The sequence below is a fragment of the Sinohyriopsis cumingii genome, chromosome 15, assembly GCF_028554795.1.
Source record: "Sinohyriopsis cumingii isolate HCF-2022 chromosome 15, ASM2855479v2, whole genome shotgun sequence".
Lineage (NCBI taxonomy): Eukaryota > Metazoa > Mollusca > Bivalvia > Unionida > Unionidae > Sinohyriopsis > Sinohyriopsis cumingii.
In genome coordinates this window covers 79,583,380-79,717,443 of record NC_142975.1, presented here as the reverse complement: position 1 = coordinate 79,717,443, position 134,064 = coordinate 79,583,380, and the positions used below count along the sequence as shown (strand labels likewise).

The window sequence follows — 134,064 nt, the reverse complement described above, 5'->3', positions numbered from 1 at the left end:
GATTCTGAATGTGAATTTGTCCGATGTACTTGTAAACGGGCTCAGAGAGATTGTTGTTGAGATGCGAAAGGACAGTGCTACAGTAAAGTTTAGTAGTATTGATAAGACAAGTGAAATAGAAAGATACATTTTGTACAGTCTATAAACCCGAGGAAGGTAAAACTTGTACGAGACTTCATTTTGTCCAGTTGATGAAACATGCTGTAAGGTGCCTGAGCAGCAGGGAGGGCGAACAGACCTAAGGTTTCCGACAAAAAGATAAAGCTTCCACGGAAATCTAATCCGTAGAAAGGCTCTGATTTACAAATAAACGCTTCCAGGGGATGTTTTTATTTTTGTTGAAACCCAACCCATCAATAAATCCTTAGTTCGAAAAGGTAGCTGAAAAATGAAGTCGTCTACGTGTTTATTTATTTTAATTTTATTTTATTGACGACCAACCATAGGTAGCACCCTCCCTGCTGCTGTAGTAATTTTAATTAGATAATTTTCTCAATTTTAAGATACAAATTGAAATTAATAATTAATGGACGTGGGAAAATCACTTAGAACCAGAATAGCACGAGAGAGATTAAAAGCGATAGAAGTGTATTTACCAGTACGAGAATCAGTTGAGAGAAAAATACTATTATTTAAATCAGTAACTGAAACAACTGAAAAAGTTCATTTAGGTGATGTAAAAGATTCTGAGGATATAAAACGTGGTATTCTTCCTGTGTTAAAAAAAGTTGAGGAGCAAACTCGACCTCAACCTGTTGCTGCACCTGTACCTGTTGCTGATGTAGCAGTTGAAGCTGTAGCTGAAGATGAAACTGATGATGATACAGGACAATCAACTACTAGGGTTGCTGCAATTGATAAATTTATCGAAAATAGTATTACCGAATTAAGATCGATAAAGGATGTTAATATACTTGCTGCAACTGCTGTGCAATCATATGATCCAGATCGACGAAAAGATATCTTAAAACCTGAATACGCTGATAAACCAGTAGGTCGTGAAATATGGAATAAATGGATATTTAATGTATATTACAACACTGAACAAGCTAGAGCGGGTGATCCAAGATATGTTGAATATAATAATGCGATAGATAGATATTATAATATGTTACAACAACGGCTTTCACCAAAACAACAACCTCCACCTGCTCAAATACAACAACCCTCTCCACCTTAAAAGATATTCCCTATAAAATATTTCACCAATGATGCTCTTGATGCCTTTGAAAACAGAAATAAATTAATAAATATTGCTGCGTTTGAATATGATAACAGAGATAAATATCTAAAACCGGAACATATTGATAAGCTGCGGGAAAATATTTGGATACCCTCGGTATATTTTGCTTCTAAGGACAAGGTCTATAATCTAAGTAATCCTGGATATAGAGAGTTTTATAAGTCTGTAATGGAAAAACCTCAACAACCACCTCCAGAAGATACACCTGAAACAACAGGTAGTGGTTATAATATCTGTCCCGATAACGTTGTCAACGATGTATCTCGGTTAGAGGATTTATTAGGGGGAAAACGAGCTGGAAACAATTCACGTGAAATAATTAATGAAGCAACTGATATCTGCCGGAGATTATTTCAGGGAAATATTATTGATGTAGCTATTTATCGTAATCTTATTGATGAACTCGTCGACGACTACAGCGACTAAACAATTAAATAATAAATAAAATGATCGTACATAAAGGTCATCGTGCATCGTTGCCAACTCTCGTTGTAAACTCACAGTTACCGATGTATAAAATCATGTACGGTGGTGAGTTAGGATTTGTTACACGAATTTCTCCTAAACTTGGTCCTATTGCTAAGCAGCTATCGATGAAAGCGATCGATTTTGTTCGCGATAAAGCTGCAGCTGCTATTGGTGCTGCTGCTAGTAAAGCATTTGATGCCGTCAAAGATAGAATATTAAAATTAATACGACGAAAAAACCTATTAAATTACAGAGTACCACAGATGCCCAGCGATGTTAGTAAAATAACAAATGACTCAGCTAATCAAAAACTAGCATCATTAGCGCAGAATGAGATAGCTAATACTAGTATGTATGGAGATGGTCTTCGTTTTAGACGATAATATTTTATTATAAAATGTTTTCGCGAACATCAAATGACTCTTTTAACGTATTTGAGTTGACAGAGAAAGATGAATCAGTACGATATTATCAATATTACTCTTATGACGCAATAACACCAAATAGTGGTAGTCGAACTGAATTACAAGTACACGATACAACAGGATATTTTCTGCCATATGAGGCATTTATCGAGGTAGTTGGTAAAATTGTAAAAAATGATAATACTAATTATGGTGCAGATGTTAATGTTGGATTTGTTAATAATGGTATTATGGCATTATTCAAGAGCGCCGCTTACATGATTGATGGAAAAGAAATTGAATCGATTAATGATAACGTCGATGTTGCAACAACAATTACTGGCCTAGAAAGATACTCAGATGATTTTACTAGATCAGCTGGTCCTAGCATGATGTTTGTTAAAGCTAATTCCGATAGCGCTGAATCCACTCAATATGTTTTTAGACAACCAAGAAATCGTGAAGCTAATCCTGGTAATGTTGCTGGTATCAAAGATATGCTCATAAGTACTACTCCTAATTATAATCTTGGGTTTGCTGCGGGTAAAAATATGTTATCAGGTGATAATAGATGTTCATGTGCTATTCCATTGTCACATATATTTGGATTCTGCAGATGGTTTAGAAAAGTTATTTTTGGAGCCAAACACACAATTGTCTTTTATAGAAAAGGTGATAGCAACGATGCAATCTGGAGAGAAGCAGGTGTTCACGGTAAAGTTGCATTAGAAAAAAACTTTGTGGATGCCATCAATGACACCATCAATAACTGAGGGAAAAAAATTACTATCTTTTATGGATCAGGGTGGTAAATTTGTGATATCGTGGTTGACAACAGTTACTGATAGTATTCATAGCAATATTAATGGTAATTTTACCTGGCATATAGCATCTCAGCAGGGTGTTTCTGCACCAAGACATATCTTTATAGCTCTTCAGCGAGCTGATCGGTTAAGAATCAAACTAGAAATCATATGATTTTCGATTATTTTAATGCTAGTGAAATTTCATTGAGGATAAATGGACATGAAGAACCAATCGAAGAGATATCACTGGATTATAGAAATAATTCAGTAGCACGTGGATATCATCGTTTGTGGAGCTTTATGGGTCGAGATCAAAATATTGATACTGGATTGCAAATATCACAGATTTTAAAAATTTCTATCCGATTTATTACTTTTCACTACAACATCTTGATTTGATAAAACAATCCATCGTTGATATACATTTTAAGGCTAGAGTTAATCCAGTTGATCCAGCTCATCCAAATGATGTTATTCCATTTAGAGCTGTTGCTGTTATACTCAGCGATTGAACTATGATTCTTGAGGGTATTGATGGTAGAATGAGAATTACTGATGCTCCTGTGGAGAAAATGTAATTTAAATCAATCACGTTATTTATAAAATGCCATATGAACATGTTAGTGGGACTCTGACTCCAAGTCAGACAAAAAAGCTTCAATCAGATACAGCAAAAAAATGTGGAGTAAAATTAACACTAAAAAATAACCAAACTCAGGGTGGACCAAATAAATTATCAGTAACTAAAACACAGCAAAAACACTTTAATAAAGCCAAATCATCCAACATCGGAGTACAAATTAGTTTATCTCCAAGTGCAGTAAAGGATATGATTAAAATAGGTGGATTTTTTCCATTATTAGCTGCGTTACCAGCCTTATTTGCGGCTGCTGCACCAACTGTAGCAAAAGCTGCTGCGTTAGGTGCTGCTGGAACAGCATCGGGAATGGCACTGAAAAAAGCTGTAGGAAGAAGATATAGCAAAAAAAGGAAGAGGACTTCGACTACCAGGAACACCTCCATCATGGTACGGAAAATAATAATACCGATGTCGAATTTTGATTTAATTGATGCTGCTAAAAAGCTAAAAATAAAGTTTTTCAGAGGAGTATTTATGCGAGATAAATTACCGACGTATCCAAATAAATATGAAACAGGAATTATAAATATTGATAACAGCACGGGATTAGGTACTCATTGGGTTGCTTATGCTATTAATCCACGTGAAATTATTTATGCTGACTCATACGGATTGGCTCCACCTCAGGAATTTTTAAATTATGTAATTCAGTTAAATACTCCAACGTGGTATTCTACGTTGCCAACACAAAAACTTACTGATCCTCCGATATGCGGCCGTGAAGCAATAAATGTTCTCGTAGCGATATCTAATTCTGATAAACCTTATCATAAAGCTGTCCATGAGTACACGTCAGGTAAATTAAATCAATTAAAATAAATATAATGGTTGATATTTATGGTAGATCTGTGTTATCAAGAACAGTAAAACACATACTAGAAAAAGAAAAATTTACCATTGGTGATTTATCTAAGTACGCAACAAAGGATGATGTTAATAATCTATTATCGATAGCAAAAGTAGAACCTGATGATGTTGCTATTTTTCAGGATCAACATGGAAAGTTAAAAACAAGTAATGTTAAAATAGGTGATATAATCAAGCGAAATGAATATAATACTCACGTGGGTGATTTTAATATTGTTAAAGAGGATATTAAAAAAATTAATGATGTTATCAGAATGGCTGGTGAAGATATTAATAATCGTGTAAAAATCACCGGCGATACAGTGTTAGGAGAACTTAACATGAACAAAAAAAAAATATCTTCACTAGGAGATCCAACAGCAGGTGAAAATGCGGTAACAACAAAATACGTCGACGATGTAAATTTAAAATTGGGTATTTTACGCGCAGAATATGATTCTCATATAATAAGCTTCGCAAACTTTAGAAAAAATACTTTAGATCCAAACAAAGCAGCTAATGAATCTTTTGGAAACCTCCTGTAGTTAGCATAAAACTCGCAGAAATTAGAAAATTATTTGATGATGCAGTTCGTGTGGTATCATCATCTTCATCTGCAACATGGACAAGAGCAGATAATAAAATAAAATATACTCCAGCAGTTACTGGCATATATAGATTATCAGTAATCAGTCCAATGAAATTAAAAATAACTGCAGCTGGATTATCATTTGAATCTCTTTATCCAGCAACAGTTGAATTACAAAAAGATACTGAAGTAGCATTTGAATTACAACCAGTTGATAATGTTTTATTTGGAGCATCTTACTCATATGTGTTAGAATTTCTAGTTAAAACATCTTAATTAATAAATAATGAGCGCATCCAAGTACAGATACAATCAGGCGCGCGCATGGCAGACATCGTTGAAGAGTATCATCGATACATATCAGGTAAAAATGAAAACATACCAACCCAGATTGGTTATCATCGATGTTGTTGTTTATTCTGTCTCAACTGTTGTTGCTGGTGCTGGAATAATATTATCTGCGATGACAATGATGGTGCCGGTAACAGTTACAAAGTTGTTTCTGCAACTACTACGTTGGCTTCTGTATTTAACATCATAGCAAAAAAAAAATATCTTCGTGCACCAATGTAAAATTAGCCGAGTACAAAGATAAATTAAACACAGCAACAGCAGCATACTCAAAATTATCTTCGCTGTTATCAGAGAGTCTTAATGATGGTATTATATCTGACTTTTAGTTTTCATTAATGACTAAAATTTATAATCAAACGATTAAAGCTAATAATATAAATTATGACGCAGTCGCTGCAACAGATTGCGACGAACACAATACCGATAAAAGCAACAATGATATCAGCTAGTTCAACCAAACCTGAGTTTAGTATTAATTTTCCAACTCCTATTTCTATCAGCGAAATCGCATTATCACAATTACGCGTCTATCACAACTGGCCAAATATTAGATCAAAATCATTTGGTGGATTACAATCAAATAATTCTTTGTTTTTGCTCATAAAGATAAACCCGATGGAATACCTGATTGGAACGTATTTGGAATTCCAACGGTATTTATTAGATTGAGCAAATCAATGATGAGCTCATATACAGAATAAAAAATATAACCGGAAATGATCCTGGAATAAAGATATCTGTGCACGAACCGACATTAAAGTCAATTATTGAGATAAGCTCAGATTACAAGGTGGATATTTATGTGAGTTCAATAAGAACCGTATTGGGTTGGCCTGAAATTAAACCACCAACACCACCGGTACCACCAGAACCTAAGAGAGATGATTATCGTGTACATGGTGGAACCTTAGGTGGTTTATATAAGCCAAGCTACAGAGATAGCATAGTTAGGATAAGACTTAGCATGAGCAGCGATTTTATTATCAGAGGAAAAGATGATAGGATGTGGATTTTTAGTAATTCAATTGATGAAGAAACATTCGGAACAGATCCTTTTCATGTTAAATTTAATGATTTTTTTATGGTTTAAGGAAACTAATCAAGGTCATAAAAAAATTCTGCAACAATTACGGTAGTATTTTCAAGAGTGTATTTTTGATTCATCAAGTTCATGCGATAAAATTATTGATCACATAGAAGCATTAAATAAATTTGCATTCAGCACAAAACATTTGCATGAATCATTAATTCAGGCAAAAAATGATTCACCTAATAAACAGAAATTTTTAGATACATACTCGGTAACTGAAGCAACACTGGTAGATTTTAAATTCACCGATTATAACGCAGATGAATTAAGAAAATCCGTCACCGACACCATTGATGAATTATTTCCTAAATTACACGCCGGGTGGGAAAAAATTATTACCACCACCAGCTATTCTTGAGCGTAATAACGCTCCTGATCGTACCGGTAGGCATATTTCACCTGAAATAGTAAATATAACTAACGTCATCGCGGTTAATCTTAATTGTGATATCGTTGAAAACAGCTATAACGCTGATGCGTCGGTGTCTGATGAAGCTAATCAAGGATTTGTTCTTTACTCATTCTCACCAAAAGAACCACCAGGATTTTTAATCATACAAGAACCAATTAATCCAATTTATCTTCGATGTCATAATAATTTACTGCAGCGAGTAAATTTTTCACTAACTGATCAATCTGGACATCTACTTGATCTACGTGGAGAAACTCTGAGCATAAATTTACTGATACGATCTTAGTTGTGTAGGTAAAAAAAATTTTTAAAAATATTATATATTTTTTCTGAATTTTATTTTTTATTTTATCTGAATTTTTTATTTTGTATGTTATCTGAATTTTTTGTTGTAAATTTCAGTGAAAAATCAACAAATTTCATTGAAAAATCAATAAATTTCAGTGAAAATCAACAAATTTCTTGTTTCTTGAGTGGTATTTTATCCATCTGGGATTGTTCTTGTTGGGTAAAACCCCGAGTCATTCTCTAATTGATTTATCGATAAATTAGCAAAAATCAGTAAAAATCAGTAAAAATCAGTAAAATTATCAGCAAATAAAAAAAAAAATTATACAAAAAAATTATATATTGAGCTAATTTTACTGATTTTTGCTAATTTATCGATAATTCAATTAGAGAATGACTGGAGGTTTTACCCGACAGGAGCAGATGATTTAATAGAATTTTGTTGATTTTAGCAGGTAAAATACCACTCAAAAACAAGAAATTTGTTGATTTTTCACTGAAATTGTTGATTTTTCACTGAAATTTCACCCAAAAGAAATTCAGATAAAATAAAAATTAAAAAATTCAGATTAAAAAAAATATTTTTTATTCTTTTCACTGATTTTCATTATCTAACAGCCTTCTTAGCTGTCGTGCACGAGTATCAATCATTTTTTAGACTCATACTCGTCTCATAACGCTGATCGAATCTTTTCAACAGCACGCGCTAACGGGGTGAACTCACTTATTTCTGTCTCGTCGATGTTAATAAGTGATTTATACATCGCAGACTGATTTTTTTTGATAAATCTGTACTCGGATGATAGGGTATATCTACCTTCCTGCTTGTTCTGTGTTATTGTTTCAAAATCCATGACAATTTTATCAGAATCTAACTCATCTGATAATGGTATTTCTTTAATTTTTAGTACCTCAATGGATTTAATTATTTCATCAATATTTCCTTGGTTCATTATATATTATTTTTATTTCTAAATAATTTTATTTATCTAATATCAAAGGATAATAACTAAATTTAATCCACACTCCAAATTTATAAGAAAATGTCGATTTATATATTCCTTCTGCAACCGTGCGTACTGAAGCTCGATCAATATCAAAATATTTTACAGCAGAATACATTGATTGAAAATATAATTCTTCGCTGGTTTCTGTATTAACTGATTTAACTGCCTTAGAAACTTTACGTCCATAACCAGCATTTCCCTTTGCAGTGTTTTCACTTATTGTTATTGCCTGAAGGTTATCTATGGAATTATTAAGTGGATTTCCATCAATATGATCAACTACTAAACCATACTTAATTGGTACATGAAAACATTCGCATATGAATCTGTGATTGAAATAATGTTTTTTTCCAGCTGCAAAACGAAGATAACCAAATTTATCAACGTTACCAACTGGTTTTTCAGTCTGCAATGTCTGACAACGCCGTCGCAAGATGCTTTATAGTTATCAATGGTTGGATGCTTCATGAATATGGAATTCATATATAATAATCCATTTGTCTAAATCAAAGTTTGTCTGAAAATCTACTTAAATAATCCTCTTCGCGTCCGATTGCAATATTACTATTATGAGATTTCTTATCGTAATGTCGTTTTAATTATCTGTATTTTTTCCTCCACATTTTGCACAAATTCTAGTTTTTTCTCGAATTCCAACATTACATCTGATACATCTTGTTGGTCCAACTCCTCCTCGTTTTATGTAAGCTAGATGTATCCCACAAAATTCTTTTCTGCATGATCTGTTACAGCAAGTGAACGAACCAACCATAAGCCATTTTCACTGATTCATTATTATTTAAATACTTGTCTAAAATATAATATGTTATTCGATCTCGATGAAGCAGAATATATTATTCCTGAAGTAGATCAAGCTAAAAAAGAATTTTACGATGATGGAGCAGCTCATGTTTGGTCAATGTGGAAAGCAGCAGATATCGATAATACAATGAACGATACACGAGCCAAAAAAATAATTAGCTCACTCAGCGATGATAAATTTATATTCAGAATAAAATTTATTGTGAATAATGAAAATGACGTTAGGATTACACGTGATAAGCGCGATCCAATAGTCGGTGGAAAAAAAATCTGTTACGGTAAGTAATAATTCTAAACCTGGATTACTAACAGGTATTTATAAACGATATTATTCACGAGCATATCCGGTAACAGCTGTTGTTTATGGTATTTATAGATTAAATAAACCTGTTACTGAGAATCTTGCTAAAATGAAAATGTTAGTGAAAATAAACTGCGTAGCTGAGCGAGTGATAGAACATTTTACAAACGCGCGACGTGGAAACGGTTTAACAGATCTACGACGAGAACAAATAAATAATTGGGCTGAATCTGTTGCTGATGGTGCATCAACAAGTGATGTTGCTACGTTATCAGCGAAATTAAAATTCCCAATAACAGTAAAAACATTATCAGGTAAGATTTTATACTCGTCTGCGTATAAATCCAAAGAAGCACCAATTGAAATAATTGATCATAATTCTCATGCGTGGAGTAAATCAGTAACAATTTTTCCAAAGGATCGTAATGTTAAATTTTATCCCATAGATGTTGCAGAAAAATCTACGACGGCAGCGATGATTGATTTTATTCATAAAATAAGTAAATTTGATCCTGTATCTGTTTGGTTATTTTCTAGCAATTAACGATACGATCAATTTGTTAGACCTAACGGAGATATGTATCGAAGTGAATCTTTACATGATTCAATGATAAAAATAACAGAAAAATACTCAGTAAATAAAGAATTACTTGTCAACTGCTTTACTATTCCATCTGTTGTTGCTCACGCAGCAAGAGAAAAAAAATCATGGAAACCAACTCGACGAGAATTTCTTAAAGATATTCAGGACTGTTGCATCGAGTACGGTCATGGTGGATTATGGAACACCGATTATAATTTCATTAATATGATTTCATTTGACATGATAGAATGTTACCCAGGTAGTTTTTTAGGATTAGGTGAATGTAATAAATATTTCACTCAATTTGGTCATCTTACTGATGAAATGACCAGAGTATCAATTAATGGATCATTACCAGAATTTCCATTAACAGGTTTCGCTCGTGTTGTATCATTTAAGTTCGCTGATAATTTACATAAAATCTGCTACGTTTGGTTTGGCAAACACTTTTCAGAACAACGATGGGTTCCAATAGTGTTATTAAGATATATGCTGGATTCTGCGATGTTAACGTCGTTGACGGTTAGCGAAGCAATTATTTCATATCAGAAACAAACTAATGTTTGGTTACCAACTGAACACGATGATGCAAAGGATCTTGGAAGAAAAATAATTGGAAAATTTACTCAGGGTGGTGCATATGATCACCAACGACATCATTGTAGATTAATTATAGACGAAGCTGAATTAGATTTTATTATTGCTGATACAGCTGAAAAAGGAATATTTTGTAACAGAGAAAATATTTATTTATCTGACGGAACAAAGTTAGGTACCGTAATTAGTTATCTTGAGGGAGAATCACCGCAGTATACTCATTTATGATCATCGATGTTAGCTTATGCGAGTATAAATTTATTATCGATGCTAAATAGGTTTCCAAATGATGCGGTTAGAGTAGCAACTGACTCATTCTACATTGATAGAAAACACCTACTAGAGTTAGAAAAATTAACCGGCGATGGATCATGGAGAACATGGCGAGTTAAAGTTGAAACTATTTTATATTACTGTGAAAACGCTGATGTACCAGCCGAGGAAAAATACTACTCAGATAGTGTGCTAGAAATATCAACAGCACCATCAGTATATGATCCCGCAGCAAGATATAAAATGGTTTACATAAACGGATCAGGTTGTTCAGAAAAAACAACTCGGATGATAGAATTATTTAAAAACTCTGACGTTGTTGTGTTGACGCCAACACATAGATTAGCACGAGAAATGAAGCAACGTGGGGTTAATTCATGTACGTATCATAGTTTTTTTCAAATATAACGGTGGTACGTGGAGTCCATCTCGAATGGGAGAAAAATATATAAATAAAGTTATTATTTGGGATGAAATTTGTACTGTATTTGTTGGAATATTAAAAATATTCTTAGATTGGTTGCTAACAAAAAATGTTGCCGTAATTATGTGCGGCGATCATGGTCAACCAAATCCTATTGATGGAGAATCACCTCATACGTGGTTGAAGAAATTTGTTGATTACTATGAAGAGGTTGATACCGATTATAGATCATTAGATGGCCTGCTGAGTGAATTAAAAAAATTAATTCGATTAAAATCTAATAAAATTTAATGTTGTGTGATGCGTGAAATAATTCCTGAAACATCAATGAAAGATTTTTCATCAACGTGGACACCAAATGATTTAATAGTTGTTAGCAGAAACATAATTCAAGATATACTTCAGCAAAAACTATTTAAATTACATCAAGAAAAATTGCCATTGATGCCTGTGCCGTTATGTTACAGACCAACCGATACCAGATTACAAAATATTGATGTTGATGTACCAGGAAAAGGAAAAAAAAAATCTTGTATTAAATGATATTGTTACCGTCGATATTAATTTAGCCGAAGACCTATTAAATGCAATAAAGTCACCTTGGACATTAGGTTATGCTATGACTATACACTCTTCACAGGGATTAACAATAACTGATACTCGAGTTTGGATTGTTGATGATTACATCGAATGGTCTAATTTAGTATATTTAGCTGTTTCCAGGGTGAGAAAAATATCTCAATTGGGTCGTATTACCCTAGACATATCAATTATTAACGACGAAACAGACGAGTATGTGATAAAGAAAAATTATTCAGTTATAAACAATTTGACAAAAAAAATAATTATGAATTTGACCTAGATGTAGATTTTATTTTATGGCGGTATTGATTATCCAACTAGCTAATCTTTCTTTGACTGACTTATCTTTTATAGAATTTAATGTATGAATTAATTTTACATCAGCTAGACGTCGTTGCTGTAGATCTTTACTTCGATACGTGATATCATGAGCTAAACACGCTCGATCAATTGCATTTATTGGATCCTCACCGGGATTTGGTTGATCCTGATTATTTAATCTGATATCGAGTCGTGTTCCTGGTACACAGTAATTATATCCCGGTAAATGTTTTTCTCCGCGATATTTAGACCAAAAAAATCCTGGAACAGACATTAACTTTGCTGCAACATCACCTCCGCGGATGGTTCTTTTTTTTAATTGTTTTTGATTTTATTGGTTTCTGACCTGATGAAGTAAATCTAAAAATTTTTGTACCACATTTTGTACATGTACCAGTAACAGCTTGTGGCGTTTTGACGTATTGGGGTGGGGTTCTTCCAATATAATTTAATTAAATTATGATGAAAGTTCCACCCTGACTCGTTAGGTTAGAAAGTTAAATTAGTGACGAGATAGATTTACAGCTCTGAGCCCCCAGTCAGCAATGCCGACGGTTAAATTATAGAGAACACGAAGATGAAATTCAATCAATAACAATTTAATAAATGTGATAATTTAAAACGATAACTTCCAATCACTCGTCTTTCCCTCGACCAAGTGACAGCCTAATTCATCCCGTGATTTACAGTGTGAGTTCGATTTTCCCCCTGTCCTTGCATCTACTCATCTATTTCTTCCCGCTGATTCCTTCCTTCTTTCCGCTCCTCTAACTCCTCCTTTGTCTCCGTTTCCCTCTCTACTATTTCCTCCTCCAACTTCGCTCCCAGATTTCAACTTCTCCTTTCTTCTCCTTTCCCTCTCTATTATCTCCTCCTCCAATTTCGCTCCCAGACTTCAACTTCACCTTCTTCTCCTTTCCTCTGTCTCTCTATCCGAGACTACGGGACCAACTTTAACTGGTCTGTCCCTCAAAGCTTCCTTATTTGAAGCTCTCTTCTTAGAATCTCCTGCTCTAAGATTTTCCCGCCTATAACGAATGGCTATTCGGAGTTAAGCTAACCTCCACTCTGGGTAATTTCTCTCAGCGAACTAACTTTTGCCGGAAAACGTGGGGATATCATTCTACCCAAATCAAGATCTCCCCCCATCTCGATTCTGATTGGGTGGCGCTGTGCCCCTGTCCAATCGTCTTAGCGGCCAGTTCAACCTGTCTGTCTGTTTGCAGGGAAAGAAGTTAAGACACTCCACTTCTTTCAGGCAACTTCTTTTGATCTCGGAAAACATTTCGACACCTAGGTGATAATTGGCTGTCTGTGACTTCGCAATTCCGATGTCCGGTTCTTCAATTCTAGCCACAACAATCTTACGTAACGGATTAGTGCTAGCCTTCGGCAATGTTCGACATCAAACAACGGCCTGTCAGAATTACCTTGATTATACATGTTTCAACTGGGCTACTCTGGGTCGGGGTAAACATGACACAGCTGATCTTTTGTTACGTGTAGTAACCGTAGTTAGATCCTTTGTTGTAGTACGTGCTTTACATTTCACACAATATAAATCCATAATATAATTATATCATGAATGTAATTGATTTTTCAGCTACAAAAAGTCAGTTCCAGTTAAACATCATGCTGCGTTACCAAATTCAATTAGAATGATAATAATAGGTCCATCTGGTAGTGAAAAAACTCAGCTTTTATTAAATTTGATAATGAGATGGTTGAAATGGGATAAACTGTATCTGGTTGCACCATCCGTTGATGATCAACATTGTTATCAAGTATTAAAGAATTTAATGAAAACGAAGCCTTGTTAAATGATGGTGAAAATATAATTGATTTTATCACTGATGTTGAAGAAGCACCATCAGTAGACGTTCTAGATGGATCTATTAATAATTTAGTTGTCTACGATGATGTAATGTTAGATAAACAGTCCAATCCAGCTAGAATATTTTCCCGCGGACGACATAAAAACACTGATGTTATTTATGTAACTCAGAGATATACTCAGATACCAAAGGTGATAAGAGATAATTGTAATATGTTAGCTGTTTTTAACGGCATTGATGTACATACTTTAAGAAATATTCATCAAACTTGGTGCAGCGGCGACATGGATCTAAATAAATTTAAAAATTTCTTTAGTCGCGCTCAATCTACACCTTATGGATTTGTAACAGTAAATTTATGTGATCGAAGAACAAGATATCGAATAGGTTTAGATAGGATCTTTTAACATTTTCCCTGACTTATATCAATTAAAATTACTACAGCATCAGGGAGGGTGCTACCTATAGTTGGTCGTCAATAAAATAAAATAAAAATAAATAAACACGTAGACGACTTTATTTTTCAGCTACCTTTTCGAACTAAGGGTTTATTGATGGATTGGGTTTCAACAAAAATAAAACATCCCCTGGAAGCGTTTATTTGTAAATCAGAGCCTTTCTACGGATTAGATTTCCGTGGAAGCTTTATTTTTTGTGGGAAACCTTAGGTCTGTTCGCCCTCCCTGCTGCTGTGCCTGTTTCTGTAGGCCATTCAAACTGACCTGTGAATAAACAGGAGTGTGCTAGAGAAGCTGACAACAACGATGCTACAGATGATGTTGAAGAGAAAGATGTTGAAAATGACAATGATGATGATGAAGAGACGACGAAAACAATGGATATACTTGAAAGTACTTTCAAACAAACTTCTGATAGTCCAATGCCTGCAGCAATACATATAGATGAACTGCTAGGTTTGATTACTTATAAGATCCACATACGCAGGAACAGAATGACTTGAATACAGAAATACAAATTATTAAAGCCAACAGACATGTATCTGAGTCCTTTGTCAGAAATATTTACTTCAAGCTGAAATGTTTATTTCAAGACACTATGTCAGAAGGAAACGTAAGGAGCCAAACATTGACTTCATGTAATCTGCAGTCGCAAAGTTTATCAGTACAGAAGAGTACAGACGTTATGTAAGACAGCTTTGTGTGCACAGAACTCAGACCTATCCATTATGGAGTTGCTTTTGGGATATTGATAACGCTAAGAGCAAAACTTGTGACTGATATCGCTGATGCATTAAAAACAAAAGCAATAAAACAAGTCACCGAAACAAGGAAAGGTCTTTGAATATACAAGCAGTATTAGAGCGAAATTGAGATATATAGTTGGTTGGTTGTTGCAACACTCACACATAGAAAACGAAGTGCTATGAGAAAAAACTTGTACAGTAATAATTCGAGATTATGTGAACCAATTGTATTACGAAGCAACAATGTTAGATACACTCATCCAATATGAAAGTGACCTAATGGAAACATCAGAAGATAAGGTTTCCATGATTGAATTACAGAGAAAGCAAAATGTAAAGAGTGATCTGTGCTGTGTAATTAATACATCCTTTCATTTCTTCCAAGAGTTAGACAAAGTCATCAGAAAACTTTAAACAATAGAAAATGTAAATTTGTATGGCAAAAACTTTTATGACTTTGTAATATCAAGGGTTCTGCTAAATGAGACACTGAACCAACAGTGGTCACATATCTTTAACGCTGAATATGATGAATATTTATTAGTACAAGTTCAGACCTTAAAAGAGGAGGTAGTAAGTATTTGGTAATGTCGTCTGCACAGTTTAGACGAGAATTAAAGAGAAAAGTTAAGGCTAGGAAGGAAGAAGCACGCAGGAAGAAAATTAGAGGTGACAGTAAAGTAAAAGCTACTTCTTTAGACGAACAAGTAAGCTCTAAGCAAAGTCACTTGAGGAAAGACAGATCAGACGATTATTCCACCTTACATCCGCAAGGAAGCCGGAATAAACTAGTAAAAAGGAAAGCAGTAAATAAATCGACTGGAAAGGGAAACGGGAAACGGTCAAAGACAATTAAGTGCCTGTATGGAAGATGTCAGTAGGACTGTATAGTTGATAGTGTTTGTTGTGACATGTGTGATACATGGCATCATTATGAGTGCATTGGTTTGCTCGGAGATGAACAGGAGCTTCAGAAGTAGAATGGATATGTCCAGACTGTAGACTTTCAGGTGACGTCATAAAGGGATAATACTGGCAACGTCGTTATTTATTAGTTCGAGTACTACCATTAAGTGCACTTAGAATTTTCAATATTTCTCATAATTGCAAATCCCTGTGCTTCCCAGCTATGTCAATGGGAGTAAATTCATGCTATGGAAATATGTATCTGTCTATAGTGTTTGGATCATAAGTCTTATATTTATGACCTACATGCATTCAGTATATTACCATATGGAAATAATTAGAACTTGCAACGTTCTGACGTAGGAGAAAAATGTATTTACACATTGTTCATGGTCCAATGAATTTATCTTAAAATCCATTATATAGGTCATATAATGGCTCTCGATTTTGATGTATACAAATTTGAAGATACTGAAAAAAGTGTCTTACCCAATTTTCTCCACAGAGGAGATAACATCAAATTCAAAATCTTTTACGAACATTTCTGATGAACATCAATCATATTCCAAAGTGTCATGTCATTATATTCAGCAGCGTTAGAGGAGATTCAGTACATTATTAATATAATGATCGATTGACAGAATGGTACATGGGCTGCGACAATATCTTCTCCCCCTATGTAATCTTTAAAACAAATTAAAAAAAAACAATAATATACTTTCTGCAAAATAGAGATTGAGTTGTGTATATGCACCCAAGACCCTCGTGAAATGCCTCAATGACTTTTAAACTTTGGCGATCTAATGTACTAAGGGATCAATTTATAACCAATGTAAATATATGCTTAAAATCCTAAGATTTTGGACATGCATTTAGTAGGAATGCACTTCTAACTCTGCCCCAGTCAAGTTGGAATGCCTATAGGAAATGCTAAATTTCTCAAACAGATCAACCACCCTAAATTTGGTACCAAATAATTACAATCTTAGAAATCTGTAAAATACATGTTGTAAATGTTCCAATATAATTAGTTAATGATATACTGAAGCCCCACACTGCATTATCTGTTGCAACATGTATTGATATTTGTGTTGCATTCTGCTATCAAATGCTGTAAACATTCAAATAATTTGTAATTGAAATTGTTAGGACTAAACTGATGCATGTAACTGTATTTAGAGGAAAGGAAGGGTATTCTCATGATGAATTTTCATATACAATGATACATGCAACAATATATGCTTTAAATTTCGAGTCTAAAAGGGTGCTTTCGGCAAGTGCAAATGTTTTTCAGAAATGGTGAAATTTCTTTTATTTACATTTTTTATTATTGACAGATATTTATCACAAAAATCATATATCACTTTTGATGAGGACTAGCAACAGTGTGTAAAATAATATAATGAGCATAAAACTTGTACATTCAGTCGTTTAAACCATGTCAATATGAATATATATTTGCAAACAGTTATGATATTTAATGTTTAATAATTTTAAACAAAGATGTTCTTACATTTTGATCATTCTTACCATAAAACACTGTGTGATTCCGTCTTTGTTTTCTTTCTTCTGCTTCTTCGGGACAATCGAGCAATTTAAATTTCCCGGAATAACTTATAAACAGGCGCGTACGTCATTTTCGTTTGGCCAATCAGAGTGCAGTATAGCATTCAGCGCGTTTTACTTGCATATTAAGCGGGCGCGATCAGGGCCATGTCGAGCTGTAGCGTGAAAAACAATGATTTGGCATTCCTTAAAAGCATGATATTAAGTCAAACTTTGGATAGGGATACACGGTCGAATGCCTGAGCTAAATACCGGTACCTAATTTATCAAGCTCAACGTTAATTCGTAAATAGGTCGCGCGAGAAAGTAAGGAAGTATCCTCCCTTGTAGTTGTTATATAGTACATGTATGACATGTCAATTGTAAGCAACGATACGAGCCCTGTGCGTGTGACTCCATTTTTCTTTATTCTTAAGTCCATATACATTGTAGCATGACATCGATGAAAGTCACCATGCTCGAATTTTAACGGATTTTCGTTGGTATCTTTGTATGAAGATCCAGAGAGAGAGAGAGAGAGAGAGAGAGAGAGTGAGAGAGAGAGAGATCTGGTGGTAGGGTTAGAGACTTACCATAAAGACATTTATTCAATACACATACCTATGTTTATTTATGGGTCGATTAGTCTGATGCTTTATCAACCCACACAATGACAGAGAAAGGTTCAACGTGAGTAGAGCGGCCTTCGGACATTTTAATATTAAAATCATATATTTTAGACCCTATTAATAGGTTTTATAAAACACGAGGAATAAAATTAAAATAAACGATGCAATTAATAGATTACACTGTGTATTCCTCCTTTCATATCACTGTCTCGTACAAATCTTAACAGGTTATTGCAACTTTGTATCATTGGTACTGTGAGCAACTGTATTACAATGTAATGGAACGTTTACACCCAAGCTTTACCGGTAGCTTCTCGTGGGTCGGTGGTTCTTTCCAGGCTTTACCCGGGTTCTTCTTCCACCATTAATACTGGCCGCCATATATAGCCTATCGTGTGCTAAAAAATGGCGTTAAGCTGCACAACAACAACACCTAACCTTCATAAAGTCCCTGATTCTTGTAGATTACTTACTGCAAGTTCAGCTTTCTATTTTTCACTCTCTCTACATCCCCGTATTATCTCCCTTATGGATGAGTGAGGATTTCGATGAAATTCTGCACCATGTTGGATTCATTTAGAAGACTGGGATTATTTTTATCGTCATTTTATTACAACGTTAATGATTAATCAATGGAATTTCATCACAGATTTAGAGACCATTGAAGCGAAAGCCTAATGTGGAAATATAACCTAATGTTGAAACAATATTTATATATGCATATTGATGCGCCATGGGCGGATCACAATTTGATATACTTATAGTACTGTTACATCAAATTGCTTTAGACTAACATTTGAAAAGCCTTGTATATCTTGAAATATGATCTTTATTACTAAAAAATATTTAATTTATCAGCAATTTTCAAGCTCCAATATATCGGACTTTGGAAGGATTCGTCTCACCAATGTGTGATAAAAGGGAAACAGCTCTGTAAAGACTATAACATCATCCACTATGCTGAAGCCATTGTTTGCAATGTATGATGCATTCCGATCCTTATCGCAGAAAAGTCTTGAATTAAGTACATGACTATTAAAAATTTTGCTTATTTTTTGCAAAAGCAAACCGCGATTTGTTTTTATACGCACGAAGCTAAAAGCTTTATATCCCTAAAAAATCGTTAACTCTTCGTCCGTCATAACCAGTCTCACAAAAATTATTATGTCGAAATAAATACAATAGGAAGCAAATTCAGAGTAAGATTTTTTTTAAAAAGTCCTACAATAAATAGTACGGCACAAGAAAGAAATGCGTATTTTGCATAAATTCTTGTCATTATTTACGTTATTGTGGCCATTACCTGCTCCTTAACCTTCTTCATCACTGGTTACTTTTGCTCTACGAATACCTCGTCAGTCGTGTTGATTCACCGTATGCATAGTGTTGGTTAGCTTCTCCGCTATGATGTTCGCGATGTACCAACCGAACAACTCGTACATGTAAACTTGTCCTCCGTGAATCAATTAACTATATTTGAATGTCGAAAGTCACCCATTTTCTTTTCTTTCGTAATAAACTCAGATAAAGTTCCGCTAGTCTCCTGTACGCTGGGTGTAATCTTCTGTTAGACGGTTTCCGCTTTGTTTGTTGATTGCTTTTCGCACTGTTTGTAGAATACGGTCTCGATCTTCATACAAGGCTATACTCAGTGAATCGCCCTAAGAGCTTTGTTATTTGAATCTTGCTGACGTTATCCAGATAGAGCAGATAGGTTTGACATCTAGAAAGAGACGTTTAACGGTCTAGAGCACGACCTAAAATACAAATTATATAAACAAGAGATATATTAATCATACAAAAAGACAATGATCAAATTATGATATTATGTCATTATGTTGTAAATTTGTTTATTATCGTTTCTAGATATATCTCTGACCAAAACTCAATCTCTTGCACTGTTTAAAGCCAGATAATATCTCATACATACACGCTGGTATAAACATTACTGCACTAACACGAATAAGTATGCGAGTCTTTCATTATAATGTTTTAAAGTCATTTATTGCATTCAGTTTGCATTGGTTAATTCTGTAACTGGATTTGCTTATTCGTGCCATGAAAATATTTAGAATAGTTTATTATATTATATATGGAACACTTAGGGGTCGAATATTGCCCCCAAAGCTTAAAATTAGGCGTACTCTTGGGTATATTAAGTGAAAATGGTCGATAGGCTAAACTGTAGTGGCCTCTATTAAGTCAAACGGTAAATCCTTTGTTAAATGGGTCAATATGTTTAATATCAGGGTAAATGGTAACATGATTAGAAGTGGCTGACCTCAGATGGCACACACATTACGTATCTGCTGCTTAGTGGCTATATGCATGCATCGGAGACTTGTATATACAGCATTAGCTAGACCACTGGTTATGTTAGTTTTTGCTTTTTAAATTTGTATGAATTGTTATGATGTTATCAATAAATATAATCAAGGAAGGAAGCTCATATTAACACTAAGACGGATGTGAATAAGTGTGATGCTCAAATTGCAAAATTGTCTCGGAACTTAACAGAGATTAGAAAAATCCTGGAACATGGGATTAAATTGATTTATGATTAACATTATTACTGAAATTACGAAAATGCTCCAGACTCGAGCAGAGACTGAGAGGAATTCGGAAAGTTAACGTTCAAATCACCGTGACCAAAAATAGCACTAAAATTATAAAAATATACCGGAATTAAATGGAGCCTGAAAACTGGCATATATCCGGACTTTTTTAAAATAAAAATATTTTAAATGACAAATAGAATCAAATTAAATTCCGAAACTGTACCGAATTTTAGCGGAGACTGAAAATAATCCGGAAACAATGTAAAACAAATTAGGCATAACTAAAAATAGCACTAAATTCCAAAACTGGAAGGGAGTGAAACAGTGACTGAAAAAATATCCAGAAAGAATTTAAAATCGAGGCTAAAATATACTTACATTTCTAAATTAATACATAATTTAGCCAGATTGAAAAATCAATTTTCTCCAAAATACAAATATTATAAAAGTAATTTAATAAATAGTCGACAATTTTAAAAGTGATGAATTTGCAAGTTAGTTTTCTCACAAATAAAAATTAGCAAAGACTCTGACAGAGAAAATTAATACTTATTTATGTATGCGTATTAATGCGTCATGGGCGAATCACATTCTCGTATACCAATAGTACTGGTATGTCAAAATTCCTTTATACCAACACTTTAAAATCCATGCTTCTTTTAATATATATAGATTCCAATATATCGGAAGTTGGAAGGATTCGTCTCTCATCAATACTGAAGTGTAATATAAAGGGAAACAACTCTGTAGAGACTACAACATAATCCACTAAGCTAAAGCCATTATTTGCAATGTATGTTGCATTCCCATCCTTATCGCAGAAAAGTCTTCATTTAAGTTCATGACATTTAAAACTTGTGCTCATTTTTACAAAAGCCAAAACCAAACGTCTTGTGTGTTTCATAGCCTTTTGTATTACGTGGCTGAGAGACATTATCGCCATGATACATGTCATCTGCATTACAATGTTATAATGTATCATCAGCTACAAAATCAAGAAAATCTCGAATACGAACTGTAAAATCACCAGCAAGGACCAAGGCAACTTCTTGATGTATTGATTTATTCTTTCTTATCTCTCAGTAAATAAATTGATTCAATTTGCTTTAGCATCGTCATAAACTGGGTACCTCCGGTGAAAATGTATAAATATGAAAACTACGCAATCTGGCATATCACTGCATATTCTTGATACTACACCTTCTTCTAGATGCGTCTTAGCAAATACCTTTACGCTCCCTGAGTTCCTACCGAGATTTTTTCTTTATGCGCACGAAGCTCAATCTGTGTATCCCTCAGAAAATTTGAAACTCATCGTCCATCACAACCTGTCTGGCACAAACTATTATGTCGAAATGCATACAATAAGAAGGAAATTCAGAGCAATATTTGTAGTTTGTTAAGTACTTCGATAGTACAGCACAAGACAGAAATGCATATTCTGCGTAGATTATTGTCATTATTTATAATATTGTGGCCTTGACCTGCTCCCTAATCCTATTACTCTCTGGTTACATTTACTACATGATTATCAGTCGTGTTGATTCACCCTACTCATATGTTGGTTAGTTTCTCTGCTCTAATGTTCGCGCCGTGCCAACCGAACAAACCTCCTCTTTCTCCCAGTGATACATGTAAACTTGCCCTCTGAGATTCAGTTTACTATATTCGATTGTCGCAAAGTCATCCCTTTTCTTTTATTTTGTAATTAACTCACAGAATCCTCCTCTCGTCTCCTGTACGCTGGATGTAATCTTCTGTCACACGGTGTCCGTTGTGTTTGTTGATTACTTTTCTTACCGTTTGTAGAATACGGTCTCTGTCCTCATACATGGCTATAATCAGTGAATAGCCCTAAGAGCCTTGGTATGTGGACCACAGCCTATGTGCCCTATCGATTGGAATAACTCGCGCGTCGTCTATATCAAAGGTGTCCTGTAAGGAAGTTTTGATTTTCTTCTCACATTCATCCAATCCTTTGTTCGCTGTGCCAGATAACCCATGAAAATTAGATTAATTTTTATAGATGGTGCCTCAGCTATGTCCATCTGTTTACCCAATTTAATTTTTTCTCTCAGATTCATCATTCTCCTGCATTAGATCATGGAAAAGATCATTACGTTCACGCATGAGTTCAGCGTAATTGTTGTACATGGTTTTCATTTCTGTTAGGATACCTTTCAGGCCTTAGTTAATATCCATTGCCAAAGTCGACTTCTATGCGGATGTAGGGTTATCGACCCTGATGGCTACATAATCAGATTACGATGGCCATGTTTGTCTCGTCACCGCTCCTCTACTGGGCCCCAGTTTAGGGTTTCGCTCTACCTAACCACTCACCACTAACAATAAACCAATTGCAAGCAAAAACTTTAAACTAACATATACATCTGATCTAACTTTCCTAAACACTTGCATTCTCGTTTTTAGCTTTCTTGATTGTACAAACCTGCCAATTCTAGGCTTCAACAGTTCAACGTTTACACCCACGTCTCTATCTTGCCATAAGCAAGATGACCCCCGTAAGTTTCTTCCACTTTCGTTCTGTGGCATGGGCTACACATATGTCTGGATATTGTGGGCCATTTTGACACAACGTGGGCAGGACTGGTGGTGTCTATTTGTGTTCAACAATCCTAGATCAGTGTACATGATTGACTTCAAGTGTTTGTTGAATTTGATTGCTGGCGTCAACATTTCACTCTATCAGAACTTGTGGTGTGTCAATTATCCTATATGGAGCAGCATTTGAGTGAGCGGACTTCATTCTGTTCAGGAACAGATGTGTACATACATTTAATGTCAGGTGCTTTGGACAAAATTCCTTCCAAATGGATTGTCACATTCAAACTGGCATCCTATTGGGAGCTCTCATTTAATATATTTTAATATCAAATAGAGTTAGACATTTTCCTCCAATCGGTTACTCATATGCTATACTAAGAACGTAAAGGTCATGTCCGTTTAATACATTTCTTTTACAGTTTTTAATAGGAACAAAAGAATACCTTTGTCAGGCTGGGATCAGCCAAGCTCTATCACACTAATCTGGATTCAACACAGGATAATCTCTGATGCGGGGATCAGCCTTGCATAGATTTAGTTGACATGGTATCAGCCCAGAATACACTAGTATGCTGTGATCAGTCTAGCACATAGTCTACTCAAGCTGGAATCACCCAGAATACACTTGAATGCTGGAATCCACGTGGCCGATAGTCTATTTAAGCTGGAATCAGCCTAGTACAGTATATGGAAGCTGGGATCAGCCCAGAATACACATTAATGTTGGGATCAGCCAAGCACCAATTATGCTTGAGCTGGGAACAGCCCAGAATACACTATAATGCTGAGATCAGCCTAAAATAGATTTACATGAAGATAGGATCAGCCCACCAGAATACACTATTATGCTGAGATTGGCCTAGGGCAATGCGTACCTAAAGCTGGGATCAGAACAGTGACGTCACTAGGGGTGCGGGGGTGCGGGTGGCAGTATCAGAGGGGGTGACACCAAAATGACAGACTATAAAACTTTGGAACTTTTTGCAAAAAGGAGATCCATTGGGATGACACCATGAGTTACCGCGCATGACTGTCTATAAAAGTTTTGAATTTTTGTGCAGGAAGGAGGTCCATGGGGATGACACCATGAGTTATTGCACTGGGTGACAGCAGCCCTAATGTCGCCACTGGCCCAGAAAACACTGTAATGCTGGGATCAGCCTTGCACCGATTGGCAATCATATTCTTGTACATTCAGATTCTAGCCCAGGAGTAGCCCCCAAAGAGAGAGCCAAATATTTAAAATATTTTAATAAAATATTGATGTTATTTTAGTTATGATGTTGTTGTTGTAGAATATTGGAAAAAATGAATAGTGGTTTGTTTGAGATAAGGAATAGAGTGATAAAGAGAGAGAATGAATGCATATACTCGTGTATCCTATATTTTCTTACAGTTCATGTATCAAATCTTTCCTTCTACAATTCGGTATTTTAGTTCTGGATAAAAATGCGTGTATACTATTAATTTTTATCTGTATGCATGTCTGTCTGTTCATAAGTGTTAATGTACTGATACGTTCTCTGCGATTCGCTGTAACAGCACTGCTGTCATAAATAGCACGACGTTAAGTAACTTGTACTGTAATCGATTGTATACTGTATGCAAATATTACTGTACAACAGTATCAACATGTCGGAAAATAGCTCTTTAAATAGCGTTTTAAATAAGACAATCATGTGGAAACTTCAAGTGTCGATTCCAGGAATGCTCGACTGACATATTGTGGGCGTTGAAATAAATTATTGTAAATTGAGAGCCGGTGTCTACGACCGATTGGAAGATGAAATATCATTGAATAGGTAATTTTAAACTAGTAAAATTTACCCCAAGTAAAATCGCCTGGGCCTCCTCCCGAGTCCTAATAAGGGTGCACGTTTTAAAGCGTCAGGGGTTCACTTAAAGGTTTTTGTGTGCTTGATTACTAGTTAACAAATTAAAATTCAACCTGGACAGCCCTCTGAATCTTTAAAATTGGTTCTAAAATTTTGTTTCGTGCTTAGCGATTCGCCTGGAGGTATGTTAATATTCAATGGAAATAAAACTAAAACAATTACCAAAGAAAGTTATACAAGGCTCGGATCGGCCTTTGAAGATTGATATATCAGCATTGCCATTGATACAGTCAACACCCTTACAAAGCCCGGATTGTAAATCGGAGCATTGATTAGGGGTGGTCCCCTTCAAGTGAATATATATATATATATATATATATATATATATATATATATATATATATATATATATATATATATATATAGTGAATTATACAGAGTTAGCCATTGCTGGACTTGTGCACATATAATTAGGTATTTGTATATTTTATGTGTCGTTCTAAAATTGGTAGGGTACGAAATGCGTATGATTCTTGTAGAGGATGATAGTTTACTGCATCGAGAAGTTAACAATTAGGCACATGTTTGCATGTATCGGAAGTCGTTGATAATATGATTATTGTTATAGCACAATTATTGTAAAACCAAGAATGTATTTAGGAGTGAGTGCGTTAATTGACCTAATAATTTATTCGCCATTATTCTAATTAAATGTTTGCGAGAGTATAGTTAATTCTCCTGAGATTAGAGCAGGACACCAGATTATACGTCCCGTCTAATTCCACAGGAAGCTTTCCGGATGGGAGTGAGAGGCGACACCCGAGGATCGGAGAAAAGAAGACACGTTGAGAACACGTGGGAGGTCTATTGTGACGTAAGCAGTTTGGTAAAGCCGTAGTGCCGGAAAAAAGCGTGGAAGAGGTCCGGAAGAGCTAGGAGAAAACGGAGTTGAGAATATCGGAAGTACTAAAAGAGAGAAACGAGAGGCGGACAGATGAGTAACAGAATCAAAACCGAAGGGGACCACTCTTTCTTAAGACTGCAATTTCATATGAGGATAGTAAATGAGAACTGTGAATAGGTCATTGTTTGTATTTGTAGAACAATATTCGGTAGAGAAATTGTCGATGAAATAGTTGAATACGTTGATAACTTGTTAAATAGGTAATACTTTTCACCTTAAGTGTTTTATACACCTAGACCGTCGGCATTGCTGACTGGGGGCTTAGAGCTATTTAAATTTTAAATGTCCACCTTCTACGGTGTTTAAAATAATGCCGTTTGAGGCCCTTTAGATAAGTGTGTGTGTGTGTGTTTTTCTATCTCTCTCTATATATATGCACGAGCACACATTGATAGATCACTGGTAGAGAACGTGTCGATGTGCACCATGCACGAGCCTGTAAATGTATATTTTAGGTAGCCTGATTAAAATGCCTAATAGGCTATTATTCATCACATGCTGTTTCTGCATTTCAAAATAAGCTGTTTTCAGTTTCTTGTCCAGAAGGCTAGTCTTATCTCGTTTTGATAATCACCCAGAGCGTGTGAAAAATTTATTTTGCCTGTTTAGTGCTGACGTGATCTTTTGAATTTTTTTTGTTGCAATTTCGGCAAGAATTTATTAAGTTACAGATGAGTGCTTAATCATTTCCACCAAAATGGCTTTTTAGCGCGTACTTTCCATTTACCGGTACCTTGTCACCAATCGTTAGTTCTACACAGTATGTTCGTTTTATTTGATTCTAGTACAGTTAAGCATGTAATTTTATTAAGAGACTTTTTTTTTTGCACTGTACATCATCTCTATCTGACAAGTACGATTCTAAGTTTATGTCAATGGCTGATTTATCTGGTCATTTCTGTTCACATAATTGTATATCTTGTTGCAATGTTTTTTGTTATTCAGACTTGACTTGTTCAAGCCGAGTATCAGATGCAAGCAAATTACTCGCTACAAAACCAATTTGTCTCGGCCTGAAATTCTTTATCACTCTCAGAATGATAACTTCAAGGTGCTCTGGATAGTTACTAGCAGTTACTAGACTTTTGAAGGTAATATAAACTACAGAAAAGATGAACCTCATCAATCATAGTCTAAAAGGGTTGAATCTTGCTGTTTAGTGGGACATAATGCTTATGATCAATTTCAAATTCGAATTGTGAGCGAATTAAGTAGGTGCTGACAACTTTCTCGCCAGAACCTCTTGTTTCTATTTGAGATTAACGTTGCTCAGTTTGACAAATCTCAATGTGTACGCCTCCGGTCTCAGAGCGGTACCGTGCTTCTACCTTAGGCACATCTTCCCAAAATAGGCATCTGCAGACCTTCAGATACAAAAAAAATATATTGCTTTTCAAAACATAAATATGTTATAATTGGGAAATGTCATTGATGTGATGGATATATATATATATATATATATATATATATATATATATATATATATATATATATATATACGTGCGTTAAATTATTTCAATATTCCTAGAGCATGAGAAGTTGTCTTAGGTATATTTACACAATATAATATTGTAGATGTGTGGATCATACTTATAGAGTGATCGATGGGCATACCTGGAGGAAGTCCGGGGTTTTCTTTCTGGCTTCAGAAAATGTATTTTCAATTATTGAAAATGCAAATGTTGAATCAGAATATAGGTCTGATCGTTATCTTGTTTAACTAATGTAAATTAAAAAGAACGACTTCATTATTAAAAGACAGGGACTATGTTAGAGGAATTTTAAAAAAATCAAAGTTAGACTACAATATATATATATATATATATATTATATATATATATATATATATATATATATATATATATATATATATATATATATATATATATATATATATATATGTATTGAACAACTGGACACGTCTATGAGAAGAAAAATATGCCAATATCTGGAGAATTAACATAGATAACACAACCTATGTTCTTTCTGAGTATTTGGACGGAACATCACATGCAAGAATTTGAAGAACGTTGTCTGACGAAATGTAAACCTTCGTAACAATTTTCAATATCAAAGACATAATTTCTTTAATTTGGAATAGGATTTCTTAATTCAGTGAAAAAGGATCCATTATTGCTAGATCTGTTTGGTTCATCTTCAACGCTAACCATGTCATTTAAAATTGTCACAGCTGTACATTATTTAGAAACACAAATATGGTGTAATCTTTGAATTACAATAGGTGGGATAAAGGGTGCTACAAAACACGCTTTCAGAAAGGCATTTAGTTTGTTCATGATTTTATTAATTAGGATGGTTTCTTGGTGAGATTTGATAAGAGATTTTTTATTAGAATTAATTTTATAGTTTTCAAGGCATACATGCAGCTATAAAGTTATATAAAATAAACTTAGTATCACTTAAGACTCAAATCTGCCACAGCCTTCTCATCGTTAGCTGTGCATATATGTATGAGAAATAAAATAGGATAGAGAAGAATATATTAAATAGTAACTGAAAACAATGGCGACTGGCTGAAATTTTTCTTGTTACCATATCCACATTTCCTAAACTGAAATGATTCCCGCTGAAATTATTGCATATCATTTTGTCTACGAATGTACTAAGAGAGTTAGAAATATCTCAAATGACCTCTTCTCTTTTTTGTATGGTGCATACAGAAACAATTTCACACACCTCTTGGGATTTTCGCATAATTAATATTTTTATTAATCATATTTTACAATGCATAAAACGTAAATGTTATCCGAAAAAAACTGAAATTCAAGAAAAAAAAAACTATTTTTGGATAATATACAATTTATTAATTACAAGACATCAGTACAGAAAGATGGCTCTGATAGTATTTTTTCTGATAGAATTTAAAACCTAGTACATACACAGCACAACCAGATTCTGGTGTTTATTAGTTCTCATCAAGTTTAAACACACACGAATGCTATCTTAAGTTGTTTATAGTAAAGGTAGTACTACCGATCCTAGCAGAACTGTATTCGGTGTGGATGGTTATTGAGGTTGTAGGCGTTGATGATAAATATGTCTAATTTGGGGATTGTGATATAAATCTTCGCCTTAATTCGAATTAGATATACTCACTCCTGCTTTGCCATTTCACTTTCCGGATTTTGAAGGTAACTTTTGAAGTTTTTACTTGATTTTTGTTTTCATTTTTTAATTAATTTATTATGATTTCAGAGGTAATGAATTGTCTACTCTGGGAAATTCATTTTCCTTATTGTAAAATTTGATCAAGTTAGCGTACTCTGGAAAACGTTCAGTTTATTTCTGTTTTAGACAGAGCATTCGTTTTCTATTGGCACATATAAAGAAATTTCATTCACAGCACATGAAAGTAGAATAGAAGCATGCCAGAATTTTCTCCACTGTGTTGGCTGCAAATGGAAACAACTTCACCTTATAGCTGTTCATCTTTTACAAGTACTTAATAACTGTTGAGTGGTCACAGGTTAATTTTGTATGATTTAATTTTGGATGAATAATTAAAAATTTAAGTTGAAAATATGTTCTTCAGATGAACTGAATATATTGTTAGCATCGTTTTTTACAAGCCACGCATCCTCACCCTCTCCGGTACTATAATATGGTGAAATATTAGCTATTTTTCAGATGCACATGCATGATGACATGAAAACTAGAAAAGCAAAACTAGCAAAATAGGTTACTCTGTACTGTTTCGTACTTTACATGCGGAGTGATATTTCTTTTAAATTTCATAATTTTTCGCATTGATAATCCTATTTTATTTTTTATTATTTATTTTTAGAATTTTTTTTACGTTATAGGAACTTTTAAGTCCCTATCTTTTGGTGCCTGCTTAATGAGTGTAATTTGGGTATTAGAATATACAGCTTGGCATTGCTTCAGAGGTAAATTATAAGAATTAAAAAAAGACAAGCCGCTAATTGTACTTGCTTCCTTAGTTCCAGACAAAACCAAAACATAAATTCTATTTAAAGTCAGCATTCTTTTCTTAATGCTTAAATTCGTTTGTTTCTAATTTACACTGTCAAAGTATATCATTCCTTTCAAGTACAGGTTAATTTTTCAGATGAATACAACCTCGGAATTCATATCGTTATTATTAAACAGTCTGGCAACAGTTTAAATGTAAATATTAGTCAAGCATTCCCAAAGAATTCCTAAGTTCCGGTGCTTTTCAAAATCAATCAGTTCTATTTAGGCATGATGGTATTGCAAGCCGCATGCAATATTTACTATTATTATATGCTCATTTTTTCCCCCGTTAACTTTACATTGTCGGAATCGTTCAGTATTCCCCGATACTGAATGCGCGCGACAATACACATATAGCATTCACGTGAATAAAGGAACTACTTTCTACTGTAAACAAACAATGGACGCAGACACCAACACTTTTGATTCATTTAATTTGTCCGCGGATGAAGTAAACCAGTTGTTTGAGCCATTTGAGAGTAGAAATGTCAAAACTGAAAATGTGGATGAATTCATAGAATCACAAAAGAAACTTTCAACAAAGCAGGCGACTGAGCGTGATATCAGAAATGTACACCAATGGCTGTATGATAACAAACGTGAGACATGGTGCATTGAAAAGATCATTCCGGATCATTTAAACATGCATTTAGCCGAAATGTTTATAACGACTCGCAAAGTCAATGGTTCTGAGTATGAGCCATGCTCTTTAGATTCCATAAGAAACAGCATAGAACGACATCTTAAGGCTAAAGGGTATCCCGTTTCTCTTAGAGACCGTCAATTCCAGAAATCAACCGAAGCACTAAATTCTAAAAAAAAATGCAACTGAAAAAAGCTGGTTTTGGAAGGAAAGCAAGAGCATCAGAGCCGATAAGCCAAAATGACGAAGAAGCTTTATTTTCAGCCGGTGAACTGGGCTCTCTCGCGCCAGCTGCATTGCAATTTTCAGTATTCTACTTTTTTGGAAAAATGTTTGGATTTAGAGGCCGAGACGAGCACACTAGATTAAAGTTTGGAGATATATCAGTTTTCACCGATTCATCCGGTACAAAATATCTTCAATATGCTGAGAGGGATAGCAAAACATTTGACGGTACTGGGAAGGATGACTACAGATCAACAATACCTCGCATTTTTTCTACTGGAACAACACCGGAGCGAGACCCAGTTAATCTTTACATGCAATATCTGAAACGAAGGCCATTGGAAATGATGGATGCCGACAGCCCTTTTTATTTGACACCAGTTCCAATTCAGAAACTGACAGAAACTTCCCAGATATGGTAATTATATTTCTAAAGATTCAATTAATGCCCTTATTTAAAATAAAAATATAAATACAAACAATAATATTCGTAAAAACTTTTAAGACAAATAATGAATAAATGAAAATAAAATTATATGAAAGAAAACAAAAAATATCGGAAAAATATGGAATAAATTTTGTACTCTGCGAATACTAAACCTTGCGGAATATAAGAAAACAAATTTTTATGAACGTGTAAATTTAAACAATATAAAAAATATATTTTACTGGACAAAATATTACAAATTACATGTATTATCCGAGACCAATGGAGGTTAATCAACTGGGGAGTTTGATGAATATATAGTGGATCTATGCTATATATATATATATATATATATATATATATATATATATATATATATATATATATATCTAGTGGATCCATGCTATAAGAGGAATCCTATCTTGTGTTTCGAAAATCAACGTAACTATTTTACCAGAGTCTATTAAAGCTAAGGGATCCTAGTAAAATTGAACTCACGTTTCGGTTGATGTTTAGCAGTGCAAAGAAACAAATGAAAAAAATAATGATTGCACAGTAAAAAAAAAAGTACACGTTGGACCTCATCAATGGTGCAAAACTACAAAAGACTTGCTCAAAACAGAAATATATATATATATATATATATATATATATATATATATATATATATATATATATATATATATATAATAAAAGATGAGAACTGTAACTTGAAAGAGGGTGATATTGAAAATGTCTGTATAGTATTACTATTGTGGAAGCACTCAACTAATATGCCAATTATGTGCTGAAATATATTACCACACAATTAAGTTAATTTCAGTAATAATCAAGGGCGCCCGTAGATTTTTTTCCGGGGGGGGGGGGGGGGCCTGTGTAGTGGTCAGCCATTAAAATTTATGAATGCAGGCCAAAAGATGTTTAAAAAGTGAAATCCGGAGTGAGACAAGTGTCCCCCCCCCCCGCCGCCCTTATGTGCGCCGCCCATGGTGAGGATGATAGAGCAATAGCTAAAAAAAATCGGAATAATATTTCGCCGTTCAACAAAGTTCATCATCTTTGAACAGAACATCAGTACATCCCCTGAAAGCACCCCCTTGCACATGCACACACTTTCGCAACCTGATTATCTAGTTATTAAAGGCCTTTTTGTTTTCACATTTTGGTATAATGTTGCAATGGAAAACTGCACTTCCTAACGCACATGGGTTTGATATCGTGTTCCACTTAGCGATCTGTTGATAATGTGATTCAGCCAAATATCAGTTGGAGCTAAATTAGGGATATATGATGAATAGGGCAAAGTTTAGATGCTGTACTCTTTCAAGTAATCAGCAAAGGCGCCATATGTATGGGCCGGTGCGTTGTTAAGGAGTAATTGGATACCACTGGTAGCGGTGCGGGGATTGACATATCGCCAGTTGTCAATCATTCTGCTCGATTGACCAATCAGCGAGCGCTATTATACACACCTCCAGGCACTGTTTACGTTCGCCATTTTCTTCCAATAATCTGCTTTTGTCGATATCGACCCGGCTATTGTATATATTTACAAATTTTGCAACGGTTCGGAGAAGTCGCCCCACTTTGCCTGGCGAAGTCGCCCCAAGGAACATATATATTAATTCAGAGATATACCCACATGGTTAAGGCTTTATTTATTGTTGTTTTTCTTCAACTTAATAACTTATCAAATTTATAAAGTTTGCAATTTTTCAACTATTCCATTTGATCAACTCCGCTTCTGTACTTAACAAAAATTAATTGTTATCTGTCCCTTTTGCTCTGCTCTTTAAATCATTAGATGCATTTTAATAATATTTGTAGAGACAGTGTCATCAATATTTTTTATTATATTTACATCTAAAAATGAAACATGCATACTAGATGCAGTATAAGTAAATTTAATCGTCGGGTGAAAATGATTTAGGCGATCACTCATTTTTTTCAGTTCTTCAGTTGAATGCTTCCAGATATAAATGTCATCGAAAAATCTGAACCAAAGAGATCGATTAAACTTTTAGTTTTGAATAAAATCCTTTTCTAATTCACCCATGAAAGGGAAGGGTATATATGAGCCATATTAATACCCATTATCTGTATGTAATTCGTATTATTAAATTGAAAATAATTATTTTCCAAGATAGTTTTTATTATTTTTACAAATATCTTCGCTTGATACTGTGCTATTATTAGGATTGTTATCAAGAAAATATTTGCACGCTTCAATACCATCTGCATGCGGAACGTTGGTATACAGTGATGTTATATCTAATAATACCAGGATTGAAATTATCAGATAGATGTGGAATAGACTTCGACTTTTTAATGAAAGTAGTTGTATCTTTAATGTATGAAGGAAGTGATTTCATTAAAGGTTGTAAAACACTATCAATAAATTTGGATAGGTTTTCAGTATATGAATTAGAACCTGATATAATGGGTCGTGATGGAAAATATAAAGGTAAATTATGGTCAGGATTTTTATGAGTTTTTGGGTAATATGTAGAACCGAGGTGTACGTATGTTAAGAGGGAAAGTATCAAATTCCTCATATACGGAATCATTATTTTTAGCGATCTCATTAATGCATGTTGAACTTTTTTTATTTAATTTCTAATTAACGTTCAAATTCTTTAACATGATCATCTGATTCACAATAATAATAATGTTTGACTTACCATTCTTTTTAATTACTATACTTTCGTCATTCATTAGATGATATACAGACTTAATTTCGTCCTTATAAATATTACTATGATATTGCTTTCATTTAGTTAATATTTCTTATGTGATCGCGTGTATATATATATATATATATATATATATATATATATATATATATATATATATAAATATGAATCACGTAAAAGATGACTTAAAAACGATGAATTGTAAAAAGGTTCTTTGGGTGACATGTTTTGGGATGACTTCTCCAGCCAATTGGGGCGCCTTCTCCAACCACTCTGGGGCGACTTCTCCAAATACATGGGGACGAGTTCCCCGACTTAACTTAGAGAAGTGCAAGCGATGGATAAATGCTCTTGCTTTCTGTATCTGTCTCAATGTTGTTTCATATAACAAATATTGCTCACCAATGTCGTCTGTTATATATTTTAATGTTATCACGCCGGCCATTTTCACAGACTGTTTGTCGGAAGTTAATACGTTGTCAAGTGACGTGTTCGGTAGGTGGAGCGATCTACCTTCTGGCGTAAGGCCAATTGGTGCTTCCGTAAAATATTCCACAACATTTGCCTCACATAGGAGAAAATAATATCCAGTCAAACTAGCATAGTCAAGTAAAGACAGCTTGACGACTGGTCATTTTGAACTCTTTTTATATACGCTCCAAGAGAATTTAGCATTAACTTGGCAACAAGGTAGGACGTCGTGTTAATTAACATCACATTTCCCATGTCACATTGCATGTTTTGGTTTTGGGTGAAAATAGCACTGTGGGATAAGTTAATGTTAAAAATTTAAATTAAAGTCTCCTGTGGATTTATATTTGGAGATGGTGGGTGGGTACAAAACTGACTCAATGGCAGAAAGTGGAAAGTTAATCTTAAAAATGTCTATGGGATTAACATTAATGTGGAACTATGGCGACAAACAAGACGTTAATGTCAAAAAACTGATACAAACAGACAAACACACACACAGACTAACCAGCACAAGTCATCTAATGACTAATAACATTCACACACACCTTTAGATCAACGTTCAGTCTTACTAACACACCCATATCCTAAGCAAACTTACTAACCAGTATACAGTGTGACTGACCAGTACTTACACCTACTGACTATCACCAACAACTGCTGGCCAACATAGTCTTAATGACCATTGCCCACATCTAAAAATCAACACTCCTGGCCAATACATCGTGTTATTTCATTGTGGTTTTAAACTAAGTAATAGTAAAGAACGAAAACCAACAAGTATTGCAAAATTCAGCAAACAAATTATTACCCTACCATTAAAAGTCAAAAACTTTCCATCACAATTCCAAATGTACAGAGTTCCAGAGGAATTCCGGTGGTGTTCCAAATAAATTCCAATATTGAAGGCTTAAGAAGAATTAAATAGTACTTTATAATTTCAGTGAATAATTGTTTTACAAATAAATCCACCCAAATTAAAATTTGAACAAAACAATAAGACTGATTCCACTTTGCAAGTTAAGAGAAGAATGACCAAGTTAGAAGTAAATAACAGTAATATGAGAGCTGACACAATAATAGTGCCAAGGTCAGTTTCCTTTCTAAAACATTCTACGTTGTCAACAAGATCAAGAATTTCCATGTGAATAACAAATGTACTAAGCTCAAATACAAGTAAAGATGTTTACCTTCATTAAAAATATCTGAATATTGTATCTATACTCAAAAAGAAATATTATCCATGTCTAATGTATTTACAAAATAAATGTCACTAATTGGGTATACATTAACTTGATTTTAGACAAAGGTCAATTAAACAATTCAGATAAACGTATCATATAACATGAAAAAACTAATAAACAATACTAATTAAATATACATTGCAGCTACCCTCATAAAGGAAAAGCAAGATGTAAACAATAAAATTTTCTTTTACATACAAGTCAAATATACATATAATTAAAGTTACATCAGATTATGTCTGACGAATGGAACAAAATATGCCTTAGGCAATATACTACTTCTGTACGCGTGAAAGGGCCTCTTCAGTTAAGTTATATTTTCCATTGATGTGCCTAATGTCGATACTGTATTTATTCAACATCAAACTCGACCTTGATAATCTCTGATTTTCGTTTTTCATCTTGCTAATGAAAGTATGGGAGTTGTGAAATGAAATAATCGGAGAATGCGCTGAACTACGACCTACATCAAAGTGATGCAAAGTCAATATCAAAGCCAAGCACTCCTTCTCATTTGTGGGATAACATCTCTGGTGGATGTTTATTTTTTTAAGGAAAATAACACACCGGATGTTTAACCCAACCTTAATTGAACCAACAGATATTTGAAATTTGGTTCTGAAAGAGCTTGCGCACTCTTATGTAAAGCCTTCATATTTCAGAGAAATGAAACTTGGATTTCTTATTCAATAAACTTGTCTGAGTTCAGTAATTATGGAGAACTTGGAGCACAATCTCCGATAATACCCGCGATATCCAAAACTCGCATCGGTTGCTTTATACTGATATGCACGGGTAATTCAGAGATAGCTCTGACCATAGCATCTATAAGTTTAGTTTGACCGTGTGCCACAATATGTCCTAAAATGTAATACACATACGGAAAAAACTCATTTTTACTTGGATTAGTTGTCAACTTTGCATCCGATTTTTTTACAAGTGAGCTTTCCATGTCAGCAAAATAAGCGCCACAACTATCTAGACTGGGTGTAATCACGTTTATTGATCTTTAGAAAATAAAGAAACCGTTCATCTCAAACGTCATCCTTTTATATTGATAAAGTCCATCTGGAGCTACAAATGCCGAAATTTCTTTTGCCCTTTTTCGTCAGTGGAATTTGCCAGAATCTTTTCAAAATGTCAAACTTGCTGACAAATTTGGCATTTCAAATTTTGTCAATTTAGTCATAATTTTAGACACTGCACATGCATCTGTTTTAGTGACTATTTATTTTTCTGTAGTGTGTGCACATGCGGAAACTATCATCTGGTTTCGACACTAAAATAGCATGGTGAACTCAAGTTACCGTAACTTCGTTCTCTGATATCATTCTCTAGCAAATACTGAATTCTGTTTTCAGATGTTACTGTTTGAGATAATTCCTGTACAGATGCTTTTTCACAAGTATATAATGAATAAATTGAACATCAAAGTAGATTTAATTTGTTCTTGTCGGAACATCTAGAATCATATGCTTATATTCAATTAATAGCTATTTTAGTTCATTCGTTTGTTAAGAGTGTCTATATGAATGTTTCAGGTCAAGATTATTCAATGTTTCTGAGTTGCGAGGATTAGCTACAACAAAGTCATTACAGTCAGATTTCTTTCAATCACTTAAGTCCGTACAGTACGGGGCAGGGACAAGTAAATTAACTGCATGATGAACACGGCTATCTATACGAATATACTCCTTTAACTTATTTATATCCCATGAGTATTAATTACATAATTTAAGTCAATTACATTTTTTCCACGATATAACGGTGTTTAACCTAAGAGGATTTTGAGGTATGAGCAAGAAAGCCAGAACTGTACGATCAGGCTGAAACCCCCTTTCCTTCGTATTTTATTCATACCTTGATATCATTTTTGACTGAGACTGATGAAGATTATTTCTTGCTACTTCACAAGCTTATGCCAAATTATTCTGAAATCAGAACCATAGTCAAGAAGATTAATATCTAAATCTTCGGTTGAAAGAAGTTTCTCTTTCAATAATTTAAATGGTTATTGAACAGTATGACCAAAGTCCAGTTCAAAAGGAATAGAAAATAATGATTCTTGAACTTATTCTCTAACAGCAAACACGAGCGAATGAACACCGTCGTCCAATCTTTTCGGATATCAAAGCAATACGACGGAAAGATGTTTTTCAACTTTGGATAAAATATTTCTAAAGGCCCCTGTCTGTCAGGCTCATAGGAAGAATATTTAAATTCTTTGATTCCTAATTCATGCATAACTTCCTAGTAAATTTCAGATATAACATTTGACCCTTGTTCAGTCTTCACAGATTTGGGAAGGCCAAATTGCACAGAAAGCTCAATCAAAGCTTATACAATGGCTTCAGTTTTAGTATTCCTCAAAAGGGATTGCCTTTGGAAATCTTCCTGAAGCACACATCAATGTCAACAGGTATCGATTGCCTGACTTGGTCTTTGTTAAGTGAACGAAACAGTCTACCATTATTCTGCTAAAATGCAGGAATAGGTTGCAGATGAGATTGAGGTATCTTCTAATTTTTTTGTCCCTACCATTTGACAAGCGTGACAGGGTCTACAGTATTTACAAAGATCACATTACATTTTCAGAAGATACAAATGTGTCAAGATCTTTTGATCAGTCTTATAGACTCCTAAATGACCAGACAAATGAGTTATATGGCCTGGAGTAAGAATTCCTTGTCTCTACTACTTTGAAACTACAGTTTGATAGTTCACCGACCACTCGTTACCAGCAGGTACATCGGGTAGTCTCCAGTTTTTCATAAGCACCCCAATTTTAACGAAACAGGTACTTACATAGCTTCAGTTTCGCTAATAGCCCTCTGAAACAAACAGGACACCTCATGATTTTGTTCCTGTTCGACAACGACTGATTGTCTTTTTTCGTCCAGGTTAGAACAAACAGAGAAAGAAGTAAAGACAAGATCCATGCGATCAATAACTTTTGAATGGTGAATATTAATGATGACCTCATCAAAAGCCTGACTATAGGAATACCTTCCTGATTATGATCATTCTCAATAGCTCTTGTTTCTATAGCTCTAGCAACTGCACATGCATGGCATAAATCATGGATTTTATTTTCAAGAGGATGGACTTTCTGATCCAAACAAGACTTCAATTACAAGTGAATTACCAACATTATCTCCAGATAAATCGTTGCCTAGTAATAAACTAATACCATCGATGGCTAACAACGTCACTGTTCCAACTGTCACTAATCATGGCACTAAGTCTGACGCACTGGAGAGGAACATTAAATAATCTGTAGTCTTCTACCTGAATAAGAACACTTTCACTGGAAGAAGACTTCTCAAATAAAAGGCAAAGTACCTGATAATACAAGACTTGGGGACGCTGATGTATCCCATACAATTATAATCGTAAAAACCTTGACAGAATCGTAAATAACTGATATGAAACTGGTCGACATGAATGGTTTATAATTACCCATAACAAACTCAGACTAGAATTTGTTTGACCCACCAAAATGTGGCTTCAATACACGACCGTGGCCTTGACGTCCAAGAATAAGAGCATTTGGGATATCTCTGCCTTTATTACGTTGCTTAATTTTCATTATGAAGTAGTCAGAAATAGCGTGCCCTTTCTTTGTACAATATGTGCAAGTAGGAAGAGATAAGGATTTTGATCAATCTTATCAGAAATTTGATTACTAAAGGTTGTGCCACATTGAGATTTGAAAGTTATCGTATGACACTGGGGTGGGTTTTTTTCATCAGTAATCTAACAAAAAGAAGACTTACTGACAAATGAAACTCTGTGATTCAAGGAATCATCGTCAGCTGTATGAGAAGAAATTTCTAATTTTCCGACATTTTGCTCATTAATTTAGGTTTGATGGTCGCTATGGAAGCTATTCTTAAACTCTTCAACTAATATAAGTTGTCTGAGGTTATCGTAGTCTTTACCAACCTTCCTGGGTGCGCACCAACAATCAGACGCTTCGAAGTGGGTATGTACAATTTCTTTTCTACAGTTTCTACACCTGTATCTCTGATACCAAACTCATAACCCTTCATGATAGAATCCTTAACTAGATCGTAATCTGCACTTTGTTGTACTAACAGTGAAGTGTAGAATGATTCCAAGAGCATTGCCAGTAAGTACACTTTGTAATAATAGAGTCAAATGCTATCTTGGTCATTTCAAATTTTTCTGCATTATTTTCAGAATGAGGGAAATATTGTTCACCTTCTTTTTCTTTAAAAGGGCTACAAGCAAAGCATTTCTAAAAGCATCAAAGTACTTGTGTGTAAAGGCGTACATTTCTCCTTTTATGTCTTCACTCATTTAATCTAAGTTGAATCTAAATTTCATTTCACTATCTTTCTTTTCTCTTTCTCCCTGTATGTCGATCTCTTATTTTTAATTTGCATTTGTCTTTCTTCTCTTTCTTTATCTCCCTTTCCTCGTTCAGCAACTAAATTTCCGTGGGCCTCTTTATTTCCTCTTCCTTAACTGCATCTGCATTTGCCTTTCTTTACTATTTCTTCAACTGCATTTGTCGCTGATCTCTTTCAATAACTGGATTTGTCACTCTTTGTTCACTTTCAGAAGCTGAAATCTTCTTAACTCGATTTCCATCTGGTCTTCTAATTTCAGTTGTATTATTTTCATATCAGAGCAAATATAGACTTAATAATCAAACATAATTCACATGAATTTTAAACTTTCTTTTCCACTAAATATTGGACCAAAATATTTTTTATTTCTTGCTTTGTTAAAGACTCACTCGTTTCAGAAAGATCATGTTGCTTGGCAAGTTGAAGCGATTCATCCTTTTGTAAATAGCTCTTACCCTTTCTGAGTATGACTCAAAATGAAAGTTTTCACTTTAGATGACATTATGAAAGTTTGTTGATTTCACTATAGAGTTATGAAATGTGGGAAATTAAAATACCCGAGACATAGAACATTCTGAAACAATTTTAAGTTTCAAACTCTGATATATTTTAAAGAAATTCGTATCGCGGACGAAATACACCAATTTTCTGTCAGGACTATGTAGTCTTAAACTAAGTAACAGAAAAGTGCACCAGCCAACACGTTTTGTAAAATTCAACAAACAATTGATTTCCCTAGAACACAAAGTGAAAATTTAAAAAGGGACTTACAACATTGTGAACTAAATTTGAAATTCTCCTAAACGTTATATCACACATCAAGATGAATACATTTCCAAATGAATTCCAATGGTGTTCCAAATAAATTCCCGTATCGAATGTGTTGTCGGGCCTATAGCCTCATATATGTTAATGTATTAAAAGTCTTTCTATGTGCCACAATAATAAAATCCAAACAGTTCATGAATGAATTAACTATAATTCCGAATTAGTGATTTTTGATCAAAGAAGTATTAACGAATTTTAGTTAATAATTTATATTAAAAAAAATCAACTCAAATTAAAGTCTGAACACAATAACTTATTCCACCTCAAATGCTAGGGCGGAGGAATTTTGAAGGAATCAACATTAATGTAAAGGATAAGACACACTAATAGAGACAGGATTCCAGTCAGTTTCCATTCTACAACATTCTAAGTTCTCAAGAAGTTCAGGAATTTGCAAATAAGAAACAAGTGTCCTAAACTCAGGTACAAGTAACCTCCATTAATAATGATATCAGTATTTAATATATAATCATGGAGAAAATACCGATCACAGCTATCGAGAACTCTTGCATACCCTTTACCTATCTGTCCATAAGTCATATTTTGGCATTGCAAATATTTAGACAAAAGAACGTCGTGGACACAAAATACTCCAGACAGATTAGTTTGGTAAAAAGGTTCTCGGCTGAGTCGTAACTCGTGTACCCTGCGTGACGACGAGCACCTCAACAACTAGGACGTAATTAGTGAAGCATATTTGCATCTAGTTTATTGTCCTTCAACGATTGCATGGTGTACGACTTGCTATTCTGTGAAAGAGAAAACATCTCATCCAAAATACCAATAAAGATTAAAGCGTTGTTGCCTGCTGTTGATCAAGACTATAAATGACCTTTCTGGGCCTCTTTGAAACCATAAATCTTCTATATATAGAAGTGAAAGTTCATGTAATATCTGTCTAGGGAAACCACACTGATAATCAGGATGTCCATAACGCCAAATGAAAAGGAGCTCCTTTCCTAAAATAGTAGAACCAAGCCACCGAGCCAAAGTAAGTAGAGAAATATGTGATTTGTGATTTTGATCTTTTACGTAGCTTTAACAATTTTTCAGTCATATCGCTACGATGTCTGCAATGTGTCAGTTTAAAGTGATGTCTAGCACTGGGGCATCATTCCTCAGACATGTAGCATGATGCCCCACCCAGTCACATTATCCTGACACCAGGCCGACAAGTCCTAACACTAACCTCTTAATGCTGAACGCCAAGCGAGGCATCTGTTAGTATTATTTTTGTAAGTCTCTGGTATGACTCGGTCGGGGATCGAACCCACGACCTGCCGCATCCGTACGATCTTTTGACTTATCACGCAACTATAATTTATAAAGATTTATACAGTTTATTATATGAACTATCTTGTCCTTTCTTATCATAGTTCGAATCGAAATGCTATGATCTCAGCAAGTAATTCAACGCATAGGTGCAGAAGAACCTTTGTCTAGAGATTACGGTGCACTGCAGTTTCGGGTAACATGCAAATTGTAGGAGTTATATCCATAGCACTAATTTGATTTCGTATTCCTCTAGACTCATACTTTAAAGCCAATTACACTGTCATACTTGATGAGAATTCAAAGAGAGGAAAGATGTGTGCTTAATACGTCAGAGTGAATAATACGTCATATATGGCAGCAAAACCTAACCGCGAACCGTTCAATCTGCATTTCCCCATGATTAGTTTGCAACAATTTGGTGTTCTCTGTGCTCCATTCAAGGCGAAGTAGTTGTGCGTGAGATAATTCTATTCAATTAATCAAATCTGGTGTTTTTTCACTGTCCGACTTGTTGTATTGTACTATCTGCATTTATTTTCAAGAATATTTCAAATTGCACTATAGAAAGACTGAGTTAGTGTATATCGAATTTTTGTGAAATAATTACAAACTCATACACTAAAAATGACCATGGAAACAGTTTATTCATATTATATGCTCTGAGCCCATATTAGTACATTTGAATAATAGTATTTCGATAATATATGGTCCCATTTTACAAGAAATAGATAAAGCGAAAACAATATAATTATATGTTACGATGGAATACGAATATCATGGATGGAAGAAAAGATTTTCGGAGGGTGGAATTCTAACAGTGTTTCCAATTGTACTGGTCAATTGACGCGTGTTGTACAGCCTGATGTCCCAGCCTTTCCCCTGAATAATGGGCTCTGTTCCTCCTAAATTCAGCGACTCAGGTTCGTCAACTCCATGTTCCTGAAAATGGAGCCCATTTGGTAGGTGAATAGGCAATGTGTTTCCAATCAAAGTGGAAAATGGGTGTGTATTCCCCTTCCTGTTAGGAACATGGGAATATGTCCCCTCAACAATGAATTCTGTTCCTCCTAAATTCAGCACCCCAGGTCCTTCAAATTCTTGGGCCTATAAACAAGGAAATTCAGTTAAATATGTATTCATCATAATCTTTAGTGGTCATCAGCGATATTGAGGCTATATAGTGTCAATTAAGAATACGCTCTCAACTTTGAAAGCAAAACTTGTTATAAACTTTTAAATCTGATAGATGATAAAGCATTCCAATCAAATATAAACATACTCTTCTATAAGATATGATATAAAATGGTAAAGTTATAACATACTTTAAAAAGCATATTAACAATAAGATACAGGTATCACGGTAAAACCCCAATTCACAGCGCCAACATATGTCATAAAGACCACATTCTTTAATAAAACGGCCACTTGCAATTATGATGGTAGATCACGGAAATACTGCTATGTTTTTAAGATATAAAACAATAATTTCAACATAGACACATACATACTATATATATATATATATATATATATATATATATATATATATATATATATATATATATATATATATATATATATATATAATATTGACACATATTTAAAAGCATAGATATAAACCTCTTCAGGATGAATATCAATCCTCACAGGACGAATTGCAGCGTCTATATGCATCGCCTCATCTTCTTGATTAAAATCCCTCGCCTGCAACTATAACAAAACAAAATATTTTCTTACCTACTTCTTTAAAGAAAACTTGATGCTCTCACGCTCTATTTATCCGTATCTAACTGAATAATACAATACATTATATAGTAAACTTCCAATAATGCTTTCTTTACTTCTAATTATCAAAAAATATCATAATAACAGTATATAAACACAGATTTCTAATACACAAATAATTTTTTTTAGTTCCTAGGTAGTTAGATGACTAAGCACAGGTTATCTCCCACTTTAAATCGACAGTCATCAGTCATTAAATATTCATAAATGTAGGAACTGAGCATCTGCTGCTCATTACCGGTTTGGGACCCACACAAATGAAATTATAACATTACATAAATCACTTCTAATAACAGACAACTTATCACAATGTCTGCTTAATACCTCTTCCGATCGGAAACGAACTATTCAGGCTGACCAACACCAATTGTGGACAAGCCGGCTTAAATTTTGACTGACGAACGCTTATTCTGACAGACAATTACCAATTTTAACTGACTAAAACGATAATTACACATTTGCTGACGTAATAGCATAATGTGATTTTTTTTTTCACATTAGGACCGCATACATAAATATATTTAAATTTGATTGGGTTGTACAAGTAACTGACGGAGAAGAACTCGCCTAATCGGAGATAAATTCTTCATTTTGCAATAAATAATTCACACATTTAACCAAATCGATAAAGGTAGGCAAATGATTGATAATGTTTACTAACATACGGTTTTAAGACATTCAGCCATATATGCAAACAAACTAATGAGGTAAGGTAGGGGGATTGATAACTATCACTTAAAGACGTTTTAAAGATTAACACCCACGCTTGCAAGCACACGGATAAAATATGGCAAGGAATGTGTGGTGTTAATAACGTACATATTTTTCTGACCGAGGCATAATGTTACTGACTAAAATATATACTTACTGGTCATATTTACCCTTGCTGACGATATATGATACACACATACATGATACTTTGAACGGGGGTTAAAGTATCGGGTAGGGTTATAAGGATATAACACCTTTTCCAAAACACCCACTCATTTTACTGAAGCCAAACGCTCGCACATACAAGCCTACAACGCATTAGGGAGGTATAGTTTCTTTTCCACTAAAAAAAACTGTTACAATCCAACAACGAACGTTGCCATCTGTCAACCCCTTACAGATACAAAATGGACGAGTGAAGGTAGTAGACAGGTAATGGTAACTAATACTCATAGTTAGAATCCACCATCCACCGTTACAGGCAAAATGGATGAGGAAGGTATTGGATAGGTAATGGTCACTAACAAGGAAATCACCCACCTATTTATTTCAAAGAGAACGGTCGCAGGAAAAGGGACTAACGCGATAGTCACTAAAACACATCACTAAAATGTAACAGAATATGTGAGTTCAGTCAAAATAGATACCGGTGATTTGCTATAGCTATTGGTCAGCCCGAAGAGGTGTTGGTAATCTAGAACATGTGCATACTTCCCATAGGCCATAGTATCATCCTGTGCCTGTAAAATTCCATATGGCACATGACAGGTGTGGTCCAGAAATATTATTTCGAATATGAGCTCATTCACACCCCAAACTCCCCAGTAATGTTAATTGCCTCCCGTAGGACTCTACAGTGGCGTAAGCAATGTTTGCTTTAACTTCTCCACTAGTCATATTCGGTTTATTGATGTTGATATGTGTAAAGCAGAATGTTAAATCTCTTACATACTCCTAGTGTGCCGTACTGTTAATTTCCCAGGTTCCCTCATGTCGACTAAGTATTGATAATATCATTGATCTCCATAGGAACCCCTGATACTACTAATGTGGTTTTATGACAAATGTTGACCCTTATAAGATCTCATATTTGAGGATTCTTTAAGTATACACACCTTTAACTAAATGTTAACAAGAGTATGGTTGATATTATAAAGCGTTTCTGCGGTTAGTATGTTTATTTGTTTTCGGGATATTTATTTATATGTTGATTTTTGTATCTTCAATTTCTTACCTGGTACTTTTGATACTTTAACTTAATGGGCTCCTTATAGTCAGTAAAGTTAGTTTTGTGATGATATGCCCACAGAAAGCGATGCATACATACATGCATACATACATACATACAAGGAAGAGAGAGATGGATGTAGTAGAAGGAATTATCGCATTGTCAACTATTCAAGACGTTATATCGATTGAAGCCAATCACGCAAATAAAGCCCTACCTCATGTGGTATATTAACAATACCACCTATTTCGACACAATGGTCTAACAAGACTCAACATGCAATTCATACAACATTACTCAGCTATGACGACTAGGCTGTGGGCAAAGAATACACTTCAACGTATAAGCTCAGTGCCGCTCACATCGTGAATTCTTCGCAAAGCAGTTAGGCTGTTCATTTGGAACAGGTCGTCTATTATTATTATTATTACGTACGTACGTACATACATACATGCATGCATAGAAACATACATGCATACATACATCCATCCATCCATCCATCCATACATACATACGTAGATTATTATTAATATTAATATTAGTATTATAATAATTGTTTTTTATTATTATTACAGAGACGACAATCTAACATTAATTTATTACTAATTATTACTGTGATAATATACTTCCAAATTAATTAATTAATCAATTGATTTTGATAATAATAAAAATATAAAAAAATAAATAATAGTAGTAGTAGTGGTAGTAGTGAACATCAATGTAAACGGCTGGTTATTCAGTCTAATGGAATCTTGAAACTGAAAAGGTCTACTTTTAACTCCCTCCGTCACCATATTGTGCCAGGCGAACAATATTGTCCCTAATTTAGTTCTGAATAGTGGTGAATTACATCTTCGATTTTTTTCTCGTAAAATTGGTACACAAACCTGACTCGATTATTACAACAAAGGTAGTTGGATACATTAAATATTGCAAAACATAAACATAAATAAAAATTGACAATGATGAAAAGCACATATTCATTAACTATCACAAACCCTATCAATTATATATGTCTAGCAAGTACAAATGTCATACAAATTAAATGACGAAGTGATTAATTAACTGAATAAAACAAGCAAGACTTGAAATTATATTTTCGAGAAAGTGTCGTCAAATAAATGCTTCAAGTACGTAAATTAATTAATAACAAACGATGTTCGATTGTATAAATTATCATAACACATAAGCATACACAAAGTTATTGAACCAAATGAAAGGTAGATTTAGTACATGCAGCAAACCCATACTATATTAGTTAAGCATATATTTTCATGTTCACCAATGAATTGTACTGCCTTTCACAACCATAAGGCTGCACTTCCCAGCCCTATCTTTAACACTAAATACCATAATATATAATGTAACCACCCTATTATTATGAATATATTTTCTCCATGTATGTTATTGTACAAACTATTTTGATACTGACAAATCACTAAATTTGATTACATAACTATATTTGCACATCAACATATCATTATCCATCTCTTTCACGATACACTTCACTGCCTTTAAATATCCTTTGACTTTCATGGTCTTATGTGCAAATTAACCACATGGTTTCCCCTATCTTTCCCGTATCTGATTTATTATCCTTCTTTTGGCACCGATGAGACTGTTTCCACTTGGAGTTTATTTACACAGCAGTTATTTTTTTTTTCCTTTCTTAAATATTATTAACCAAAATGAACGTTGAAATATTTGTATGTCATCTTAAATCATGCAACAGACAAAAGTTTAGTTTAAATCCTAACAATAACTACATGTTTTTTTAAAAAAAAATAGAAATAGAAACCCTTGTCATGCGAGATGCAACCAATTTCCTATTTAATTAGTAAACTCCATTATGATGTACCACCAGAGCAAATCTTGGACGTTTTGAGAGAACGCGAGTAGTAAATTGTGCCATGATGGATATATATTTCAAGCAACTGTATTGGTTACTTTTCGCAGATATGGATATCTAATAGTATGGGTCACTATAGGAATATATGGCAATGTAAGATTTCAAGGCAATGTGCAGATTATTATTTATTTTTACAATATAAATTCCTCATCTACATTCAAATGGGTTAAGGTAAGTAGGAGATAGGTAACTGTCACTTACACACGGTTTAAAGACAAACATTCATTCAAACAAACAGCGGATGAAGGAAATATATGGTAATGAGTAAAACACGGTCTAACTTACCAAGCCACATTTGGGAAAGAGTTATGAGGACCAACGCCTACTCTTACGTTCTTAAAGACAAACACACATATACAAGCAAACAAACAAATTAGGGAAAGCAAAGTAAAGTGATGATTACTAACACAAGTATTTACAATCCAGCACTTGACTTAACAAACACAAAATGGATGAGGGAGCGTAATACATTGGCAAGTGACACTAACACACACAACTGCAATCGAACACCTAACCTTACAAACATAAAGGATGAAAGAAGTTAGGATATAGGTATTAGTCGTTAACAAATGAAACATCAACACACAAACAACGCGGACAGAGAAAATGAGAGTTCTGACATAGCCACGAACACATTTAGTTTCAGTCTAAGATACTATATCCTAATCAGTCCAAATAGGTACTCATTAGTCATAATATGTATTGTTCACTCAGAATAAGTGTTGGTCAGACAAAATCCCAAAGTCTTGATACCATTTCATTCCATGCTAAATTCCTGTAGTTCTTAATAACCGTTAATGTTAAATTATCATATAGTATAGACCAGACTTTGCAGTAATGGTAATTCCTACTGAGCCATATATTAGCCCAAACAACGTTCCAGTTATATTCTTGTAGGTTAAGTATTGGTAATGCATGAAAATCTTTTGTTTTATTTATTTTTTTAAATATTTAAACCACATTCCTGGATAGCTGTGGGTGGGGGCACCATCCCACAGTCTACCTAAGAAAGAATATGATATAGTCACATAATTAAGCAATTAATTAAACGTATCTTTCGATTACTAAACACTTTCAAATCTTTTCATACAATAATTAAAAAAAAATGGGACTGGAAGAAGACAATTTGAATGGAATATAACAGCGCCGATGTAAAAACGGAGAGAGAGAGAAAGAAAAATAGAGATAATATATTATTTTTAAACAAATTAGTCGTTTTGCACATACTTCAGATGTATTCGATTAACAAACGATCAAGTGTTTTATATTCCACAGAGCAAGCCGCCATGCAAGCAATTGTTTTTAAAAGGTGAAACAATTTTCACTGATCATTGCGAGATCATACATTTTTGTTTTCGACTATATCTAAATAGTTTAATTCTATATGTTCTCTGTTTGTTGTGAACCTAACGCCTAGCAGTATGAAAACACGTTTCCCAGATAAGTGATTTTATGACAACATTTATCTTTTCTATATTTCTTTTTCCCAATCCAAACGGCGGCAATCCTTTCAATGTCAACGATAAGGATGGCGATTTGTGCACAGTGACACAACATTGGATATCCTCGTAAAGAAATTCAATCCCTGTCTTTATCATTGGGCCTAAATGCAGACAATTAAGACCTTTATCTGTAAATGTCTATAAAATTGATTCGAATCTTTTATTAAAGTCGACAAGTAGATCATTGATATTCTTTTCCTCTACGTATTGCATTACAGCATACATGTGTTTTAATATATTTCCTCCTATATATCGATCAGAAATGAACGCTGTTTCATCTCAGTTTATCAGTTTTGATGGAAAGAAAATTCTTAATTCTGTTGACAATAGATGCTGACGCAAATTTATAAGTAGTATTTAGCACAGATAAAGGTAGCCAGTTATATAGTAATATTTTTCCCTTTTGGAATACAAATTATAATTATTTATTTCTGAGGAGTTGATAGTTCACCATATTGAAAACAAAAAATTGGCTGTATCTAAGAAGAAATAAACCTAAATCTTTCAAAATGAATTTGAAGCTTTCTTTGAAAGAGCCCTCTGAGCCTTGGCCCAGAAATACAAAAAACGCACATACCCTATAGGAACCACCAATACTAATAATGCGATTTATAAAACGGACTTTGACCCTACTTGACACAATATCAAACGACGTTTTATTTGCCACTTTTTAATTTACACACATTTTTCTCAAAGTAACAAGTTTTACATTTTTTCTTATAGGGCTATTATTTTTTAATTTCTATTTTTGTCTTTATGGAACTTAACTTTTAATGTCCACCATATTTTCATACATACATACATACATACATACATACATACACACACATAACATAACATACATACATACATACATACATACATACATACATACATACACACACATAACATAACATACATACATACATACATTCATACAGACAGACAGACAGACAGACAGACACAAACAGACAGACATACACACACAGACCGACAGACAGACAGATATGCTATGTACCAGATTATTAGCTATATAAGTTGTATAATAAGTAGCGGGTATATGGCTTCATTTGTAACATAAATTCCAAACTTTGTTTAGTGGGCAAGCTATTCATTACCAATTACTTTGTATAGTGGGCAGCGATTGAGTCACTAATTGGTACCGATTCAAAACCAGATACGGATCAACAAATCGAAAACACACTGTCAAAACGATAGGAATGGGGTATGATCCTTTATAATTAGTATACTATACCAAAGACACAAATGTGTTTGACATTTCATTGACTGTAGAAACAAGATGGGATTTTAGCACTCTTAAGATTCTTTGTCCTATTCTCCTGAAGTTTTTGAGTTTTGGTAACCTATCACAGTGAATAACAAAAACATCGGGTGCATGTGATTTATATTAACGGATTATTGATTTTTTAAAGAGATTGTTTAATACCTCACACGGAGATATTTTTTGAGTTCTTTTATGCGTTCGTACGTTATACAATATTCTATATGCAAATTCTGTAGCGCACTTTATCATGGATTGTTATGAAAAGAACGTTAACATTTTGTAAGAAAGATCGCCTTCTCGAATTCCTACAGGATAATATATGCTTTCTTGCCATCACATATATTTCTATACTTACTGTAAGTAGTTTTTTAAGTATTTACAATACTATCGTCTTCGTATGAGGAAGCACTTATTAACAACTCTCTGTATTTTGACAATTTTTGAAATAGCTTTCGCGTTGTGACCTTTTTATGACGCAATATTCAACAACCAACTTCTAACACCTATCTCACACTATCGGCATATCAAAAGGTCAACAAATACCAGGTTTCATAATTTTCCTTTAGCTTATTGTCCAAGCTGGAAGGATATAGGAGAGCTGGGTTTACATTTATGTGAAAATTTCGCTCATCATTCATATTGAAATGCTGATCTGAATAAATTCGTTGCAACTTCAAACAAGGATTTACTCATATTCAAATATTCTTCATCTGTTTTTGTGTTGATATAGTTATCAAGTCAAATAGATGGCCAGTATACGTGTTTAAAATCGATCTAGAAATTTTGAAAACACGATTTTAGTTATTATTGTTGATCTTCTGCTTCTTACTAATATTATTATTATTATTAATTTAATAATAATAATAATAATAATAATAATTATTATTATTATTATTATTATTATTATTATTATTATTATTTAACATAGAGTATATACAGTGATCACCATCATGGCATAAAGATTACCCGGAGAAATATATCAACTTTAAGATTTATAGTCAGCCATATTGACCTCTATTCAATATAATTTCCAAACATGTAGTCTCAGTTTTTTAGGGTAAATTTTACTCATTTTCTTGTGTTCCAGTTTGTTAAGTAATTATCTAGAAAGTGATTTCGATGCAATAAAATTAACCCTGAAATTGTACCTGACTGTAATAAAAGATAATTACTTGGTAATTTCGAGCCATCCTCGCTATGATTACGTAGAAGACAGTCAGCAGAAAATATTTTCCATATAAACCACGGACAAAACCAGAAACAAAATCAAAGCCGAAATAAAAGCTTTACCAATGTAGGAATTACACAAACAAATTCTGACATAAGTAATTATTTTTGTATTTGTTTTCAAAACATGGACGAAATTATAATCAAGATGCTCTCAAAAGGTTATGTTGCCCCACATTTGAAATTAGAGTCATTTGAAATTAGGACCAGTTTCCATAGGAAAGCGAGGGAATATGTTGTAAATAGTAGTAGAACCAAGTGAATCATATGATGTAAATATTAAACTGTTTGGGTTTATGCTGTATATACGTCCTTTGCACGCTCGTGATTAAGCAATCTTGTAAATGTATGTACAGATATTGTCCTGTTATATTGTTTCTACTGCTATACCAGTTTACGTTGTTTCAAAATTTGATTTCTTCAAGGCAGTTTGTACATTTGTCGTAGTGTTAGTTGTCGAAAGAGTAGATCATTTTCTAATATCAGTATATCAATTGATCTAGTCAAAAGAGTAAAGACAGATGACACGTCCATTATGGATTTCAACAACAGGAAAAGGTTGTCGCATTTGTTAGACTGCAACACTCTAATTAGTTCAGAAATTTTGATGCCGTTAACACTACAGTTTTCCCTCTCAAATTGTCATGTTTTTACGAAGTATTGAATGTTCATCAGCATCGCTTGTTTTTTGTTGTTATAGAATGTTTCGATTTGTGAGGCAGAATATTTGGAATTGATCAGTCATATTTACGGAAGTACCAGCTAGAATCTCATTTCATCCTGAAAGACTAATTTTGTCGGACAGGCGTAGCTTCTGCAATATTGCTCAATATTTACTATCATGTTGTATACTTCAGCAGTCTTTAAAGTCAGCTTAAAGTGGGCAGAAATTCTGTATACAAATACAGTATGTATTTATGTGATCGATATCAGTAATCATTGATAATTGTATTGATCTGATATATCATTTTGTGAGATTAACATGGGTCACACAAAGCGGTAAATCAATGTTCCAACTTGTGTAAAGTTTGTTAATTGGACTTTGATCTCTCTCAATCAGCTTGACTGTGGTGATTACAAACCAACCACTCACCAGACCACCTATGTGTTGCTGCTGTTAGAACAACCAGAAGTTTATTTCCAAATCTACATTATTTTCTTAACTGTATGGTAGCTTTCTGTTAACTTCTGACACTTTCGACAACCTTTCTTAACAACAATTGATTATAGAATGGACAAATTTCATAATTAAATCTGAACATAGTATCTCATCTTTCCTCATTATGTGCTACTCCAAAGTCCCCTCTTGTCATTCAAGCTATGCTGTTAATGAATTTTGATAATTTGTTTAAGTAATTTACCCACTTTTATTACGGTGACATGAAACAAGGTGCATCTAAGGTTGCACACAATGATAGATCTTTCGACAAATACATGTCGTCTAAACGAATCAATACACAAATTAAAAGATTATTGCTGCAAAATAGTCACTTTTCTAAAATGTAATAACATTGCTATCTTTTGTAAAATGTAATTTCCTATACTTTTCTTTTACTAGATGATTTTGTAAAGACGTGATATCTATCCAAAATTGAGACACTGTTTTGAACAAACTGCTTAATACAATTATTTTTACTGGTGCATCCTACTACGTATGTTATTATTTTGTATTCCTTTGTATGTAGGTATAGAAGCAATTATAATGCATAAGTCTCGTAATATTACCTTCTTTCTTTTTCCCATACCCTTCAATTTCAAGGCTTTATGGAGGACTTGGTACAGAGGTTTTTTTGTTTGCACCATTAAGATAGAACTAAGTAGTATATTGGGACCTAGCTAGTGGTTATAGGAAAGCAATGTATTTCCTTGTTTTTAATGCGTCAAGCTCTACGTACCTATTTTAATGAATATCATTCTCATTTCATTATAGACAACGAAAATATTGCATTACGTGTTGTCACACATTCTTCTATATAATGTAACTCGTAGGCTCAGATCCACTTCAGAGAAATCATAAACAAATATGAATGGTGAATGCCACTGATGGAACAGTGTTCCAAATAGTGATAGAATATTTCCTTTTAGGGTCATATCTCTGGCCAGAAAAACAAACGTTTCAGTACACTGATTTACTTTTAATCTTCAAGGCCCACTGTAAAGCTGGCAAGAGATTTATATATCTCAATTAAGATGTAGCAAGGAATGTGTCATTGTTGTTGTTCAATGTTTATAATTCCAGGGTCAAGTATAAAAACGATTTAAAATAAATGGAGAGTATCTTGGACACAATGATTTAACAAACTGTATCTTATGAGATAACTATTGAACTGTTATGTTTATTCTGTATGTGTGTTCATTGCTTGTTCATGGTTCATCAGTCATGTAAACGAATGCACATTTAATTTCATCTGACATTGTTTCTTTCGACAAATATGCAATTTTGTTCTCGTTGTATAAAAAACGATTTCGTCAAGGCAATGTATCAACAATTCTTTCGATAGAGCAATTTGTCAAAATATTCCACCATTCGTCTCCATCAGTATACCGACTGCCCCATCCAAAATCTGAGCTACTTTAACTTTAGCAACTGAATGAAAAGGAATGTCTTTTATGGATTACTAACAGGAGGTAAACAGAAGATTTCATTTCAAAGTGTCATTTTTTACGGTGTATCGAAAGTATATCAGTATCATTTGTCTTTTATTTTAATACTTTTTGTATTTCAGGTCTCGGTTTGTGCGATATAATATTAGGGTTAATTGATCAGTAAGTATGACAGAAGCAGCAGCTTGAACCTCATCCTCATGCCCATTATCATCCAAGTGCACGAGAGACTGCCCTCGATGGATCGGCTTGGAGTCTGCAAGATTTGTCTTGCGGTGTGTGCTTATTAGAAACTAAATTCTCGAAATGTTTCCCTTCTTGAACATAATTTTCCGTTGAAGATATCTGTCCTGAACTTATCTTAAATATTTAATACCTTTGTATGTAATGCATACTCTTCGCTGTTTCATATTTTAGTATAGACACGTAAAAACATTTGATTACGAATCTTCCCGCATTCTTCAAAGTAATTGCCTACACAGGAGTTTGTACACTTCCAAGAAGTCATAAATAAACATAATGGATATGAATGGTAAATTACACCAATGAAACAGTATTGCAAATAATGATGAATGTATTATGATTTATGCTCATATTTTGGAGGATAAAAGTTAAGGTTTTAGTATACCGCCTTTACTTTCTTCCTTCATGGCCACACTTTAAGGTTGACACGGGAGATTTATGTCGTACATACAATTCAGTTCCTGCCTGATAGTATTCTGATCAAACATACTTCCCCAAAAGATGTATTGCATAAATTGGAATATATTGTATTACCAGCATAATACCCTCAACCCCACCTTTTATTATCTTTTCCATTATGGCATTATAAAACTTACACGTATGCTCAATGACATGAAAATAGGTGTATTCTAAACTGTTGTAACTTGATGTAAAACAAAACTAATAATCATACGATTTCACAAACTCTCACCGCCACCCGGACCCCCGCTTCCGCAACTCACGCAAACTGTCTGGAAATCAAAGTACTGCATAATGATCCTTTAAACAAATGCTCGGTACTTCTTTAATTGACATGGTAACATAGTTGTGACTCGTACAACTAAATGCCGGTGGCAAAACAGCTGAAAATATCTGAATTAATGATACGTATTTATTGCCAACACATTACTGTATTACTTGTGCCATCTTAAATTTTCCACAGGTATCGCTCATTTAACGGTGAATGTCATGCCTTGTATGTGGAGCAGCATGTTGTAGGCCAGGGTACCAGGCTAGGGCACTCCATCAACAGAAAGTAAGGAAAATAACTCTTACAGTAATTGATCAGGGTAAAATGGGTTGTCAGTCACTAGTGTTTTAACAGACGATCCAGGATACCCGGATATTTCCTCTCATCACTCTCATGCACAAACCATACCAGAATTTAGAATCTATATGGAAAAAAATTGTGCCTGTTATTATTATTATTATTATTATTTAATTCATTTATTCATTTTAAAAAGCGAAAGTAGCAGTATTGTCAAGAAACTGCCTTTAAGTAAACTATTAATGTACGTATATCGACCAATGTGGAAGGCGAGGTTTCATAGCGAAATTATTCTGAGCAAATCATTTATTTAGAGAGAAACGTTTATTACAATGTGGCGACGATGGGTTTACAGCTGAGGTTTAGACTTAATATCGAAAATATCAAAATAGAACTAACAGCTGCCTTAGGTTAGTGTTATGACTGGTTGGACTGGTCCCAGGATAATGTGATTGTGTCGGATAATGTAACTGTGTGGGATATGATGCTACATGTCTGCGGCATGGTTCACCAGTGGTAGACATCACTATAAACTGCCATAATGATAACATCGTACTGATATAACAGAACATTATAAAAGCTACGTTACAAATCTAAAGTCATACACACAAACACACGCGCGCGCGCGTATGTGGTGGTATAGAAGAGTGTTGTTATTGGATTGTCGTTTATGAATAGCTGGGTCAATGGAATGTTTAGCGATGGTTGCTAGTAAATAAAAGCGGGTGGAAGTATCTACTATACACCCAAAGTGAACGTGCCAAGCTGCGAATACAGTTGTAGGACATATTGATGGATATTACAGGAAATTATTCCATTCCACTTCATTCATGCACTGTGTACTCTGTTGAATATCCAGTTTTATTTCGGATATTCCTCATTATTTCACAAACAGATATTGTGAATTTAGACTGACCCCCCCCCCCAACCGTTTTTTGCATTCAGACATATACATTTATTTTTTAAAATTCGGTACTGCTGGGGCTACATTTGATGTTACGAAGCCACAAAATATATATTTTCAAGAATAGACTGCATGCATTATTATTATTATTATTATTAGTAGTAGTAGTAGTAGTAGTAGTAGCAGTATTATTGGGCATGATGTATAAGAAAAACATCATTACCATAATAATTAGTACATCTTCAATTTGGCTCGTTTGTAATGTGGGATTCTTTGTGGTATATTTACAATCGTTCTCTGACATTCTTGTTATAGTCTCAATTACATAATTGGCATGACAAACTGCATATATGGTATGAATAAAATGCAGTTAGATACATAAAAATACATACAACTGAATCGTAAAGATATAAATATCTCTATTGAAAAGTACAGTAAAACTCTGTGAATAAACAGGGACGGATTTGAGTTTTATTTGATTTTGATAATCGTTGAGTAACATCCCTTTTCTAAAATATATTGATCTAGGATAGGATTAAAATATGGGTAATTATAACATTGCTATTACCGTTTGTCGTTAGAGTGTCGCCATATCTAAAACTACGACGTAATTTTAATTCCCTCGTGTATCTGTGGTGCCTCATGTTACAGGCAACGCGCATTACATCATTAGTAATGTATGTAAGCTTCTCCCTTTACCAATGTTTGTTAAGCTAATCAAATCAATTACCCGTTAATAATAATATTTTGTCATTGTTATGTATAAGATTATTGCTCCATGTATGATCAGCTAATCTCACAATGCCCATTTTCAGCAAACTTTAATTTGAATGGATGATTTGAATAAATTCATTACAAACTAGAACAAACAGTTTTACATATTCAATAATTAGTAATTTATTCAGTTTTGATATATTTTTAAAACTAATTAGCTGTGTGCTCTCTAGTAAAGGTATCAAAATGTTTCTAAGAGTACTTCAAACGCTGTTACGGCTATTGCTAGCATTATGCTTATTGCTGATCTTGGTCTTCTTATTATTCTTCCACTGATTATTATTATTATTATTATTATTATTATTATATAAAGCAACCAAGATTAGGAATTAGATTCCCCCTAAATCAACGTTTACATATACTTGGATAAGATAATACGTTTCATTGCAAATTTAGACTGAAACCAACCCGCATTTCTTGCATTTAGGCAATCACATTTATTTACAAGAATTGGTGCTGCTGGTGCTACAATTGAGGTTACAAAACCACCAAAAACTATATTATCTGGAATAGAGTTCATGCATTAGTAGTAGTAGTAGTAGTAGTAGTAGTAGAATTGGGCATGCAGTATACGAAACACATCATTACAAAAAAGGAACTGATAATAATTATCATCTCTTTTTAATCTGGCTCTTTTCCTCGCAAAATCGAATACATCCAGAGAAACGATATGGTATTCTTTGTGATATATCAAATCTGTATAAATTATTTAAATTTGTGCCTGCAGTCTATGGTATAATAATAATAATAATAATAATAATAATGAGGACTTTGCATAGCGCCTAATCATTAGAAGTTCTAAGCGCTTTACAACATTAGACAACACATATAAGATAAAAATCAAATATAATGATATGATTACCCCAAAGAAACCTGACATATGAAAACATACAAACATGCTGAGAATATTTAAGGTAGGAAACATTATTAGGTCATTAAGTTTGTTTTTGCAATCGAAATAAGTGAGTTTTGAGAGCACTCTTGAATGGTATCACTGTGTCTTTGTGTATAAGTTCAGTGGGCAATTCATTCCACGTTTCTGGGCCCTGGTATGCAATATAACGCTGTCCATATGACTTTGTTTTCATAGTGGGAATAATGAGTATACGATTGTCAGAAGTGGAGCGTAAGTATATTGCTGGTGTGTACACATGGGTGAGGTCGGATAGGTATGTTGGACTAGAGTCCGACAGTGAAACGTAGCACAGAGAACAAATTTTGTGTTTGATTCTGGGTAGAAAGGATAGCCAGTGTAGCGTACATAGCAGTGGGGAGCTATGCTCTGATTGTTGTACTCTACGTATGATCCGATCAGCTGTGTTCTGAACTTATGAAGTTTTCAGAGCAGATAATGAGATGAACCAGAGAGATTTAAGTTACAATAGTCCAGTCTTGAAAGTACAAATGAACATACAAGTGTTTGAGGGGCATCAGCTGAAATATATTTGCGAATGGAACTGATGCGTCTCAGCTCAAGATATGCAGCCTTGCATATGTTCATGACATGTTGGTGCAATGTGAGAGTACTGTCCAGAGTAACAACTAGGTTTCGTACTGATTGTGTAAATGTAATGTTGGTGTTGCTGATATTTATTGATTGAGGTAAAGGATTTGAATAAGAAAGTCTTTGTGATGTGATCAGAATGGCCTCAGTTTTATCATCATTCATGTGCAGCTTGTTACATGTCTTCTATGATTTCACATCAGAAATGCACCTCTCTACACCTTGGATGGTAGAATCAACTTCAGTTGGGTGGCTAGATTTGTATATTTGCGTGTCATCAGCGTACATTTGATAAGACACTGCATGATGATCTATGACACCTGAGAGCGAGTGAGTGTACAGAATTGGAGTGTATTCCATTTGCAGATACAATATGTGTCCTGGTGACCAAGTAGGACTTTAACCACAGTAAGGCTGTATCATGAATGCCAAATACATGCTGGAGATGGTGAAGTAATATATCATGGTCTGTTGTGTCAAATGCTGCAGACAAATCAAGGAGGGTGAGGACTGTAATCTTTCCGCTATCCAATGCAGATATAATGGCTATATTTGTATATTTGGCTGTCATCTGAGTACAATTGGTAAGACACTAGATGATGATCTATGACACTTGAGAGCGACTGAGTGTATAGAATGAACAGAATAGGTTGAAGAACAGACCCATGTGGAACACCACAACATAGATCAACTGGGCTGGAGTGTATTCCATTTGCAGATACAATTTGTGTCCTGTTGACCAAGCAGGACTTGAACCAGAGTAAGGCTGTATTATGAATGTCAGATACATGCTGGAGACGGTGAAGTAATATAACGTGGTCTATTGTGTCAAATGCTGCAGACAAATCAAGGAGGGAGAGGACTGTAATCTTTCCGCTATCCAACGTAAAGAGAATGTCATTAACTACTTTTAGAAGAGTAGTTTCAGTACTGTGGCAAGGGTAATATGCAGATTGTACATTGCTAAAGATGGGATAGAACAACGTTTTCTAAGATTTTTTTTATATGAATGGGAGATTAGAAACTGGGAGGTAGTTCTTTAAATCGTCATGGTTTTGTGTTGGTTTCTTCTGCAGAGGCTTTAGAATGGCGGTTTTGAAAACTGATGGGAATTCCCCGGATCAAAGAGAGATATTAATAGCATCAATTAGTGAAGGCAATACGGGATCTAAGCACTCAAGCAACAGTGACGTTGGAATTGGATCAAGTTCGCATGACTTTGGTGCACTCTTCATCAGGATTGTACGTACGAAATCAATGGAGACAGGTTCAAATGCTGCTAATGGTTGACGCTCAAATGATTTATACCAACTGAAATTGGAGTCAAGCTTATCTCTAATTTTTTGTACTTTCTCACGGAAGAAGTTAGCAAACATGTGCGGAAGATCGACTGGAGATAAGGTAGTTGGAAGTGGTGTACATTTGTTCCTTGACATTGGCTTGTTATTAAACTCGAAGAGATAGTTGCAGCTGGAACTTTCGACGATCTTAGTAGTGTAGAGGGCTGATTTCGCTGCATGGACTCTATTTGTGACATTCTTCTTAGTGGTTTCATAGATTTGCTTATGAATAGTGAGCCTGGTGGAATGCCAAAGCCTCTCATCTTTACGACGGTCTCTTTTAGCAGTGCGAAGCTGGTCCCTAACACTGCTATATCATGGAGAACACTTTTGAATTGATAGTCTGCTCTTGGTAGCTGGGTCATGTTTGTCGAGCAATGAACGCATGCAGTTATTGAGTTGTTCTGCTTTAGGAGGTAAGCAAGTTGTTAGGTTTGCTTGGATGTCATGCATTAGTTTGGTGCTATTTATCATACGGACGTTTCTCTTAGTAGCAGATAAAGGTGGAGGGTTAGAGACTGATACGTCAAGAGGGCATATAATGTAGAGGTGATCTGATGCAAGGTCATGGGATACCAGGGAGGACCGTATAATGTTATCATCAGGTCTATGACGAATCCAGTCTAAACTGACCATGTTTAAAGGTGGGTTGTTTACCTGACTTTTTGAGGTTGAAAACAATAATGGAATCTAGGAGTTTTGATGTGTTTCGGTTTCTATGACAGTCAAAGTGAAAGTTGAAATCTCCAAAAATAATCAGGTTGCTACCTATCAAATTTCCATACTCCATGAGATTCGGAAACTGCTCCAAAAAGAGAGATTCAGTCAGCTTGTTTTTTCTGCAAGGAGGAGGGCGGTATAGGCAGAAAAAATGGACTGACCTAAGCTTCAGTGTGAGTGTGGTTTGGACTATTTCAATCGATGTGTGTTTGAAACTGAATATTGTGGTGTAGTTAAGACGTTTGATCACGGAGTTATTTGTGATGACAGCAATTCCACCACCGCGAGAGTTACGGGGAAACGACTCGATGGAGTAACCAGTGGGTGTTAAATCCGCACACTTAGGCTCATCGCCTGATGTTTTCAGGTATGTTTCTCTCAGGAAAAAGACGTCAATATTCTGGTCATTGATAAAATTAAATATGTATGTGCGCTTTTCCGGTAGTCCTACCGACTGGGCATTGAATAATGCAATATGCAGAGGCATATCTTGGATAGTTAACTCAAAGATTCACGAATTAATAGGGATTTTAATGAGGTTATCTACATTAACGGTCGAATTTTCAATTTTTGAGATGAAATAAGGGAGAAAACTGGAATTCTTCTTCCTGTTCTACGTCGGCCTGCTTTGAAACAACGTTTCTTTTTTTCGCTTCTATTTACATTTAGGTATTGATCAATGTACTCTCAGTTCCTTTAATCTAGAGAACAATGTAGTGTGTAGAGCCATGGGGTGATCATTTAAAGTAATTAATGAGGGTCCATCAGAGCATAAACGGGTTAACTGGCGAGTATCATGTGATGGTGGTTTATTCAAAAACTATGGAGAAGACAGCTGAGAAAAAGTATAATTGTTCTCATTTCCACAACAAGGAGATGAAGAAATACATACGAATTGAACAGAAAATACATAATGAACACAATAACTTAGATGAGCATAGGCAACAAGCACAAATATCATGAAAATGGCACTAAAAAGCGGAACAAATGCTTCAAGCCGGTTAAGCGATAGCGGCCATTTTGTTTGATACTCATGTTTTATCATTATTATTATTAGCATTATTATTATTAAATATAGCAAGCAAGAGTAGGAATGCGATTGTCCCTAAACAAACATTTAAATATACTTTAATGGGATAATATGTTTCATTGTAAATTTAGACTAAAAAGACGACTTTCTTGCATTTATTAAACATCGGTAGCATTGGGACATATTTTGTGTTACGAAGGCACAAAACAACTATATTTGCATTATGTTCCCTATGATAGCGGTGTGTACCAGTCAGTGATACATTTTCTTAGGAGCCAGAGATTGAATAGTATTTCCCAATTTTATTTTAGATTTTCTTAATTGCAATTATCTGTATAATGTTAAGTTTCATAATTTTTTCATTGTTCAATAATAAAATTAAATCCAAACTTGAACGCTAACTTTCAACAGCCTGTAACTAATACTGCTTTCTCCTCAACCAGATCTGGTGGCCTACTGGTTAGAGCGTCCGCCTCGCATGCGGGAAGTCGTGGGTTCGATCCCCGGCCGAGTCATGTCAAAGACTTACATAAATGGTACTAACAGCTGCCGCGCTTGACGCTCGGCATTAAGACGTTAGAGTTAGGACTGGTTGGCCTGGTGACCGGATAATGTGACTGGGTGGGTCATCCTGCTATATGTCTGCGGCATGATGACCTAGTGCTAGACATCACTATAAACTTTCACAATGCAGAAATCGTATCAATATAACTGACAAATTGTTAATGCCACGTTAAAAATCCAAGTCACACGCACACAAACACCCTTCAACCAGTGTGGATTGCTACACTTAAACTTAACCAGTCTCCCATTTAACAAAAATCAAATGCACAGATTATTAGCATACCACAAACACCATGCAAATGTCATTATAGCCTACAAAAAATGGAACAGGAATTAGAGGAGGAAAGATATTATTAATATAAAGATATTGGCGGACAGACTTACGTCCAGGTCATTTCTTGCCGCCATTTCGCCTCTAATGTAGGACACGTTTGTCGCACACTGCAAAACATTTTCTATAAAGGAGGCGCTCTACAGTTTCGTATTTTTGAATAGAGTTAGAATTTTAATGAAATCGAATTTCACCAGGTTTCATTACTGGTTATATTAGATATTTAAAAAATGACCTTGTATATCTTAGGTATTGTTCCAAGAACCTTTAATTTTTTTGGTGCATAATTTATGGATGTACTAAGGGTTATAGAGTATGCAGCTTGCCCACACTTCAGGTGTGCACCACTTAAAAAAATGCTAACTCCGCTTTGTCATTTTCACTTCCTGGTTTTCAGGGGTAAATTGTAAACGAAAGAGCTGATCACCTTTTTTTCACATTTTATTTATTTCGTAATTAATACATTGCACTTTCAGAAGCTGGTATTGTCTAATAGGGCAACATTCATTTTCCCAGTTGTAATAGATGCTAAAGGTGGTGTATATTAGACAAAGTCAGGGTGAAGTTTTAGGCACAAGGGAGAGGTCACTTAAGTTAGCAAGAGACTTAGAACATGTAAAATTTCCATAAGTACAATAGGTGGCAGGGTCCAGTTTCGTAAATTGGCCCCTGGCAAATTTCTTAATTTAAGGCTATGGTGTGACTTTTTCAGCTATTATTGTTTACTATTTAAAAGTATGGCTATATTTGTGAACTAGGTGTTTCGGGATTGTGCTGTTCTTGAAATTCATCTCAGGCATGTACACCTTCCGTAATTACTCTGCAGTATGTTGATAGTGAAATACCAATAGTCGGCTAAGCAGAAGAGCTAGCATCCCATATCAGTAAACACGTGAGTTTGGGGCAAAGTGAATATCTCAAAACGACTTAGATGACAACTATTTTCAGTTGCATCAGCCTGTTTGGTACACACTGTTTTGCAGAATTGTCATCTTGGAAAAGGGTTTGTGCTTGTACTGTGAGCATCACTTGGTATGAAAAATGACATTCGAACTTGAAAATTGCAGATATAAATTTGGGGTTGGGGCGCATAAACTTCTTCTGCTATGAACTAACATTGACTTCTTTGGTCAAGTGGAGATTAAACTTATGCTTTGTTTTACTATAGGTATCCAAACATTTGGACCTTTTAAACCTCACTTGTGTATTTCATCTTTTATGATTTTTTGTACTAGGTCACTGATTGCGGCATTACATTTGTACATAAAATCTGGGCCATGCCCCCTAAGGAAAACGGATAAAACAAAATTGGTGCAGTCAGCCACATATATTATAGTTCCGGAGGCCCCGAGTGGCCGAGTGGTCTAAAGCGCTATCCGTTACGGATCACTGCCATCTCACCTCTGTCTGCGTCGGTTCGAGTCTCGGATTCAACCAATGTGTGCATGTGAGAAAGCTTGCCAGTAGCTTCTCGAGGGTCGGTGGTTCTTTCCTGGGTTTTCCCGAGTTCTCCCTCCACCATTAATACTGGCCGCCATGTATAACCTATCGCGTGCTGGAAAATGGCGTTAAACCATACAACAACAACAACAATTTTCCTTTTCTGTTTCTTCGTGTGCATTTAAATGATATTTATGCATTAGCTTCATTATATTTCCTTTCTTTTTCTATATATCAGTGTTGTATGTACTGCTCTTTAGAAAGGGAGGTAACTGTGTCGTGTACCTTAATGTGAGAACTGTTTACATCATGACAAAGTAGCATATTTTGGACTTAACTTACTAAATATGGGAACAAAATGGTGAACATAATGTATTGTCTTGCTCTTTCTGCTGTTTTCGTGGTTTTCACCCCTATTTTTATGAATATCATTCTCACATCAATACAGATACACATAAACAATTGCATAACATGTCAACATGCATTCGTCAAAGTAATTTAACTCCACAGGGGTTCTGGCTGGGAAGTCGTGATAGATAAGCATCCATTATGATACTACTAGTTAGCAAAACGAAAAAGAAAAAGCTGTAGATGATTGAATGCGAAAGGTTTTCGAATGCTTATGAAGAACAGCGTTTTTTTTAAACATCTAAGCACCTGTATGGAAATGTACAATGGGAATTTATATAGAATAATCAGTTTATTAGATTTCATTTTGAGGTTAAATTTATGCTTTTTGAAAAAAAAAAAACTTTTGCAGATGACGGTAATCTGGTTCCACTAAAAGCGCGCTTGAGATCACAAGGATAATAATCTTTTGATTTTATCTTTCATAGACCAAAAATGTAATTTCTGCTAGAATTACTCACACAATAAAATAATGTTTCTGAAAGCAATTATCAAGTTTTATCGGAACGGTAATTTTGTATCCAAAATATTACCTCAGACATATTATAAATAATCATCCTATGATAAATGGTGAATGCCATCAATGGAAGAACTACAAGTAGTGATGCATATGACATTTTGTAGGTCCATATTTCGGGGAGAAGGATACATGTTTTACCACAGCGACTGATCTTCTATCTTCACGAATCCATCAGAGATTTATATATCACACTTAAGCCATGCCAATAAATTTATCTATGTTATCCATTTATCTGAAACAATTTAAGTCAGGTATCGAAGGAGTAAACACCAATACAAAAGTGTAGACTGTAATGAAAGTATCATGTGTAAACGACGGGTCTCAAACCCTCGGTCAGATAGTTATTGTCACCCATTGCATGTGAAGACTGCACCCGGCGGACTGCGCGGAGGAACCACCAGCTGGTCAATGGGCAGGAAGGTGGAACCAGCAAAGGGATGTGGAGCGCTAAGAGCACGGCAAGACACGTAGGACGCCTTGGTCATCCGCTGCATCAGGTCTCCATTCCAGCCGTTTGACTACGTCTTGCAACTGGACAAAGTGGGGCCTGGACGAGAGAGCGAGGCCGACGCAGCGCAACTCTCCCTCACTTTAATCCAACTCACGCGCAAGTCAATTATGTCGTCACCCGTGCCCAAGTCCTACGGTGATGGGCGAGCTGCGACGCGGCATGTGTGGATGCAGTGACAGCCGTAGTGGCGGACCTACACGAAGGCGGCTCAACAATTCTCTTGATAGCCAGAATGAACGTTGTCGAAAGAACCGATTTTTAATTCCTATCGGTATACCGAGTGCCGTAATCAAATTAGCCTTTTTTTGTAGCAAGTTGAACATACAGGACTTGCATTGTTTTTATGGACTTTAGCAACAGGACGAACGTCTTTATATTTAGAATCTTTGCTAGAGTTAACTGTACAGTTTCTCCTCTGAAATTGTCATGTTTTCACCAACTATTAAAGGTCCAATTTATAACTTGTTTACCGCTCCGGTGGCCTAGTGGTTAGAGCGTCCGCCTCGGATGCGGGAGGTCATGGGTTCGATCCCGGGCCGAGTCATACCAGAGACTTAAAAATTGGTACTAACAGCTGCCTCGCTTGGCGTTTAGCATTAAGAGGTAAGTGTTAGGACTGGTCGACCTGGTGTCAGGATAATGTGACTGGGTGGGACATCATGCTACATGTCTGTGGCATGATGCCCCAGTGCTAGACATCACCATAAACTGCCACATTGCAGACATCGTAGCGATATGGCTGAAAAATTGTTAAAGCTAAGTTAAAAAATCAAAATCACATCACATATAACTTGTTTCTTTGCTTTTGCAAATATTAGAATTAATTAAATTGTCATTCTCATAGAAGAATAGGTTTGAACCTAACTCAGATATTCATCTCAATGCACAAGGGACTAACACTGTCGGACAGACCTACCTTCCGCAAGAGTTGCCTTTTGTGTTACGCTTTTTCAGAAGCCAAGCTATTCAAACGTCACCTATCTAATATTTCCTGTAGTTCACCTGACAATTTACATTTGTAAAGCCCAACAATCATGAAATTCATTTGTAAGTGGATGATAGACTGGGAACAAATCTATCTGTCCAATTGTATGGATTATGTATGTATGCATGGACAGTTTCAGTGTCTATTTATCATTGGAATTATTAGATGTATCACTCTGTTAGCTTAGCATATTGTCTAACAGCAGTATATCAATGTCCCAGTGCCACCTAACAATTTGTCTATTACATTTTGATGTCTCTCAATTAGATAGACAGTGGTGACTAACTTTCCATATCCATCCACGTTACCCTCACCATTGTCTTCTGATGTTATCACAACCATAACAGTAATAAAACATGTCGGAAACTGGGATCTTCTGCTTTTTATCGGACTAAAATTATTTCTAAAACCTATGATTTACTTAACTATGTGGTGGCGTCTTGAGATATCCTTTAAGATAATCTTGATATCAACCTTATTTTGACCAATTTTTTTTCTTGATTCGTACATAATGGTAAGAAAGATAAAAAGTTGAATATAAGGCACTTATCGTGAACCTTGAAGTCTTGAATCATTGATTTTTTGCTATTCCAGATAAATACGTTATGAAAAGTGCAAGACGTGATGATCCAAAAACGGTACATTCATTAATTAACAACAAAGTGCAAGACGTGATAATCCAAAAACAGTACAGTCATTAATTAACAACATAGTGCAAGACATGATGATCCAAAAACAGTACAGTCATTAATTAACAACAAAGTGCAAGACGTGATGATCCAAAACAGTACAGTCATTAATTAACAACAAAGTGCAAGACGTGATGATCCAAAAACAGTACAGTCATTAATTAACAACAAAGTGCAAGACGTGATGATCCAAAACAGTACAGTCATTAATTAACAACAAAGTGCAAGACGTGATGATTCAAAACAGTACAGTTATTAATTAACAACAAAACAAACATGTCATAAACTAATCTAATAATTATTTTATTTAAGAGGTAGACATATGTACTCTAATGCCATCATGAATTTTACAATTTTCTTTTTAAATATTTGATACAATTTCCCCATCAAACGTCCCCCCTCACCAAAAATAAAACTAACGACAAACAGCTTAAGGATTGTTATATTAAATTTCTTAAAGTAATGGTTCCTATAAACGTGTATTTTGTACGTGCTATTGATATTAGTCTGTAATATATGTTTGCACTTGTGAAAGTTAATGCTTAGGCGTGGCAAAACCAATTACATCATCATCCTTTCTTCTTTCGCACAATATTGCAATTAAATATTACAAAAGACACACAAAAGAAAACACACATAAAACAACCGCCTATTGAAAAACATCAAATGCACAGATTTGCTACAAATCTAGAAATTCAATTCACTACACCGTTCTAACCTAAAAAATGGTGAAAATTACTATATTCATTGAAATATACAAATATTAAGCATGAATTATACTGTCTTTTTAGGGAGACAATATTTGGTTTAGTTTTGTAAGGTACTTTTCTCGCATATAATGTTAATTCAGTGAATTTAAACTTGAAATAATTTCAAATAATCGTAACTTGAAGTATGCTTACCTCTTGATCTTCGGCCATGTTCAACTATCATTATGTTATATAGACCGCGGCCATCAAAAGCTTGATATCTCTAAAAAAGATATGTGTAATAAAATAATACTCAGTTTGGGTCAAGCAGCCAACTAAATAAAGATCCAAAGACTTCTATTGCAATGTTTGACAACGATGCAGAAAAAATATCACATCAGAAGTAAATATATTTGACAAAAATATTATAAAGTGAAACTATCAAGGCGAACACTGTTTGCTTTAACTCTCTCCCCCGCGCCCTCTCTCTCTCTCTCTCTCTCTCTGCAATATAGCACTTGTCGTTCCAACATCAATTGCTTTTTACGCTAATATTTGGTCCTTCGCTTAGAATACTACAGTGATTCAAACATGTGTGTTTAAACTAGTAGCAAAAAGTAAATTAAAAGGAAAAAAAAATATGTTCAATGGTGCCAAAAAAATGTTTGATGAGAAATTAAAAACATAAACATGTGTATATTTCCTATTTTCAACTATATTTATTTATTATTAAATAAGGTTTCTTAAATGATCCTCAGAGGAAATATACAAACTTTAAAAGAGACCGCTGAAATTCCAGACTCCTAGCAAAATGATGTATTTTGTTTCATACAGTACAAATCAGGATCCAGGTGAAATCTATTTATATAATAGTTAGATCTTTCCATGTTAAATATATGCGTTTAGAGTCAAATTATGTTGACAAATTATACTTTTATACGATCACAGACTGCCCAGCAAAATAAGGACACAAACTAATCATAGTGAAAGTTTTGATGCTGGGAGGCTGCGTTGAACGCAGCCATCAGTCTGGTGAAAAGTCTTCGAGTGACTAAAGATTTACCGCCTTTCATGAAAGAACTATTTGGTAATAGGAGCATATTATTTTAAGAGACAGTCTTCGATGGCAGAAAATAATAGTCAGGAAACGGGGAATTAGAAATGTATCAATGTTATGCAACTATCTTATGCATGTTCATTTCTTGTTCGTGTCTCAGCAGTCTTGTAAAGGCACTTCAATATAATGTCCTGTTACATTGTTTCTTTAGACTACAATGATAGTTTTCTTTGAACCAAAAGCATAGACTTATTCAAGGCTGTGAATCATCCAATCTTTTGATAGTGTTAAGTTTTCGAAAGTGTTCATCATTCATTTCTATCAGTATAACGATTGCCCTTGCCAATCATAAGAATTAATTTGCCTTTCGCAGCTGAATGTGAAAGCAGCTGTCATGTGTCTTTCGGATTTCAACAAAAGGAAAAGCCTCCAGATTCGTTCGGCTGAAACTCTCTAATTAGCTCAGAAAGTTTAACATTACAGTGTTTTCCCTGAAATTGTTACTGAGTGTTCAAAGAGAGTCGGTATCCGTTTTTATCATTTTTTTATTTTTGTATCTTCATTTCTTGGTTTGAACTGTATAATATAAGTATTAATTGATAAGTCATGCGGACAGAACCATAGGTTAAATCTCATCCTCATGCTCATTCTGATACAAGTGTACAACATCCTGATTTTAAAGGACAGACTTGCAAGAGTTTTGTTTTGCGTATTAGAAAACAAACTCTTCAAATGCTTCATTTATTGAACTAACAATTGGTTTTACAAGTAAGACCTTCGATCATTAAAAATGAATATAGTATATCATATCCCCACATAATATATCATTCCAAAATCCCTTCTTAGCACACAAGCAGTATTGTAAATGAATATCACTAATGTCCAGACACGTATGATGGTGTAAATATGAGGTTGCACCCGATGTAAATCTTTCAGCAAATGTAGGAGGTAATAATGCACACGAAACAAAATGTGCTGTTTTCTTGCTGCAAAGTAGTCACTTCTCTAAACGTAAAAATTTATAAGGCTTGTGAGTAACTTTGAAATGGGTGTGTCACGCAAATATAAGAGTTTGACTAACATTTGACACAATTATTACCTCCTGGTTAGTACCAATGAAAGTAACCCCAATCTAATAGCATTTTTCCTGTTTTCTCTTTACGACTATGCTTTGTTCAGACATGCTTAGATTTAGGCATTCATAATATTTTTAGCGGAAAATGTTTAGTCTTTAACAAATGAACATCATGGCGTGATTGCCTGTGTAGAATATATTGCACAGTAAATAATCTGGCACTGCAGAGCACCGGTAAGTAAAATCTTTGACCTATGATACTTCGTCTTTGTAACAGTTCAACCTCTCGAAATAAACTGATGCTGAATTTATGACAAAATCTTCACCGTCAATTCATCTTTGAGGATAATTTAGATTAAGATATGATTTCCTCGGATCTGAACACACTAGAACGCTTAGTACTGACAAGCAAATGTTGAGAGTTTATAGTGAAATTATTTGTGAACCGAGCCATGTGCCATGTGAACAAAATAAGTTCAAAATATAATTCACAATAGAGGTGAATTACAGCTGAAATTTCATTCTCAATTTGAAGGACAAGACCGATGATCTTCTGATTTCATGTGCAATGTTTGCTCTGCCTTTTTCATTTAACTCCACTTTAGACAATAACGACTTTTTTCATCTATTTAATCAGTGTAAATGAAAATAGAAGTTTCCAAAAGAATGTGAATCTCAAAAGCAGCTGCAGATCTATATTTTGTAGCAATTACACAGGAGAGGGACGCTGTATAGATTATAGTTTAAAATATTAAAAGTGTCTGTAGATTGCATATGATCAATAAATAAATGTTGTCCAATTACTAATAATACAACATGTTTACAAGCTTAGGATTATTTAAGATTGAATTAAGTTATAGACAGGCTTGTTATTAAAAGAATTATTTACCATCGTATGGATCGGACAGGTGGAATCTTTTACTATATGATATATTCATGTGATATTTGCAAAGTATCACGTAGTGAGAAGGTACAATGCGTTTTGGGACTCTCTGTCTGTATATAAGTCAGTAGACCTGGACTATTTTTTCATTCTTTTTTCATATGTTGTTATTGTAATATTAGTCTGCAGATTTATTTATTGTTGTGTTGAGATATAATTTAAGAGGACACATTTGCATTTCCTTGGATTAGTCATCGAAATTTCAAATTGATCATTGGATTAAATTATTATTCTCTGAATATTGTGAATTTATTCAATGGTGTTCTGGATAATGTCATTGTGATCATAAGGACTATTGGGAGACCTGTACATTCGAGAATCTGGAATTCATTTGGAGCAGTCGATTCTTTAGGACCTGTGATATAACGTATGGAATTATTTTGGATTCAATGCATAATACTGTAAGTTTCCACTTTTCCTCTTCAATTTTTATTTATATCTTTCCTAATTATTATATGCTAAGTTTTACAAAACATCTTTATTTTCATTCTTTCTGGTACTTAGCTTTTGACCATATTCAATTTATATATATATATATATATATATATATATATATATATATATATATATATATATATATATATATATATATATATATTTGGGGAATTTGTAAAAAATATTTTAGGTTTTAGGTCCATATTGGGACATATGTTTCCTTTGAACAGATGAAATGCATATTTTGCCAGAAGTAGAGATGTTTTGCTAAAGAATAATTATTAATTCAAAGTACAGAGTATTAAAGGCTATATCGGGGTAATAAGCTCACTTCGTATATTAGTATAAAAAAGTAAAATGACATTGATAAATAAATATGGCCTAAGAAAAGATACGATAGTCTCCTATGAAGAGGTAGCAAAAATGTGGCATACCAACCAAGGTTTAATTGTGCCATAACGGAGTAAGGTCCAAGTTACATAACAAATGAAACTAACATGGTGTTTGAAGAAATAGTATAACAGAAAACAGAGTGAAAGTGTGAAGCAAAGAGGAAAATGTCAATATAGGAGAACAGACATTTAAAAGAAAAATGTAGCAAAAGGACCAGAGATGCATTAAGAAACAGAAGGTGCAGTGATAGCTAAAACAAAACAAGCTCATCAAGACATAAAGAATAAGTACATTAAATGTAGTCAAATAATGATGCCACCTTGCTTTCCCTACATAATAGTGGACGGCAGCATCAGATGTATAAATATCAAAATGAAAAAAATTAGTTTGAACTGTTCATACATAAACCACTGTGTAACGTGCTGAACTAGTACATAAATTAGAACTATAAAATACAAAAGTATTATGATTAAAATCTATGACATTTGCACTATATATAAAGACAAGACCAAAATCATACAACAAGTTGTACCAGGAATTCTTAAAATATGCTCTTCAAGCACGAGTATGTGTATAAAGCAATATAGTTATCGAATACTGGGAGATGTATTTAATCAAACGGCACATTGCTTACCTGGTTGCTAAAATGATTTATCCTGGATGACCGGCTGGCTTTATGCATGCAAAACATACAGTTTCCCGGCAGGAATAATAGTTTACGAATCACTACTAAAATAATAAAGTTTGCTTCACATATGTTTTTATCACTTTTAAGACTTGCTTTCGCCTACATATTCCGGAAAAGGAAGTGTGATGCATAGTAGTGAACACGTCTGAAGTTATTACTACATCGACACCACGTAAGCAAAAAGAACTGTAATCCAGACTAGAATTAATCAATATGCTATTTTTAGAAGGAGAAACCTCGTTTTGTTAAAGTATAAAGTATGCTCTGATTGACTTTCATAAACAATATCAACCACAAAACTGACTGTGGGTCTAAATCAACAGGCAATTCTAAATGTGTCGATTCACACGTGAGGAGGGTAGGAAGATGTCATTGTAAATAATTATGAAACAATTAAGCATAATGCTAACTGAAACATGCATTTCTTTAATGCAGTTTTCCATTCTAATCTAATAATTTAGACAGATCATCAGTAAACAAGTTTCGTTTAATTCTGTTGTTAGTGAGTTTTCAACCATTTTCTTTTATTTCTTCTACAAAGTCCACTGCTGCGTTTGTAACGTCTTCCTTGTCTTTATACAAATTTGCTAATGGCTGGTCTATTTGCATTTTCGTCAAATTACCATGACGATACGAATTGCTGATATCTGTTTCATTGATATTGGCTCCAATTTTCTTTTTCAATTTTACGTAGGTAGAATGCGTTTTGCATCCAAATTTTATATTTAATTGATGATATAGACTATAATATAGTTATACGCCAAATACATAAAAAGCTATCTGCACCTGAATTGTGATATTTTGCCATTATAAAATGGTTTCTTATGTTAATAACTTTTTATTTAATATTTTCCCACTTAATTTCCCTGTATACCGCTATGTACTAATGATTCACTCAAATAAATAAATAAAAAAATGAAATACAAAATAACATGAATTAAAGGTAGCACACCAAACCTTACTTTTAATGTTTAGTTTGGCTGAGACAGTGACACGCATAATGCGACATCGTAGCATAAGATGGCACACATTCGGATAAAGTAATCCCATCTATAGCTCATCCATTAGGCACATAATTGGTTGTGTACACACGAAAGATCGCCAAATGTTATTTCTATCATGAATTAGATTTCTTATCGGTAGTATCTTTGAAAGAGTGACTTGTTGTACTTTGAAAGAGTGACTCGTACTTTGAAAGAGTGACACGTTGCAGCATAAGCTGAAATTACATTCTATAAAACCATTCAATTTAATAACTGCCAACTGACAGTCTTAACAATACACAAGAAATGTTCAAACTGATGATCTGCATTCCCTATATACAGTTGATTTTAATATGTACACGATTGATTACATAACTCATCTGTCCAAATGTCCATCCTTATTTAGAATGTGTGTGGATCGAAATTTCACAAATAGTTGACGTGATAGCATCTGATCGTACCTATAGTGATATGTCAGGAATATAAATGGAAATACGCACTTAAAATATTCCCAGATGGAATTTTGATCATAAGTACATATGGTAATATCTTTTTCATTTGCCACTCAACATCCTTGTAACTTGTTATGTACTAACTGTTTGCGCAAATGATCAAACCTCACCCTATCTACATTGTCTTAATTTTAATGATAACTTGGGCAGATTATTAGTTGTTTAGCACGTAAATGGCTGGACATTATCGGATAAACTTATTTCTGAAAACCTCATATGTCTTTGGGGATGAATAGTCATTTATGTACATATCCACTGTAGTACATTTTTGAATGTCACTGTGTCAAGTATAATGTCAACTTAATTTGCTTATAGTAAAATTGGTATGTGAGAAGAAAATGCATATTTTACCATTTTCAGGTACGGCCTTGTATTTGGAACCAGGTGGAAGAGTTGAATTAGTTTGGATTCTCTGCAGCGGTAGGTGGAGATACCAAGGCCTCGTTACGACATGTATAGTGTTACGGTAAAGGTAACCATAATTTGTTCATACTACCGCATTGACATTCTTCAAAGACATGGCAGGCAATTCATATTCATACTAATCGGATCAGGCAGATTTCAATTTCCTTAAAACTCAATCTGAGCTAACGCGCTTCACAACACATAATCAAAATATTACATGATGCACAGACCCAAGCTACCACGTGTCTTAAATATAATGCATTTTCAATTTAGCTGCCCGGAATGTGGCAATTTCTTGTTTTGAATTTGTGTGTATGTGCGTGTGATCTGTAAAGAATATACCTTATTACAGCACCAGTTAGAGGCTTCAGTACTCGTAAATATCATATCCATGAATATACTTGTATCTAGGTACTATATAAAGTTTTTCCCCGTGGTTCAAACATGTTTCCTATCCTATGTCTTGACTGGCTAGCCACTAGGAATTAACAAACAGTATAATCAAGCCAAAATATGATTGAAGTCCTAAGTACGATGATTTTCACATTTTAGACAAGGAGCTTTCCTATTTTTGTAAAATGGATGGGTTGGTATATCTTTTAGATTCTTCTTAGATGTGAAATTGTTACATAAATGTATTTACTTAGTCACTATTAACACTTGAATGTTATATAGTACTGATGTAATGGTTTTCCTTATCTTCTGCAATAGAATGTCTGCACAGATTAGGCTTGGCGTTTGTGACTCTATTAAATACATATGGCCCAAGAAAAGATGCCCTTGTCTTCCATTAAGAGATATCAAGGGATAGAACAAATATGTATAATGAAACTGTAATGATAGCAGTTAAAGATATCAGTGACTCATAAAATATATACATATAATCACGTTAATGCCAATCCTCCCAGGCAAAAGAAAACGGTGATTTTTAAATTTGGAATCCCCACAATTTCACAAAGGGAAGAGGTTTTCATTATTTCTTTAGAATGTACTTCTAGATACCTTTGATCGGGAATAGTACAACTCTCCGGAAAATGCAACGTGGGCTATCGTGTTCGACAATATCCTGAAAAAATAATAAAAGTTGCACAAACCCAAGGTTCCTTGTGTCTTGAATATCTCTCATTGGTCGATTTATCTGCCTAAACATTTTTCAGTTTCTTCTTATGAATTTATTTGTAAAGAATATACTTAATGAAAATACTATTTATAGGTTTTAATATTCTTGGATATCATAAACATGAATATACTTGTACATAGGTACTGGTTGAGTTATTTCCCATGTCGCTACATTTTTTCTTATCCTTTTTTTTTTTTTTGAATGCCCTCCATTAAAACTTTCTGGGCGGTATCACCAGGCAAGGATATATGAACTCCTAACTGCCATAATTTTCACATTTTAAGCAAGAGGCCTTCGCATTTATGTAATCTGGATAGGTGGATAAACTTTAAGCTTTTACATATTTGTGTTTGGCATTCTACTTAGTGGTGATTATATCAAGTTCATGGTTAAAAATATCTAAAGTTATATACTAGGTCACTGTTCAATCTTTGAATTTGCAAACCCCTGCGTAATAACAACTGTACAATAAAGGATCCCTAGAATACAAATGGTGTTCTCATTTTTGTTCTTCAAGCAAACAATGTTCTATACACCTTTTACTAGATACACATTCTGATCAATTCGGAACAATAGTTCCACGTTTGGATATGCGTGTTTATTTGTGTTGATATACATATAACGGTATGGGCATTGGTATTTTACTAAATAATATTCTGAATTCAGTGTACATATCATTAAGGGTAATAATCAAGCTAATAAACTCATTTTAGATATTAGTATTTAGAATCGCAAAGTGACTCTAATAAATACATCTGCTCCAAGTAAAGATATACGGTCTTCTATGAAGGCATATCAAGGGAAATCACTAATGTATATAATAAAAATGTAATTTTAATATTACCATGAATCCTACAATATATACCTATAATTATGTTAATGTCAATGCTCCCATGGGAAGAGAAAATGTTCTGGATCTATGCCATGCATTTGATTTGCTTGATATTTGGAGCTAATTTAACTATGGAAGCTCAAATGCATTATTTTGTATTGCTAATTTTAGCTGACATCGGTGGACATAATACGAAGTTGTATCATCAGCTCATACACATTCTAATATACTAATTATATATATGGCTGATCTGTCAGGTACACTGCTAGCTGTATACACTTGGAAGACACTTAATGTTATTTCCATCATGCATTAGCTTTCTTGCTGGTAATATATTTCAATTTAGTACGTTTGACAAAGTGCGGCATGGTATTATAGGCTGATATCATATTCTATAAAACTATACTTCATAGTAACTGTTAAATGACACTCTTAAAAATACCTCAGAAATGTTCAAATGGATGATTTGAATTATCTCTGGACAAATGATCTTAATAAGTACACAGTTACATAACTATAATGTCCAAATCAGTCGCTTTTCTAAAATCGTAATACCATTTTTAGTTTTGGGCACAAAAGGTTTACCTTATACCAATTTACTAGATAATGTCTAAATTGGTTATATGTACATAACATTTGGCATAAACAATTTTCAGCCAAATTCTTAAGGTGGCAGGGTCCAATTTCGTAAATTGTCACCTGGCAAATGTTTAACTTAAGGCTATGATGTGACTTTCTCAACTATTATTGTTTACTGTTTAAAGTTATGACTATATTTGTCAATAGGTCTTTCGGGCTTCTGTTTTCCTTGACATTGATGTTAGGTATGGACATTATAAGTAGTTACTTTGCAGTATGTTGATAGTGAAATACCAATAGTCCTCTAGGAAGAATAGCTAGCCTCCCATAGCAGTAAACACATGGGTTTGGGGCAAGTAGAATATCTCAAACAACGGCTTCAATGACAACTATTCTTAGTTGCATTAATCTTTTTAGTACACACTGTTTTGCAAAATTGTCATCTAGGAAAAGGGTTTGTGTTTGCACTGTGAGCATCACATGCCGTTAGATATGAACTTCTAACATGAAAATTACAGGTAGGATTTTGGGGTTGGGGTGCACAAACTTTTTCTGCTTTGAACTGCCATTGACTTCTTTGGTCACGTGGATAATATTCTTATACTTTGATTTAATATGGGTATCTAAAAATATGGACTATTTTGACCTCACTAGTGTGTTTTATTTTTTATTATGTTTATGCTAGGCCGCTGATTGCTGCATTAAATTTGAATATACCAACCGGTCCCTGTCCCCGGTAAGGAAAACTGATTAAAAAATGTTGCTGCAGTCAGCCACATCTATTATACCTTTTTCTTTCTTCGTGCATATTTAAATAATTGCTATGCATTAGCTTCATTATATTTCCTTCTGTATTCCATATATCACTTTGTGTTGTATCTACTGCTCTTTGAAGAGGGAGGTAACTGTGTTTTGTACCTCAATGTGAGAGCTGTTTACATCATGACAAAGTAGTATATTTTGGACTTAACTTACTAAATATAGGAACAAAATGGTTACCATGCTGTATTGTCTTGCTCTTTCTGTAGTTGTTAAGGTTTTCACCATGATTTTTATGAATATCGTTAACAGGTCAATACAGACATAGAAACAATTGCATAACATGTCAACATGCATTCTTAAAAGTAATGTAACTCCACAGGAGCAAATAGGCTTCAAAGTAAGCATAAATAAGCATACTGTTGTGAATGTTAAATGTCACCATTGGAACGGTCATAAAAATAGCGATGCATATGGCATATTGCTGGCTATATTTTGGTGAGAAGAATGAAAGGTTTAGCACACCGACATAATTTCTAGCTTCATGGCCCCACTATGAAGATGACATAAGAGATCCATATCTCACATTTGGGTAATGATAGGACATTTTTCAATGTTATGTATATATCTTGAAATTTCTAGGTTCATTTAAAAAAGGAGGGAAAAGCTTACAATTATGTGGCAGTTTAATGCATTTGACAATACACATACAGATTCTCCTCTGCAATACTTGTTTTCCCATACTGTTAAAAGTACATGAATATCACTTGTTTCTTTTCTTTTTGCAGGTCTCAGTTTGCATGGTAAGAGATTATAATTAATCGGATAGTCATGCTGAACGGAAAATAGCTTCAATCTCATCCAGATACTCATTCTGATCTAAGTGCACAAGAGAGTGACTTTGACGGACAGATTTAGGTTCCGCAGGAGTTGTTTTATGGTACGTGCTTATTAACGACAAGCAGACGAAATGCACTCTTCCTTAACTGAATTTTCCATTGTAAATATTTGTTGTATAACTTATCTTATTATTCACAATGATTTTGTAAACTTCAGAAATCATTAAAGTCAGTTGTAAGTGAACTGGTGTCTGAGAGGAAATTTCTCTGTTAAATTATATTGAGAAATTGTATATGTGTGGTCATTTTCAGTGGCTATCTATCAATGAATTTATTTGATACGTCACTTGTAAGTGTAACAGGGTCCCACGAATCAGCATATCAATATTATATAATGCTCTAACGTTAATTGATGAAAACTTGATGTCTCCAGATTATCAAGACCTTTTGTTGTCATTGCCCCCCCCAAAAAAAAACACCCACCCACACAACATGATTGATGTTATTTGCATCTCCAGAATAATAATGAAAGGTTAAAAACCGCTTGTTTCATATCAGTCTAAAAATAAATCCAAAGCACATGATTTACTTAAATGTGTGATTTCTTTAAGCATCCTAGAAGAGTTTATAGAAACTTTTCACTTCTCACACTGTCATCTAACATAGCATTTCTGTAATTGATTCTTAAAATTTATAACTTCCAAATCTCTTCTTGACATTCATGAAACATTGTATAGGAATTTTGATTCTGTCCTGATGATATGGTGGTAACAAGCGACAAAAGTATTGCATGTTGGAAACAATTTGCACTATATCAAAATCTGCAGTCAGTCATAATATACAATGTAAACAATGCAGTGCTTTTTGCCGCAAAGAGGTAATTTTTTCAAAAGCATAATACCATTTTTAGTTTTGTGCACAAAAAGTTTTCCTTTATACCATTGTACTAGATCATGTTAAATATGTGATATGTACACAACTATTGACATAAACCATTTTCAGCCAAATTATGAAGGTGGCAGGGTCCAGTTTCGTATACTGACCCCGGGCAAATTTCTTAACTTAAGGCCATGGTGTGACTCTTTATGCTATTATTGTTTAGTATTTATAGATACGGATATATTTGTGAACTAGGTGTTTTGGGCTTGTGTTGTTCTTGAAATTGATGTCAGGCATGTACACCTTCCATAGTTGCTCTGCAGTATATTGATAGTGAAATACCAATAGTTGGCTAGGAAGCCTCCCATAGCAGTAGACATGTGGGTTCAAGGCAACTAGAGTGTCTCAAAAACGGCTTGGATGACAACTATTCTGAATTGCATCAAACTATTTAGTAGACAATGATTTTCATAATTTTCATCCAGGGAAAGGGCTTGCGTTTGAACTGTGAGCACCATATGCTGTCAAAAATGGCATTTGGATGTGAAAAATGCAGGTATAATATAGGGGTTGGGGTGCATAAACCTCTTCTGCTGTGAACTGCCATTGACTTCTCTCATCAAGTGAATACTATTCTTATGCTTCGTTTTAATATAGGTATCTAAAAATATGGACCTTTTTGACCTCACTTGTATATTTGAGTTTTTATGATTATTTATACTAGGTCGCTGATTGCGACATTAAATTTGAACATAAAAACTGGACACTGCGCCCTTAAGGAAAATTGATAATTTTGTGATGGTGCAGCCAGCCACATCTATTATACTTTTTTGTTTCGTTGTGCATATTTAAATAATTTTTATGCATTGACTTTATTATATCTCCTTCCTTTTTCTATATATCACTTAGTGTTGTATGTAATGCTCTTTGGAGAGGGAGATAACTGTGTTTTGTACCTCCATGTGAGAACTGTTTACATCATGACAAAGTAGCATATTTTGGACATAACTTACTAAATATGTGAACAAAATGGTAACCATAATGTATTGTCTTGCACTTTCTGTAGCTGTCAAGGTTTTGCAACCCTATTTTTATGAATACTAGTCACATTTCAATAAACACACACGTAAACAATTGCATAGCATGTCAACATGTATTCTTTAAAGTAATTTAACTCCACAGGAGCAGATATAATTAGAGGAATCATGCATAAACAAACTGTTGTTGAATATTGAATATCACCAGTGGAACGGTCTTAGAAATAATGATGCGTATGGCATATTACTTGCTATATTTTGGTGAAAAGAATGAACGTTTTAGCACACCGACATAGTTTCCACCTTCATGATCCCACTCTGAAGCTGACATAAGAGATTCATATCTCACACTTGGGTGATAATATGAAATGTTTCAGTGTTATGTATATATCTTGAAATTTCTAGGTTCAGTTAACAAAGGGGGAAAAGCTTAAAATTAAGTGGCGCTTCATGCATTTAACACTACACATACAGTTTCTCCTCTGAAAGTCGTATGTTTTCACTGAATATTAAAAGTATATTAATATCACTGGTTTCTTTTCTTTTTGCAGGTCTCAGTTTGCATGGTAAGACATTAGAATTAATCGGTTAGTCATGCTGAAAGAAACAATAGCTTCAATTTCATCCAGATACTCATTCTGATCTAAGTGCACAAGAGAGTGACTTTGACGAACAGATTTAGTTTCTGCAGGAGTTGTTTTATGGTACGTGCTAATCAAAAGCCAAGAAGGTGAAATGATTTTTACCTTGAACTGAATTTTCCACTATAAATATTTGTTCTATACCTTGTCTTATTATTTACTATGATTTTGTAAACTCCAGAAAACTTTTAAGTCAGTTGTAAGTAAATTGGTGTCTGAGAATAAATTCCTCTGTTAAATTCTATTGAGTAATTTGTATATGTATGGGCAATTTCAGTGGTTATGTATCAATGAAGTTATTTGATATGTCACTTTGTAAGTTTTAGGGTCTCATACATGAGTATATCAATATTCCAGCATTGTCTAATGTTAATTGATTAAACTTTAACTTCTCTAGACTAGCAAGACTTGTGTTGCGATTACCCCCACCCACAATACACACTGACACGACACTGATGCTGCTATTAGCATCTCCAGAATGATAATGAAAAGTTAGGAACCCCTTCTTTTATATCAGTCTAAGAGTACTTCTAAAGCACATGATTTACTTAAATGTGTGATTTCTTTAAGTTTGCTAGATGAGTTTATAGAAACTTTTCACTTCTGTCACTGACACCTAACATAGCATTTCTGTCATTCCCTCCTAAAATTTATAGCTTCCAGATCTCTTTTTGACATTCATGAAACATTGTAAAGAAATTTTGATTTTGTAATGATGCTATGGTGGTAAACAAAGACCAAAAGCATTGTAGGTTGCAAACAATTTGAAATCTTTCGAGAAATGCAGTCAGTCATAATTCATAATGTAAATAATGCAGTGCATTTTGCCGCAAAGAGGTTACTTTTTCAAAGGCATAATACCATTTTTAGTTTTGTGCACAAAACGTTTTCCTTTATATCATTGTACTAGATCATGTCTAAATATGTGATATGTACACAACTTTTGACATAAACCATTTTCAGCCAAATTCTTAAGGTGGCAGGGTCCAGTTTCGTAAATTGGCCCATGGCAAATTTCTTAACTTAAGGCTATGGTGTGACTATTTCAGCTATTATTGTTTAGTATTTATAGATATGGATATATTTGTGAACTAGGTGTTTTGGGCTTGTGTTGTTCCTGAAATTGATGTCAGGCATATACACCTTCCATAGTTGCTCTGCAGTATGTTGATAGTGAAATACCAATAGTTGGCTAGGAAGAAGAGCCAGCCTCCCATATCAGTAGACACCTGGGTTCAAGGCAACTAGAGTATCTCAGAAACGGCTTGGATAACAACTATTCTGAATTGCATCAAACTATTTAGTAGACAATGTTTTTCAAAATTTTCATCCAAGGAAAGGGCTTGCGTTTGCACTGTGAGCACTACATGCTGTCAAAAATGGCATTTGGATGTGAAAAATGCAGGTATAAAATAGGGGTTGGGGTGCATAAACCTCAGCTGCTGTGAACTGCCATTGACTTCTCTCATCGAGTGACTACTATTCTTATGCTTCGTTTTAATACTGGTTTCTAAAAATATGGACCTTTTAACTTCACCTGTGTATTTGATTTTTTATGATTTGTTATACTAGGTCGCTGATTGTGACATTAACTTTGTGCGTATAAACTGGGCACTGCCCCCTTAAGGAAAATTGATAATTTGTTGATGGTGCAGTCAGCCATATCTATTATACTTTTTTGTTTCTTTGTGTATATTTAAATAATTTTTATGCATTGACTTTATTATATCTCCTTCCTTTTTCTATATATCACTTAGTGTTGCATGTAATGCTCTTTGGAGAGGGAGATAACTGTGTTTTGTACCTCCATGTGAGAACTGTTTACATCATGACAAAGTAGCATATTTTGGACATAACTTACTAAATATGTGAACAAAATGGTAACCATAATGTATTGTCTTGCACTTTCTGTAGCTGTCAAGGTTTTGCAACCCTATTTTTATGAATAATATTCACATTTCTATACAGACACACCTAAACAATTTCATAGCATGTCAACATGTATTCTTTAAAATAATTTAACTCCACAGGAGCTGATATAATTCAGAGGAATCATACATAAACATACTGTTTTGAATATTGAATGTCACCAGTGGAACGGTCTTAGGAATAATGATGCATATGGCATATTACTTGCTATATTTTGGTGAAAAGAATGAATGTTTTAGCACACCAACATCGTTTCTACCTTCATGATCCCACTCTGAAGTTGACATAAGAGATTCAAATCTCACACTTGGGTGATAATATAAAATGTTTCAGTGTTATGTATATATCTTGGATTTTCTAGGTTCAGTTAACAAAGGAGGAAAAGCTTAAAATTAAGTGGCGCTTTTGGATGGTACCTATCATTACTGTTAGGAACCCCCACCTCTCTCTCTCTCTCTCCTGCTCCTGTTGTTTCTTAGGGCAGTCTGAAGACCAATTTCCATTACCTTGACAATGATAATAGGTATCTTGACCTTTGTCTCTTTTGGTGCCTGTCTCGCTTTGACATTCTGAAGACCAATACCCTTTCTTCTGACAGATACAGCATGTGTCTCGACTTTTATCTCGTAAGATAGGGGAACTGTCCGTTGGTTTCTCTGAAGAAGACCCTCGTATGAGGCCTCGCAAAGCTCTGATGAGAAGTTCGATCTGGATGGAGTGTGAAATGAATATTTTGAAGGGAACACATTGACCCTTCATATAGGTAAGACACTCAACTTAAATTTATATATTGGGAACCATGCGTTTTAAATATAGTCTTTTTACATTGTGTAATCAAGATGAAACAGTCGCATCATTTCTTGAAGAAAGGAGAAGTAAGAGGCAGAAATGTGACCTATCGCCTCGCGCAGAAGCTGAAGTCTTGGCTCATATCGATGCCAGCAATTTCGAAGATGACATGAGTGAGCCAGAATCCAGACCCAGAGAGTCTACGTCAAACCAAAGTCCACCACTATCACCCGAAAAGTATTGCCACATTCGAGAGACGGATAAACGCTCCTCTAGAAAATTTAGAACGACGGCCACGGTGATGTCTCACAATTACTCGGGATGCAATGGACAGTTTCTTCTGAAATACTACACGGAACAAAGCACCAAACGTCCTAAAGTGACTTTGAACGGAGTCAAACTCATTTCGACACAGGTCAAACAAGTGCAGTTTAAAGATTCGATGAGTTAGTTTTCCATGCCACTGGGTCGAATGCCTAAAACATTTGGAATGAAAGAAATGACCAAAGGTTTTCTCCGCACGTTTTCAATACCGAAGCCAATCAACATGTCGTTTTACCCCATTTGCCTGATGATTACTACTACGACCCCGACAACATGCGCAACGAACAAAGAGAAGCATTCTACTCTTGGTACCTAACTTACGCTTTGGACCCACTCGACTATTAGTAAGAAATGTTAAATTATTATCGTTCCAAAGCGTGTTCCTTGGTGTACCATAAACGATTCATGCCTGAGAAGATACTAGCTGTCATCCGCCCTCAAACGACCAATTTTGTCAAACGTCAATACTCGGTCAAAGATTTAAGCTGGCTACATTCCTTGTGTGACAAAAAAGACAAATTGGTCCAACAGTCCCGCAACGGAGAAGGTAAAAAGACCATCTGAACATATTCGATGGATGGCTGGGACTTTAAAAAAAAACAAGATTGTGCACGAGTTTAACGGATGCTTATTTCACGGATGTCGAATCTGCTACCCTTAAAGGTACATCCAAAATCAGTTTCTACAACGTACCATGAAAGACTTGTACGAGGCCACTTGTCAGCGACACTTAAAGTTAGAGCAGCAATGATACCAAGTCGTAGAAATATGGGAACACGAGTACGATCATCGTTTGAAAACCGATCCCAAATTTAAGCGTATCGTGAAATGTTACAAGTTGGTGGACCCTCTGAACCCGCTGGACAGCTTGTATGGAGGACGGACGAATGCTACCTGTCTGCTGTACCACGCCGACGAGGAGAAAGGAGAAGAAATCAGATACTTGGACGTGTGTTCACTGTATCCTTACGTGTGAAAATATTGTCACTTTTTCGCAGGACACCCACAATTGCTGACGGAACACATCGACCTGGACAACATTCGACAATACGGAGGATTGATCAAGTGTATAACCTTGCCTCCCATGGGTTTGTACCATCTCATTTTAATTCACAATTGCCAAGGAAAACTGATGTTTCGCCTGTGCTGTTCTTGTGCCGAAACGTGCAACCAAGACCAGCCTTGTCAGCACACCCAGGAAGAACGCGCCTTAACAGGAACGTGGGTCAGCGTGAAATTAGTCAAAGCACTGGACCTGGGATACCAATTGTTAGAGGTGTACGACATTTACGTCGTTCCCAAGACAGAACAGTACCACAAGGGTGACGAGACTCAGAAAGGCATTTTCCTTGACTACGTGGATGCTTTTTGAAACTGAACCAAGAAACCTGAGATAATCCTTCCTGGTGTCAAAACCCCGAAGACCAACATAAATTCAAAGAGAAGTACTTTGAGAAGGAAGGCATCACCTTAGATCACATCGAGAAAAACGAAGTTCGACGATCTTTTGTCAAAGTGATATCAAATTGCTTGTGGGAAAAATGGCACAACGACCGTGTTTACCCAAGACGGAATATTTGACAGAACCTTCCTGCTACTTTCAGATGATTCGCGACAAACCCAGATACATGAAACACGTGGACGTCCTTCGTGAAGACTTGAACCTGGTCAATTACGAGGATGAACTGGATTTTGTACAGCCGACGAATTTTGAATGTCATCATCACAGCCTACGTGACAGCCTATGCTCGCTTAAAATTATACGAAGCCTTACACCAGTTAGGAGATCGTGTGCTGTATTTTGATACGGATATTTGTATTTATATCAATCGTCTTGGTCGCCGTCAGCCTAACTTCGACGGAGACCGTTTAGGAGCCTGAAGGGACGAACACTCCGACGACAAGATTCTGTTTTGCTTGTGGCGGTCCAAACAATTACAATTACGAATACCGTGACTCACAATGAGAAGTGCACATCGAGTGTAAAGTTAAAGGACTGACTCTCAATTATTAAACATTTTTAAATGACCACCTACGAACCGCACAAGAATGTACGTTTACCCACACATCAAATGGTCAGTCAACCTTAGAAACACTGTATCAGATCGTTTACCGGAAGCGAGTGCGACTTCCTAACCACTTCACCTTACCGTGCGGGCACATTGGTATAAAACAATGGTTTCAAGATGATAATCATCAACAAGAAGGATGACTTCGACACAGCAAGAATCGAGTGAGAGACCCACTGTGAACTCTAAGTTCAAACAATACAATTATAATGCTTTCTTGCCTGACTATTGTGATTGCCCAAGTCGATTGTAAACGTTTAAAAAATGTCCTAAGGATCAGGAAGGATTACCTACTCCGAATGTTTTAGCTTGAACAGAATTTGTCTACTTGGAACAAAAAGGAAAAAGAACAGATAGAATATGGAATAAAAAAATAATGAAAGACGAGGAAATGAAAAGAAAAAAGAGAAGGAGGAAGAGGAGGAGGAAATGAAGAAGAAGGCGAAAAATGTTGTGAAGAAGATAAGGAACTATGGAAAAAAGCAAAGACCCTTTTCAGGGCCAGTCTCGAAAAGATACATATTCTCTATTTGCCATACCTGTGTATTTTGTTTCTTTGTATATGTCTATTTCTGTATATGTCTCTTCATATTTCCGTTTGTCCCTAGACAGCCCTTATACATTTCCTTTGTCCCTCAATCGTCCCAACCTATGTTAAATTTTTCTTTGACCTTAAACAGTCCCAATCCATTGATGCTATGTTAAATTTCCCCTTGTCACTAGGTAGTTCCACCCACGATAAATTCCCATTATGCCCCAAAGGGCAAATTTACTATTTTAATGTTAAAGTCCTATTGTCCCCAAATCGTCCCATTCACTACTTTCGATTATGAAAATATGGTAGTTGCTTTAAATTTTTCAGTCCTGTAATGAATCGCCAGACGTTTTAAGAGAGCGAAGTATAAATGAGGTACAGTTGATATGTATTTCGTCTTTGGGAAAGGTTTCATTGAACTATTTCGCTATCGAAGAATTAATAGAACCCCGATACATAGAATAGTATTAACAATTAAATCGCTTACATGAAGATGTCAAACGTGTGACAACGGGATCTTTATAAACCACTTGGATACAATTTCCTAAATGTTTACTTTTTAAGCAATTTTAAATTGTATTTCCTATGTCAGATAAATTATCTTTATGTTTTCTACATTGGAAAAGTTATTATTATGGCTAAAATATTTTATTCTCTTATTTATACAAAGAAAACGTTTGATTTTTCTTTCTCCGTCTTTTTTGTATTACTCTGGTCTCTTTAATCATATAGACAGAGAATTACACGGCAATTATAAATTTCTTTTACGAAAGAATGAAATTATCTGAGGATTCGTTTCTGCATCGGCACTGCATGCAAGATAATTGCTTAACAATCTGGAAATAGTGTTCTGTCTTTCCTTAAAAGGCAATATTGGAAGTAAATATTTGACCGCAAATGATCTCAAAATTACATCTTTCCGCACATAATTTGTATGCCTTTTGCATAGGCTAGAATAATATAGTGCATGGGGATTTGTGGTATGTAATGTTTTTGTGCGTTTAATGTTTGATAAATAGAGGGTATTTCTATGCTTATGTGATTTTTGTTTTTGGATTTGATTGGTTTAACGCCATTTTGCAGCATACGATAAGCTATGCACGGTGGTCAGTATTATTGTGGAGCAAGAACCTCGGAAGACACCTGAAACAAATACCGACCCACGGGAAGCTATTGGAAAGCTTTCTCACATGCCCACGTTGGTAAAGCCGAATTGCGGATCGAGTCTAACGTGTGTTATGTGTAAAGGCGAGGACCTGTACAACTCGGCCATCCAAGGCCCTTATTTGTTGTAAAACTTCATTTCCTTACCTGTTTGAAAATAAAGAACACGTACACAAACACTGCATGCATAGTATTATAGGAAACGTTTTGTTGGAGTGTAGACTTTAACTTTGACCATAGAGCCAATGAATTTTAATAAACGTTTCTCTCTGTATTTAAAAAACTGGTTTACTCAGAATTATCAACGAAACATCGATTACTATAATAATGATTTATCTACGTTAATCATTTATTTGAAGACATTTTCTTGACAACAAATATTACAACTTTTGCTTTATAGAAAGAATTAATTAATTAATTAATTAATTAATTAATTAATTAATTAATTAATTAATTAATTAATTGATTGATTAATAATAATAATAATAATAATAATAATAATAATAGTATAATTTTCCAGATAGATTCCGAAGTTATGTTCGATTTGTAAGTAAATGTAGAAAATGTTCGGGTACCCTGGGTTGTTGGTTAAAATACTAGTGTTTCAACCGAGACGTAGGATACACTCACTCCAGAGTAAATAATGTAAGAGTTATTTCCCTTCAATTAAATCGTTGGAGTATCATAACGATAGTTTTGTAACGAAAACATAACAATCAGTCGTGGAGTTTTGTGGGGGTTTCTTTGTAAACATTAACTGTAGATATGAAAGTTTTCGAAACTTTCTGACTGAGTATTCTGGGATATTCGCATCCCTGTAATAATAACAACAACAATAATAATAATAATAATAATAATAATAATAATAAACATGCCATTTTAAATGCAAAAAAGTAACAATTTAGCATAAATTTTGAAGTAAAGTGTAAAACATAGAATAACATTTTTCTCTGAGTTGTATCGTTTTCTCGAGGAAAAGAGCCAGTTTATAAGCAGATAGTTATTATTATCAATTTGTTATATTTAATAACAATAATTATTTATAATAATAATAATAATAATAATAATAATAATAATAATGAAAATAATAATTATTATAATAATATTAAGAAGGAAAAAAAACAATAACAATACAGTATGGGAGAGTCAAGAATGGGTGTGAGTACCCATTATTCAACATAAGTTTCACTTTGATTGGTGTGAGTGTCCATTATCCTGCAGGAATTCCAGCCTGTTGGGTGTGAATGCCATATGAATGATACATCATTTATTCTTACTGACCCTTTTGGTCATAGGTAAATATTATGTTTGTTTTGCTGGAACGGACATAATAACTTTCCACCCAAAAAAATATGTCCCGTTTCTTTCATTTTTAAGGGGTAGGATGATATGTTGATGAAAGCATACACAAGTAATACGTTCAAAAGGATTAAAATGATATTTTCCTATATACAGTGTCATTGTTGACATGATGTTCGCCAGATACAAAAGCATCCAGATATGCTCACCGTCACTGAAGCTCAGCTATTCTTTCTTCTTAGGTTCTATGCAACTGCTTGGAGTGCAACGGTTTTATTGCACCCACCCCGTGGGGAGGAGATTGGGGGTTGACTTTTACATGTATATTAGTTGTTCATTCTGCTTTTGTTTCTGTATTTATTTCAGGTAGGTCACTGCGACCAATATTTTACCGTTCACTGAGTTGCGTTCTATCTCAAACGCATTTCATTTCAGAATCATCCAACTATGTGATTACATGATGACTTACATTTCAATAGCCTATAATCGTTTTTTGTGCTTAACTTGGGGATTGTTTGATATCCTCTGTGCAATTCTTCTATACCTGGAATCAATAAACTAATTTGAGAGGATTAATCTTGTTAACTACATGCTCATCTTAAAAGTAGATCACTGTGACCCATACTTCATTCTTCACAACCTTTGGTACAATTTCCTAGAATCATGCAGCTAGATGATTGCATATGTTCCTCTTAGTACTACACTCATGCAGAACAAATGTCGCAGCAACCTACAGTGCACATTTACTGTCCTACATTAAGCGTCTACATTAAGTTCGTGTCCAGGTGTTTGTGGCATGATGTGTACACAATAGTATCTACAGCCCTGAAACTTGAAGGGATTCCTCTTGATGGGCACTGCTTCCTTCTTTAAGTAATATGTCAGTACGGATAACAATTTACGCTTCAATGCCTTGGGTTAATTAAACATTTCAGTAAATTGTCAATATGGACCACAATTTCGCTTCACAATCTATCATATCTACATTCCTGAAACTTGACATCTTGATGAGCAATGAAACTGACGAGTGTGAGTGCCTACTATTAGTCTGTTGATGATACTTCCTTATTTCAGTAGTGGACAATAATTTAAATGTCACAATGGACAATAATTTACACTTCAATCAAATGGGTTACATTAAAAACTTCTGTGTGTCTATATGGGCCAACATTTACGCTTCACTGACTTGGATTAAATTTTGTACTTAGCGTTATTCCTCACACGTTCATGATAGAATCGAAGTTGAATCGTGAAAGTGATAAAGAGATTAATCTCTTTTGCTACCAGACTTTAACAACACACGAAGCTCATTGTGACCTATATTTAATTTCTTACTGGTCACGTAGAGGTGAGTCATATTGATAAAACTCTGTTGTTTTGTTACTCTGCCAAATATATATATGTACCTATAAACCTTAACAAACGTTATGAGTTAAGGTTTATTTACATAAATCCTTATATTATTCTCTTTTTAATTTTTTTTTTTAAATCTCGACCCTTATGGTCCAGATTTCGTCTTGATATGTGCAAAAGGCATATTGTTCGTTTCATTGCTAAGAACATATACATATTTGCTAGTAATGGTTTCGCTATGTTAACATTATCTATACCTAGGTGGATGGAGCAGATATTTTAGGGCTTTGTCCTAGCGACATCTATTGGAATTCATGAGTTGCCTCTCTTAGTATGAAAAGCCAACTAACCAATTGCGGTTCGTTGTACATCAGCCAAAAATGGTGGAGGCAATCGATTTTAATACTTTGTACGTTTTAATACCGAAATTTTAATTACATATCAGAGAGAAGCCATTAATGTAGTATTTGAGTGAAAGGTATGTGTACAAAAACGGACCGGCAGTGGAAATGGCTCATTTTTAGTCCATTCAAGTTGTGTGCTCCCTTGTCTCGATCATGTATGAACATTGTTCAAATTTTAACAACTTAATTTTGATTGGATGCGTTGGCTTGCAGTCGGATTCAATGAAATTCAACAGACCCAAAGCACAGAAATATCGGTTCGATCCGCCAAGGTGTAGAATGGGTTAACATATCGGAACCTTGTCTAGCGAAGATGAGAACATATAGTACTCACGTATTTTTCCACCTATTTAAATTGTTCCGTTCCGGAAAAATAATGGCAGAAAACTGAGAGTGGAAGAAACCAAAATTTTACGGTAACTCCTATAGGATCATTGGGACAAGAGAGGCTGGTGAAACATAAATGGATCACTCTATTTATTTTAAATATCTACATCTGTATTTAATAATAATAATAATAATAATAATAATAATAATAATGATAATAATAATAATGTGGACAAATACATTACCTAATCATTAGAATCTCAGAGCACTTTACAATATTAGATAACACATAAAAACAAAAAACGATAAGATTATAAAAACAAACACCATGAAATTAGGAAACAAAAATTGGCTGACAATAATTAAGAACGTAAACATTATCAAGTCTTTGTCAGCTCTTGTAGTTGAAATAGGTGAATTTTAAGAGCACAGTTAATGCTACGTTTTGGTGATATATGTTATAGTTTTATTCACGTTCACATGTCTCTCTATCTATCCAGACAGACAGCCAGACAGACAGACTGCCATGTATCTATCTATCTAGCTATGTATATATCTACACGTGAAACATGTACAAAAAGACAGTAACTGAAAAAGTCACTCTGCATTATTGGAAATGAGAAAACGGTTCATCAAGGAATTTTTCAGGGTGAAATTTTCAGCTGTAACAATAATAATGTTATACTTTATTTCTGCGCTCTATACGTCAAAAACTACCTTCAGCCTTGATGTCGTATTACAAATATACGCATGTACATGGCATGATTTTAAGAATGCCGAGGTTCATCCAAATTATTTGGACGAACGTGTTGAATCGTTTAGACAGCATTTGGGTTATACAGCCTATTAAGATGTTTTTGTTATATCAGTTTTAAGGTCATTTCATGCCACGGCAGTTGATTGATCAACACTCTAAGGAGACAACTCGATCTGTTCATGAGCATATCAATTTAGAGAACACATTTCCATCAAAATTTCAATGAAATTACAGTACATACCGAACAATACGCTTAAAGTGAATGAGAACTTTCGATGTTATGTTAATTTGAAATTGGATATATTATATCGTGACAATCAGGAAGGTTTTCCTTCAGCATTGGTCAGCTGCCATTGTTAGTGTTTTGCCTAATCTATTGCCCAAACTGCAAGTTATTTATGGAACAGTACAGAAAAGAATATGTGTTGTTTATTGGGAAACATCATAACAATTTTGGCAATGTTAATTATTTCTATAAATTTATTTACTAAAATTTTACCACAAGACAAATTTATAACATGTCGATTGGATACATAATACATTTTCATTTTGATTGTTAAGCAGAAGGTAATGGTATGGCTAAATTTCAAAGGTCTACCAGCTGAGCTGCCATGACGCGTACAAAATTATAGCTGATTGTTTAAACCTTTCTGAAGTATATATTACAGGATAATTTCATCGATGACGTCAGTAATAAATTGTGGCTATAAGTTTCTCTTCAGCCAATCAACGCTCCGGTGGTCTAGTAGCTAGAGCATCAGCCTCGGATATGAGAGGTCGCGGGTTCGAACATTAGTGAACAATTACAATGCATACAGTGTTTATCATACACTGTGCATGGTAATAGTTTACAGAGTAAAGTAATCACCTCTTTAAATACACAAACGATTAATTTTGTTTGTTGGATTTTTATGGCAGGTTCGACAATTTATTATATGATCCAAACAATACAGCAGCTATATACCAATCCCAAAAGACCACCGAGAAAGCTTTCCCTGGATGTAATGAACACACCAGTTATTGAATTACTGTTTCAAAGGTCTACCAGCTGAGCTGCCGTGACTCGTACACAATTATAGCTGATTGTTTAAACCTTTCCTGAAGTATATATTACAGGATAATTTCATCGATGACGTCATTAATAATTTGTGGCTATAAGTTTCTCTTCAACCAATCAACGTTCCGGTGGTCTAGTAGCTAAAGCATCCGCCTCGGATGTGGGAGGTTTCAACAAGAAGAATAAGAAAGAAAAAAAGAAAAATAATCCAACTCTATCGAGGTATAAGCGAAAAACATTTCATATGATCTTCCATATATTTAACGCACCCATTTTAACTTGAATAACGTGACAGTTAAAGTTTATAAATGATACAATCTACTACGAAACCAGATCTTAGCGACATTAAGGAGAGTCAACTAAGGTCATCCATATTTAACCATTTCCAAGCAGATTATAAAGACTAATGAGCACTCCCTTACTCGGGGAAAATTGATCTAAGACGTGTAATTGTGTATACCTGACAACAGTACTTCACTGGATTATGACTGATTCTACGCCTATTTGTCATTTTTGAGGTTTTTTCAAAATAGTGTTAACATATATATGAAAAGTAAAATCATTATTTGTAATATAAGTTAAATTAATTTTGCACTTTTCGCTTCTATTTTATTGCTATGCCGCTACTTCAAGTATCTTCGAATCAGCTGATTTTAGCCACAACACGTTGTTGTAGTCGAACTTGGCCATTTTGAGATGTCCCCTCGTACATTGCAATGCACGTGACCCGTTCGCGTATTTTGTACAACAATACAAGATTTTAAAATTAAATTACCTGCACAAATATTCGAAGATGAGACTACTGTATTTGGGAAGGTTCTCACGGCTGATCATATTGTTTAATACTTTGTTAAATTAGAAGAATTAAAACACCGAGTTGTGTGTATTACTGTCGTGAGGTCATGTTCCGTCAGCATGGTCGATTTGGATTGGCCGATCGAGTGCAATACTCACGAATCCATTCTTTGTTTACCAGAATCCTAACACGTGCCAAACTTGTAAATAAAGGGCGTCGTTGTTCAAGTCGGGGACATATAGGGTTAGGAAGATAAGGCAGTAGACGGATAAAAGAAACGGCTGGTGAAGATTACGATATAGAAGAAAGATTAAGTAAAGAAAAATGAGAGAGGTAATTTTTGAGAAGGAAAATTTAATGCATGACATTTGAAGAATAATTTGGAACTTAGACTTTATACTACAAGTTCTCAGAAGCAGAGGAATTTTCTACACACAAATTTGGGAACCCAAATTTGGATTCCGAAATTCAAAACTTATTACCCACATTATGAATGTTTAACACTCAGTCTTAGTTTTAGTAAATTAGACTGGTTTTAGCTAATCGAAAAATATACAATACGGGTTTATCTACTGGTATTATTCTATAGGTAAAAGTTGAATCTGTAAACTGGTAAAAAGGGTGCAGTTCTGTTTTAGAGATGAGAAATGTCTGAATAAATGTGTCCTGGATTTTAATCTTTCTGTATTGTTGTTTTTATCTCTATTCCTAAAGTCAGACGAAACCTTGTAGCTTCAAGGTCTGAAAAAGAAGCCTAAAATCCTGAGTAATTTTCCAGATCCATGAGGTTACAATATTTTACAATTATATCTCAATCAAAGAGAAAAAAAACTGTTCTTATCGTCTTATAACATGTTAAGTTTCATCCATGCATATTTTGTGAAACTATTGACCTATTTTTGAACTCGCAATGAACATATTTTCACTTAATCGAGATCTTAATATGTAATTTTTTCTTATTATTGGATAATGAGAAAATAAGAGAATAGAAATATCAGAAAGTTCAATGTTGTTTGGCAACCTGTATTCTAGAAGTGGAAACAATGAGTAATGAGTGTGATCATTGGAAACGATGAAGCAATGTGTCATCATTACAAAATAGGAAGCAATTAGTGTCATTATTGCAAAATATGAAACAATGTGTGTCATCTTTAGAAAATATTCGAATCTGCATATTTCCCTTACGTATGGAAAGTGTTTTCCTTTCTTTTTTATTCCAATACTTTACGCAGATGTGTGATGCTAAACATATAATGCTAGTACCTGAGAACAATCGAATTAAAGAAGTCTGAAAACATGCCATATACGTACAATATATATCTTTTTAAGTATTTTGATGTTAATTATTTAAAATATTGATTAAATTCAACCTTCATATCTCATATAACGTCAACAAATTTCATTGCACACACACGCACACACGCATGTGTGTATACGTGTGTATATATATATATATATATATATATATATATATATATATATATATAATTTTAACTCTTTGTACAGTCGATATTCTAGTCGAACAGGTGTGCGTTCAGTGACCGAATAATCCCCAATAGAGCGGTTTTGCCATTATCAGATGTCAATTATCATAACAATGGACAACAACCATATCGGATTATGTTTGTGCTCGTTTTAAATTCTTTTATAGATGACTGTAGGACTGAAAATAATATATCTGTATGAACTCATAAATAATCCAGCCGATTTACGTGGTACAACGTTCGAAAGGATAATGGTAATTCAAGTTAGAAATGACAGACGTAATGCAATATACAAATAAAAAGACAAACAAAATGACCCATGCAATCAATACGACTTTATTATTTATCTGCTTAGCTTCATTTCTTACCTGGACAGACTAGAGAAAGACCCTAAAAATTAAATTTTTTATATAAAAACTGTGATGAAATAGACTGTGATTGAAAATCAACATATGTAAGTTTCTTTTCTGCGCTTTGTTATTTATGTTTCAATTGCTATTGTCCTAAGCACATACATATATACTAGAGTTGATGCCTTCGTTTCCCTTCGTTACAAAATACATTTCATGGACTAAGTTTAAAGGAATTTTCTTTCAAACGAGAGGGATAGATAGAAAGAGAAAGAAAGTATGCATTACACAATGAAGGATGAAACTTACTTAACAATTTCATAGATTTTCCTTTATTGAAAGTAACGGTCCAATATTTATGCTTAAATTCATAAATTAATTATACAGTTTCAACAGTATGCAGATTAAGAAGAAAAACTGTGAAGAAACTATATTTCTTTCAGAAAGGGAACAAACATTATTTCCTAATACAAAGTCATAACAATTTCACGTGATATACTAATTAAAATTTCATTACAATCAGCTCAATCAACAGACACAGGTACGTTTGAGGCATCCATTTCATAAAAGAAAGGTTTTGTTTTTTTCTATTTACAAACCAATTACCAAACTTGTAATTGCAAATTTACCCAACAGCGTATTTCTTTATATACATTGGAATGATTGTGTGTATTGGTACAATTATTAGCGATCAAAGGCACAAAGTTAGTCCAAACCTCTGAACTATGTCTCATTCCCTCAAAACGAAGACATATATTTTCCTGCAATTCTCCAAAATAAAGAACACTTATTAATATATAATTACACCACTTTTAAACAAAATTGCAAATGTTGTGATATTGACCGATGGAATCTTTATCTGAAATATTTTTTGTGAATATTTGGTTATTGTGTTTTTAAGAGACATTTTTCAAAACTATTCATATTCTGTACAATATATACTAATTTCAATTAGATTATTTGTGAAAGCGACTGTAGAGAATGAAGTAAATGATTTATCCTTGATATTGATAAACTTCTTAAAACTGTGATTTTACCAAAGTTTTTAAGAAATCACTTTTGCCATTTATTTAATGATATTACTAGATTTCCACATTTTTTGGATATTATATTTGTTTCACATATATAACATTAATGTAAACTCACTGTTCCCCGGTGAATATATTAATTCCAACATAGTATATCCACTTCCAACCTTGTTTTAAACCATATTACCTTTGTTATATCATTATTTACACCAGGGAACTTAGAGTAATAACGACATTACTACACTACTTAAATTCCTAATACATCTAACTCGTTTTTCTTGATTTTGATGCAGTTCCGTACATTAGTTACAAATGCAGAGATATTGCAAGCCTGCGCGATTGTTTGAATAGCGCAAAATGAAATAAGTTTAAAGTCGCACATATAAAAATGTTCTCTGCGCAGTACTCAACTTTAATTAAGCCGTCCACCCTTAAAGTGCACGTCGAGACATAAGTCACACAGGTAAATGGATCTTAGCGCTTGTTGTGACGTTGTTTTTTCTACGTGTGACTATTTACACCTCTGATATCTTTAGCTTGACATGAATCGTTGGTTGTTAAAAACGTATTATTTTCTAATTTGAACATGGCATCAAGGTAGTCCTACAAATGCGCTTTTAAAATGAGGGCTACCTAGAAAACCCAAAATGGTTGCTTCCCAACGCGGTTGATCTTTAGATGACGATATCGTTCGGTAAATACTGACCGACAATAATGATGAAGGTCATTTATTTTTTAAGGTTATGAAACGTATCAGATATTAGGAGCTGTGAAAGTGTTAATGGATATATAGCGAGTGATTGTGAATTCGAAAATTGTGCTAAATACGAGTCCTATGTACATGCTGGAATGACACACACAAAAAAAACCCAGACGGCATGCCAGTGAATCCCTAATTCCAGCGGTATTTTGAAATTGAATGTAGAAAAGGCAAACTAATCAGCCGAATTACAAATACAGATAATTTAAAAGTAGAGTGTAATTTTCGTTTCTCTTTTCGTCGCAAGTTAGGACTACAAGATTTTGTGCTACAAAACCAAATACAGCCATAATATAACGGTTAAGATAAATTTGGTCATTAAAGTCTTAAACTGACATTGAAAAGTAAAGATATTTATTTAATCAAATATTTCTGTCTGAAGAAGTAGGCTATTCCGTTAATGGACTTAAAATCGCTTTTGAGCATTATGGAACAATAAATCTGGAATAGTAGTCAGTTAAGCACTTGTTTAAAGATTCGAAGATTATATTAGAAAAAATATCATATTTTTGTGCAGAAGTATCCCAAAAGACAATACGTTTGATAATACATAACAACAATTAAGAACAGTTTTCAAACTTGTACCATCTTGCTTAGCTAGCTATTATATGCCCCTCTAAGAGCAGACAGTGAAAGGGGTTTCTCAGCACAGAACAAGAGTCATACTCAGGTAAGGAATATTTTAAGTTCAAAAACGATCAACAGATTAATACTTACACAACTATAGGCGACATCGTTTCAAGCTTAGATTTTTAGTTAAATAGGGTTCTAACAGATTGGTTTAGGAAGAGAGATGGATATTGAAGTGTTAGGGAAATATTGGTATTATCTTGGTTTGGGGTTAGTTTTAGTAAGTGTTCCTGGACGATTTCTATCAAGTTGTGGATTATCAAATAAAATAATTATTTGGGATTTGAGAAAACTTTCAGTGTGGGTCTATTTATTGAGTGATTGTGTTATGGTACCAGTTACATGCATTTCTATCTCTGCATCCCTATACCCTCATGTTATTGGAGCACATATTAAACATGGATGGGGCCCACATGGAATAAATTAATTATACTTTAATTAGGCCCACAAATCTCTTATTTTTCGATGTTTGGCTGTTTACTTGTTTATTCTTAATATGTACGTTTACAAAACTCAGGGTACTAATAATTTTATAAACCATTTTCGGGGAAAGTGTATTTTTAGATTTGTAATGACTTGTAGCTATTGCTTTTACGTTGTTTACCTTTTCGCAGGCAGAGTATTATATATATATATATATATATATATATATATATATATATATATATATATATATATATATATATATATACGACCTGCTTGTCTCTGAATAACTCTTAAAAGCTATACATTATGGGGATCAAAGCTATACATTAACCATGATTTCATATGTGACAAATGTTTTGAATGGAAGACAGTTATCATTTTGTTTTGAACATGATTTCATTATTTTATACTTGCTAGTTGACACGTTTAAGCTTTGATGGGCCGTCATTAATTGCATTACCTCAAAACTCCTTCGCTCTCAATACTACATTGTGAACTAGACATAACAACCTGAACTGCATTCATCATTACTTGACTGTAAATGGCATCAGAGAGACGAAAGTGTGTGATGTAACACCCTCTAGTTACTAGACCAGGTCATTCCTGTGCCACTCCTGCAGAAGCAGAATTGCTGTCATCATAAAGAATTCTATAATTCACCATCGTAACAACACTGCAACTTTCAGTTTTGAACACACGTCGTTTAAACTTGTCCAAAACCCTAGTCAGCCCATTTTTGTTTTCTGTCTCTACTGCCCTCCTCCTAGTTGCAAGAACAAGCTTGCTGAATCTCTCTTGCTGCAGTGGTTTCCAGACCTCATGGAGTATGGAAATTCAATAGGTGACTACCTGATTATTCTTAGTCTTGGAGATTTCAATCCCTACTTTCGCTGCCCTGAAAATTAATTCACTTCAAAACTTCTAGATTCTGTTCACATTTTCAACCTTATGAACTGGCCGACCGACCCGTAAACATGATCACATTTTAGACTGCATTTTTTATAGACCTGATAATATTCTACAGTTTTCCTTGGCATCCCAAGAACTTGCATTAAGTTACATCTGCATCATTTGCTATCTCTCAGTAACTGCTCCTAACCCTCCATCTTTGTTTGTTAATAAGATAACACTGGACAACAAATTTTTACAAAAGTCATGTTACTGAAATAAAATTAGTCAATTCTTATCAATTTTTATGTGCTGAACACGAATATGACAGTCAAATTGCAAAATTGGCTCTAGTTTTTTTTTGTAATCTGCAAGAAATTAATGCTTACATAACGAAATGCATTCCAATAGTAAAAGGTCAACTGTAATAGCCTACCTATAAAAAATCAAGTCATTGACTACATCTTAGATTTCTTCGCCTGTCTCTTGTACAGCTGTTCGGGAGCATCTCTGAGGAGTGTCCAGCAGTAGTCAGCCAGCATTGTAGTGGACCATTTTCCCTGGTATCTTTGTTCCATTGTTGCGATATCTTGATGAAAACGTTCGCCGTGTTCATCACTAACAATACCACAGTTGCTAGGAAAGAAATCCAAATGGGAATGAAGGAAGTGAATCTTTAGAGACATATTGCAGCCAAGTTTCTTATACTTCATCAACATGTCTTCTACTAGTTCCTTATAGTTTTCTGCCCTAACATTTCCGAGGAAGTTTGTAGAAACTAGGCGAAAAGCATTCCATGCTTGTTTCGCGTCACCTTCCAGCAAGTTGTTGAACCGGTCATCTTTGAAAAGCTCTCGAATCTGAGGACCCACAAAAACTCCCTCTTTAATCTTTGCTTCGCTGAGTCGAGGGAATTTTTCATGCAGGTATCGGAATGCTGGCAAAGTCCGGTCAATGGCTTTCACGAAGTTCTTCATCAAACCTAGTTTGATGTGAAGGGGTGGTAGCAAGATTTTCTGAGCCTCAACCAGAGCTGGGTGTTGGATATTCTTCTCTCCAATGGCTACATTCTGCCTGTGAGTCCATTCCTTCCTCATGTAGTGCATTTCCCTTGCTCGGCTATCCCACTCGCATAAGAAACACGTGTATTTTGTATATCCTTGCTGCAGTCCCATTAAAAGGGCAACTACCTTCAAATCACCACAGAGGTGCCAGCTGTACTTGTTATACTCAATGGAATTCAGTAGCTGCCTTAAGTTATCGTATGTCTCTTTCATGTGGACAGCATACGCTACTGGAATAGATGGAAGAATGTTTCCATTGTGCAAAAGCACAGCCTTGAGACTCAGTTTCGAAGAGTCCACAAATAGTCTCCATTCTTGTGGGTCATGAGTGATTTTTAAAGCATTCATGAGGCCCTCAATATCGGAACAGAATATCAGATTACTTTCCTTTCTGAAGAAAGGCTCCAATTGCTGGTGGCGCTTTCGATATGCAGTAATTGTGACATCTTCTTCTAGAAGATTCCATTGTTGGAGTCTTGATCCTAGCAATTCTGCCTTGTTCTTTGATAAGTCCAAATCACGAATCAGGTCATTTAGTTCTTCCTGTGTTATTCTGTGTGGGGTTGATGATGCACCACAGTGAAAATCTGGATCACTGCATGCTGATGGACCAGGAGAAGAACAGGTCGACTCACCTTTGTCTTCGTCAGATGAATCAAGAGAATATTCTGCTGGAGGTTCTGGAATAGGAAGTCCCTCACCATGTGGAACTGGTCTCAATGCAGACGGAATGTTTGGGTAGACTATTCTCGACTTCTTTCGCTTCGTTATTCCGCCGGAAAGAGGAGGAACCAAGCAGAAGTAACAGTCATTTAGGTGGTTGCTTGGCTCTCTCCACACCATTGGGACTGCAAACGGCATTGATGACCTTTTGCAATTCAACCACTGTGAAAGCTGTGTTGTACATGTAGCACAGCATATATGCGGAGCCCAAGGCTTGTCTTGGTCACCAACCTTGCATCCGAAGTAAAGATGATATGCCTTCTTCACTTGAGAATTGATACTTTTCTTCTGGTTGGCAAATGTCACTTCCCCACAAATATAGCAAAAATTGTCCGCGGTATTAACACACTTTCGAGGCATTACTGTTCTTTATTGTACGTAAATGGATAAAATAATAAGTTTTATGTAACAGTAGCTTGAACTGTCTCGCACAACGTCTAAAATATTTTAAATGCTGAACCTATCTGATTGGGCTTTATATAGTACACTGCTTACGTCAGCTTCAGCAGCCGCCTGGCATTAGTATAATAGGCCTACACATGTATAGTACACTGCTGACGTCAACTTACTTCAGCAGCCGCATGGCATTAGTATTGCATTGCATCAGAAAATGATGCAATCAACTGAGGATGATGTGAGCATGATGGTATTATGCAATGTTACATCATTATTCCGGATGTTGCTGCAGTCCTACTGGAGAAATTTACACAGTGAAACATAGAAAATGAGGTATATGAATATCTTCAAAACGAGAGCCAATACAAATTTTTCACGGTTATATTCGTGTTCGGCACACCAAAATACTACAGATTAGGGCCTTTTCAAGTCAGTAATGATTTCACTGTTGACCAGTGTAAACCTTCATTTGATAAATAGAACCCAACTAATCCAGCAAACCTGCATTGTCGTCATACATGTTTGTATGTGTTCTCTAATAATTTAAAGCACTTAGAGCCTCTAAAGATTAGGCATTCTACTAAGTCCATATTATATATATATATATATATATATATATATATATATATATATATATATATATATATATATATATATATATATATATATATATAAAACTTCTGCATGATAGTAGCAGAGCATGAATGAAGGAAATATTTTACATCCTTCTGTGTCTGGCCCATATTGGTTAAGTTTGCATTAGCTCATTTGAGGCACTGTCATGAGACATCCTTGTTTCGTGAACATTTGTCCTGCTTTTGCAGGAACACATTTTTATGTCACACTTGGTCACTCAAGCATGCATCAACCCATTATTTTGACACTTGAAGCGATTTACCCACAAAACTAAGCATGCGGATCCATCTTTAATACCCCTACATGCTGAACCAAACTTGGGTCACATTGATTTTCCAGTAATAGAGTTGTTGCTCATGTTCCTGTTCATTTCCTGATTGTATGGAAGCAAAATGTCTTCATTTACTCATCCATCTTGATAAATGATCCAGGTCTTAAAAGGCTATGCAAGCTTGTAACATAAGTTCACTGTAACCTATGTCTCATTCTTTATAGTTATTCTACGCCAAACATAAATCACCCCATATAGCTGTCACCATGAATTCCACCTAATGCAACTTTTTTAAAAGAGATAAATAAACAAGTATCGCTTTGACCTATCTGACTTAAATATACCTTCATAAAAATCAATGGCAAATATACTTTATAAATGAAATCTATGCATCAGGTACATACATCTCCAATTTTAATTACGTAACTGACAAATGCCAATGTTGTGACATAGGTCTAGCAGGAATTTAGAGAGGTATGATGTGCAAGTTTCATGAAACTTGATGTTAATTATAGCATTGTTGTATGTGCATAGTTGTCATTTTCATAGTCTTTAGCCTTGACGTCAATGTTTAAATGTAGTATTTATTCAGAATTTTGGTGGGATTGTGCATGGTTGGATTAGTGTAGCTTTGCCTTAATTTGTCGTTGCTGTATTTATTATTTTTTCTGAAGCCGATGTTCAAATTTTCATGTAAATAGAACTTTCATTTAGATTGTTCTCTTAAATTTGAAAGTGAATACCTCTTTCAGTGTTATTATTTATTATTATTATTATGAAATGGGAAGGGTTGAATTTCTATGCAGTATAATTCTATATTTACCTTCCATCAGATTTTCCAACCTCCTGCTGAGTAGATATTAACAGCTGCTAAAGGTCATATATATATATATATATATATATATATATATATATATATATGCGTGTGTGTATATGTGTGTGTGTGCTACAATTCCTCAAAATATTTATTGAATTTTGACAGATTTGAACAAGAGCCACATACTAATTGGATAGTTTTCCTTTGGAAATATATTTTTTAGCTCTGCAAGAATATTATTACAGTATAAATATCATAATGAAACTGATGGTGTAATGAATCGAGCCTGAACAGGGCTACCACAAGATTACACAGGACGAAATGGTGCTCCAGACCAACGTTGCCTTCAGTGCCCCTAAAGTAGGAAAGGTTGCCACAAAATTCATGAAATGGTACACCCGGTTGTCGCCCGCATCACCTGCATTTAGCTTTTTACTTCAAAGTTTAAGTATAGTATCTATTCAGTGCCCACGAGTATAAATTAACAGATTTTGTAAAGCATATATGGTCACATTAACCGTACATTATTTTCACGCCATAAGGTGTGATTATGCATTGTTGTATATAAGTGTCATTCAGTTGGGTGTGAGTACTGATACATAATTTTCACCATATAAATTGTGATTACCCATTTTTGTATAGGAGACGTCCATTAATTTTGTCAACAATTTTTAGGCAATTTTACCCCCTCTCCCCCTTGTCAACAACTGTCAAACTTTCAGTGACCCCCCCCCAATACAATTTTCCCCCTTACAAACTAACAATATTTTATGCGGCTGGCTTTATGCTAAAAATAGAATTATGGAAATTAAAAGGTCTACAAATAAATTTTAATACTTTTTTTACTTGTTTAACAGATTTCAAATTGACTATAACACTTTGAATTCATGAAAAAAATTGAGAGTTTCTATTCTAGCTTCTATCATCTTCCCATGGGGAAGCCAAATGTACCTCAATTGTTATAATGGGCATAGTGGCTGATTCATTAATTTCTTGTGGAACCGATACACACGGCAAGTCAACATCATCTTCATCTAACCATTTTGCGCTTAACATCTCTCCATGAGCAATAATTGCCATCAGCTTTCTCTGTCTTTTGGCAGCCATTCGTATTGGCCGAATTATTTGCGGTTGAGGAGCATGTGGTAATTGCCTAGGCCCAAGATCGCGTTGTCGGTGCTGTTGAACATGCTTCTTCAGCATGACTTGTGAAGCAACATAGAGGTGACAGATTTTGCAGCTCCGTTCAAGCAACGACAACTGAATGGAAGGACAATATAGATCACATGGAAGAACTTTGAATGCCTATGCCGATCGAGGTAACATGTTATCAAATTTCAAAGAATGATTGAAGAAAAGAGTTGGAAATCTGTGCAAGTCGCGCTTAGATGCATCTGGTGCTTTAAGACCTGTCTACAGTCTACAATCTACATTGAATAAAAACAAAATATGATGATGCAAGACTATGACTTCCTTGGCAAGAGCTCAACCGGTTTAGGATTAAACTGGTGGGCTGTTGACGGGCGAGCGAGTGTGTCCCATACCAACGCACCGACTAATTTCCTATTTTTTGATTTATTAAATTTATTGTAACAAATAACATTGTTGACGTCAATTTATCTTCACCTCCCCTTCCCCCATGTCAACAATTGTCAAACTTCTTCAAACCCCCTCCCCCTATTTTGTTGACATATTTTATCATTGTGTAAGATGAGAGGAATGTTGTTTATATATATATATATATATATATATATATATATATATATATATATATATATATATATATATATATATATATATATATATATATGGGTTGTAATATCATCCAACAAAATACCTTACAGACAATTGATACTGTCACATATTTAAAGTATCAGTTGAATGCATATTTCGTATTATTATTATTATTATAGTTTCTGCAAAAGGACAGCATAATATTACAGGAAGGTAAAAATGAATATCGGAGTAGACTGAAAGTGTTGTTTTGGTTTTTTTCCCGTTTGCCTCCTGGCCAGTCAATACAGCTTCTATTCCCCATGATTTTGCAAACAAGCGAAGCACAATGCGCAACCAATGGATGATTAATCACCAACGAAATCGAGGATTGTTTTACTCCACGTTTGCTGTCTGTAAATCTGCTACCGCACGGTTCCTTATTTGAGCTCGGATTTGTCGGTAATTTTCCATTTCTCCCATCACAGTCTAAAACTCAGTCATGCTAATTAAAAATGTCCTCTGTAGAGACTGAATAGTATTCAGACTGCTTTGTGTCGACACGCACTCGTGAATGACATTGTATCGACATTGATTTGCTGGCAACTACTAAAACTCTGGTTACTGTCATATGTGTCCGACAATAATTTCGATTGGCGCACCTACAATAGTTGCAATGGTTCAAACTTCATTCACACCAAGACCAGTTGCTACTGCAGCAAGACCACAAATAGCATCCACGACGAAGCAAGCGCATTTGTACTTAACAACCAAAGCGGTTACCTTGGTGATTTCATTTGTCAGCAGTTGTTCTGCTTTGATTATCTTTTATCGTCGGTAACATTGAGGGTATGTCCAAGTTTATTTATTCACAATACAATGGCGTAATACAATTGCATGACTGGCAGATCCAGTCCGAACTCATCACGTCCAGGAACAATATATTAACGTACTTCTAACCAGGTATCGTTTATTACTTATACAACCATGAAACAGTTATAGAAAACTCCTCTTAGGGAAAACTTAAATATCTGGCGATTGTGCGTTTTCATTTTAAAACACTTTTTAAAGCAGATGTTCGTTGATTAGTGGTATAAAATTTTTAAATTTTTATCAATATTTGCACTACTTGACACCCGGTCCCCCCGCCAAACCCCAACCCCCAGAAAATTCAAAAACCTTATCAGTACGGTCTGATTTCATCCTGTTTAAAATAATAAATCTAATAATATTAAACAGAAAACCCCAAAACATTGAATTACCCAACTATAACGATGTTGAACCCTTCGAACTGAATTTCATCTACAGCTACCAATCGTCCTGACATTACATGTATAGAATTTGTTGGAACGTGCTGTATGGTGGGTCACGCATTAGTAATCCTCTGAGTAGGGTATCATTTTTTTATTATTGCTATAGAACCCCACCCACAAGAAAAAAAACCCAGAAAAAATGAATAAATGTGATACAGATTCGCGCGACATGAAGATGTGAGGTTTATCTTTATTAAAACCATTTATGTCAGCGAAAATAAACAGAGCACTTGTTTTGACACCAGTTTCTACTTTCCTTTCCGTACGATTCCCAATATAACTCTCCTGGATGCGGGACGTCGTAAGTTCGAACCTCGGCCGAGTCATACCAAAGACTTACAAAGATGGTACTAACAGCTGCCTCGCTTGGCGCTCAGCATTAAAAGCTTAGTGTTAGAACTGGTCGGCCTGGTGTCAGGATAATGTGACTGGATGGGACATCATGATACATGTCTGCAGCATGATGCCCCAGTGCTAGACATTACTATAACCTGTTAAAATGCAGCCACCGTAGCGATATGACTGAAAATTTGTTAAAACTACGTTAAATCACACACACACACACACACACACACACACACACACATACACACATATGATTCCCGCGTATGCTCTAAATGAAGTTAATACGCGTTATAAACACAACCGACACACTAGCGTCTCTGATTATCCCATTTTCAGTGACCTCGGCCAGATTCTTTTCGACAGCGCCTTTCAACTTGACAATAACATCATGAATGTCAACAGCAGATGTTTTAGAATTTCCAGTGTGATCTTTAAAAATAACAAGGTCACATGGGTCGACTTCAAGAACACGACTAGTAAATACCGACAAATCCGCTTTGGTAGCAAACTTGTTCAGACCAACATCAGCATCGTGTCGTCGAGCTGAGTAACCCCCATAATTGTTAATAGACATTTGCAAAATATTAAGCATAATTTAATGTGAAATCAACAAGCGCTTTCGTGGTTGGTAAACGCTCAAGTGCATGGAATGATTCCCACAACAAGATGACCGCATACTGGTCCATCGAACTATGTTCATATTGGTATAGCCGAATAAAAGAGCAGTTGCTTAACGTTCTTCGTTAATGTTCACAATCGCGTTGATGCTGCATGTTACTTACGTGGCCTTGCTTATAAAGTATAAAACGGCGTAAGTGCAACTCAACGCAGTGATGTGGATCTTATCCATGACTTTAATGTGATTTCGAGACCAGGTGCTGAACAACGAATCCCAAGATGGGTCCTCAAAAAAATTAAGTATGCCAAAATTGCACTGGGATGCCCGTATTAAAAATAATTTTTACTGACATAAGCAAACACACATGGGACACAAAAATTGCTCGAACATAGTTGGCCAAACAAGCGTTCTATCAAATTGACCTACTGGTGCCAAGGGAGATTTCACGAGGGTGGTTTGATGTCCATCAGATACAAAGAAGCTGAGCCATATACGTCAAAAGGTTCTGCAAGTGTTAATTGTGCATTCGAACACATTTGTGCATGCGAACTACTAACATGGCAACGATTATTACAAGTAGATCCTGGTAAAGAATTTCTTGGATCTGTTGCTGCGCTGTTGCCCAAACATCAAGTTCGAGTTCGTGTTGGACAAGCCAACATTAATCGTGATCCAGCTATTGTGTTGCAATTTAATCGCAAACTTGCAGGACTGGTTTCCCGACATCAGGTATTGTGAATGAGGGCTATGAGTGCTGACATACGGGGATTACCACACGCTAGGAGACACGTTTGTTTGGGTATCTGTATACAGTTGGAGAGCTAGAAGGTTGGCAACATCCTACAACTAACTCGTATGGTATGTCGATGTGTTTGCGATGTCGGAGCGGTTTGACACTTCAAGACAACCAACAGGTTACCGTTTGTGACTGTCACCGGGTGGACCAAAGCCTCCCAGCCGGACATTTGTGCGAGAGAAATTGCAAGTCATTCCAGCAGTTACGAGACTGCCACAAAGAGCTTTTTAAAAACTCTGATATATCGCTTTGTGATTCACAGTGTACTAGTGGATCACATCAGCCGTAACAGTGTGATGGCCAAATGCTTGGGTAATGATAGCATCGGGGAGTATCCATCGTTTGGTATCAGGCGATGTGTCTGGCACTGTATCATATTTACCGTGTTTGCGAATTCACGTCGGTCTCGAAGAAATTCTACGAACATTACGTATTTAAGATGTTTCTGCACAATAACCCGTGCGACTAATTTTGCACTCTATTTATTTTTAGAGGCGTGTGGTCTGAGTACAATCAAGTAAAAGTTTAGGTCGCAGTCCAACATACTCTTCGACAAGCTTACCCAATCATTCGTCTTTGAACTTACCAACACTCTTGTAATCGTTGTTACTAAACAACGGATGTTCTTTCGGATAATCGCTCGTGTCAGATTCATTTACTGAACATGGCTGTGCCATATCGGCGTAGACATTGCTGACTGTGATATTCATGAGCAGGGAATTTTTGTTGGTGTACAGCATCTTGACCCGATCCTGGTAAAACAGTTTGATCTTACCATAGTAAAACTCGTACAGCAGCTTCGACAAGTCCAACACAGACGAACCATCATAGACTGGTTTTGTAAGCTTTAGTTTTGAGTTTCACTGTGAGCGGCAACAAGTCCACCATCAAAGATCTTTCTAGACTCAAAAGCCAGATCAGCGATGAACCTTTGTAGCTTATCTTATACATTATCGCGGACAGCGTCGATTCGAATCCGTTTGCGCCGATTCGCTGTATTGTTTTTCTGAATACAGAATTGTTCATAAGCTTCAAAATGTCCTTCTCAAACTCATGGGTAGCCTTATTTCTCAGATCCGTATTCATTTGGATATATGGTGACATCCAAGGGTGCTAGAGAGATTAAAGTACTCGATATATATCGGCTACACACATCAATCGCAGATACAGCTTGACGTTTCGCACATGCAGTGCGTAATTTCGTTTAGTCCTAAGACTCAGTAATAGTTTGGTGCATTTAGTGTAATATCGCCCGGATTTATCAATGATCGAGCACTGATACAGGGACAGCCACGTACCAGGCACCGGCAACACTTCTGGGGCCAGCAGATAATCGATGTGTACATCATGTAAATGTTATGGATGTTTTTGATCAACTTCAAAGAAGTATCCGTGGTTGCTGTTTATATTGTACTCGTTTATGTGTTTTTAATGTCAATGTGTGTGGGAAAAACCCACTGAAACCCACCAACGGACAACAATTGCATCATTGCGTACCATAAAGGTTATTCGGATCTAGATACATGATGTAACTCATAGGTGCAGCGGGGTAATACCGTCGACATTTGGGTTGTTTGCGCGCGCTTATTTGTGACTCGCCATAGGAATCTCGCCTCGAAGAGATCCCTCAATATACAGATGATGGTCAATGTCCGTGAGCAATTTCAATTCGATTATGGTGTTTGACAACAGGCCATTCCCTTTGACGTGAGGTAATGTGCAGGATAGAGATTGTACACGTGCATGACGGTGCCATGAAATTTCTCAAACACATCAGCGAGCACCAACACATCATTGCGCAGATACAGATCGTGATAGTCACCCATATTTTTGCATTCGAATGCCGACCACAATTTGTTTGCGTGCTCGTATTCTTCTGTTATGCCTTAGCGATCCAATAACTTATAAAACGGTTCGATCTGTGGAAACTGAGTTTCAGCAAACTTTGTCCAGTTACTCATGTACTTGTATGGATACACACTTTTTCTTGTTAGCAGGTACGTGTTGGTTGGATAGTATCGACGAGTGATTGAGATGTTTTCAGTAGCTAAATTGTAATGAATCGATACACTGTAAATGTCCGAGCCTAAACGTCTTGTATTTTTCCATGTTGATTCGGATTAAGCTAATCGGTGAGTTTGATGCCTTGGATACTGTTTGCATTATTAATATTAAGTGGCGATCATACCCAGGCAAGTGTGAAACACTACAGGGATTTTTGTTTTGTTTGAGAATGTTTTTGTTTGGTTCTGGCATTATTGTCTACTGCGGATTTTCAATAACACATGCACAGTAAAAGTCATGGTTGGTGATTCCAGGAGTCATATTTGTTAACAGTGGTCGAGCTTCTTTGCCCGGTTTGTATATGGGTGGGATAATTGCCACTTGTTTTTCTAACTCACCAATACGCTTGTGAAATTTGAATTCAGGTACTTATGATTGCTGCTTCAGTACCTATAGCAGATGCAAAACTTCTTGTTTACCCTTAATACAAGGACGGTGTTTTCATCCTTAATACGACGACGGTTTTGTTGAAAAGCGTCTACTATCTCAAGTTCGCCAGCTTCTCTAGCATCACATGGTATGTGCATATGACGCACACATGTAAATTTTTTCAGTTGTTGTACCGTTAGTTTCGTATTAATAGCCGGTGGATGATTATTGACGTGGTGGATTCAGTGTACATTTAGATCTCATGCGACTTGATATTTTTATTCCAAGATGTTGTGCGATTTGCTCTAGCTGAAGCACGGAAGGCAATCTTATATAAGGGGAATGTCTTCTCTAATCAAGAAATCATTCAATAACTTGTTTGACTTAGTTTTTGTATTTTACCAGGATAAAAAACTGCAATTTGTTTGATCCTGTCTATTATTTCGTTTATTTCTGTATCTGCCTGTGCAACCAAAGGCAATTACCCTCTTTGTAATATTCACTAACAGATCCATGATTCATGTAGACTTGATTACGTGATTTGACCCCGATGCCACATTTAAGACATGGTCGATCGCCTGGAGCAGTATGTAATACTTGCAATTGTGTTTTACAGTATTTATGGTGGCATGTTCTGCCGCAGTGTTCATAGTTTCCAAAGCATACACCTTTGCATGTGTTGCGTCCCAGTGCAATTGAGCTTATTATATAAGTACGGTTTACCTAATAGGGTTTAGACACTGTTGTTTTTACCTGTTGTATCTTGTTATAAGCTTCCAGGGGTATTTTGTATAAAAACCCGTGGTGCCAGCCAGCAGTGATACGAAATTGTCTATGAGCCCTGATCAAACAATTCAATATCTCTGTTCAGGGTTCACATAGCTATATTCCTTTCCAAAGCTAATAAAATACATTTCAGAAAGAAGCCCTCGTAAATAACCTCAAATGAGTCATCACTGAGTACAATGCCAACATAAATTTTGTCAAACTATTGAACATGCCTATCAATGTCAAACGTCTTGTGAATTTCATTAAAAAAAACTTTGGGTGATTTATGTTAGACATTGTGGTATATTATTTTGTAAAACTGTTCAGATTTAATTCATATATAATACCTCAAAAACATATGTCTAATTGGCCTGCTCTTGGGTGTCTTCATCACTACAGCTAGACAATTAGCTAAAATCATCAAATGTGTCAAACGCTTCAAGCGTAGTGGGCAATTTAGTCAGAGACTGTACGTTTTCTTGCACTGTATTATATACTTTTTTCCTAAGAATGCAATAGTTTATTCCGTTCCATTTCTAAAATCACTCCCAAGTTAATCAGTGTATCAATATGCTAATCTTTGCGTCGGCAAAGGCAAACATAATCGTTTCTACCTCTTTGACAATTCTATATGATACACCCAAACGATACACCAATAAAATATTCGCTTCTACACGTTTTATTCCACAATCGTTTTGTAGTTTCATGCCATTTCTATAGCGATCAATAAACTTCTTCAAAATAATTTGAGAGTCAATCTGATTTGTTTTTTTTTTTTTTCATTATACAGCACAGTCATTCTTTAATGAAAAAGGAAATCTAGCATTCTGAGATGTGATTATATCTGTACCAATTATTAAGTATGACTTTCGATCGAAACTACACTACTGGGCTCATGTACGAGGACATATATATCTTAATTATCGATCGAAACACAAGAACTGCTGTGCAGCAAATAATACCGTATACGGCCTCAAGAACATGTATACGCTTTGGTCACTTTCGTGGATGAATAATCATCCATGTGTTTCGCTTGCTTGCCAAGTCGTGGGGCGACAAAGGCTGAATGGTCAGGACTCAAAGAGAGAAAAACCAAATCACCCAATTTGACAATACTATCGGAGAGAGAGAGAGAGAGAGAGAGAGAGAGAGAGAGAATTCATGTTATACATTCTATACTTTCGCTGGTGTCTTCCATATCACTGTTAAAACAGATATTCCTTCATGCATGTCATTTAGACTAATGTGTGAATTATATCGGCCGAACATTGAAGATATTCTTTTATATATATGTATTGCGTTTTATACATTAAAGCTTGCAATGTTATCAAAACAAAAATGAAATATCAAGTATAATGACACGAGCTTTCCTTCTATGCTGAATTGACCCATGTTTCAGCTTAGCAGTTTATGTAGGTTGTATTCGTTTCTCTTTTACCGATGTGATATTTCTTTCTTAAATATCTTTTACTTGATTTTGAAAATGTAATTTAAGATGCATTTATTTCCTAAGAGCAAAATCAAAGATTCGATTTGTTTATTTATTCCTAAAGTTTTATCTAGTAACATGAACTGAAAATTTACCAAATGTATGCATTTATCTTGCCGTGACCTGAACAATTTGTATTTAGAACATTGTCTAATATACATATGTAATCATACAATAACTGAAAAGTGATTCTTCTATTAAAACCATTTAAGCTTAGAATAAGAATAAAAAATGTACTTGTGCGTTTCAGTCAGAGCATTCAAGATCACATCTTTATTTATCTCTTAAAATTCATCTTATTGCGTGAACAACGGTAACATCAATGATAGAGCTGGCGTATGCAAGATAATTTCTGAAGCTTCTGTAATGACGGTTGGATGAAAGCATGGTACAGGTAGTTATTCATACAGGTGGTTGAGTGTTAAAATAAACGAAAAAAAGACAAGAAAGGAATTGCCAAAAATAATCCAAATCTATATGTATGCTCCTACGGATATATAGAGAGATTTGTTTTGGAAAAAATGATGCCAATTACATTTGTCGTCTGTCCCTAATGTACGTAAAGTGGTAATTGTGTGCAAAGAGACAGACGTTCGGTGGAATTCTCGTTTTTCCCATATGTATAAACTTTTTCCCCGTTACAATGAAAATATTAATTCCACAAAATTGACCAACTTCAACTCTTCCAAATAATTTGCAACTTAGTACAAAGTAAGGTATGAAAGAGAAAATATGTTATATCCCTTTAAAATGTATATAAAATAACACATAAAGGTTAAACATGTAAAAACACTTAAGATTATATTTCCATTATGTGGTAATCTATTATTTCCCTGTAAGATTAATTTTCACGAGCGTGTAATTTTAGTAGATATTAGTTACAATCTGTCTATGGTACAAAATTTCTGAAGCTTTAATCATGACGGTTGGATTATTGCCAAGAGAATTTGATTATATACTAGAAGACTTATTATATATGTAGACTATTGGTCAGGATATAAAAATAGGACAAAGAGATAAGAAAGGGAATGTAAAATTCCGACAGGAAGATATCAATTACTTTTAGCGATCATTCCCTACTAAGGATTGTTCATTGTCGACACAACGCAAAATTTGTGCGCAATAAGAAAGACGTACGGTCCAATTATCGGACTATACTTTTTCTGGCATGTATACGTTTGTATATAGATATTATATATATATATATATATATATATATATATATATATATATATATATATATATATAAAACCTGTATGATAGAAGTATTTGTATTATAATAATAATTCTGCCTACTATTATCAAGCATTCTCCAATATAATCCAGGGATAGCGTTTTCTGTTCTATCTGGTGTATATTTACAATTCTCTCTCTCTCTCTCTCTATGTATATAGATATTATATATATATATATATATATATATATATATATATATATATATATATATATATATATATATATATATATAATTTGATAAGCCTTTGGTATAACTTGGCCGGGATACAACCCGCGACTTCCCACATTTGATTATTGCTAAAACATATTGATTATATACGTGGAAATGTATGGACAAATGGTCAAGATAGTAAAATAGGACAAAGAGATAAGAAAGGGAATTGCCCAAAGTAATAGGTAGGGAGATCTAAGCACACTATAAATATGTAAAATTTCTGGAGGAAAGATATAAATTAGTTTTGGCGATTGTTCCCCACTAAGGATTTTTCGCATTAAGAAAGACGTACAGTAGACGTACAGAAAGACGTACAGGGATCTTTTATCCCTTTTCTGGTATGTGTACGTTATGGGTTTTTTAAACAGAATTTATCTACTTCATCTTTCCTCTTTCCAGGCAATCTACAATTAAATACAAAATAAAACATAGAAGAGAAATTAATAAAATATAGAAGACAAATGGGGTAACCCTCTTTGACACACACACACACAAATATATATATATATATATATATATATATATATATATATATATATATATATATATATATATATATATATATATATATATCCTTTTACATTTTTCAACTTTGTTGTATGAACCATATTTCCTTGCAAATTCCATAATATCTAAAGTGCGTTGTACTAGTGCGTTTCAGTCAAAGCACGCAAGATCATGTCTCTATTTATTTCGTAACGTTTGTGTTCATGAGTAGCGTGGCAGTTTCTAGTGATGGCTAGCATTGGGGGATTATGCCACAGATATGTAGCATAATGTCCCATCCAGTGACATTATCCATAGCACAATGCTGACCAGTCCTAACACTACTAACACAAACTTCTAAATGCTGAGAGCTAAGCGAGGTAGCTGCTAAGATCTTTGTATAACTCGTCCAGTGTTAGAAACAGCGAATTCCAACATTTGACCAGAAAGGTATAAAGTTCGCCTATGGAACAACATTTCTGAACATTTTATTACGTGGGTTGGATTATTGCCAAAAATAAAATTAGATATTCGAACAAGTGGTTTAGGATTGTAAAATAGGACAAAGAGATATGAAAATAATTGCCAAAATTAATACAGACCTGCTTGCATGACGGTAACAAGTATAAAGTTCCTTAAACATGCTTAAACTGTGTTGTATAAACTGCATTTCCTTGAAAATTCCAGTAATTTATAGGATGCTTTGTACTTGTGCGTTTCAGTCTAAACACCCAAGATCATGTCTCTATTTATCTCGTAACTTTTCTTTTCATTAGTGGGTAATGGTAGCAGAAATAGTGTCTGTGTGTGATTTTGATTGATTTTTAATATAGTTTTAACAATTTTAGTCATTACGTTATTGTTTCTGCAGTTTGGTTGATTATAGTGAAGTCCGGCATTGGGGGATTATGCCGTAGACATGTAACATCATGTCCCACCCAGTTGCATTATATATAGCACAATGCTGACCAGTCCTAACACGACTAACACTAACCTCTAAATGCTGAGTGCCAAGCGAGGTAGCTGCTGAGATCAAATTTTATAAATCTTTGGTATAACTCGGCCAGGGTAAGAATCTGCGACTTCCCACATTTGACCAGAAGTAGGTAAAGTTCGTCTATGGAAAATAATTTTTGAAAATTCTATTATGAGGTTTCGATTATTGCCAAACATACAATTAGTTATTCAAACAAGTGGTTTAGGATTGTAAAATAGGACAAAGAGATATGAAAATAACCGCCAAAAGTAATTCAGACCTGCATGTAATGCAATATCTGATTTTCTTTTGGCCAGGTACGATTTTTTTTTTGTATTGTACATAATGGAATATTTGTGCGCAATGAGAAAGACTTACGGTCGGATTTTTTCTAGCATGTATAAATTGTGTTTGCTCCGGTAATGTATAAAAGGAAAATGTATATTAAATAACATATAAAGGTAAATGGTATAAAATCCCTTATGTATGTGTAATCTTTGTTTTATAAACAATATGTCCTTGCAAAATCCAATGTTTTCTCAGGTATAACGTCTTCACACAATTTCCTCAAGCACTTTTCGTCAAAACACTTTTGTCACACTCATGTGCAAGTGGGATGTAAAACAGGTACAGTTATCAGGACTGACACATATTCTAATAGACGCACACGTTCTCAACAACTAACACTCACGCATACAGACAAAGAAACACTTGATTGAAAGTAGAGTTATTTGATGGTCACTAACACACATAATTACTATCCAACACCCTAGTTTTACCAACACCCTAATTTACCACCGAACACCCAAACTGACAAACACAAAACGAATGAATGAGGGAACTAGATAGGTAAAAGATACTAGCACACATAATTAAAATTCGACACCCATCATTAGAAACAACATATATGTGAGAAGACATGGGATATGTAATGGTCACTCACAATAACAGACACCTACACATGCAAACAAATCGGATGAGGGAAACGAGGGCTATGTTATGGCCACTAACATAAATAAATACAGTCTAACAAGCTAGGCACTGGTCATTCAAAATATATACTGGTAAGTAATAATACTTTTGTTCAGTCAGAATAGGCGTTTTCACTGAGATTCTGTACAAAATTCCTATGGGTCTCTCTACCATTCTATCTATGTAAAATTCCCAATGGGTGCAACCCAGAAATGTTATTTCGGGTTGGGATGTGTAAGGCATACGGGCCCTAAACTGATCAGTAATCTTAACTCTCATATTGCCCTATACTGAACTAAGCAAGGTTTACGTCATTTTTCCGCTAATATTAAATTTCCACACTTCATTAAAGTGCACCAAACTGTTGAAGTCACAAACGTCCACATATCGGCCCAGTAACGTCAATTCGCTTATATCTACTAACAATAACTTATGTAGTAAATGTTGACTATATATGACCTATATTTAAAGATTGTGTATGTGTTACATTTTTCTTACGTTTAGTATATCTTTTAAAGAGTAATGAGAACTGTACCATTTTATCTTATAGAGCATTTTGTTTCTTTGCAATTCGTTATCTTGATGTTTAAAGAGCGGACACCATATAATCAGTAATACTTATGGTAGTGATATGCCAGAAATGAGATATATACATACATCATTGTCACACTTACTTTGGTCGGTTATAAAGTGTAAAATAGATATGGGAAGTGGGACATGGGTATGATTGTGGAAGGACATTTGAATGCTTTGACAATTAGGCATCGACTTAGTACTGCCTATTACTACCTTAATACCGATTGGAGAATTATTATATCAATGAGATCTTGAAAAATACTTTATAAATTAAATTAATATATTCAAGAACTGCAGGAAAAGACCTAAGCTCAATAATTGTTGGATTTTAGAAAAAACATGGCTTCTTAGCATTCTTAGGATTCCTATTACTTTGTCTAGATGAAGTACTTACATGTGATGTACATGTCAATGGATGTTACTAAGCATCTCTTAATGTCCCATCTCTAAAAATGCCCCCATTTTACCACCTTCAAGATCAGCAATCCATCCCAACATGTCTAGTTGCCAAGATATGGTTCACGGTTCTAAAACCTTGTGTTTATCTATGCTACATATACCATTATTCTAGTCATATTACTAGTATAAAGTATTCTTGTCAAGCAGCACAGATACACACCTCTCCATAACGAATGTCATTTCTCCCAAAACGAGCTGGAGGATCCACGTTCATCGCCCCATCCCTCGTCTGGAACAGTGACGAAACACAACAATTTGTTACACAGTTGTTATAATACCGAAGCAAAAATAGCCTTTTAAATTCACTAGTTATTATCCTCCATTTAACGAATAAATTTAGCAGTATAATATAATTGCAGCAGCATTTTTTCTTTCAAATTATGAAACACCTAATAATAGTAACATTCTCTGAATCAAGAATTTTAAAGATCAAAGACATGTTTAATACATGGATCATCAATTGACGAAAAACAAACTATTTCTTGACGCTAGCAATCATCAGTAATTATCCAGTCATAATTAAAACAAACCGCTGAATAATGTAGATATCAATGAAACATTGCATTACATAATCACTCTTGAATATTTGTAAGGAAATTATCACGACTGTGTGCCAGCATGATAAGACAAGTTGTGCATGGACCGGTTCACGGGAAAAGCATTTTGCAGTAGGTTTCTGAAAGATAATTTGCAAATATATATTCCATTTCCATTAAAATGGTAAAAAAAATCCCAAAATATAAATAGAAATACAGAGACAAGTCCTAATAATAAAAGTTCTATAAACAACTTTAGTGGAAATAAATATTAAGTCCAATTCTGAAGGTACTAATGTGCCTATGGCGGCCTTAATCGTGTTGCTGTACAAACAGCTTTTTGTCAAAAAAGCATTAATATAATTCCAGGTCTGAATTCACTATAGATCCCAATGAATGTATCTGTCCAAGAATAATATTTTTATGAGCACTCTGTATTTCCAGAGAAAAAAGTTACTGAATTAAATAATTTGAGGAAACTAATTCCAGCCCAAATGAACTTATGGACACAACAATAAAACAAAATTGATTTTGCTGTATCTTAAAGCACGAATGTCCTATTCCATTTAACCTTTCGTCATAATTAAAATGTTCTGAAAAAACAAACATTGCCCAGTAGAAAAACATGTTTCAAAATAAAGTGTTTTTATTATTAGAACGACTGTTACTAAAACTATAGTAAATTGTTGGGGAATTCCAATAACCTACACCCAAACCCAAATAAACATGTTTATTTCTATTAATAATGAACCTTATATTAAACCCATTCACAAAGAGAATATTTTAGTTATGTATTATTGTTTACAGAATTTTAAAAAGATCAATAATTAAGGTGAAGTAGAAAATAAACTTGATTTTGGACAATATTAATTCCAACATTCAATGTTACATTTCAATAGCATATAATGAAATAAAAGAAAAAAATAAAAAAAAATTAACTAACTTACTAACAACAACGCACATTAAATATACAGTTCAGAATACAATTTAATTTCCATTATTTTCGCATATCAGGGAAGTTAACCCCACAATATACTACTTTTCCCTGATGCAAATAGTTCTAACTTACACTTGAGAAATACGGTTACCTCCCCTGCACGAATTTTAATGTGCGGTTGATGCATACTAGTTAATTATGTATATAGAAATTGACATACCGTAATAACAGATGTTCTTGATTGCATTAATAAATATAGTGCATCTTTTTGAAAACGAATGTCTGTCAAAATGTGTGAATATATCACATATGTAGTAAACTGGTATAAAGGAAAATGTATTACTTGCAAAACTAATAATCGTCTTACTCATTTATAAAACTGATTACTTTGAGGCAAGACACATTGCATTGTGTATTTTTAAGTTACGACTTACCGCATTTGTTCAAATATTTAAACTTGCGTGCATCCTCAGATGCTTCTCGCCTTTATGTATCATTTTAATTTCAGGATTTTACTTTTTGTTTCAAACTTTTAATGCCACCTTACACGACATAGGACTTTCTTAAGATATTTACGTAGATTTTGAATGTTACATTCGTATTATAAAAAAGTTAATTTAAATTGACAGACTCTACTTTTCTGTATTTACGCAAATACTCAATTACTCCATAGCCTCTAACCTCTAAATGAATTTATTTTCTTGATTATTTCCCTTAATGATATGTCCCAGAATTCAAAGTTAGTATTTAGTAAGAAGTATTTAGTAAATAAGCAACACTCCGGGAGTTAGATGTATTTTGATAAAAGAAATAAAATCATACCCTCATGTGGAGATACTATATTTTTCCAAATGCCCAATAAAATGTGTATCTCGCAAAAATATGAAGAGTGATATTTGGTTAAAGAAAAATATAGTATCTCTTCACATTTTAAGGTAGCGTGGTCATTTACCGTTTATTGTACAGATTGTATTACCTTCCATGTACTTACATTAAGATGGCACAGGTGTAATATGTGCAGAGTTTCTGTCAGACAATATAGAGGAAAGCTGTACAAGAGAGAGAGAGAGAGATAGAGAGAGAGAGAGAACAGTGTCCGCACGTTGAGCGTTTTACTTCGTACATTCTTCTATTGAATACAATTAGTTCCGATATCATATAGCACACGATTTTATAATTTGGTAAGGAAGTCTCTGCATCTTTGTTTCGTTTGTTGTCCACTCCTTTGTAAGCGCAAGTTCTAGTTTTCATAAAGACCGATACTTCCGTTTGCTTCTATATGTAACACGTTTATTATGTATTGATATTGGTCCGAAATAATACCTTAAAATCACCTTTATTTTACATTTCATTTGATATTAGTGAAGGGGACGATTTGGGGACAATAGGACTTTAATGTTAAAACAGTGAGTTTTCCCTTTGGGGCATAAAGGAGAATTTAACATGGGTGAAGCAACAATGGATTGGGACTGTATAAGGTCAAAGGAAAATTTAACATAGATTGGGAATATTGAGGGACAAATGAAAATGTATAGGGACTGTGTAGGGACAAACGGAAATAGAAAGATACACGGACAGACATAGACATATACAAACAAAAAAATACACAAATATGGCAAAGAGAGAATATATATCAAGTCGAGACACTTGGGTGGCCCTGAAAAGGGCCTTTGTTTTTTGTTAACACTATTCAGTTAACATAGAGGGCATTGCATGGATCTTTCTCTCTTCCTCAAACTTCGTCTCACATCTGGACAGCATTGCCTCTCCTCATAGATTCTTTCGTTCTAAAGGGCCGTATCGGTGATCTTGGCGATAGCCCATGATGATTTGACCTACATGGGATAATCCGGTTTGAACAGCATCAACGAGATGAGGGTACGTTAGTCCACATCTTGTGACGAGAACAGGTGAAAGGAATTAGATGAAGTGCGGTTATTTATAGTGGAGGAGGGGATCGAAACGAATGGAGGTATTCACCAATCTTAACACACGTTACAAAATTCAGTCACAGTGCGGAGTCTGTCTTCCAATCCGAAGAAAGCTGCATGTGACGTCACATTCCCTATAGTGGTGCGTCAGCGTCTGTGTGCAGTGAATCGATGTGACATTGTTAGAACATGACGGAAACTACGAATACAATGAATTGTGGTGCACCGGCAGTGGAGACGAGGAGTGAAGGCATATCAGCGGCTACTAAAACAAGCACAGTCCTACTTCCAGAAGAGAACGATTTTAATTGGGATATAGCGGATTTTCTCCTTTCACAAGAATTTGTTCCGGTAACAGTACCTTCTCCGCTTTCACCTTTCTTACAGTAAACATAGGCAGAAAGAAGAATTGGAGAAATTTTTGCAACAACAGAAAGAAGCATAACAAGCCTTTCTCATTCAACAAGAACAACGAGAAGAAGAAGAGGCAAGAAGAAAACGACAGGAAGAAAAAGAAGCAGAGAAAACATAAGGTCTAAGAGAGAAGGAAGACTGTGAAAGTCAAACGGTGACAGTACATTTAGACATTTTGGTAGAGTTAAGGAGTCTAAAGAAATGTATCAGATTTCTTTAATACAACCCAATAAAAAAGACCCTCCCGAGCCAAACACTCCAATGACGTCCACATTCACACTATGCATGAGATACCAACTCTAGTGATTTCTACCAAATCATTGACAGTAGCAGGTCCAGAAGTAGGCCTTGGCCGTGGCAAAGGGATAAAGCAGTTAAATGTCATTACCTCTGATTTGTTTTTTTTTTTTTAAAACACAAAACAAAAACACCCATCGGTCCTTTTCAGGGCCACCCATCTCTCTTCAAAAGAGACTACTAAATGTTTGTCAAAATCAAATAAACCTCTCATCCTCTTTTACCCATGATGTGCGTGTGTGAGTGCGTGAGTGTAGGTCCTTATTATAAAATTAAAACCAAAAGACGCATAAGTTTTTCTTTCTGGTATATTCTCTGGTACAAATTACAATCCAGTTTCACAACACATCACTTTATCAGGTTAATATTCTTCTTCTTTGTCTTTTCACTGTTTCCGTTTTTCAATGTCTTCACTGGCACAGGTTTTTCTTCTTCTTCCTCATTTTTTCTAGTTTTCTGTTCTTCTCTTTCTGGACGTGTCTGGGTTCTCCCTTTTCAGAGGGTACCTATTCTTCCTGTTAGGAAACCCCCCCCCCTCTCTCTCTCTCTTTCCTGCTCCCGTTGTTTCTTAGGTCAGTCTGATTGCCAATGTACTTTACCTTGACAATGATAACATATATCTTGACCTTTGTTTCTTTTGGTGCCTGTCTCGCTTTGACATTCTAAAGACCAATACTCTTTCTTCTGACAGATATAGCATGTGTCTCGACTTTTGTCTCGAAAGATAGGGGAGTAGTCCGTTGGTTTCTCTGAAGAAGAACCTCGTATGACGCCTTGCAAAACTCTGATCAGAAGTTCGATCTGGATTGAGAGTGAAATGCATATTTTGAGAGAAACACACTGACCTTTACATATTCCCCAAGAGAGAACAGTACCACAAGGGAGAAGAGACTCAGAAAGGCATTTTCCTTGACTACGTGGATGCTTTTTTGAAACTAAAACAAGAAGCCGGCGGTAATCCTTCCTGGTGTGAAAACTCTGAAGACCAAAAGAAACTCAAAGGGAAGTACTTTGAACAGGAAGGCATCACTTTAGATCACATCGAGAAAAACGAAGTTCGACGATCGTTTGCGAAAGTAATGTCAAATTGCTTGTGGGAAAAATGGCACAATAACCGTGTTTACCCAACACGGATTATTTGACAGAACATTTCTGCTACTTTCAGATGATTTGCGACAAACCCAGATACATGTAACACGTGGACGTCCTTCGTGAAGACTTGATCCTGGTTAATTACGAGGAAGAACTGGATTTTGTACAGCCGACGAATTTCGAATATCATCATCGCAGCCTACGTGACAGCCCATGCTCGCTTAAAAATGTCTCAAGCCTTACACCAGTTAGGAGATCGTGTGCTGTATTTTGATAAGGACATTTGCATCCATATCGATCGTCTTGGTCGCCGTCAGCCTAACATCGAAGGACACCGTTTAGGAGCCTAGACGGACACCTCGGCGACAAGTTTCTAGGTTTTGCTGGTGGCGGTCCAAACAATTACGGTTACGAATACCGTGACCAACAATGAGATGTTCACATCAAGTTACAGGACTGACTAAATTATTAAACATTTTTAAATGAACACCTACGAACCTCACAAAAATGTACGTTTACCAACACATCAAATGGTCAGTCGACCCTTATAAAAACTGTATAAAATCGTGTACCAGAAGCGAGTGCGGATTCCTAACCACTTTACTTTACCTTGCGGGCACATTGGTAAGAGAATGGTTTCAAGATTATAATCATCAACAAGAAGGATGACTTCGACACAGCAAGAATCGAATGAACTCAAGTTCAAACAATGCAATTATCCTGCCTTCCTGCCTGACTATTGTGATTGCGCCAGTTAATTTTAAACGTTTAAAAAATAGCCTAAGGACAAGGAAGGATTACATACTCCGAATGTTTTAGCTTGATCAGAATTTGTCTACTTGGGAACTATGTATCGGAATACAAAGTACAGTGTTTCATTTGTAGTCTGACGCCGTGCATGGGTCAATCTATCTATAAAAAATCAGCTAATCTGGATCATACCTCGGTGGTTTCCGCACTGTCCTTACCTTTCAATTGTTATTCCACCTATCACACTGCGGTACACTTGTGATTGTACCTTAGAGAAGGTAGTACCGTTGTCCAGGAAGAAGAAAAGGAAGACTTCCAAAATTAGTCATAAAAACGGAAAGATTTACAAGCTGGAGACTTGATTACGACTAGTATAACAAGGGAAAACGTCCAAGAATGGTATTTCATTGTGACTACATTGGCCAAGCAAGAACGATGAATCCTTTCAAACAGACACAATTCAAGTTCGGTGATTCTCATGTGGAGTGCAATGGTGTGACTTGCAATTACAGTGATGCCGTACGCAGTGACTCTAGCGATTCAGCACAACCTCATGGGAAGTTCACTATGACTACTACTACGACACCTACTATGGAAAGTAATGCTGTGCATGTCAAACCTGACGGATGTGAAAGCGATGCCACTCGTTATCGAGGATTCTTTACTTGTATGTATCCTCAACGTGAAATTATGCGGCTTCCACCCAACGGATGTCATCCATGCCTGAGCAAAGTACTTCGAGCTTCACTGAACCCTCATCGAAATGAACCCGTAAAAGAAGAACATTCGTTGCTAGGGCATCTGTCTGAATTACTGCGGCTTTGAAAGTCGATTCCAAACGTTCAAAGGAAACTGGCCTAAATATCTGGGAGGACCTACCCACGAAGAACTAGCCAGAACTTGGGCGAAGGTGATAAAGTCAGGTGCTTCAGTTGCGGTGTGTCACTTCACCAGTGGGAGCAGAAACATTCAGCTTGCCTAGAACATGCTTGATGGTCTCAGCACTGTTACTATCTACCTTTAGTTTGACTACCCCAGTAATCTCTTCATGGATACTTTAGAAGAGATCATTCGTGGCATGCCTGTGGAGTTAAGAAAACACATTTACCGAGAGTTCGTCAAAATACAAATAAAATGTAAAGAACAATTGCATCCGTTACATCACCGATGTTTGAACAAATGGTATCTTTATTCTATAAGAGGACTGACCCTGACGAATGCGTTCCAGCAGTCAGATGTTGATCAACTTCTCGATGACCTGAATGATTGGTTTGCTACTGATTATATTTACTACAATATAGACTTAATGCAACGAATTCCAGAGGAACAGTTAGAGGGCTACCAAAGTCTTTTACACAGTCTAAACATGGTTCAAGATGAAACTTCTGTACAGTGTGTGATGTGCAAGTTAGTGACTAAACAATTTAGATTCGCCACTGGAGCATGATCTGCTCTTTGCAGAAAGTACACTTATATCCTCCGGCAAAAGGAGGGTATAAAAACTTGCTTTATCAGTCGGGATACAAGAGATTCCGTGGAAGGAAGTCAATGACGGTATTCAGACTATACGATAACCAACACTTTTGACGAGAACTGTGTCCATTAAATACGAGACGATCTGTGGTGTGTGTCCTAGTGACTTCCTTTATGATAGTTTGTTTTCCAGCCGATTCATGGTGGGCTCTTAACTATCCGTATCTCACAGTATCACCAAAAACATGAGGGTGGTACTTTTAAATGTATACAAGAGCCTCATTTTATAAAAAGCCTTGCGCTTTCGTCTCGATACTTCTTTACCTGTACGCAAAAAAAGATTCGTCAATTTTACTCACTGAGGATGTTTATGAAGATGTGTGACTTACACCCTCAGTGGCAAGATGTACGTGACTGTAAAATTCTTGGTTTCGAGGCTTGGAAAAAAGACATGGCAAACTATGCCAAAGATTTGTGATCATAAAACTCAAACTTTAAGTGAAAAAAATACCTTTAAACCTGTGTTAGCCAAATTGTCAGAAGAACCTGACATCGAGGAAAACCACCCCAATCAGGAGAGGACCTTCATCGACATGGACATCCCTGAAAAACCATTCCGGGAGGACCTCTGTGTGACTGTACCAAGTGTATAGACACTAAGAACATTACCCAGTGTCCTTTGGACACCACACCTTCGTCACAAAAAATGTTGTACGACTTCTTTCTATTCCACTTTCATGTGTATTTTATCGATGTACTTAACCATTTGGCTTTTATGTGTTTTTGTCTTTCATCTTTAATTTTCAAAATTTTGAAATAAACATGTCCTATAAAAGTATAAAAGCTCTTGTCCTGTCTGTGTTCGTTTCAATAGTGACATCCCTTTCACTATATATACCTCGTCTGTCTCTGCTACCACTTCCTCCACTTTCAAAGTCATTCGCGAAAGGTTAGATCGTGCTAGATTAGAGGCCTTGTATCTTCGCCATCTCTTTGACGTCTTAATTGCTGTTCCAAGCGGTTCAGTCAAAATCGAATTTGTCAAATGTTTGTTCGAACATAACAATCATTTGGTCGATCGTCCACCTCAACGTATCGTATGGTTTTACAAAGAGTGGCTATCGGCCTACAGCTTCCTGAGAGAAAGTCAAGGCGATTCCGTGGTGTTTGTGTAAGGCATTCGTGGAGAAGACGACGGGGTCATGTCTGACCCCAGTCAAACTCATCTGGTCATCTTCGACGACATGTTAGGAGAAGACGAAGAAGAAATGTATCTGTGCTTTATGCGCAAAGGGCATCATTGTAATGCTAGCGTCATTTACATCACCCAAAATTTGTTTCAATAAAATCTTTCGCACCATCAGTTTTAATGCTCATCATGTGGTCTTGTTTAAAAGTCTTTGAGATATATCGCAAATGCAAGTGTTAGCCAGACAGTTAGAAACTCCTTGGCTGATTCATGCTTACGACGATGCCACTCCGCACGCCTACTCATTGATTTAAATCCCGCAACCCCCGATTATTTGCAATTTCGTACCCGTCTATTTCACCAATGGTGTCAAGACAGAGGACTTGTCGTGTACACGTCCTCGTCGACTTAACAAAATCTTTAAAAACCTCGGACAAGTGGCCGAGTGGTCCAAATCGTTCTCTGTTACGGATCACTGCCATCTCACCTCTGTCTGCGTGGGTTCGAGTCTATGATTCGGTAAATGTGGGTATGTGAGAGAGCTTGCCAGTAGCTTATCGTGAGTCGGTGGTTCTTCCCGGGGGTTTCCCGGGTTCTTCCTCCAGCATTAATACTGGCCGCTATACATAGCCTATCGTGTGCTGTAAAGTGGCGTTAAACCCCACAACAACAACAACAACAACGTCCCATCAGTCTCATCTTCCGGTCAAATCCTTCGTGCCTTGTCCGATATCAGTCGCGAAAAATATCCATAAATACGTGCTCGTGTCTTAGACGCTAGTCTCAGAGAAGTTTACGATGGTTAACAGTGACAGCACGTCACTTACTACAAGGCATCCCTCACATCGTCATCAATCCAAACGCTTTTGTCACAGAAACAAAGTAGCGCAGACGCAACTGGCAGATTCCGCATCGACACTCAAACCAAAACGCAAATCATTTTGAAACTTGGAGTCATTTGCACCCTCTTAAATTGGATCACAATGCCTCAACAGTCATCCCTGAGAAAAAAGCCACTCCCCGACCAAAACGTGCCCAGAAGAAAAAGAGCAGCTGTGCCAAGACTATGTCACAGCCCCAGAAAAATAACAGTTCCCAGAAAACAAAAAGCCGCCCAAAAGACCTCAAAATCAGCTTCCTCTCGCAAGAGAGGCACCTCGGCCAGGACGCAACCTTACATTCCCAGACCATGACCTGCAGCGACGGTGAACGACAATTAGTGGCGAGGCATTGCACCACTATATAAAAGATAGAAGGCAAACGATGTGTATCAGTGCTACTGTGCTCCTGAACTCAAAAAGATGCCACCCATCAGAGGTGCACACCACCACCATCTTCGTTTGCCTGTCCAAAAAGGTAATGGAAAAAGAAAAGGACAGTCTCGTCATTTGACCCTATATCTGAAAAAACGCTTGGTCAAGCATCCACGTCTACCTCAAAAAAGACCCCATGGTTCAAAGAGAATGAGGTGCAACGAAAGATGAGGATTGGTTGGCGATATTGGAAAAACTGTTGTAATATTTTTCACGAAGCGATAGTCAAAGAGTTCGTCAAAAAGACAGGTTACAAAGAATTCGACCTACTCCAAAAATACTCCACCAAACATTAAGACAAAAGTGTGGTTATCAAGTCATAACTGTCATCCCACATAAGTGCACACCACCCACATTGCCATTCTCCTGTCCAAAACGGAAAAGGAAAAAGTAAGGGACAGTCTCCTCTCTTGACTCTATATCCGAAAAACTCTTAGCCAAGCATAGACGTTTACTTCAGAAAGACCCCATCGTCCAAAGAAAAGAGGGTCAACCAAAACGTAATGATTGTTTGGCGATATAGACACAATGTCAAATTTGTGACCAAGTGATAGTCAAAGAGTTCGTCAAAAAGACTGGTTACAAAGCCTTCGACCTACTCCATAAAAACTCCACCAAAAATATAAGATAAACAGGGTGTGTACCAAGCCATCGACGTCAATGTACTTTTTCGTGTGCTCCGGAACAAAGAAAAATGTCACCACCACCACCCACCACCCCAAGTGTCCAACATTACCATCGCCGTTCTCCTGTCCCAAACGGAAAATGACAAAGAAAATAACAGTCTCGTCGTTTCACCGCACATCCGGAAAAAAGCTTTGCCAAGCATCGACGTCTACCCCAGAAAAGACAGTCGTCCAAAGAAAATGAGGAGTAAGCAAAGGGGAGGATATTTTCTTGTTATCAATGATTTTATAGTGAAAGAGGTCGTCAAATGGACTGGTCACACACCCAGAAAACTCCTCCAAAAATACTACTTCAAAAAATAAATAAGATGAAAATACGTGTCGTGTGCGCTGAAGATGAACTCCCTCATCGCAAACATGAAGACCATCAATATTACGTCATCAACACGGACGACAGTCATCTCACAGGAACTCACTGGGTAGCCGTATACTTTCTCCAAGATACCTGTGTGGTGTATTTTGAGTCGTATGGATTACCGCGTTTGGAAGACGACATCCACTTTATGAGAAGAAATTTCCAGACGACACGATTCAATAATGTGCAATTACAAGGCACAAATTACATGGTTTGATCACAATATTGTATTTCTTCATCAACGCAGTTTTTGATATTCTTTAGAACATTTAGCGACTTATTTTGATCGTGACTCTTCTAGAAGCGATCATAAAGTAGATAGATGTTTTTGTGACCATTAGGGATATCTCTTGTTTTGGGCTTGGAAACGTAGTGTACATCAATAGCCAAATGACCTCCATCAGTGGAAGCCTAACTTGACTTCACAACGTTGTCAACCTTGTAAAAAATGTGTTGTTTGAAAAAATGTGTTGATGTTATATTATTTGTTGATGGTCTGTTGGTTGACTAAATATGTTCTCAATAAAAAGCGTGTTGGTGGTTTGTTTTAAAACATTTTTATCGCTATATATGCTCTCTGACTTCTCTATATCCCTCTATATTAGATGAGCTTTAGTGTTCCTACCATAAACCGTACGGATGTTCTTTATCTAAAAAGCTCGGCGGACTCCAGTCTGACCTTCCATTGCTGACTCTTAAACACGTAAAGATGCCTTCCAAACTGCCAAAGCTTAACGAAGCACATGTCCATTTGGATCGTGTCAGGCAAAACCTGATGTCTAAGCCTGAAGAGATTGTAAATGCCAGGATGCTGAAAGTGGCACAAGACCTGATAGAAGAGGACTGTAAAAAAGAAAGAAAAAGGAGCAAGAAAAATGGACCGAGAAGTATAGACTTCAGCAGCAGCAGAAACAACAACAAAAAAGCAGAAGCCAAACAGGATTTGCGGACTGTGGAATAGACGCTAAAGAGTTCTCCTTCTCCTTCCGAAGAAGCAGACCCTAACCTGTGGAAAAGCCTACATCCAGACGGGAACATAATCTCAGACGAGAAGAGATTACCACAACCCAAAACAGAACAGCCATTTTAAGGGCTACCCCAAACATCTAGAAGGCATCTTACTTTTTGCCAGATGTGTCTGTATTTGTATGTTGGTTTGTGAGTGTGTTTTTAAGTGATAGGATAGAAGTGTGCCTATAAACACTTCGTTTTCCTGGCTTGTAAGATAGTTTATGTTTGTTTTAGAGTTGTATGTTTCGATGGTAACAAAGTGTATTTGCATAGACAAAAGAGAACGTGAGTGTTTCTCTCAGGTCCTGCGTGTTCCATGTTTTAGTTGTGGTGTGGGTATTGTAAGTTTTTGTGTTGGGGGGGTCCTTTTCATCCGTGCTTCAGGTTTATGAAGCGGAGCGTTCGTCAATCTGCCTACCCGTCGTTGACGTATCACCTTCAACAACATGAGTAGACTAGAGAAACTGCTTGAACTCCAAATTCACCTGTAACATGCCCTGCGCCTGCTGGGTGAGCTGACCATGGAGGCTATTGCAGAAAGTGCCAGAATTGAGGAAGAGGGGGAAAGGAAAAAGGAAAAGGAGAAGGTAAAGAAAGAAAGGCTCCCGCCTCACCTCATCCTGAGACAGACCAGCGATGTTAAATCCCTGAGGAATTGGAGAGGCAGCAAAAAGAATGGGAACCGCAGATGCCACAACATCCACGGGTGTGGAATAGAAGAAGGAGACAAAAACTGGTCTTCACTATCCCTGAAACCGAAGATTGGGGTACTGAAGCCAATCAAGCTGCCTCCGCACTCAAAACCATACGCATCAAAAGGGACGATGAATGTAGCCGACGTTGCGTGTGTTGAGCCAGATCTGGGAGGTGTATTTGGAGGTCACAAAAAAGCTCTTCTCAGTACTAATCAGATCTCTAGAAAAGAGACACTGATCAAGTTGCCAAAAATATTTGTGTTTGTTGGTTGCGTGTGTGTGTTTGTGCGTGCGTACGTGTGCGTGTGTGTCATTTTCCCTTAACGAACCCCATGTTCCTACACTCACGAGTGTTTGTTTTGTGTGAATATGGAGTAGTGTGACTATAAACACTAACTCCTTTGCTGATGTCGTAGTGTGTGTGTGCGTACATGTCTGTGTGTGTCTTTCCCTTAACAAAACAGTTGTCTCTACTCTCATGAGTGTTTGTTTTGTATGAAAGCGAAGTAGTGTAACTGTAAACACTGACTAATTTGCTGATGTGATTGCAGGTGATGGTGTGTTTTGTAAATAAAACCTTTCCTTTTCCACTATCTATTGATAGAAAGTATAGTGGGTTATGTTAGTGTGTTGTGTTGTATAAAGATTATTTTAGGTTAGCACTCAAATCACTATGGGGTTGTTTGGCTAGTGATATGGGTAGTTTGTGAGAGGGGATGTTTTCCTTCATGTCCGTGTTTGAGGTATATAAACAGCGTTCGTCGTTGAATAAACGATGGCGACAAGCATCAATTTAGACAAAATGATGAAGTTGCGTGAGGTAGTGATGATATTGGTATGGTGGAAGAGATGCTTGACAAAATGGAGTATGAATCTTATAGTCCCCATCGAGTCACGAAAGCAAGGAAAGACTAAGAGACCTGATAAAACGGAAAAAGGAGGACAAAGAGGACAAAAAGGAAAAAGAACAGATAGAAGATGAAATAAGATAATAATGAAGGAGGAGGAAAATGAAAAGAAAAAAGAGAAGGAGGAATAGGAGGAGGAAAGGAAGAAGGCGAAAACTGTTGTCAAGAAGATAAGGAGCTATGGAAAGGAAGACAGTAGAAGAAAACAAAAATCAAAGACCCTTTTCAGGGCCACTGAAGTGTCTCGTAAAGATACATATTCTCTGTTTGCCATACTTGTGTATTTGTTTCTTTGTACATGTCTATATCTGTCTATGTGTCTTTATATTTCAATTTGTCCCTAGACAGTCCTTATACATTTCCCATAGTCCCTCAATAGTCCCAACTTATCTTAAATTTTAATTTGACCCTATACAGTTCCAATGCATTATTGCTATGTTAAATTTCCCTTTGTCACTAGGTAATCCCACCCATGTTAAATTCCAATCATGCCCCAAAGGGCAAACTCACTATTTTAACATTAAAGTCATATTGTCCTCAGATCGTCCCATTCATTAATGTCGATTATGAAAATATGGTAGTTGCTTTAAATTTTTCAGTCATGTCATGAATCGCCATTCGTTTCAAGAGAGGGAAGGATAAATAAGGTACAATATGTATTTCGGCTTCTGGAAAGGTTTCATTGAACTATTTCGCTATCGAAGACATGGCTACGTTTAGCTGAATTAAGAGAACCCCGATACATAGTATGTATTAACAATTAAATCGCTTACATGAAGATGTCAAACGTGTGACAACGGGATCTTTATAAACCTCTTGAATACAATTTCCTAAATGTTTTCTTTTTAAACAATTTGAAATTGTATAACCTATATCAGATAAATTATCTTTATGTTTCATACATTGGAAAAGCTACTATTGTTGCAAACATATTTTATTCTCTTATTTATGCAAAGATAACGTTTGATTTTTCTTTCTCCGTCTTTTTTGTATTACTCTGGTCTCTTTAATCATATAGACAGAGAATTACACGGCAATTATACATTTCTTTTACGAAAAAATGAAATTATTTGAGGATTCATTTCAGAATCGGCACTGCATGCAACATAATTGTTTAAAAATTAGGAAATAGTGTTCTGTCTCTCCTTAAAAGGCAATATTGGAACTAAATATTTGACCGCAAATGATCTGAAAATTATATCTTTCATCATATAATTTGTATGCCATTTGCATAGGCTAGAAAAATATAGTGCATGGGGATTTGTGGTATGTAATGTTTTTGTGCGTTTGATGTTTGATAAATAGAGGGTATTTCTATGCTTATATGATATTTGTTTTTGGATTTGTTTGGTGTAACGCCATTTTGCAGCATACTATAGGCTATGCACGGTGGTCAGTATTATTGTGGAGCAAGAACCTCGGAAGACTCCTGGAACAAATACCGACCAACGGGAAGCTATTGGAAAGCTCTCTCACATAGTCACGTTGGTATAGCCGACTTGCGGATCGAGTCTTACGTGTGTTATGTGTAAAAGCGAGGACCTGTGCAACTTGGACAACCAAGGCCCTCATTTGTTGTAATACTTAATTTCTTTACCTGTTTGAAGATAAAGTACACGTACACAAACACTGCATGTATAATATTATAGGAAACGTTGTGTGGGAGTATAGACTTTAATTTTGACCATCATTTATTCTTACTGACCCTTTTGGTCATAGGTAAATATTATGATTGTTTTGCTAGAACGGACATAATAACTTTCAACCCAAAATAATATGTCATGATTCTTTCATTTTTAAGGGGTAGGATGATATGTTGATGAAAGGGTACACAAGTGATAAGTTCAAAAGGATAAAAATGATATTTTCCTATATACAGTGTCATTGTTGACATGTTGTTCGCCAGATATAAAAGCATCCACATATGCTCACCGTCACTGAACCTCAGCTATTCTTTCTTCTTAGGTCCTAAGCAACAGCTTGGAGTGCAACGGTTTTATTGCACCCACCCCATGGGGAGGAGATTGGGGGTTGACTTTTACATGTATATTAGTTGTTCATTCTGCTTATGTTTTTGTATTATTTCAGGTAGGTCACTGCGACCAATATTTTGCCGTTCACTGAGTTGGGTTGTATCTCAAACGCATTTCATTTCAGAATCATCCAACTGTGTGATTTTACCACATCCTTACATACTGACTTACATTTCACTAGCCTATATTCATTTTTTATGCTTAACTTGGGGATTGTTTGTCTTTTATTAATTTGATATCTTCTGTGCAATTCTGCTATACCTGGAATCAATAAACTAACTAAGAGGATTAATCTTGTTAAATACATGCTCATCTTAAAAGTAGATCACTGTGACCCAGACTTCATTCTTCACCATATTTTGTACAATTTCCTAGAATCATACAACTTAATGATTGCATATATTCCTCTTAGTAATAC

At 35.2% G+C, this 134,064-nt stretch overlaps 1 protein-coding gene and 1 long non-coding RNA gene across 6 annotated transcripts; one reads left to right on the top strand and one right to left on the bottom strand.

Annotated features, from left to right (window-relative positions):
• The first annotated feature begins 29,115 nt into the window (after positions 1 to 29,115).
• LOC149782146 (uncharacterized) lies at positions 29,116 to 81,710 on the top strand. Of its 5 annotated transcripts, none has more exons than XR_016414255.1 (6): positions 29,116 to 29,243; positions 54,622 to 54,774; positions 55,665 to 55,757; positions 74,625 to 74,730; positions 78,748 to 78,899; positions 81,266 to 81,710. It is a non-coding gene; the product is annotated as an uncharacterized LOC149782146 (long non-coding RNA). The 5 variants fall into 5 exon arrangements; XR_016414254.1 differs by having other exon boundaries at positions 74,625 to 74,736; positions 81,266 to 81,709; XR_016414256.1 differs by lacking the exon at positions 55,665 to 55,757 and having other exon boundaries at positions 74,625 to 74,736; positions 81,266 to 81,708.
• Positions 42,927 to 73,130, bottom strand: LOC149782147 (uncharacterized). Its single transcript, XM_089933586.1, has 4 exons — positions 72,716 to 73,130; positions 68,392 to 68,461; positions 43,890 to 43,979; positions 42,927 to 43,373 (listed from the first exon to the last, which is right to left on the bottom strand). Exons 2-4 carry the CDS (start codon positions 68,407 to 68,409, stop codon positions 43,044 to 43,046), a joined length of 438 nt encoding a protein of 145 aa, XP_089789712.1. The 5' UTR covers positions 68,410 to 68,461; positions 72,716 to 73,130; the 3' UTR covers positions 42,927 to 43,043.
• Positions 81,711 to 134,064: the final 52,354 nt, after the last annotated feature.

What these genes read in the sequence shown, in the direction of transcription:
- LOC149782147 (XM_089933586.1), bottom strand. An exon ending in TTGATATTCATCCTGAAGAG is followed by an intron (nt 43,374 to 43,889) that starts GTTTATATCTAT and finishes CCTTGTTTATAG; the next exon opens with GCCCAAGAATTTGAAGGACC.